This window comes from Cavia porcellus, unplaced genomic scaffold (genome assembly GCF_034190915.1).
Source record: "Cavia porcellus strain 051 isolate PalLab524CR breed Dunkin Hartley unplaced genomic scaffold, mCavPor4.1 scaffold_28, whole genome shotgun sequence".
NCBI lineage: Eukaryota > Metazoa > Chordata > Mammalia > Rodentia > Caviidae > Cavia > Cavia porcellus.
Genome location: NW_026947511.1, coordinates 47,264,696 through 47,386,171, shown reverse-complemented (window position 1 = coordinate 47,386,171; position 121,476 = coordinate 47,264,696). Strand labels below are relative to the sequence as shown.

At 49.9% G+C, this 121,476-nt stretch overlaps 6 protein-coding genes, 1 long non-coding RNA gene, 1 other non-coding gene and 1 pseudogene across 18 annotated transcripts; 6 read left to right on the top strand and 3 right to left on the bottom strand.

The window, feature by feature from the left end:
* Positions 1-6,808: 6,808 nt before the first annotated feature.
* On the top strand, positions 6,809-10,366 carry LOC100713118 (serine/arginine repetitive matrix protein 1-like; annotated as a pseudogene).
* A 41,811-nt stretch (positions 10,367-52,177) lies between these two features.
* LOC111757970 (transcription initiation factor TFIID subunit 4-like) lies at positions 52,178-54,330 on the top strand. Its single transcript, XM_063239296.1, has 3 exons — positions 52,178-52,252; positions 53,447-53,784; positions 53,915-54,330. The coding sequence occupies exons 1-3, from the start codon at positions 52,178-52,180 to the stop codon at positions 54,288-54,290; spliced, it is 789 nt and encodes a 262-aa protein (XP_063095366.1). The 3' UTR covers positions 54,291-54,330.
* A 1,182-nt stretch (positions 54,331-55,512) lies between these two features.
* Positions 55,513-81,950, bottom strand: Col11a2 (collagen type XI alpha 2 chain). Of its 3 annotated transcripts, none has more exons than XM_013156965.2 (67): positions 81,663-81,950; positions 79,168-79,317; positions 78,846-79,056; positions 78,253-78,415; positions 76,646-76,837; positions 75,794-75,871; positions 75,403-75,642; positions 75,111-75,173; positions 74,293-74,472; positions 72,029-72,088; positions 71,883-71,924; positions 71,623-71,685; positions 71,221-71,295; positions 70,645-70,731; positions 70,361-70,417; positions 70,138-70,191; positions 70,002-70,055; positions 69,856-69,909; positions 69,675-69,728; positions 69,434-69,487; positions 69,307-69,351; positions 69,125-69,178; positions 68,676-68,720; positions 68,474-68,527; positions 68,241-68,285; positions 68,067-68,120; positions 67,816-67,860; positions 67,549-67,602; positions 67,410-67,454; positions 67,202-67,255; positions 66,791-66,898; positions 66,191-66,244; positions 65,866-65,919; positions 65,730-65,774; positions 65,598-65,651; positions 65,434-65,478; positions 65,274-65,327; positions 65,120-65,173; positions 64,896-64,949; positions 64,416-64,523; positions 64,192-64,281; positions 63,954-64,007; positions 63,640-63,747; positions 63,415-63,522; positions 63,224-63,277; positions 63,010-63,063; positions 62,735-62,842; positions 62,481-62,534; positions 62,235-62,288; positions 62,070-62,123; positions 61,868-61,921; positions 61,470-61,577; positions 61,158-61,211; positions 60,952-61,005; positions 60,780-60,833; positions 60,167-60,220; positions 59,812-59,919; positions 59,667-59,720; positions 59,479-59,532; positions 59,035-59,142; positions 58,834-58,887; positions 58,553-58,588; positions 58,316-58,369; positions 57,958-58,225; positions 57,380-57,492; positions 56,918-57,124; positions 55,513-56,544 (listed from the first exon to the last, which is right to left on the bottom strand). In XM_013156965.2, the coding sequence occupies exons 1-67, from the start codon at positions 81,742-81,744 to the stop codon at positions 56,404-56,406; spliced, it is 5,451 nt and encodes a 1,816-aa protein (XP_013012419.2). In that variant the 5' UTR covers positions 81,745-81,950; the 3' UTR covers positions 55,513-56,403. The 3 variants fall into 3 exon arrangements, with proteins under 3 accessions (XP_013012419.2, XP_013012420.2, XP_003473978.2); XM_013156966.3 differs by lacking the exon at positions 81,663-81,950 and adding an exon at positions 79,426-80,050; XM_003473930.4 differs by lacking the exon at positions 75,403-75,642.
* A 1,020-nt stretch (positions 81,951-82,970) lies between these two features.
* On the bottom strand, positions 82,971-89,287 carry Rxrb (retinoid X receptor beta). 5 transcript variants are annotated; one of them, XM_005005447.3, is made up of 10 exons: positions 88,883-89,287; positions 87,941-88,185; positions 87,277-87,433; positions 86,771-86,950; positions 85,553-85,725; positions 85,063-85,192; positions 84,730-84,862; positions 84,523-84,626; positions 84,147-84,252; positions 82,971-84,059 (listed from the first exon to the last, which is right to left on the bottom strand). In XM_005005447.3, the coding sequence occupies exons 1-10, from the start codon at positions 89,112-89,114 to the stop codon at positions 83,912-83,914; spliced, it is 1,608 nt and encodes a 535-aa protein (XP_005005504.2). In that variant the 5' UTR covers positions 89,115-89,287; the 3' UTR covers positions 82,971-83,911. The 5 variants fall into 5 exon arrangements, with proteins under 5 accessions (XP_005005504.2, XP_003473977.2, XP_013012232.1 ...); XM_003473929.4 differs by having other exon boundaries at positions 84,523-84,614; XM_013156778.3 differs by lacking the exon at positions 88,883-89,287 and adding an exon at positions 88,528-88,778.
* Positions 89,288-89,440: 153 nt separating this feature from the next.
* On the top strand, positions 89,441-93,448 carry Slc39a7 (solute carrier family 39 member 7). The gene is made up of 8 exons (XM_003473928.5): positions 89,441-89,580; positions 89,866-90,280; positions 90,366-90,534; positions 90,752-90,805; positions 90,932-91,090; positions 91,363-91,503; positions 91,689-91,885; positions 92,620-93,448. The coding sequence occupies exons 2-8, from the start codon at positions 89,870-89,872 to the stop codon at positions 92,890-92,892; spliced, it is 1,404 nt and encodes a 467-aa protein (XP_003473976.1). The 5' UTR covers positions 89,441-89,580; positions 89,866-89,869; the 3' UTR covers positions 92,893-93,448.
* Positions 93,449-93,602: 154 nt separating this feature from the next.
* Hsd17b8 (hydroxysteroid 17-beta dehydrogenase 8) lies at positions 93,603-95,718 on the top strand. Of its 4 annotated transcripts, none has more exons than XM_063239068.1 (9): positions 93,603-93,725; positions 93,896-94,113; positions 94,209-94,325; positions 94,426-94,518; positions 94,618-94,703; positions 94,774-94,885; positions 95,083-95,125; positions 95,269-95,343; positions 95,526-95,718. In XM_063239068.1, exons 1-9 carry the CDS (start codon positions 93,680-93,682, stop codon positions 95,540-95,542), a joined length of 807 nt encoding a protein of 268 aa, XP_063095138.1. In that variant the 5' UTR covers positions 93,603-93,679; the 3' UTR covers positions 95,543-95,718. The 4 variants fall into 4 exon arrangements, with proteins under 4 accessions (XP_063095138.1, XP_063095139.1, XP_013012233.1 ...); XM_013156779.2 differs by having other exon boundaries at positions 93,604-93,725; positions 94,801-94,885; XM_063239069.1 differs by lacking the exon at positions 94,426-94,518.
* Positions 95,719-97,140: 1,422 nt separating this feature from the next.
* Positions 97,141-101,052, top strand: Ring1 (ring finger protein 1). Of its 2 annotated transcripts, XM_013156993.3 has the most exons (8): positions 97,141-97,289; positions 97,388-97,515; positions 98,241-98,401; positions 98,497-98,712; positions 99,386-99,775; positions 99,916-100,189; positions 100,454-100,551; positions 100,733-101,052. In XM_013156993.3, exons 2-8 carry the CDS (start codon positions 97,438-97,440, stop codon positions 100,941-100,943), a joined length of 1,428 nt encoding a protein of 475 aa, XP_013012447.1. In that variant the 5' UTR covers positions 97,141-97,289; positions 97,388-97,437; the 3' UTR covers positions 100,944-101,052. The 2 variants fall into 2 exon arrangements, with proteins under 2 accessions (XP_013012447.1, XP_003473975.1); XM_003473927.5 differs by having other exon boundaries at positions 97,145-97,289; positions 100,454-100,881.
* A 5,220-nt stretch (positions 101,053-106,272) lies between these two features.
* LOC134473728 (uncharacterized) lies at positions 106,273-114,679 on the bottom strand. The gene is made up of 2 exons (XR_010044146.1): positions 113,010-114,679; positions 106,273-107,293 (listed from the first exon to the last, which is right to left on the bottom strand). It is a non-coding gene; the product is annotated as an uncharacterized LOC134473728 (long non-coding RNA).
* Positions 108,773-108,891, top strand: LOC111757975 (5S ribosomal RNA). The gene has a single exon (XR_002792228.1). It is a non-coding gene; the product is annotated as a 5S ribosomal RNA (ribosomal RNA).
* Positions 114,680-121,476: the final 6,797 nt, after the last annotated feature.

The window sequence follows — 121,476 nt, the reverse complement described above, 5'->3', positions numbered from 1 at the left end:
AACAACATCAGAATACACATTCTTCTCAGCAGTACATGGATCATTCTCTAAAGTAGACCATATATTAGCTGACAGAACATATTTAAACAAATGCAAAAGAGTTGAAATCATCCCTTGCATGTTATCAGATCATAGCGCTCTGAAATTAGAAATTAATGATAAAAGATACTGCAAAAATCTCGCAAACACATGGAAACTGAATAACACACTCTTGAGTAATCAGTGGGTCACAGAAGAAATTAAAGAAGAAATTAAACAATACCTAAAAGAAAATGAAAATGCAGATATAACTTACCGGAATCTGTGGGATGCAATGAAAGCCGTCCTCAGAGGAAAATTTATTGCACTGAGTTCCCACATCCGGAAAACAGAACGAATACAAATAAATAACTTGATGCTACACCTCAAACAGCTATAATAAGAAGAGCAAGTCAAGCCCAAAGCCAAAAGAAGAGAGGAAATTATAAAAATCAAAGCAGAAATCAATGCAATAGAGACTAAGAAAACAATCCAAAGAATCAACGAATCAAAGAGTTGGTTCTTTGAAAGAATAAGCCCCTAGCCAACCTTATTTAAAAAGGGAACAAAAAGCTCAAATTCATGCAATAAGAAATGAAAAAGTTGAAATCACTACAGACCCAATAAAAATACAGAAGATCATCAACACCTATTTTGAAAACCTCTACTCTCAAAAGTTTGATAACACAGAAGAAATAGACAGATTCTTAGAAACATATGAAGTACTAAAGCTAGATCAGGAGGATGTAAAACTGTTGAATAACCCAATCTCTGTTAATGAAATTGAAAATGTAATTAAGTCCTTACCTACAAGGAAGAGCTCAGGCCCAGATGGATTCACTGCAAAATTCTACAAGAAATACAAAGAAGACCTAATGCTGACCTTTCGCAAACTCCTCAATGAAACTGAAAGGGAAGCAATCCTTCCTAAGTCATTCCTGGAAGCAAATATTACTCTAGTACCAAAACCTGAGAAAGACCCAACTAAAAAAGAGAACTATAGATCGATCTCCCTAATGAACACAGATGCAAAAATCCTCAATAAAATATTGGCAAATAGGATCCAGCAAATCATCAAGAAGATTATACACCATGACCAAGTGGGATTCATCCCAGGAATGCAAGGATGGTTCAACATATGCAAATCAATAAATGTAATCCACCATATCAATAAAGCCAAAAGTAAGAATCACATGATCATTTCTATAGATGCAGAAAAAGCCTTCGATAAGGTCCAACATTTATTCATGATAAGAACTTTACAGAAAATTGGAATAGATGGTCTTTACCTCAATATAATAAAGGCCATTTATGACAAACCAACAGCCAGCATCATACTAAATGGCTAAAAATTGAAAGCCTTTACTTTAAAATCGGGCACAAGACAAGGATGTCCTTTATCACCACTCCTATTTAATATAGTACTGGAAGTCCTAGGCAGAGCAATTAGGCAAGAGAGAGACATAAAAGGGGTAAAGATAGGAAAAAAAGAAGTTAAATTATCATTGTTTGCAGATGACATGATACTCTACATAGAAGACCCCCTAAACTCCATTGAAAGACTCTTAGATACAATAAATTAATTCAGTAATGTGGCTGGATACAAAATCAGTACTCAGAAATCAATAGCATTCCTATACACAAACAACAAAATCACAGAGAGGGAAATAAGAGAAACTGCACTCTTCACATTAGCAAGCAAAAAAATGAAATATTTAGGAATTACTCTTATGAAAGAAGTGAAAGACCTATACAGTGAAAATGATAATACACTGAAAAAAGAAATTGAAGATGATCTCAGAAAATGGAAAGATATCCCTTGCTCATGGATAGAAAGAACAAACATTGTGAAAATGGCCATTCTCCCAAAACTGTTATACAGATTCAATGCAATCCCAATAAAAATACCATCAACATACCTTATAGATCTAGAGAAATCACTCCTAAATTTCATCTGGAACCAGAAGAGACCTAGAATAGCAAAGGCAATTCTAAGCAGCAAAGACAAAGCAGGAGGCATCACAATCCCTGACTTGAAGTTATACTACAAAGCAACAGTAGTAAAATCAACATGGTATTGGAATCAAAATAGAGCCGAAGATCAATGGAATAGATTAGAAGATACAACCACAACTACAAACACACTCAACCACCTTATCTTTGATAAAGGAGCCAAGCAGGTTTACTGGAAGAACGACAGTCTCTTTAATAAATGGTGCCGGAAAAACTGGCTCTCCATTTGCCGAAAACTAAAGCTAGACCCATGTCTATCACCATGTACTAAATTAAAATCTAAATGGGTCAAAGATCTGAATATTAAAACAGAAACACTAAATCTATTGGAAGACAAATTGGGTAGAAACCTTAAAGACATAGGAGTAGGTAGAGAATTCATGAACAGGACTCAAACCGCACGGGAAATACTTCCCAGAATCAATAGCTGGGACCACTTCTTATTAAAAAGTTTCTGCATGTCAAAACAAATCTCCAGCATGGTAAAAAGAAAACCCACAAACTGGGAAAAGATTTTAGTGAACTCTCTCTCAGACAAGGGACTCTTGTCTAAAACATATAAAGAATTAAAAAAACTCAGACCCCCAAAATTCAAAGATCCAATCCAAAAATGGGCATCTGAGATGAATACGCAATTCTCAGATGAAGAAATGCAAATGGCAAATAAATACATGATAAAATGTTCATCATCATTAGTCATTAGAGAAATGCAAATTAAAACCACACTGAGATACCATCTCACTCCTGAAAGAATGGCCAGGATCAACAAAACCAACAACAACAAATGCTGGAGAGGCTGTGGGGAAAAAGGAACTCTCCTAAACTGTGGTTGGGAGTGTAGACTGGTGCAGCCTTTGTGGAGGTCCGTCTGGAGATTTCTCAAAAAGCTGGGATTGGAAGTCCCATTTATTCCAGCTATTCCACTTCTAGGCATATTCCCAGAAGAACTGAAAGCATCATACCACAGTGATATATGTGCACCTATGTTTATAGCAGCACAATTTGTAATCGCCAGATCTTGGAAAAAACCCAAGTGTCCATCAACTGAGGAATGGATAAAAAAGTTGTGGTATTTCCATACAATGGAGTATTATTCAGCTATAAAGAAGGATCACATTGAGATATTTATCAATAAATGGGCGCAGCTTGAGATCATACTCATAAGTGAAATAAATCAATCTCGCATGTGTGAATACCGAATAGTTTCCCTAATGTAAGTAATGATTCAAATATATAAAAATATATGGTAATCATGATTCCCCATTAGGTGGCCTTGAAGCCTTATAAAGTTTTCACTTATTAATTAGAAAGGCTTTATTCTAGGCTTCTTGATATGGAAATATTTGAAGCTATAGTATATGAAGTTTTATCCAAATATTTCTAGGAAAAAGACAGACACTATGGTAACTACTATTAAGTCGGGTTATTTGGTGGTGAAGCACTAGGTTGCTGAAACAGTCATGCTTTGACCTCTATTGTTATATTGTTATGTCCTGTTTTATATCAATCTCTCCCTTATTCTTTAAAAAAATTATTTAGTTATTTCTTATGTTTGTTTTAATTAAGGGGAAAAATTAAAAAAATTAGGATATATAATAGTAACTCTTTTTGATTTCCTATTAACTTGTTTTGAAGTCCTGTAATACTCCCACGATCTTGTTTTGACTGATTAGACTCTGTTCCATTCTGTATGATAGTATCAAATTTGAGGGTATAGGCAACTACTTTGAAGGCAATAAGGTTCACTAAGATGCCCATTCTGGTTTGACTATTGTCTCCTTTGGAAGTCCTCTAATGTTTACAATGCCTAAGTTTTATTGGTCTTGTCTCTACTGTTTTGTCCAACTTTATAATATTTAATGAGATAGACAATTCTTTTTAAGGAAACAAAAGACAATGTTGATTACCATTGTTGATAACCTTGTACTCTGTTCTACATCATGTGCTATGTCTATCCTTGGTTTTGACTGACAGCTTTGTTTTGCCATATTTGACCTTATTCTCTCCCCCCCAAAAAAGTAATAAGAACTAAGGAGTAATAAAATCCAAAATGTGTAAATTTTGTTGTAAAAAAGAGAGGGGAAAAAAAGAGCTCTAACGGATATAACAGCAAGTGTGTTTAGGGGTGTTAAATAGCTGACTATATTAATGTTTTTGGATCATTGAACACAGCCGTTTGCAGTCTCTCTGTTTGAATGTCCACTTTGTATTCTTTGATACTGTGATTTGAGCAACTATTTCCAAGATGATAATATGTAATCTATTAACAGGTGATTTCTTACTGTTATATTTTTTTTTTGTAGTTCTGTATTATGTGTACCCTTACACTGCTTTGTTTTGTTTTGTGTTTTTCTCTTTTTCCTCTTAAATAAAATTTAAAAAAAAAGACCTTAGACCTCCTGGCTACCCTTTGGTTGCCTCAAAAGGTCGCCATTATACATTATTTTGGGCACCAACAAGAAGACACCCAAATAGCTCACGAAGATGCCCTTGCTGTTAAGACAGTCAGAGAGATGGCACTAAAATCAGTGGGGCCTATAAAGCCCCTCCCAGCTCTCCTACCACCCATGCTACTCAAGTCATCCTATTCACATTCAGACTTAAGACAACCCAAGAACCTAGAAGCCTAACTTCCTCTAGAAATCTGCAGATTGTTGGGCCCACAGATCATCCAGGAGACCCATCAGGCCACTCACTTGGGGGAACCAAATTGGCCAAAGAGATCAGCCAAAAATGCCCACAGTGTCTTCAAGTGAACCCTAAGCTAGCCACCACTGATATTCAAAAGAAACAATAAAGACTTAGCCCTAAAGACTACTGAGAGATAGACTTTACTGAAATGGGTCCAGGAAAAGGAGGACATGAATATCTCTTAGTTCTTATAGACATATTCACAAGATGGATTGAAGGATTTGCCACTTGGACTGAATCAGCTCTCATAGTAGCCAAGAAACTCCCCCATGAGTTAGTGCCTCAATTTGGTTTGCCCATCTCCATGGAGTCCAACAATGGCCCAACTGTCACAGCGCAGATTACTCAAATTAAGCTGCAGCTTTAGAAATCATTTGGAAATTATATTGTGCTTACTGGCCTCGAAATTCAGGTGAAGTAGAGAAAATGAACAGGACCATAAAGGAAACTATTTCAAAACTGGCTCTTGAGACCAGTGAAAACTGGGTAAATCTCCTTCCTTTTGCCCTTCTTCATGCGCGATGTACCCCCTACCTCCAGGGCATTGCTCCTTTTGAGGCCATGTATGGCCAACCACCTCCTTTGTTTCCTCATGTCCAAGATGATGCTGTCACTAATGGGGAACTGTTAAGTCCTTATAGGTTGTCCAGCCCTTCTTGTTCTCGACCCACCCTTGTTCCTGGGCCACCAGACCATTTCTGAAAAACCAGATGGCCCTCTGGCAACTCAACCTGGGGATCAAATCTATATCAAAAGGAGACAGCCCACATCTCTAGGCACCACCTAGGAAGGACCCTATATCGTCACCTTGAGTGCTCCCAATGGCCATCAAGGTTACAGGAAAGAGCCATTGGATTCATCACCCCCACTTCAAGCCCACAATACCACAGATGCCAGCTAAGTGGACTATGTATAACTAACATTGAACCCAGATTATAAACACCTCAAACCTTGATTCTGGCTCTTCATGCTGGTGGGGGCAGGGACCTAAGTCCCTCGCTTTGGGAAACATTCAGGGCTCTGGACTTTGTATTCAGTCTGTAAATTTCCCCTTGAAGCACTAATTCAACTGTGTATGTACAAAATGTCTCCTACCCCCTCAACCAACATTTAGTCTCCCTGCCGGAAGCTTGGTTTGCCTATACAAATGACCTCACGCCTTGTGCTGTCTTGCTGTCTTCACTGGACCTCTCCCTGAACTCTGTATCTTAACTCATGTTCTTCCCCAAGTGTCCTGGTATTTGGGAGGAGGGAGGGGACATGTGGGGTTACCCAATCTCATAAGAAAAAAGAGGGCCCCATTTCTAATTCCTATTCTTTTAGGATTAGGAGTAGCCAGTTCCGCAGCAGTAGGAACCACAGCCCTCATAATGGGAGGCCAAAATTACCGGATACTAAGCAAATATGGATTGTGATCTAGCACACCTGAAAAAAATGTCCATCACCATCTCTAAACTCCTTGACTGAGGTGGTCCTTCAGAACCAGTGAGATCTAGACCTCCTACTCTTTAAAACAGTGGGGTCTATGCCTAGCCCTTGGTAAATCTTCTTTTTAAGAACAATCTTAATCAACTCAGAAAGCACCTAGCTGATAGAAAAAATGAGAGACACCATCACCAGAGTTGATATAAAAATTTGTTGTCCACCTCCCCACAGCTGACCACCTTACTGTCAGCTTTGGAAGGACCCCGGTTTTCCTCCTACTGGCCATTACTATTGGCCCCTGCATGATAAGCTGTTTAATACGTTATATCCAAAGCTGAGTCCAATCTATTAAAATTACTGATCATACGTTCCCAATACAAGGAACAGAAAAATGTAGATGACGAAGATGACTTTCAAAAGGATGAGCAGGAATCAAGGATTTGATTCACGCACTAAAACCAGTGGGGAATGTTGTGGCTTGGCATAACTGACGCCATCTTGAGCCCTGCATTTAACTAGTGCCCTGTATTCAGGAAAATGGAAAAATCATTCAGCGGGGGATAGGGAGCGATCTCTGAGTGAGGCAGCAAGATGGACGCAGGATTCTTCCACGGAACAAGTGCAGAACAGGATAATCCTGGTTCAGCAACAAGCAGAAGAAATTACAGAAGCAGCTGAAATTTGCAGAATGCCTAGAAAAAAAAGTGGACATGAGCAAAGCAAATTTAGAGGTTATAAAGCTTTGGATAACAAAATGAGTAACTGAAATCCTTGGATTTGAAGATGATGCTGTGATTGAGTTTATATTCAACCAGCTGGAAGTGAAGAATCCAGATTCCAAAATGAAGCAAATCAACATGACTGGGTTTTTGAATGGAAAAAATGCTAGAGAATTTATGAGAGAATTTTGGCCCCTGCTGTTAAGTGCACAAGAAAACATCCCTGGAATCCCTACTACATTCCTAGAACTAAAGAAAGAAGAAGTAAAACAAAGACAGATTGAACAAGAAAAATTGGCATCAATGAAAAAGCAAGATGAAGACAAAGATAAGAGGGATAAGGAAGAAAAAGAAAGCAGTAGAGAAAAAAGGGAGTGGTCTCAAAGCCCAAGAAGACGCAAATCCAGATCTCCTTCCCCTAGAAGACAGTCTTCCCCTGTCAGGAGAGAGAGATGCAGAGTCACTCTCGGTCTTGCAGTCACTCTAGGTCTCCCTGTCACAGAACCAAGAGCTGGAGTCCTATCCCTGCTTCAGAGAAGAAGGAAAAAAGACTCCAGAGCTCCCCGAACCTTTGGTGAAAGTAAAAGAACCTTCAGTACAGGAGGCCACATCTATTAATGATATCCTGAAAGTTCCCATGCCTGAACCCATGCCAGAACCTAAAGAACCTTCTCCGGAAAAGAATTCCAAAAAAGAAAAGGAGAAGACACGGCCAAGCTCACGGTCACGCTTCAAGTCAAGGTCAGGGACCCGCTCCCGCTCTCCTCATACTCCACCAAAATGGCGCCATAGGTCCAGATCAACTAGGCGCCATACATCATTCTCACCTAGAAGGCGGCCAAGCCCGCAAAGGCGGCCATCTCCTCGAACAAGAACTCCACCGCCAAAATCTCCTCATCCCCCAACACCCCAGCAGTCAACCCGCACAAGAAAAAGCCGTGTTTCTGTGTCTCCGGGGAGAACTCCAGGTAAAGTGACAAAACATAAAAGTACTGAGAAAAGAGAATCACCAGCACCAGCACCAAAGCCTGGAAAAGTAGAGTTATCTGAATCTGAAGATAAAGGTGGCACAATGGCGGCGGCCGAGTCTGTGCAGCAGACGCCAGTGCCGACGACAGAACCAGCAGCCTTCATCTGACTCTGGCTCCTCGTCTTCCTCTGAAGATGAACGACCCAACAATCCCGTGTGAAAAGTGGTGAGGTGGGCAGGCGGCGGAGACATTCCCTCCCGGAGTGCGTCTCCATCACACGAAAATGGCGGAAAGAGACGTCTCCTCGGGGTGGACGAAGGAGAACGCCCGCCACCCGCCAGAGGGCGCTGCTCTCCGCCAGCTCCTCCCCGCGGCGGCGCTCACCTTCCCGAGGATACTCGCCTCCCATACAGAGGAGGAGCTCTCCGTCGCCACCTCCAAAGACAAGGGCGTCACCATCCCCACCACCAAAGCGCCGGGTCTCCCCCTCGCCACCTCCCGAGCAAAGAAGCTCCCGGCCACCAAGAGACGCTCGCCTTCCCTCTCATCAAAGCATAGGAAAGGGTCTTCCCCAAGCCGTGCTCCAGGGAGACCCGCGCACCACAAGCGAACAAACGACGTCCTCCCTCCCGGCCTGGAGTTCCTCAGACCTCAAGGCCTCCGGCTGTTCGAAGAGCAACCTCGGCATCACCCCAAAGAAGGCAGTCCCCATCACCGCGTACCAGGCCTATGAGAAGAGTCTCCAGAACTCCAGAACTTAAGAAGACAAAAAAGGCAGCCTCACCAAGTCCACAGTCCGCGAGAAGGTTTCATCCTCTCGCTCCGTCTCTGGATCTCCTGAACCAGCTAAAAAGCCCCCAGCACCTCCATCCCCTGTCCAGTCTCAGTCGCCCTCTACAAACTGCTCACCAGCGGTACCAGTCAGAAAGGCTAAAAGCCCAGCACCAGCCAGGAATTCTGGTCAAGAAGGAGGTGGGAAGAAAAAGAAGGACAAGAAACACAAAAAGGATAAGAAACACAAAAACACAAGAAGGAAAAGGCTGTGGCTGCAGGCGCTGTGGCTCCCGTCGCCCCTGCAGCTGTTGCTGCCGCCACAACCACATCAGCGCAGGAAGAACCCGAGGCGGCTCCGGAGCCCAAGAAGGAGACTGAAAGTGAAGCCCAAGATAACCTGGACGACTTAGAGAAGCACCTCGGGGAAAGGCTCTGAGGTCCATGCGGAAGGCTCAGGTGTCCCCGCAGTCCTAGGTGCAAATGTTTGTTAGGATGTGAATTTTATTTGGTTTGTACTCAATTCAATTTCAGAATTGCTAAAATGTGTTTGAGCTTTAGACTATAACATTTGTTGTAATAATTGCTAGGTTGAAGTTGACCCTGTAAAAAAGGGGGGTATGGGTTTACGTTGCAAAGGTATCCACAGTGTGTTAGTGACATTCTTTCATTGACAGCTGACATAAATTCATTTAGAGTAAAATACTTTAAGCCAAAAAAATCTCTTTTTTAAAAAAAAAAGGAATTGAAGTACTGTTGGCTTTTTTATGGTTTCTTTAAATGCCTCTGGCTATTCGCAGGGGGCTTCCCCTGTTCTTTTTCCTGTTTTGTTTACTTTTTCTCATTTGAGTCTTCATACTCATTAAAGTTATGCTTCCAGCCTTGTATGGTTTGAAAGCTTCTCCAGAAATAAGACCACTGTTGAAGTACCACGAAAGTATAGGAGTATACTAGAATGCCACAATCTTTCCTGTTGCCTGTGGAGTCGCTACTGAAATGAATCAGGATTTGAGCTCTAGGTTGAGACAGAAAAATGAAAGCATGTTTTCCAGGACACTGGGTTCGTATGGATGTGGAACAAGTGGGCTGCGAACACTGGAATTTGATTCTGTTCTGTCCTGGGTTTCTTTTTCTTCTCCCTCCCTCTTCCTTCACCAGCTCCCTCTCTTCCCTGCTCTCCCCTGGCAGAGGCAGTCAGCTGGTCCCAGGGAGGATCGATCTTTCAGTTACATGAAATCTTTTTTTTTTTTTTGAAATGTCATGGCTACATTCATATTTTTGTCTTATTCTTCCAATTGGGATACATAATGTTCAGAGCTCTTGTATTTGGAAGCTGGAAGGGCCTGGACTTTGAAATAGTGTCTTGGTTTCACTTTTTTGTTGTTGTTGTTTATTTTGTTGTTTTGGTTGTTGTTGTTAAACTAAACCTATATGAAGCTTGTGGATTAAACAAAAAATTTCTAAATTAAAAAAAAAAGAAAATCACTCAGGGTACAAGTCCAATGAGAAAAGCAGAATGAGTTGTACCTACAGGAGAAAAATTAACCTGCTCAACAAAAGAAGCAGGATACAGGTGTCGACCGAAAATTAATCAAAGATTCAAGCTAACTTGTTTCCAATAGGATGTCTTGTGTGATACTCTCTTTTTAAAACTCTGTGACTTTCCAGCTCAGGGCCACTTGTTTGGACTCTGAACTGGGATGGGGGTCTGTATACAAGTGGTCCTGAGCTCAATTAATTAAATTCCAAATTTATCAATTTGACTGCTTGGATTCCTGTATTGTTGTTCATAAACCCACCTCATTGTTGTCTCTGCCTATCACAGGCCTCTTCCTCCTGCTAATATCAGGAACCCCATATTCCAGGGCCAGGCAAGAGGCACTGACAACAAAAAACACAGATGATTCTGGGCTTCCATTGGAATAAACCAGAAGTAGTGGGACCTGGGCTGAGTGGAATGGCTCCTCAGCTTACAGAAGTGTGTCCTGTGCAGCTTTTCTATGGTCATGTGGTCATGCTGTCCCAGTGGCCAAACTTCAGAAGGAAAGTGCAGACTTCGTGTGAAATCTATTGGCTTCTAACTGAAGCACTGATGTGGGCCTGCCGATGGAAACATGTCTGCAGGCTGGATTTGTCCTACAGAGCACAAGTTGTGGACTTTTTCTCTTGATGGTGGAGGAAGATTCACTATCTGACAGAGACACAGTCCCCAGTGTGGTTAGTAGGAAGTTCAGGTGTCAAAGAGGAAAAATGATGTGCTCAAGGATGCACTATGAGCCCCTGTCAAAGAGGCAAACCTGCCCTTTTCTCCCCAGACAGTCATGGTGCTTTTCTCCATTACCCAGGATGGAGATAAGCAGTGAAGAGCAGCCCTGGTGCCCAATAGCAGCTTTTAAATGGTGCTACAATGAAAATTGCAACCATTAATGAAGTCACTGTGGAGATGGATTCAGGTTGCGTAACAGACCAAAAGCAGGTAGTAGCAGGCCGAAGCTCATGGGAAGAAGCAAACTCTAAATCACAATGTGTCAGTGCACTCTCAGAAGACGCCTGTAGAAAGGCTGGGTGTATGCTTCAAATGGGACCCCCAATCCCAGATTTTTGAGGAATCTCCAGACTGACCTCCGCGGTGGTTGCACCATTCTACACTCCCACCAACAATGCAGGAGAGTTCCTTTTTTCCCCACAGCCTCTCCAGCATTTGTTGTTGATAGTTTTCTTGATCCTGGCCATTCTTTCAGGAGAGAAACGGAATCTCAGTGTTCTTTTAATTTGCATTTCTTTAATGACTAAAGATGATGAACATTTTTTCATGTATTTGCCATTTGTATATTGTCTTCTGAGAACTGTATATTCATCTCAGATGCCCATTTTTGGACTGGGTCCTTGAGTTTCAGGGATCTGGTTTTTTTTTAATTCTTTATGTGTTTTAGACAGAAGTCCTTTGTCTGAGGGACAGTTCACTAAGATCTTTTCCTAGTTGGTAGGTTTTCTTTTCACTATGCTGGAGATTTCTTTTGACCTGCAGAAACTTTTTAATAAGATGTGATTCCAGTTATTGATTCTGGGAAGTAGTTCCCGTGCAGTTTGATTTCTATTCGTGAATTCTCTACCTACCCCTATGTCTTCAAGATGTTTACCTACTTTGTCTTCCAAGAGATTTAGCGTTTCTTTTTTAATATTCAGATCTTTGATTGATTTAGATTTTAGTTTAGTAACCGGTTATAGGCATGGGTCTAGATTTAGTTTTCAGCATACGGAGATCCAGTTTTTCCAGCAGCATTTATTAAGGAGACTGTCATTTTTCCAGTGAATATGTTTGGTCCGTTTATCAAAGATAAGGTAGCTGAGTGGGTTGGTAGTTGTGGTTGTATCTTCTAGTCTATTCCATTGATCTTCAGCTCTGTTTTTAATCCAGTATCATGTTGATTTTATTACAGTGGCTTTACAGTATAATTTCAAGTCAGGGATTATGATGCCTCCTGCCTTGCCTTTGTTGCTTTGAACTGCCTTTGCTATTCTACGTCTCTTCTGGTTCAAGATGAATTTTAGGAATGATTTCTCTAGATCTATGAGGTATGTTGATGGTATTTTTATTGGGATTGCATTGAATCTGTATAGCAATTTTGGGAGAATGGCCATTTTCACAATATTTATTCTCCCTATCCATGAACAAAGGATGTCTTTCCATTTTCTGAGATTATCTTCGATGCCTTTTTTCAGGAAATTATAGTTTTCCCTGTATAGATGTTTTACTTCTTTCGTGAGATTAATTCCTAAGTATTTCATTTTTTTAGATGCTAGTGTGAAGGGTGTGGCTTCTCTTATTTCTCTCCGTAATTTTGTTGTTAGTGTACAGAAATGATGTTGACTTTTGAGCATTGATTTTGTATCCAGCTACACTGCTGAATTTATTTATTATATCTAGGAGTCTTTCAATGGAGTTTTGGAGATCTTCTATGTAGAGTATCGTGTCATCTACAAATAATGATAATTTAACGTCCTCTTTTCCTATCTTTACCCCTTTTATTTCTCTCTCTTGTCTAATTGCTCTGGCTGGTATTTCTAGTACTATATTGAATAGGATTGGTGACAAAGGACATCTTGTATTTTGCCTGATTTTAAGGTAAAGGCCTTCAGTTTTTTGCCATTTAATATGATGCTGGCTGTTGGTTTGTCATAGATGGCCTTAATCATATTGAGGTAAAGACCACCTACTCCAATTTTTGGTAAGGTTCTTATCATGAATGAGTGTTGGACCTTATCAAAATCTTTTTCTGCATCTATAGAAATGATCACCTGATTCTTACTTTTGGCTTTATAGATATGGTGGATTACATTTATTGACTTACACATATTGAGCTTCCCTGCATGCTTAGGATGAATCCCACCTAATTGTAGTGTATAATCTTCTTGATTATTGCTGGATCCTGTTTGCCAATATTTTATTGAGGATTTTTGCATCTGTGTTCATTAGGGAGATTGGTCTGTAGTTCTCTCTTTGTAGTTGGGTCTTTCTCAGGTTTTGGTACTAGAGTAATATTTGCTTCCAGGAATGACTTAGGAAGAATTGATTTCCTGTCTTGGGTTTTTTTGGGGTTTTTTGTTTGTTTGTTTGTTTGTTTGTTTGTTTGTTTTTTATTTTTTTCCGTACCAAGGATTGAACTCATGTTCACGTGCTTGCAGGGCAGGCCCTTACACCACTGAGGATTTCATTGACGAGTTTGAGGAGTGTCGCCATTAAGTCTTCATTGCAATTCTTGTAAAATTCCGCAGTGAATCTGACTGGGCCTGGGCTCTTCTTTGTAGGTAAGGACTTAACTACATTTTCAATTTCAGTGATAGAAATTGGGTTATTCAGTAGTTTGACATCTTCTTGACCCAGCTTTGTACTTCATATGTTTCTAGGAATCTGTCCATTTCTTCTGTGTTATCAAACCCATGAGATTAGAGGTTTTTGAAATAGGTATTGATGATCTTCTGTATTTCCACAGGGTCTGTAGTGATTTCACCTTTTGCATCCCTTATTGCATGAATTTGAGCTTTTTCTTTCCATTTTTTTAAGAAGATTGACTAGGGTTTATCTATTTTATTTATTCTTTCAAAGAACCAACTCTTTGATTCATTGATCCTTTGGATTGTTTTCTTAGTCTATTGCTTTTAATTCCTGCTCTGATTTTTATAATTTCGTCCCTTCTTTTGGCTTTGGATTTCTTGCTCTTCTTTTTCTAGATGTTTGAGGTGTAACATCAGGTTGTTTATTTGTATTCATTCTGTGTTCCTGATGTGGGAACTCAGTGCAATAAATTTTTCTCTGAGGACTGCTTTCATTGCATCCTACAGATTCCCGTAAGTTGTATTTGTATTTTCATTTGCTTGTAGGTATTGTTTAATTTCTTTAATTTCCCCTGAGACCCACTCATTTTTCAAGAGTGTATTATTCCATTTCCATGTGTTTGTGGGGGTTTTGTAGTTTGTTTTATCATTAATTTCTAGTTCATGGCACTATGATCTGATAACATGCATTGGATAATTTCAACTCTTTTGCATTTATTTAAATATGTTCTATGGGTTTGTGTGTGGGCTGTTTTAGAGAATGTCCCATGTACTGCTGAGAAGAATGTATACTCAGATATTGTTGGATGGAACACTCTGTATATGTCTATCAAGTCCATTTGTTCACAAGTGTGACTCAGTTATCTTATTTCTTTGCTGGTTTTCTGTCTGTTTGATCTGTGGCTTGGTGTCAATGGTGTGTTAAGGTCTACTGTTATAATTGTGCTATTGTTTTGGTTTTTTTTATTTTATTTAAGGGGAAAAAAACAAAAAATGGTACAAGTTATACAGAATTTCAATAAAAGTAAACAGTAGGAAATTACTAGGTAATACATTACATATTGTCATCTTAGGAATAATTGTTCAAATTACAAAATTGAAGCATATAAAGTGGACATTCAAACAGTGAGACTGCAAACAATTCTGTTCAATGATCCAACAAAAAATTCAGTAATATGGTTATCTATCTTATATGCTTAAATATGCGTGTAGTTATAGCCTTTAGAGCACTTCCTTTTCCTCTCTTTTTTACAATGACAATTACACATTTTGGGTGTTATTACTCCCACAGTTCTTATTACTCTTTTTTTTTTTGAAGAGAATAAAACCAAATGTGACGTAACAAAACACAGTCAAATCAAAAGGATGGACATAGTATATAATGTAAAAACAGAATACAAGGTGATCAACAATGGTTACCATAATTCCTCTTGCTATCTTAAAAAGAATTGCCTATATCATCAGTTATAATAAAATTGAAGAAAACAGTAAAGAACAAAACCAATAACACCAAAACATTGAAGACATTACAGGACTTGAAAAAAAAGATAATAGTCAAACCAGAATGGGCATCATAGTGAATCTTATTGTCTTCACAGTTGCTGCCTATACTCTCAAACATGGGACTATCAAGCAAAACAGAATAGAGTAATATCAGACAAAACAAGATGGGTGAGAGCAATACAAGGTTTCAAATCAAGTTAATAGGAAATCAAAGTGGGTTACTATAATATATCCTATTTTTATTTATTTTTCCCTTAACTAAAAAAGATAAAAATAAATAAATAATAAAAAAGGAGATTGAGATAAAAGAGGACAAAAGAACAAAATAACACAGGTCAGAACATAACCATTTAAGCAAAATAGCGTTTCACCACAAGATAATCCCGACATAAAACTAGTTATAATATTGTTTCTTTCCTTGAAATCTTTGAGTATAACTTCATATACTGTAGCATCAAACATATCAAGACAATGTAAAACCATTCAGGAGAATGACAGTAATACAGTGTATTTAGAACGAACTAACAGAAAATGAACAATGGTTTCTGTATTATCTCCTTGTCTATAAAAGTTTTTGTTTATATTATCACATATAATAAAATCAATAAGATATAACATGTTAAGACGGATGGAGACAGAAGAACAAAAGCTTGATGGGACTTCAAAACAAGATGATATTAAATCGGCACTAGCTATTCTTATGTCTTGTTTTCTCCAAAATTGCTGTTCATACCATCCAACTTTCTCTGCCTCATTTCTGTTGAGAGCTTTTTCTGTCATTAGTTGTCAGTTTGTCTTCTTCATTTCGCTTGCTACTCCATTCATTGTGGCCTCTCTGCCACTGTTTCTGGAATCTTGGTATTTTTCTGTTTTAGAATGGCCTGCAGTATTCTCTGTAGAATTGAATTGGTGGTTGCAAATTCCCCTAGTTCCTCTTTATCCTGGAAGCACATTGTTTCTCCATTAATTTCTAGGGACAGTTGTGCAGGATATATCAATCTTGGCTGGAGGTTATTGTCTTTCAAAGCTTGAATTATTTTGCACCATGCTCTTTGTAATTTGATGGTTTGTGCCAAGAAGTCTGATGTAATTCTGATGGGTGTTCCCTTGTAAGTGATCTGTTTCTTGTCTCTGACAGCTTTTAATATTCTGTTCTTATATTGGATTTCTGGAATTTTGATTATTATATGCCTGGGTGTAGTTCTGTTTGGGTTATAGGTGACTGGTGTCCTGTATGCCTCATAGATCTGAGTATCTTTACCTTTTCCCATATTAGGGAAGTTCTCCTTGATTATTTCTGTTGATAGTCTTTGCAGTTCATTTGTTTGTATCCCTGCTTCTTCCTTTACATTGTTAATTCTTAAGTTATAGATCCTTTTATCATCTTCTAGCCTTTGTATTGTTACTTCTTGTTTCCTTGTTATTTCTAAGAAGTTTTTCCTTTCATGCTCCCATATTACAAATCTGTCCTCCAGTTCAGATAATCTATCTTTAGTTTCTTTCAAGCTATTATGCTAGCTTTTCAATAGAGTTTTTAGTTTCCTGGTAATCTCTTTGAACCTTCTTCATGTATTCTACGTTTTCTCTATTTTCTCCATCAAACAATTCTCTCCTCTTTTTCTGTTCTTCCATTCCACCCTCTGTTTTTTCTGGGGAGCTGCTTAGCATTTCTTTAACTATTCTACTTATATCTTGCTTTACTTGGTTAAATATTTCATTTTTGAACTTGTCTGTGAGGTCCCGGAGATATCGCTTTATGTCTATTGGTACCATGCCTGATATTGCATGTATTCCATCCTCATTCTCCTTTGAATTTATCTTTCCTGTATCAGTGTTCTCAGGATTGGGGACTGAGGACCCTTTCTTGTTGCTCCCTCTTCCCATACTTTTTGTTTCTTCCATACAAGTGTATTTATGAGGCCCAGTTTATTTCTTTGTTGGTTACAGTTTGTTTGAATCTCACCAGCTAGGTGTTCCCGCCCATTGCCATATACTAGGGAGACACAGACCTGGGCAGCCTATGCTGGGCCTGCCCCTCCAGGTCAGTCAACCTGCTGAAGGCTTCACTGCATTAGGGTGCACTGCCAGGTGCAGGGATCTGGTTTGGGCTAGCCTACTGGGTCTTAGTCGCCGCATCACCCAGGTCAAGCACTCCCCACCAATCCCGCTTGAGAGGGGAATATGTGGCTGAAGTCACTACAGCATCCTGTTCTGGCTAGTCTTCCCATTCCCAGAATGTCCTCCTTTGGAGCCTCCTACTCTATGGAAGGGTCCTCATTCCTCTCACTCACCGCAGGTCGATGTAGGGCTCCCCACCAGCCCTGCTCTCATTTCCATTCACTGATTCCCTCTCTCAGAGCTTTCGCATCTCTATCCATGCTGTGCTGATTCAGATGCGTAGCGGTGGCAGGAAATTCAAGCTGCAGTTTCCAGAGGTGCAGGTTCCAGCTTCAGCACTGAGACTTTAGCTGTTCCAGTCGTAGCACTGGGATTGCATTTACAGTTCATTTCTCTCAGCTTGGTTCATTCCTGAGTTGGCAGGGTATATCTCCCCCCACTTAGGACCCCCACACAGCACCATTCCTAGAATCTAATCTGGCTATCTCAGAGAGCCTCTGTAGCTGCTGTTATTTATCCACCATGTTCTCCCAGATGTCCAGCATTTGTGCTATTATTAATTTTATTTTTCATTTCTATTAATACTTGCTCTGTATAACTGGGTGCTCTGGAATTTCGTGCATATATATTTAAGATTGTTGTCTCTTACTCTTGAAGTTTTCCCCTAACCAGTGTGTAATGTCCTTCTTTATCTCTTAGGATCATTTTTGGTTTGTAGTTCACATTATCTGTAAACAGAATAGCTACCCTCACTTTTTTTTTTGGTTCTTGTTGCATGTAGTATTGTTTTCCATCCTTTGACTTTGAGTCTATGAGTTTCCTTTTGGGTTGGATGCATTTCTTGTAGACAGCATATGGTTGGATGTTGTTTCTTGATCCATTGTGCCAGTCTGTTTCTTTTAGTTGGTGAATTGAGACCATTTATATTAATGGTTGTAACTGTTATATATTGGTTTATTGTTGACATGTTATCTTTTTGCTGTTGCATCTTTATCTTTCCATTCTGCTTAATTGTTTGCCTTGTTTAGTGGTTTTTTCCTATGGGTATCTAAACTGTCTTTCAGTATTCATTGCAGGGTTGGCTTGGTGATCATGAAGTGCTTCAGCTGTTCTTTGTCATGCAAGTATCTTATTTCTCCATCTGTTTTGAAGGACAGTTTTTCAGGATACATCAGTCTAGGTTGGAAATTGTTTTCCTTTGGGATTTGAAATACTTCACTCCATGCTCTTCTTGACTTCATTGTTTGTGTTGAGAAGTCTGCTGTGATTCTGATAGACTTTCCTTTAAAGGTGATCTGTCTTTTCTCTCTAACAGCCTTTAATATTCTATTTTTATGTTGGATTTCTGGGATTGTGATTATTATATGTCTGGGTGTAGTCTTGTTTTGGTTATGGCTATTTAGAGATCTATATGCTTCACTAATCCTAATGTCAGTTTCCATTCCATGTTTGAGAAATTTTCAGCTATTACTTCCATAAATAGTCTCTTAATATCATTTGTGTTGTCCCCTTCTTTTTCATGTATCCCTATCAATCTTATGTTGTTTTTCTTTGAGTCATCTAGCAGCTGTGAATTGTTATTTCCTGATTCCTTATTATTTTTAAGAGATCTTTCCTTTCCTGTTCACCAGTTACAATCTTGTCTTCAAGATCTGAAATTCTATCTTTACTTTTATTAAGGCAGTTTTGAAAATTTTCAATGAAATTTTTTATTTCCTGTATATTTCTTTGAATCTGATTTATGTGTTCTGTTTGTTTCTTATATTGTTCATCCAGGAACTCTATCTTTTTGTTTTGTTCCTCTGATTCTTTAACTATGTCTTCTTTAGATGTGTTCAGCATCTCTGTCATTACTTTTATCATTTTTTTCTTTTACCTAGAAGATTATTTCTCATTTGAATTCTTTTAAAGCTTCCTGGAGTTGTTTCTCTATTTCAGTTACTATTATTTCAGGTATTTCAGGCATATGGCATATATTTTCTTCTATGCACAGGGCTCCTAGGCTTTCTTGGGATGGGCTGGATGTTTGAGATTGCATTTTGGTCTTTCATTTTGTCATTTTCCTATATTTCTGTGTTTCAAGTGTTGTTCCAGAGCTTCCTCTAGGCATGTTGGAAATTATCTCCTATGTCCTAGGCTCCTGGGGCTCCTCTCATAGCATAGCTTCCTCCTTGGGCAGTAAGGCTCCTGGATTAAAAGGTTACCTGGTGCAGCTCAAGTAGTTCTAAAGCCTCCTCAAGCCACACAACTCCCCCTCCAGCAGCAAAGCTCCCCAGACTGAAAGAAGGCCACAAGGTGTGGTCCAGGCAGGCCTGAATCCTGCTAAGCCCAACCTAGTGTGGCCACAAGCCGAGAGGGTCCCCAACCACCTAGAGCAAGGATCTGAAACTCACCAGGAATCGGATGTTGTACAGGCATCCATCTCCCTGGGCTGAAAGAAGGTCACCCATGCAGGCGTCAAACCTCCTCCAAAGGGAAGCTCCCTCCTCCAGATGGCAGCAGTGACTCTCCGGCCAAGAGAAGGTCACCAGCAAAGCCTGAGCAGGCCCTACAGCCCAGCTCAGCTCCCTCCTCCAGTCAGCAGCAGCAGCGGCGGTGCTCTCCAGGCCAAGAGAAGCTATAGTTTATGTATTTCTCTACAAGGAGATACCACAATTTAGGATTTCTATTGATCAGCATTTTGGGGAGAGAGGACTCATATTTTAAGCATGTTGTCATGGTCATTTTGGCACTCCTATATGAAAGATAGATTCTGCTAATGGTATTGTCAAGCTTCAAATGAGTATAAACATTTCATGATCTTGGCTTGCATTTCAATCACTATTAAAAGGGTGGGTAGTTTTTCCTATGTTTGTCACTACATGGATTTCCTCCTCTTGAAATATTGGCTCATCTAGTATCTTCTATTGTTGATTGAGAGATTCCTTACATATTCATGATTCCCATCCTTTTCAATTTTTGTTTTTACAAATATCTTCTATCACTTGTGGTTCATTTTTTCTACTTTTAAGATTTTCATTTTTAAGTAGTCACATTTGTCATTTTAAAATTTTATTAGTGAAGCTTTACATGGTGGTGCATGCCTGTAATTCCAGCACTTGGGAGGCTGAATCAAGAGGATCACTGGGAGTTCAAGACTAGCCTGGGCTACACAGTGAGTTCAAGACCAGTCTGAACTGTATAGTGAAACCTGCCTCAAAAATGATCAAAAAAATTTTTTTTCTTAGCATATGCTATCATAGTTTTTGTGCCCTGATTATGAAATCCTTCCTCATCCAAAAGTCAAAAATATATTCCCTTATATTTCCTACTAAAAATATTCTTTAAAACTAAGTCCCGGGGCTGGAGATTTAGCTCAGCGGCATAAGCGCCTGCCTTGCAAGCAGGCAGTCGTGAGTTCAATCCCTGGTACCGATAAAAATGAAAAAGGAAAAAAAAAAAAAAACTAAGTCCCATGTAGGCCTGGATATTTTATGATGCATGCAATTCAGCTTTAAATTTTTTCAATTAATGATTCATTAGTCTAGTCTCTCTCATATATTGAAACTTTTTGTTTTTGCACAGATATCTGTCTGGAGTTTTTTCTCTTGGATTGTTCCCTTAATAAGTATGTAGAGATCTATGTCTCTTCGGATTAGTCTTGCCTTAAAATCCACTTGGCCGGAGAGTCACTGCTGCCATCTGGAGGAGGGAGCTTCCCTGTGGAGGAGGTTTGACGCCTGCATGGGTGACCTTCTTTCAGCCCAGGGAGATGGATGCCTGTACAACATCCGATTCCTGGTGAGTTTCAGATCCTTGCTCTGGGTGGTTGGGGACCCTCTCGGCTTGTGGCCACACTAGGTTGGGCTTAGCAGGATTCAGGCCTGCCTGGACCACACCTTGTGGCCTTCTTTCAGGGGTAGAAAAGCTACCCCTGCTTTTTTTTCTGGATTCTTTTCACATGGATTATTGTTTTCCATCATTTAATTTTCAGTCTATAAATTTCATCTTGAGTGATATGTTTCTTGTGTTCAGTATACTGTTGCGTCTCATTTCTTTATCCATTCTGCCGGTCTGTTTCTTTTGATTAGTGAATTGATACCATTTATATTGACAGTTATCAGTGATATACGACTCATACTTGTCATGTTCTCTTCCTGTTGTTGGTTCTTTTTCTTTTCCTTCTGTTCAATTGCTTGCTTGCCTGATGAGTTCATATTACTGGAATTTATGGATTTGTCATTTTTTTCCTAGAACATCCTTCAGAACTTTTTGGATTTCTGGTTTTATGATCATGTGTTTCTTCAGGCGTCCTTTATCATGGAAGTACCTTAATTCTCTATAAATTTTGAAAGATAATCCTGTGGAATTCATTCATCTGAGGTGGAGATTAATTTATTTTAGGACTTGAAATACAGTGCAACTCTTCTTGATTTAAGTGTTTGTGTTGAAATGTCTGCTCTGATTGTTGTGGGCTTTCTTTTATAGATGATTTAGTTCTTTTCTCTACCAGCTTTTAATGTTCTGCTCTTAATAGGTAGAAATCTTGAAGACATAGTGTAGGCAGAGAACTTCATAAACAAAACTCAGACTGCATGGGAAATACTTCAAAGAATCAACAACATCTCATCATAGTAAAAAGTTTTGTACATCAAAAGAAATCACTAATGAAGTGAAAAGAAACACTACAGAGTGGGAAAAAAACTTTAGCCAATTGTCTCTCAGATAAAGAGCTTCTATCTAGAACATATGAAGGATTGCAAAAAATAAGACCCTCTCAAATTGAAATACTTAGTCCAAAAATGGTTTCCCTAGAGATGAATACATACTTCTCGGATGAAGAAATAAAAATGGCAAATAAATATATGAAAAAATGTTCAACATCATTATTCATTCAAGAGATGTAAATTGAAATGACACTGAGATTCCATCTCACCCAAGAAAGAATGACTATTGTCTAGAAATGAGCCAATAATAAATGCTACAGGAGCTGTGGGAGAAAAGGAACACTTCACTATTTAGTGGCAGTGCAGACTAGTGCAACCACTATGGAAATCAGTGTGGAGATTCCTCAGAAAACTGGGATTAGAAGTCCCATTCAACTCAGCTATTTCTCTTCTGTGTATCTTCCCAGAATAATTAAAAAATATCATACCACAGTGATGTATGTGCACCTATGTTTATAGCTCACAATTTGTAAGAGCAAAATCTTGGAAACAACTCAAATGCTCATCAACCAAGGAATGGATTAAAAAAAGATATGCTGTTTTTATACAATGAAGTACTAAGTCATAATGAAAGACAAACTTGAGCCTTTTGTAGGTAAATGGATACAACTAGAGACCACACTCACAAGTAAAATAATCAGACTAATGTGTGAAAACATCATAATGTCTCCTTAAGAAATGAGAAGCTGAAAGAGTAAACCAGGTCTAAAATGTACAATACATACTGAGAGATGGGAAGAAATTGTTCAAAAAGAAAAAGGAACTGGGATAGGGGGAAGGGGAAAAGAAGGAAGGTAAAGGAAAAAATACAAGTTATTTATACTATTATTTTCTCTTAGTTCATTGAAAAGGAAGGTTTGTGCCCATAACTTGTACTCTAACTACATGAAAGATAACAATATTCAATATATTAACTATTGTTATCCTCTTATTGTTATAATATTTTGTTTTGCTTTTCCCTATAAAATAAAAAATGGGGAGGGTCTGGAGATAGTGGCTTGATAGGTAGCTGGGTAGAGAGCCTCTCTGAGAAAAACAACTCAGATCCTATAATTTAACACCAGATGAAAGGAGAGGGATTCTCATGACCAGGAAGAAACTGAGGAAAAAGAAAAAAAGAAAGGAAGGAAGGAAAATGTGGATGAAAGGCTGGGACCAGACACTCTCACTGGGGCCAGTCCCGCGCTGTGCTGGGTGTGCCTTGGAGTCAGACAATTCACAGTCTCGCTGAAGTCATGGCCACCGAACCTGGGATTTGATGAGTCTAGGGCCCTTGGCAGGAGGATGTGGTGCAACAGAGAGCAAAACCAACAGGGAAAGTTGCATTAATCTGTGGTAAGTGCGAGGAATTTGGTTCCATGGCTGGACAACATATTGGAGTTGGGCAACATATTGGAGTTGGGCAGGACAGGCCTGGACCCAGAACCGCAGTGCCATCAATCAGCCACCCCGGCCCAAAGAGGACTGGTGGGATCTGCTTGAGCTGGGTCATGCCCCTGGTCAGGACCAATAGCCAGGGACAAAACTGTCCCAAACCTGTGGTGTCTGCATGGCACAGACTAACGTGCTGAAAGCACTTGCCAGTTGACTGGCTCAGAGAAGAGGGGCTAGCCCGCATCGTCCCTGTGTGTACCTCAGATAACAGTAAACTGGAGAAGGCAGCAATCTCCCAGCCAGTACACTTCAGAAAAACCTTAGGCAATACAGAAAGGATCTGAGACTTCCACCGTACACCTGTCTGAAAGAAACCAGAAACATGACAAGAGAAAGAAATAAGAAAAAGCCTCCAGCTACTGACCCAGTGAAAATAAGTCCAGGTGAGGTAAATACAGAAGAGATTGAGGGCAGCAATCATGCAATATCAGCCACAGCATCAGCAGAAATAAAGAAATACATTTGTGACCTCATAGATAAACTTAAAACTCAAATTCTAACTCAAGAGAGGCAAGATATAAAAAGATTAATAAAATAAATGTTAGGCACCTCTCAAGAAGACACAGAAGGAAGACTGGAGGAACCCAGAAAAAGGAGAGAAACCTTTGATGAAGAATATAAACAAAACCTAGAATACACAAAACAGATCCAAAGAGATTACCAGGAAACTAAAAACTCCATTGAAAGCTGCCAAAATTCCTTGACAGAAACTAAAGTTAGACTTTCACAACTCGAAGATAGATTTGCAATGTGTGATTGTGAAAGAAAGATCTCTTAAAAATAACAAGGAACCAGGAAGTAACAATACAAAGGCTAGAAGATGACAAGAGGATCTATAATTTAAGAATAAAAAACGTGAGCAAAGAAGGAATAAACACAAATGAATTACAAAGGCTCTTCACAGAAATAATTAAGGAAAGCTTCCCAAGCATATGGAAAGGAAATGATATCCAGATAAACGAGGCATACAGAATTCCAGCCAGCTACATCCAAACATATAATAATCAAGATCCCAGAAATTCATCACAAGCACACAATATTAAAAGTGGTCAGAGAAAAGAAACAGATCACCTATAAAGGAAAACCTATCAAAATCACAACAGACTTCTCAACACAAACTATCAAATCAAGAAGAGCTTGGAGTGAAGTATTCCAAGCCCTGAAAGAAAATAACCTCCACCCCAGGTTGATATACCCTGAAAAACTGTCTCTCAAAATTAATGGAAAAACAAGATGTTTCTATGACAAAGAGGAACTGTGGGAATTCGTGACCACCAATCCAATCCTACAAAAAACACTGAAGGACATTCTAGAGAGGAAAAAAATACCAGGATTCCAGCAACAGTGGCAGAGAGACCTCAATGAATGGGGCAGACAGTGAAGGAGAAAAGTGTAGATGATCAACAGCAGAAAAATAGCGTAGCAGAGATGAGGTAGAGAAGGTTGGCTATAATCTCTAACATAGATGGCTTTGATACACTAACAAAAAGAAACACAGGCAGAGTAGATCAGGAGATAGGATCCATCCAGATGCTCTGAGTAGGAAATATATTCAACCTGAAAGAGGGTTAATAAACCAAAAGTCAAAGATGAAAAATGATGCTCTATGTGACAGAGAACCAGAGATAAATAGGGACAGCTCGTCCAGGAGCTGCAGATAGGTTGGAAAGTCATAACACTTTTGTGCAGTGGAGAACTACTCAGTTTTAAGGAAGGAAAACCTTGAGGCTTTAGTAGGTAAAGGAATAAAGCTCAAGATCAAGCTAGGGGTAAAAAAGTTCAGCACTAATTAGATAGATAGCAGGTTATGCCCTAATCTAAAAACTAAAGGAGTTAGTGGGACTCAAAATGTACAAAGTACCCAGAGAAAGGGAAATGGGAGGAATTGTCTAAAAAAAGAAGGCAGAAGACATTGTTAATAGTGTATCAGGATTTAAAAGCCACATTAGTCTGATTGCTCTGTTTGGTTTGATTTTATTCTGTTCTAGTCTGTCTGCTCATACTAGATTTGAGGGCACAGACAGCTCTCCCAAAAATAGCAGGATATACTATGGTAAGTATCCTTCATTTCCTAGTAACTTAAACTGAAGCACTGTATTATTTACATTGTCTTACTATGACTGATCTTATTTGAAGCTGGTTTGCTAGACCGCTGTTTTGTCTTGACTGATTTTATTTGAATTTAGTATGCTTGATAGTATCAAGTCTAAGAGTAAAGGCAACTACTCTGAAGATGACAAGGGGCAATAGGACACCCATTCTGGTTTGATTATTAACTGTTTTTGAAGTCCTACAATGTCTCCAATGTTGTGTTTTTATTAATATTCCTATGTAGTGCTATGTTCAATTTTATTATGCCTGATGATATAGACAATTCTATTGAAAATAACAAGAGACAGCATAGTGACTACTGTAAATCACATAATATTGTGGTTTTATATGTCTTTTTCATCTCATGTTTTTCTAGGAATTTGTTTTGTTGTCTTGTTTTGATCTGTTTTTCCCTATAATACATAAAGGATGCGTATACATGTAGAGATTCATGCATGGGTAGAATTTCTAAACAGTTTATGAGAATAGATTATATAATGCATGATGTAATGAACAGATACTCTGGAGAAGAAGAGACACTAAGATACCCAGTGCTAATTCTGTAACATTATGAAATAAAATCTAGCAATACTATTATTCTCTGTTCAGAGTGATATCAGTCTATTTTCTTTTGTTTAATTTCAACATATGTAAAGATGTGGACAGCTATTTCAAAGGGTACAAGACACACTATGGCAGCCATTGTTGACTCCCCTATTGTCTGATCTTGAAGACCTAGAATGCCTTCAGCATTCTGTTCTGATCAGTTTAGTACTATATTGTTCAGTATGGATTCACTGTGTGTGAAGATATGGACACCTATTTGGGAGAAAACAAGAGACAATATGATAGACAGTGAAGATCTCTGGTGGTCTTGCTTTGAAATCTGTATTTCTTAAATTGTTTTCTTATGATCTGTTTTGTTCTGTTTAATTTTACCCTCTTTAAAATAAAAAATTTAAATAAATAAGTAAATAGAATTTTCTTATACTGAATTTCTGAAATCTTGACTACTATATGCCTTGGTGTCATTTTTTCTGATCATGGCTAATTGAAGTTTATATGCCTCATTTATCTATATGTAAAATTCTTTTTCTTTTTTTTTTTTTTTTTTTTTTTTTTTTTTTTTTTTTTGTCTTTTTTGTTTTTATCGGTACCAGGGATTGAACTCACAACTGCCTGCTTACAAGGCAGATGCTTATGCCACTGAGCTAAATTCCCAACCCCTTAAAATTCTTTTTCCATGCTTGAGAATTTTTCTGCTACTACTACTGTGAACTGATTTTTTATGTCCTTTGTGCTATCTTCTAATTTTTTCATTGATTCTGATGAATCTGATGTTATTCTTCTTTGAGTCATCTAGCAGCTATTGCACTGATTTTTCTGGTCCCTTGCTGTTTTGAAGAAGTCTGTCATCTGATGATCACTAAACACAAACCTGTCTTCTAAATCTAATATTCTGCCCTCACACTGGTTGATTCTGCTACATATACTTTTAATGGAATTTTTAAACTCCTGGATATCTGTTTGAGTCTGTTTAATGAATTCTGTTTCATATGTTAGACATTCATGCTTTCAAACACTTTCCTAAGTTCCTCAATTTTGTATCTGTATCTACTTCAGATTCACTATGTTCTATATTCTGGTCATCACTTCTTTAATTATCTGTGAGATTATTTCTAATTTGATTTTTTTCTAGAGCCTCATTCATCTGATTTATTATTCTGCTGTTACCATTTCAGAAATTTCAGGTGGGTGGCTTCTGATTTCTTCCATCTCGATGCCCCCTGAATTTGCCTTAGGTGAGCTGTAGGCCTGGGATTGTATCTTGTTTCCGTATCTTTTCAGTTTCCATCTCTTTTATTTGTTTCCTATGTTGATGTTTGTAAACTGCCTATGGTAGATAGCTTTATTACTAATATCAAGACCTTGTCAGAGGAGGACTACTTTTCAAAGATGTGTTCTACCTGTACTGGCTTTTGACTTTTTAGTCTGTTCTAAGATCCCATATCTTCATTTTATTAAGGATGAGAATTTGTTACCTATTTGGTCTAGCACCCCACTCTTTCGTTACTGGACTGTGGTAGTGTTTGTGGCTAGACAATTTTGGTACCGGCATACAGTGAATAACAACTGATCACAAGAACTATTTCACCTAGGCTAAGGTAATTATTATAGTTTGTGTTCAGATGCCCCCTCAAGCTGATGACAGTTTAGAAAATGAAAAACTATGGTAACTGCTAATTTGCCACCTTTAACCATCAGTACAAGGTTTATACTTACATAACAAAATCTAAAACAAATCAGGAAATTGTGTACAGTAAATATTCCCTCAACAGAGCATTTTTACTCTCAGGAAGAACATTTAAAAGGGATGAAAAGAAAGAGAAATAAAAAAGAGCAAGAGACTAGAAGCAAGGCTGATGGGCAAAAGAAGATTACCCAATCTGTTGGCAACTGATAAAGAAGACAGAAAGGAAAGAAAGAAAGAAGAAAAAAAAATCAAGAGCTAAACAAGAAAATTAAAAACAACGCTCACATCCATGAAAAAAACAAAAATAAAGAATCAAGACAAAAGAAAAAACACAAAAACAAAGAGAAACAAAGAGATTTATTGTTAGGAGCTACTGAGCTATTGATCATTCACATGTGTGGAGCTCAAAGCACATGCTTCCAAACAGGAGCATCCCAACGGCATGGAGCACCTAAGAAACACCCTGTGGGCATGGGGTGCTGGAGTAAGCAGGTGTTCCAGCCCTGTTAACACAGGGTGTAAGAAGCGAGATAGTGAAGTAAAGGGACATGGCGTGATAGTGTATGAATAAATGCCTTGCAGTGGTTGAGCAGTCTTTCTCCCATCCAGAGGAAGCACTCCATATGACCCCAGCCTTCTGTTTCTATCTTTCTTTTCTGTTATGATTGATACATTGTGACAACTTGAGACATTTATAAGTTTAACTGAGAGACTTAGCAGGGAGCCAGGGTTCTTGCTTTGTAAATATCCTTGTCCTGGGCAAAGAAGGCAAGTAGATTCTGTGAGTGCTACCCCTGCCCTAAAGGGGGAAGTGGCCTGCATACAATATGAGGCAGGAGAAAAGGCTTCTTTTGCCCCTTTTATGCTGGATGTTGCGTGGAAGTGTTGCCCCTGTGCCCTGTCACCCTGCCTTGGAGCCATCTGATTATGGACTGAAACCTCCAAAAACTGTAAGCTAAAAAAAACTTTTTTTTCTTAATTTGGAGTGTCACGTATTTTGTCTCAGCAAGGAGAGAAAGTAACCAAGGCATTTTCTTTATGTTCTTCTTGTTCTTGCCCTCAGAAACTTAGAGATCTGTCATGAACTCCAACAATTTATCTGATTCTAAACCTGTTGTTATCTTCTAGGGTCTACAGTTTTGTGGTAGTGTCCAATTCAGGGTGTGTCTTTGCTGTCACTGCTAGATGAAGGAGGTAAACTGAACCCAGTTCTATGCTACATGATCCCAGCAAGCCTGCAGTCAGGTTAGGGTGAATTCCTAGATAATCCTAGATAATCTCAGAAAGCCCAACCTAGGAATAGAGTGGGGGACCAATTCTGGTGCTTTCAACTCCACTGAAGTTCAGGCTGATCCTGGCCTCCAACTCTGAGGTTGGAGGTCTGAGCTGTTCTGCCTACAGCAATCCAAGTGTCTCTTACCATTTTGACCTAGGCTCCCTGACTCTAGTTTTCTGCTATTACTTCTGTAAATAGACTTTTTATGTCACTTGTATTGACCCCTGCATTTTCAACTGACACTTATCAATCTTAAATTATTTTTCTTTGTATCACCTTGCAATCATTGAATTGCTATTTCCTGGTTCTTCGTTATTTTTAAGAGATCTTTCCTTTCATGATTGCTAGCTACAATCCTGTCTTCAAAGTCTGAAAGTTAATTTCTAATATCTTTCAAGTGGTTTTGCCATCTTCTGATGGAGTTTTTAATTTCCTGGATATCTCTTTGAATCTGTTTCATGCATTGTAATTCCTTGATATATTGTTCATGCAAGGTTTCCATAACTTTGCTGTGCTCCTCTTTTTTTAATCAATGTCTTCTTTAGATATGCTTAGCAATTCTTTCGTTTTTGTATGGTAAGATTTTGTGCTCCACCAGGATAAAGGAAACACAGGGACAAAACTGGGAAGTCTGAGTAAGTCAAAAAAGGTTTATGGAGGACAAGACTAGGAAATGAAAGGAAATTTGCATGTTTGCTGTTCTTAGTTTTTGGTCTTGTTGGATTTGTAGGCACAAAAGCTGTACTTTCCAACCCTCCTTATTACTTAAATCTAGCTAAAGAGGCTGCAACACTGACTGTCAGTCATCAGTCACTCTCTTCTAATGTGGGGCCAGTTATAATCAAAAACTGAAGTCTTTTGGAGATGGAGGCCCTGGAAATAGTGATCAATAGGTGATACCTTCAGAGAAACTCTGACAAGGAAAAAAGGCGACTATAAGAAAAGCACGGGAGTTGTGACTATCATGATGAAGTGGCTTGTGTCAGCTCTATCGAAAGATAAATAGAGTTGGGAGACTGTAAAAGAAGAGTTTTTATGCATCAGTGCCTGATGATAAGTATCACAAAGGTCTCTGCCAAGATCATAAGTTTATCCTGAATCAATCTGAGCTATGCTAACAGAACTGTAATGGAGAATCAAAATCTTGAGCTGTTCACAGGTAAAGACTAAGGTCATGGTGAGTGTGGATGTGCTGCTGGGGCACACCCTGCAAAGGGGTCAGAGGGCTCCACCTGAGAGTGTGCACCATGAAGGCAGTGGTGTGTTGTTGAGGAAACCAGGACCCAATAAAGCTGCCTTCCCCATGCAGGATGGTTAATACCAAACACTATAGGCCACCAAAAGATATAAAAAATTGTTAGCCTGCCCCACAGTCATTTTGGCAGCCCATAATACGCAATGAAAAACCCCAGAAGCTCATAGAGAATCACTGTGGGTTATAGAAGTAAATAAGGCAGTGTTCCAATCCATGGCATTGTGCCCAAAGCTGACCTCCTGATGAATCAGCTAATGTAGGTTATGGGATTTTATCACTTTGGCTTGAACTTTGCTGATGCTTTCTTTAGTATTTCCTTAGCTACTGAGTATCAAGACAAATTTGCATTCACATAGAATGGACAGCAACAGACCTTTCAAGTGCTCCCGCAGACTTACTTTCACAGCCCCACCATTTGTTACAGAGTGATGGCTTGGGACCTTGAATCTTATTATCCTATCCACCTGCTATGATAAAAATGTTTCATTATATTGTTAATACCACGCTAACCTCTGAGCATTTACAGAGTTAGAAAAACATCTGGAGGATAAACAAGGGCACTGAAAGGAGCAGAAATGGAACTCATTTCCCACAGAGTTCAGGAATCAAGCACTGTCATAATGCTTCTAGGAGCCTGGGTTGGGTAGGACATGTATGATGCCTGAAAATTTCATTCAAAAAATTATGTAGCAGCCTATGCCAATGGCTGTAAATTAAATACAAGTAGTCGTAGAACTTGTGGGATACTAGCACATTTTTATATCATACCCTGCTCAAGTTGCCTGATTTAAAAAAAAAACAGGAACCACTTGGGACTGGGTCAGAAGGGGCTCAAGAGGCTTTTAAATGTGATAAGATTCTTGTAGAATAGGATAAATAGCTGTGTACACCACACCTCAATGTCCATTTGTTCTAGAGCTTACCAGGAGCCATAACAGCTGCAGATGGGGGCTACGGAAGAAACAACCTGACCAGATCACTCCAATAGGATTCTGGTCCCAATCGTAGAAGGGTAAAAGACCTGTCTGTATGGAAGCAGCAATTGCTGGCCAGATACAAAGCTCTGCAACAGGTGAAATTGACTACTGGATCTGCTTCAGTAAGAGTAAAAAAAATAGCATATCCAAAAGAGGGCCTTTTGGCCAACCTCCTTTCTGGAGTGGCACACATCAGACTTGCAGAAGTGGAATGCATACTTGCAGCAGCATGGAGTGCTGTCCACTGGCCCTGTGACAAGTGCCATGCAGGCCATCCTGGAGTTGGTGTCCTTCTGAGCTCCTGAGCTACTTCCAGTATCTAAGCCAGATGAGGTGATAGAAAAGACACCACTCATTCCAGAAGATACGTGGCATGCCAAGGGCACAAAGCAGGAATGGATAGCACTGGTGACCCAGAGGAATACAGACACCATCTGAGTGAAGAGTGGGGAAGGAAGAAGCAGCCAACAGACTCATGAAGAGCAGTATGGATACTGCTGACTCACAGGTCAGAGGACATTCATTCCACCAACACTGGTGTGCAAAATAAGGACAATCAAGTGCAACAGTACTTCTGCCTGCCTTACAGTCCCATAGGTGCTGACTTAATTTTTTAAATAAAAGAATAGATAGTTAAAACAGCAGTTAAAATGTTTGGGTGAAGGCACCCCACATGGATGGAAAAAGCTCCAGAATCTGAAAGCTTATTGAGTGCCAGGGGTGGGTACCTCCCTATGCATAATAGACCAAGAAGTTCCCATGGCCCCACACTGTACAGACAATTGCCACTGCACCGTGCTGCACCCCAGAACTGGATGTAAATCCATGTTGCTCAAGACACAACACTCTCTGGTTGGCAGACACAGAAATCAAGCTGGGACTGAGCTGAAAGTGTCCTCCATTCTGGCAGGCATTTGTAATGTCAGAAAGTTCTACATAGGCTGTCTCTATTGCTTTTTTCTTATTGTTGAGACAAAATACATGGTGCCCAAAGCAAAACAAGGAAAGGTTTATTTCTTACAATTTTGGGGGTTTCAGTCCATGTTTAGTTGATTCCACAGCAGGATGGCATGGCAGGGCAGCTGTTCATGACCACCGCAACAACAAGAGCAAACAGAGCAAAAATAAGGAAAGACACACCTTCTTCCTGCCCTTATACTGTATGTCAGCTCTGCCCTAGGCAGGTGCAGCACTCGCATTGCCAATCCCAGGGCTAGACAACAAACAAATCACAAACACTAGATTTGGCCATGTCCATGATTGCATGAGGCTTGAGAGGGCTATCCAAACATAAACCATAACACAGGTGGACAAAGGAAACCTGTCACCACCTGTCTTGCTCGGCCATGAGCCTCCTGTGTTACACCAGGACGTGCTTACTGGTGCAGTAGTGGCATGACTGGCCTGGGTACAACCAATCACTTTCCAGCTGGACCTTAAACTCAATCCAAGGAAGTGGACCAACATGTGTTACCATAAACCAGGACAAAAACCTGTAGCTGGGAAATTCACAGGCTGTGGAGAGATGCTGCCCAAAGGAGTGATTGAACCTGAGATAAAGAAGGGACCCTGGGGAACAACAGTTCCCATGCTCCTGCAATGCCTGGCTAGAGTTTAGGGAGGAATCTGCTGATATCAGTCAGCAAAATCAAGAGCAATTTACTGTCAGAAACGTTTGCTTTGGCCAAATTATTTCCTCTCCCCTGATAAGATTGTATAAACTAGGTTAGCATGTGTCACTTATCCAGCTATCCCATTCCAGCCCTGTCCACTGACAGAAACTCCCACATGAAATGTCACAAAATGCTTTTCTTGTACATCTTTGTTCTCACATCCTTGAGTTACCAATAAATAATCATAGAGATCTCAGTCGGTTGCTGTTTCCCTGAGGCTCCCTTATGCCCAAGAAGCACCTCCTCTGAGTTCTCAGTGATTGAAGTACATCACATTTCCAAGTAATCTTCATCCTCTGCACAACCACAGGTGCACATTGTGACCCTACACCCCACAGCAGCAGGGAGCCACCGCTGCTGCTATGTTACATGGCTGTGATGTGCCAGTGACACTGCCATCGCCTAAACATCTGTGTCCAAGTCAGTAGATGATTGCTATGACCAGGGAACTCATCTTGCAGGAGACAGCAACCACAGCAACAGCCCATGACAAGTTGCCTGTGGAGACTATGACAAACCTCCCCTCACCAGTCCAGTGGAAATGGCCTGGTATATGCAGACATTGTCCCCCTAAATTGGAAGAGTTTTATAGGGGCCCTGAGAAACTGAGAAGGCACCACTGGTTCAAATGCGAGTCTCTCCAAAAGTACTGTGGCAACTCGGAGCACTATGGTTTAGGTAACTAGCTGTGCCCTTCAGACATCCGTATGGTGAAAGCTTAGTTCCCAGCCCACAGTGCAGCTGGGAGGTGGTGCGGCCTTTAAGAGATAAGGCCAACTAGGGTGTCTTTAGGTCACAGGGCAAATGCCCTGAAGGAAACAGTAGGACTTCAGATCCTGTGTCCCATTTGCTTCCTGGCACGTTGAGCAATTTGGCTCTATCGCACCCTACCACCAGGAGGCACTGCCGGGCACAGGCCTAGGAGCAACAGGGCCAAGGAAGTCCACGACTACAAAGAAACTCCAAAACAGCTTCTTTATAAGCTGATTATCTCAAGTATTTATGGTAGTAATGGAAACAAACACGGCCAGAAAAAACGCCTCACCAGCTATGGATTGGTATCCATTAATCCAATCGGTAGACATCTAAAACTGTCAAAAGGCGGGTCGCACAGCCACCATTTGCCCAATATATGTGAAAATTCCAGGCTTCCACAAAGAAAGCAATTCATCATAAGCCATACTGTTGGCGTAGACAGTTTAGACACACTGAGCCCTTTCCACCAGCTCTGAGGATGGTGAGAACCCTGTGAAATCCAAGTTTCCAGACACCACCCAGGGCCAACATCACAAGCTAGCTTTTTGAAGGACGGCCATCAGTCTATTATGTTAACACATTTCTGCCAGAAGCAAACCATCCATTTTGTGACAGCTTTCACAATAATATGAAAATCTATTTTTATCAATGAAAATATGTACGGAAACAGAAGACACTCTCAAATCCTGCTTTTCTGAAAACATCGGTTATGATGGAAGATGGCTAAAATCGTTAACTTTTTTATTCTGAAATTATTATCTCAAATGTTTTCTGAATCCCACTAGCATTTAGGCAGACCTCAAAAACACGATGTTACAATGAAAGAATGCAGATCGGAATGTTCTTTTATGTGAAATTTCTAATTGTTTGCTCTATGTCGTGAGAAATTACAAAAGCTTTCTCTCCTGTAACATTTCTCGTAAAGAATAAAGACATCACATCCTTCAGTGCCATGAATGAGAACAAGAAGCACCTGTACTTCATACATCCACTGTTGATCATCTTTGCATGAATTAAAAACTGGTGGTCAACTGACCTGGCCCGAGGGTCAATCCAGATCCGTGGGGCAGTTTCCTGGAAAAGGAATGGGGATTGACAGAGGCGGGGCAGGAGACAGAGAGACGGAGACAAGTCGAGGAAGTCTGATCAAGCCTCATTTATTGAGGAAGTGGTCGCAGCTTTTATAGGCAGGGGGCGGGCTGGTGGGACAGGAAGAGGCTACGGGGTGATCTCTGATGGGTCATCATAATGTCCGTGTATGTGACGTGAGTAGGGGAGGATTATGGTTAATGTAGGCGCATTATGTGTCCATATGAGGGAGAGGTGGGGAGACAGCAGCAGGGCAGTCGCGCCACTCCCTACATCTCCTCCCTTTCTATATTTTTTAATCAGGAGTATGGCAGGCCCTGTGAGGACAGCGCCTGTCTTAAGTCAAGGACCTCATTACATGGACCCAACCAGGCCTTACCCGTCATGGGCTTGCAGTTGGTCCTGTGCCTGTCTTAGGTGGCCGGTGGTGTGGCATGTATGTCCTAGTTGCCCGTCTCTGGCTGCCTGTCCATTGTCTCAAGGCGGTTAGGCCACATCATCATATGGGCCACTCGTGGGAATTCTTTCCCGGTAGGTTTGTTGATCTGCCATCTCCAGCTGGTGATAGTGTATCAGAATGGGCTTTGCCATAAACGCATCTATCCGCTTATTAATGAGCATCATAATCCTCTGAAAAATACAAGGACCCACAGAGAGGAGAAGCAACAAAGCATCTAGGGGCCCCAGGAGAGGCGCTAGGTAGAGGAAGAGCCCTCCCCAGAGCATGGAAAAGGGGTTAGAGGCCATTTGTTGTCTTCTCAATTTGAGCTGCTCTTCAATTTCTTGAAGTTTTCCACATATGATGCCGGATTGGTTAACATAGAAGCAGCACTTTTCCTGTAAGGCAAGACAAATTTCCCCCTGTTCTGCAGTTAGGAGGTCTAGCCCTCACCTGTTTTGGACAACCACCTCTGCCAATGAATCTAGTTGATCTTGGAGGGTCCGTATGGTGGCGGACAGGGCCTAGACATCTTCTGACAGCTGGTTGGAGATCTCAGTGTATTTATCTAGGACAACACCCAGTCCAGCTGCACTGGTGGACAGCGCCCCAGTGACACCCATTCCTACCAGAAGTGGAACAAGAGCCACTGCTCATTTTTGGCGGCCAGAGATGTAGGTAAACTCTGGTATGGGGGTACAGGCTCCTGTCCAGGAATTATATCAATATCAGGCAGAATGGCAGCTAGCATACATATTCCTGACCAGTTGGATGAGAGAAAAGGGTAAGCCATATTTGCTCCACATACAAACACTTGTCCTGGGGGAGGGTATAAAGGATCAGTGTGGTTGGTAATTTTAGAGCAGCCAGGGGATGTGAGGGGGCCCACATCAGTCATTTGCAAAAGAGCCCTGAATACATGGGACAGATAAATTGTCTATTACTATTGGTTGGACAGGAAATGGCTGGCCAGGCATACAGGTAGGGGGGTCTCCTAGGGAGATAGGTGTTGAATTGGAGGGGATAGCTGTTGGCATGGGGGTACCTAGTGCCATGCATAGCCAGCAGTCGTTTGCCAGGTTAGGGTTGGTGACATTAAGCGCCTTTTGAGTGACCAAAAGAATATCATAGATCTGTGGATCTAGGTCCACTCCCTGAGGTTTGGGAAGTGCCAGTGGGTAGTAATTGATCTTTGGGAATAAGCTAGTTATTATTTTTTGTAGTTGTTGATTGACAAACTCTTGTCTAATTTGATCTTTGTGGGCCGCCTCCATCAGATACATGTGGACGCTCCTGGGCTACCAGTGCAGCCTGCCTGTTGATATGGTGATGGGAAGACAGAGGAAGGCAGAGGGCCACTCTGGGTCAGGGTGGCTGTAAAATAGATCTGATTATCTGGTCCTACACATTCAGAAACTGTTGTATGGCAGGAGGAATGCATAGCCTCTTCATAGGAGGAGCAAGAGCAGTTTGGCCTGGCTTGTGGTCAATTGGCACTACCTGGGGCTTGTGATGACATTGCCAGAGCCCTTGGGAATACTGAGTGAGGGTTAGGTGGGCTAGCTTGATACCACAATCGACTGAGAGGGGGTCCTGCTGTTGTTTAGAGGGCAGTCCCGGACAAAGTGTCCCAATTGGTCGCATTTAAAGCATGTACCATTATTTTTTTGCACAAGAAAGACTTGTTTGACCGCAGCGGCCATAGCTAGACCTGGTGGTAGGTGGGGCCTATGTCGGTGCATAGGCATGTGTAGCCAGATAGATCGTCCTTCTTTTTTTGAGCTGAATTGTGGCTTGGCAAGCTGATGTCGCATTCTCATAGGCTAATTATTTAATTAGGGCCGCATTAGTTTCAACAGTGCCAAAAAGGCGCTCGGCCGCCTGTACAAGGCGGTCACAAAATCAGAGAATGGCTCTTCTGGCTTTTGTCTAATTTGGCTGAGGGAGGAGGTTACATCACCCACGGATGGAAGTTTTCTCCAAGCTCTGGTAGTGGCCGCATTAACTTGTGCGAAGATTCTGGGATCGTATCCCATTTGGGTCTCTTTGGTGTTAAAATCCCCAGTTCCCATTAACATGGGAAGGGTCCAGGAGTTTTGTCTAGTGGCATTATCTCCAGCAATATTTTCACATTGTTCCATAAATTCAGACTTCCAGAGTAAATAATTGCCCCCAGAGAGAGTAGCTTTGGCTAAATCCCTCCATTCATTTGGAATGATCCAACCTTGGGTCATAGAATCTAAAACAGCAAGAGTGAAAGCAGCTGTAGGGCCATATTGGGTGACTGCTGTCTTTAATTCTTTTAGGGCCGCCACTGTGAACAGCGTATGGGTCCTGATGACCTGTGGTGCTGACGACGCAGTGCCATCTTGTGGCTGTGCGGCGCCATCTTGGGGAGGTATGTTTGTTTCCGTCATCAGAAACGCCATTTTGGGGAGGGGTCCACCCTGATGTGGTGGAAGTGAGGCAAGCACCATTTTAGAAGCTGGCGCCATCTTAGGGGTGGCATCTAAATGGTTCATCTGTAAAGTTTGGAGTTACAGAATGAGTCTTTGTTTTTCTTGTTCTAATTGGACCTGTTGTTGTAAGTCATTAATCTCTGACTCTTAAGTCGAGAAGTGCAGTAGAGGGGCCGGACAATTTGGGTGTCTTATCGTAGCGAGAGGGTGATTTTATGGAAACAGGGGCTATGATGGGGTCTGAGTGATGTCGGCTAGCTTCTTCTGCTAATTGTTTTCAATCAACCTCTTGTAAAGGAACGAGGTTGGGATATAAAAAGTTGTGGTGGGCCTCAGGTGGTAGGGGCTCAGATGGCAGCAGGCCACCACCTTGGGGCTTTTTTAACATATCATTTTACTCATTGGAGGGGCAAGAAGGTTTAGATTCGTCTCCTGAAGGGAGCAATGTTGGCGAAGCGGAAGCGCGTAAGGCGGCTTCACCTTGGTGATTGTTTCATCAATTTGAGGTCTCGGCAGCGCTGTGTAAGGAGCTCTGAGATTAGGTTCCAGTAGGCAAAGGCCATAACTGGGACCTTTTCAGGCCCAAAGACCCAATAGCAATCCTTTAATGCATCTCCTACTCTTTCCCATCTTTTTGCATCAATAGAGCCCTCTAAAGGGAACCAAGGACAAACCTTATGAATAAATTGAAAGTACTGCAATAAATCTTTTTCTTTAGCCTTTGTCCCTCTTGTCTTTAAAGCTTTACTTAAACCTGACACAAAGCGTTTATGATCACTTAATGCCTGACCCATGCCAGAAAAAAAAGGAAAGGATCGCTGTCCACTTACCATGACTCGAGTGGCGTGGCAGGCTCCCACATAGCATTGGCCACAAAACTCTTAGTTCCCTGCTCACACGCACATCTCAGGATGGCTCCCCTGTTGAGCCCTTTGTGCCAGGAGCCCCACAACGGGCCCCACTTGACCCAGGCCATGGGTCAATCCGGATCCTTGGGCAGTTTCCTGGAGAAGGAACGGGGATTGACAGAGGCAGGGCAGGAGACAGAGAGATGGAGACAAGTCGAGGAAGTCCAATCAAGCCTCGTTTATTGAAGAAGTGGTCACAGCTTTTATAGGGCAGGGGACGGGCTGGTGGGACAGGAAGAGGCTATGGGGTGATATCTGATGGGTCATCATCACGTCCGTGTACGTGACATGAGTAGGAGAGGATTATGGTTAATATAGGTGCACTATGTGCCCATATGAGGGAGAGGCAGGGAGACAGCAGCGGGGCAGTCGCGTCGCTCCCTACAGTCAACTTAATGCCAGCTGAATTAAATCAGCATAGTGCTGAGTGTAGATGCCCCACCTGGGGAAAGTTGGCAGCATAAATAGAGATGTGGAGAAGAAGAGCAAGACATTGTGGATTCTCCTAAGTATTGCTATTGTGAGCCATTGGTTCTCCTAGAGGAGCTCATCATGACTAATTTCTCCAACATGAGTTTGGCCGTTGTCATCAGAGGAGCTCAAGACGTTATTGGTGAAAGTGGCTGTGGTTCACTTTGGGGAGCTCTGGTCTTTACTTTGAGGATCACTTCCTGGCTATGGAGGGGAAGACATGTGCCATTTAATCTCCAGGAGAAACTTGTCACACTGGCTTTCTGGCATGTACTCAACTGTTCTTGTCGGAAGAGCTCGGGACCTCCCTGTCTCTGAGGATCCTTGGTGCTTTTCAGGTCAGTGCTGGTCCTTATTTTGAGCATGACTTCTCAGCTCCAGTGTAGAACCCTCAACCTACTGGCACAGATCCTTCATCCCACTAGCATAGACTTTCTAGCTTCCACCACTGACCTTTGGGCCTTCCCAGTGTGGATCCGTAAAGCAGACTGGTGTGAGTCCTTCTTGTGGGCTCTAGACCTCCAGTTGGACTCATGGGAGGCATTGTCATGGGCTCTGGGTCTTCATTTGGACTTATGCAGGACATTGCTGTGGGATCCAGGCCCTTGGCTGAATATTTGGTGTCTTTAGTGTTGTGGACAGATTTCCTGCACTTTCTTGTGTTTAACTCTGGGTGACCATCATAAAGTAATATAAATTCTGTGTCCTGACTATAATTGTTCTCCTCACAACCCATGGCTACCACAATAGGAGAGGCAGCCTACTAGGCATGCAGAGAATCTCACATCCAAGGCATCTATGAATGAGCCTCCCATTGTCTGCACTTAGGGTTTGGGGAAGAAATAAGCAAACCATCAACAGAAGGCTGAGAAACCTGTGGTTATTATACTCAATGACTAAGTCAGCATTATCCTGAGTTGTGATTAAAAGCCACTTAGTTTAAAACCCATTTGGACCAGTGTCTGACTCCTGGAATCCTGTACACTGCACCTCTGCTTTATGAAAAGAACCAGGAGATTAATTTGGAGTTTGACAAGGAGGTCTCCCTTGATTTTTTTTGTTTGTTTTGTTTGTTTTGTTTTGTTTTGTTACCCAAGAATCCTTCCTAACATGGTGCAGTGGAAGTACAGGCCAACCTGTGAGTCAGCTTGAATTCTCACCAGGGAGCTACACTGCGAATCGTGTTCTCTCTAGGCTAGAGAATCGTCACACAGATGGAGCCCAGGTAAGATGATTTAGTACTTCTTTTCTCTCCTCTTATTGTACAACTCCAGGGAAATTAAATTGTGATTTGTTTTTAATTCTCATGAGAAATCTTTTAAAGCTGTTGAAGAAACATGCCCAATTATGCTTTGCACACTGATTTTAAAATGGTAAACTAGGGAATATTAACGAGGAGCGTATCTCCCCCTACTGGCCAACGGTGGGTGTGGCTAATCAAGAAATACAGTGGAATACCCCGGAAATTCGCAATTCGGTACCCAGGGCACCCGAAAATGGTTAAAAACAGTGAATTTCAGATATGGCCAGAAAAATGGGGATAAATGCTTATTTTATAGCATTTATTTTATAGTTTAAATCCTAAATATGGTATGTCCCCCTGCAGTTATGTAATTTAATAAAATACTGTAGATTGTAGAGTAATGATTTAATTTAAAGAAAATACTGTACAGTAGTTCAACCTTCTCCTGGAGTGTCTTAAACTTCTGGAGCTTAGGTTCATTGCCAGAAGCCTTAGAAGATGCAAAGTGTTTTGGCAGCGTCTTAGGGATTTTAGGGTTTTAAGAACAAAACTGAGAATACTCAAGGTAACTACGCACATGTAGCACCTGTTAGGATGCAGGTACACATACCTGAGAGGGGTTACAGAGCAGCAGCCAATCAGCAGCAAGGAAAACTGAACAAGGCTCCTAGATTGGCTGCATGCAAACCTCCCACCAAAAAAGCAATTGTTGAGAGTATTTGCGGTTTCCACGAAATTGGGGATTTCCACGAACAATTATTTGTTAGGTTGTAAGGAAAAATCCGTGAACCACTGAGGCCTCAAACTCTGAACTATGATTTCACGGGGACTGTATTGATAAGGGACTTGTCAACGCTTTGAAAACACTTAAGCATTCTTAATGGTAAGAATACATAAAAATATGTGGTAAACACGATTCCCCATTATATTGCTTTGAAGCCTTATAATGTTTTCATTCATTAATTGGAATGGTTTTATTCTGGATTGTTTGATTTTATTGTCTGTGATGGTATGAAGTTATTTTGAAGAAAACAAGACTATATAATAGCTAGTGCTAATTTAATATCATCTTGTTTTGAAGTCCCATGAAGCTTTTGTTCTCTGTCTCCATCAGTTTATCATGTTGTATCTTATTGGATGTTATTATATGTGATAGTGTAAACAAAATTTTGTATAGACAAGGAGATAATATAGAAACCATTGTTCATTTTCTGTTAGTTGGTTCTAAATACCCTGTAATACTTTCATTCTCTTGAATGATCTTACACTGTCATGTTGTGTTTGATGCTATAATATACGAACTTATACTCAAATATTTCAAGGAAAAAGACACTATGGTAACTACTGTTATGTCGGGTTATCTTGTGGTGAAACACTATGTTGCTTAAATTGTTCTGTTTTGACCTGTGTTATTATGTTGTTATGTCCTCTTTTATCTCAATCTCCTTCTTTCTTTTAATTTTTTTAATAAAAAAAAGAAAACACTTAAGCATTCTTTAAAAAGAGAGGGAGGGAGACAGGGAGAGACAGAGACAGAGACAGAAAACATGCAAATATGCCAAATACATTTTGGTAGTGCTGAGGTCTCTGCGATTTGCTTACACCTTTAATGGAAACTGAAATTATGTCAGTGTGATCTGTAGTCTAACCACTAAAGTAAAACTTTAGAGACTTGATTTTTTTATAAATGTCAACAGCAAAGGCCACAAAATTTCAATTAAACAGAAGGACCAAATTCAAGGTATCCATTTTTACAACACGTTGACCATAGTTAATAACAATGTATTATACACCAAAAATATTGCCCAAAGATCAGATTTCTCACCAAACAAATAATATGGAAGGTAATGAATACATTAGCTTTATTTACCTATCAATAATGTGTGCATAAATCAAAATATCATATCATATACCAGTACATATAGTTTGTCAATTTAAAAATAAATATAAAAAATTAAAAAGCATTAAATCAGTACATTTTCTGAGGAGATATATGAAAGAGTAGTCAATGCAAGACTTTTAAAATTTGGTATGAACATGCCAACAAAAGCCAAGGGCATACATCTCCTTGGTAGAGATCTTCTGCAGCATACACAAGGCCATGGGTTCAATCTCCACCGTGGCAAACAAAAGACCAAAGGACGCACACCAATACAGGTCCAATCGAAGCAGCTCTCAAGCCCTTCATGTGCTCCTGGCTACCACAGCAAGGGGCTGAAGGCTTTATTTAGTTCCTTCTTTTTTTTTTTTTCAGTGTCTTGCTTGTATTCCAGGCCGACCTGTGTATATTATTTGAATTTACTATTAAAATACTGAGAATTACAAAAGCTCTTATTTAAACTAACTTCGAGAATCCCACCCAAAACAAAATTGCAAATAGGAAACAATGCCAAGTCCCCAGGAGAGTACATAAAATGACAGTTATGGTAAAACAGTTGGAGGAATTTAAGATCATCTCTCCCACCCACAGAACAACTAATCCTAGCTAGTCAAGAAGAGGTGGATCTTGGTAGTTAGTGTGAATTACAATGTTAAGAAAAACTGTTGGCAGGGCATGGTGGCAAAGCTTGTAATCTCAGTACTCAGAGACGGAGGCAGGAGGATCACTGCCAGTTTGAGGCCAGCCTGGGCTACAAAGTGAGCTCAAGAGCATCCTAAACTACACAGTGAGACCCTGTCTTAAAGAAAAAAATGGTTAATTGTGAAGTTATAATTAGTAAATTCCATGGACTATTTTAGGGACATATATTTAACTTGCTTAATTATAAAAATAAATAAAGTGTGTGAGCACTGCACTGGAAACCATTTCCTCAGGAGAAAATCTTGCTAAATCAACCCTGGATTACTACAACCGCATTCTTCAGGCTGATCTGTTCAATTTCAATGACTTACATTTATCACAATTTGCCTTCATGTTACAACCTCAACAGTTCCCCTTCACTACAGAACTACAGGAAGTTCTCCCACACTGAGGTGTAATCCAGTATGGCAGAATTCAAACAGATGATTTCAACCCAAGTGAAGTTGTCCTTTACACTAATAATAAGTTAACCGTAGTGGCCACTACAAAAAACTGGGCCCACAAGGAACCCTTTCAGGAGTGGGGGCAAGGGTGAACCAGGAAGGAAGCTAAGCCCCCGCCAGTGAGACCGCCAGAGCTGGGCTGGGAGAGAAGAACAGGCCCCCCACCATGAGCAGCCCACCATGAGCTTTGACTTTTTACACCTAGAGCTGAGCAAGTATTTAAAGAACAATATGTAATGTAGTAACTATTGTAGGTTTCCTGCAGCCTTAGCACTGTTTCAATTCATTTTATTGTTCTGTTTTACTCCCTTTAAAAGTAAATTTTAAAAAAAAACCTTTTCAGAGTGATAGAAATGTCCTTTAGTTTGATTAGAGCGGCAGATACATGATGGATAGCTTGTCAAAACTCATGGCTATATAACTAAGAAGGATACACACATTTTACTACATATAAGTTACATGCAATCCTGTGTGTAAACCTGATTTTTGAACTTTTTTAGTGGGGAGAGGTACAGAGAATTGAATTCTTCAGGACCTTACACTTACCAGGCAGGTGCTTATGTCACTGAGCCATATCCCCAACCCTCAAACCTGATCTTTTAAAAAACAACTACACCCAAAAATTCTGTCTTCCCCTTGATTTTGTAAGTGGAAAGGAATGAACCATGAAATAGCAAACTTTCAGTATATTTTACCTGCTCGAGACCAGGGAACAGCTCTTTGCCCTTAAAACCCCCATCTGGGAAAACAAAAAACAGAAATTACTGGGCATGTTTGAATCCCACATCTGTATTAAACTTGGGTCTTGATCAAATCACTAAAAATGAATCCAAATTATTTGGGTTCTTAAATGTCCAATACCTCAGAGCTATGCTAATATAGCAATCGCTAGCTACATGTGGCTACTGAAATTAATTAAAATTAAAAATTAAGTTCTCTAGGGCATTCCAAGTGCTTAATCACTACATGTAGCTAATGGCCACTATATTGCATTGCACACATTTTAAGCTTTTGCATTATCATAGAAATCTCTACTTGATGTTAATGCCTCAGAAGTCAACCAGGTACAGTCCTGCACCACAGCACAATGAGGGTGCACTCAGAACTGTACAGTCAGTTGCTCCTGTGATGTAGACACCACGGAGTGCGCTTACACTGACTCCTACATCTATGGCATCACCAGGTCCCACTTAATGGGACCATCAATGTATATTCAGTGCTTTGTTGCAAGAAATATTATATATATACAGCACACGGGAGTTAGTGATTTCAGTATTGCATACAAACTACACAGCATGTGTCCTGAGAATCCAACTGAGGGACAGATCTAGAAATAAAAATCATCTGGAGATGATACATACTGTAACTGGCCTAGTGGTACCCTAACAAGGCCACTGGTCTTCTCAGACATCAGACACCTCAGGGGCAGGAAGATCAACAGAGGTAACCCATGGAGTCAGGGAGGAAAGGCTGCTATGGCATGGGCACGAGCTCTCGGTGTCTGTCATGGCTTCCAAATACTCCAACAGAAGTCTGGAGGGAGGTTCAACAGCAAGACAAAATAACAGTCTGTTTGGGGACTCCTGCTATAATGCTTCATCTAAGGTACAGGCCTTTAGGCCATTTCTAGTAGGTTAATTACATTTAACCTCCCCCATCAAAGCAAAAACTTTTAAAAAAATGATTTTTCAGCAGATTATGAGACTGCTTTATTAAGAGCCACTACAGAATCCCCCATTTCTGGATGTTCTCTGAAGAAATTGCTGAAACACAGTGCAACAGCAGCAGAAACACTAGATTTGGAGTCAATTTATTTATATCAGCATTATTTACATCAACAGGCACTAATCAGGACTATTCTCAGAATATCAGGCCCCAATGTCTGGTGGTCCAAGGCTTTTATATAATGCACAAGCAGGAGGTACAGAGGTGACAGAGAGCCCCCTGGCAGTTCTTCCCATTAGCTAGCAAGGTGAGATCATCAGTTAGGAGGGTAGACTAATGATCATCAGTTTGTGAAACTTAATACAACAGCACAGTCAGACACCCTGCATGTTTAGTTACGCTCTCATGGTTACAGGGGTTAAGAAAGTAATTACAGAGTCATGAAGCAGCTACAGAGCTAGGCAGTTTCCAAAGAAAAAAGTTTTAAAAGAACAATTTCATGGGGCTGGGGGTTTAGCTCAGTGGCAGAAGCGCCTGCCTTGCAAGTGTGCAGTCGTGAGTTCGATCCCTGGAACCAATAAAAAGGGAAAGACAAAAAAAAAAAAAAAAGAACAATTTCTCTTGTACAGTTTTCCCTTTCATTGGTGCTATGGTGTGAATGTGACCTCCCAATGTCCCTGGGGTAAAAGCCAACCCTCAATGCAACACATTTGAGAAATGGGACCTGTTACGAGATGATGAGCTCATAAGGCCTCCACCCTCTCGAATGGACTAATGCCATTATGACCCAGCAAGTTCCTGATACATGAACGAGTTCTCCTTCCTTCTCTCTTCATGGATACCTTCCACCAAAACCCTGGGACTATGGCTTGTGTCTAGATGTCTCCCCAAAGCACCATGCAGTCATGGGGGCAGGTTTCAGAGGTGGCTGAATTGAGAGTCCGTGATGCTGGGATTAAGGGTGTTAGTAAATCAGTCCCCTGGTTGGTTTGGCATAGTTCTGGCTAAGAGTAAGGGTGTGAGTGCTGCACCCACCCTAGGACAGACAGACTGCATCCAATACAAGGAACAAAAAGAGCCTGGCCTCCTTTCTTGCAGCTTTGTTACTTTCTGACCACCATAAACTAAATCCGCCTTGTTGCTCTTGCTGCCCTGTGGAAGTTCTCTGAAATGCCCCTCTTCCTTGTGCCATGTGCCTTTTGGCCAACAAATTACAAATTGAAACCTCTACAAACTGAGCTACCTGACCCTTTCTTCCTTCAACTTTGGGTAGTGGATATTTTGTCTCAGCAATGAGAAAAGTAACAAAGACCCCAGGCAAATCCTCAGCTTCTGCAGTTTAAAAGTGCTGTGGGTTGGGACGGCACAAAACTCTCACCAGATGTAGCCCCTCCACCTTGGACTTCCCAGCCTCCAGAAGCACAGACATAAATACCTGTTTGTTGTAAATTACCCAGTCTGTAGTATTATGATATAGCAACACAAAATACAGCAAGGCATCTGGTACAGAAGAAGACTAGCTGTTCCCAGACATCTGTAATCCCAAAATTCCTTAATACAACTTCCTGTTGTAACCCGGACATATACACATCCAAAATAAATACTAACCTCCCAATCTCTTTTCCAGCTACTTAAACAGAACTAATGTGTGCAACTTGTTGTACCACAGAATTGGTTCTATTTCCCCTCCCTCTCAGTGGCCTGGAACATAGACAAGAAAGCTGGAACTCAAGCAGTCAAACAGGACCTGAGAGCTTTGTTGACCCTGGCAGCACAATGTTGAAGGAGACTAGCAAGATACGGTAGTGCATGCCTGTAATCCCAACTACTGTACTCAGGAGGCCAAGGCAGGAGTATCATCAGTTTGAGGCCAGTCTGGGAAGTTTAGAGAAACCTAGTCTCAAAATAAATAATCGAAAGGTCTAAGGATATCTAGGGTGCAGCTCAATGGTAGGGCATCTGTCTAGCGTGCATGAGGCCCCATGTTCAATCCCCAGTACCACAAAAGTGCTAGCAATATAGCTGAGCAGTAAAGCATTCCTGGCTCTAATGCTCAGTACAGAAGAGAGACAGAGACAGAGCCAAAGACAGACAGAGAGCAATCTTGAGCCCAAGACACTTATATGCTAGACCAGCCCTGGTTTACACAGGGGAAAAAATAAACTTCTACTTCATTCAAACCTCTATTGTTTTAGGAGTTTTCTTTTTCTCTTTAGATTAGTTGAACCCAATGCCAGTCAAAACAGATCAGGAGAGGCTTCCGGGAGAACATGCGGACAGATAGCAGCAGCTACGGAGGCTCTCTGAAAGACTCGGCTCAGAATTCAGGAATGGTGCGGAGTAAGGAGTCATAAGCAGGTGGAGATATGCTCTGCTGACCCAGGAACAAACTGGGCTGAGAGAAACCAACTTGGAATGCAGTCCTGGTGCTAGAACAGGAACCGAGGGGCCTCAGGGTGGAGGCTGGAGCCTGCGCCATTGGAAGCCGCGATTTGGGTTTCCCGCCGCACGGCGGCTGCATCTACATCGGCTCGGCAGGGAGAGAGATGTGCAGAAGCTCTGCAGGATGGGCTGGGAGCCGTGCACTGACTTGTGGTGAGGTGAGTGAGACAAACTGACACTCTACCACAGTTTGACTCCAGCAGAGGACTTTCTGGGACTGGGCAGACTTGCAGGAGCGGGGCGCTGCAGCAACTTCAGCCACGTATCCCCCTCTCAAGCGGGATTGGTGAGAAGTGCCTAGCCTACATGACGCTGCTGGCGGAGACCCAGTAGGCTGGCACAACCCAGATCCCAGAGCCTGAGGGTGGCCTGGAGAGGCGGCCCCGAGTAGGCTGCCTGGTCTGGAATTTCCTGGTGTGCTGCGGTGGGCGGGAACACCAAGCCGGCGCAATTCGATCAGGCTGTGGCTGACAGGGAGGGAAGCTGGGCCTCCTATATACGCTTGCATACATAAGGAACAAAGAATATGGGAAGAGGCAGCAACAAGAAAGGCTCCTCGGCCCCCAATCCTGAGAAACAGGTAATAGCGGACACCGCACCAATAGACATAAAGCGCCATCTAGAGAGCCTCATAGATCAGTTCAGGAATGAAGTTATCAATGACCTGAAGCTAGAAGTAAGCAAAATAGTTAGAGAAATGCTAAGCACCACCCAAGAAAAAACAGATGGTGGAATGGAAGAACAGAAAAAAAGGGGAGAATTGTTTGATGGCGAAAACAAAGAAAGCATAGAATACGTGAAGCAGGTTCAAAGGGACTACCAATATACTAAGAAGTCTATAGAAGACTGGCATAACAGCTTGAAAGAAACTAAGGACAGACTATCTGAACTGGAGGGCAGACTTGTAATATGGGAGAATGAAATGAAAAACTTCTTAAAAATAACAAAGAAACAAACAGCAATAATTCAAAGACAAGAAGATGATAAGAGGATCCATAACTTAAGGATTAAGAACATAAAAGAAGAAGTAGGGACACAAACCAATGAACTACAAAAGCTACTCACAGAAATAATCCAGGATAATTTTCCTAATTTAGCAAAAGGTAAAGATACTCAGATGTATGAGGCATACAGGACCCCAGCCACCTACAATCCAAACAGAGCAACACCCAGGCATATAATAATAAAAATTCCAGAAATTCAATACAAGAACAGAATATTAAAAGCTGTCAGAGACAAGAAACAGACCACTTACAAGGGAACACCCATCAGAATTACAGCAGATTTCTTGGCACAAACCATCAAATCATGAAGAGCATGGGGGAAAATAATTCAAGCTTTGAAAGATAATAATCTCCAGCCAAGATTGAGATATCCTGCACAACTGTCCCTGGAAATTGATGGAAAAACAAGGTGCTTCCAGGATAAAGAGCAACTGGGGGAATTTGCAACCACCAATTCAACTCTACAGAGAGTATTGCAGGATATTCTAAAAAAAAGAAAAATACAAAGAATCCAGAAATAGTGGCGGGGAGGCCACAATGAATGGAACAGAGAACAAAATGAAGAAGACAAACTGACAACTAATGACAGAAAAAGAGCTCAACAGAAATGAGGCAGAGAAGATTGGACGATAGGAACAGCTATTTTGGAGAAAATGATGTCTTAATAGGTAATACTGATTTAGTATCATCTTGTTTTGAAGTCTTATCAAGCTTTTGTTCTTTTGTCTCCATTGGTCTAAACAGGTTGTATCTTACTGGATTTTATTATGTACGATAGTATAAGCAAAAACTTTTAAAGACAAGAAGATTATACAGAAACCATTGTTCATTTTCTGTTAGTTGATTCTAAATACCCTGTAATGCTGTCATTCTCTTAAATGGTTTTACATTGTTTTGATATATTTAATGCTACAATATACGAAGTTGTACTCAAGGATTTCAAGGAAAGAGACAATATGGTAACTACTTTTATGTCAGGATTATCTTGTGGTGAACACTATTCTGCTTAAATGGTTATGCTTTGATCTGCGCTGTTTTGCTGTTATGCCCTCTTTTATCTCAATCTCCACTCCATTATTTACTTTTTTATTTTTATCCTTTTAATTAAGGGAAAAATAAATAAAAATAGCAGGATATATTATAGTAACCCACTTTGACTTTCCATTATCTTGATTTAAAGCCCTGTATTACTCTCACCATCTTGTTTTTGACTGATGTCCCCCTATTCTGCTTTGGTTCATAGTACCAGGTTCGAAAGTTTAGGCAACAGCTGTGAAGATAGTGGGATTCATTATGACGCCCATTCTGATGACTTTTATCTACTTTTGAAGACCTACAATGTCTCCAATGTTTTGGTTTTGTCGGTTTTGTTCTTTACTGTTTTGTTCAATTTTATTATAACTGATGATATAAGCAATTCTATTAGAGATAGCGGGAGGCATTATGGTCACCATTATTGATCACCTTGTATTATGCTTTTACATTATCTATTATGTCCACCCTTTTGATTTGATTGACTCTGTTCTGTTATGTCACATTTGGTTCTACTCCCTTCCAAAAAAGTAATAAGAACTGTGGGAGTAACAAAACCCAAAATGTGTAATTGTCATTGTACAAAAGAGAGGAAAAGAAAGTGCTCTAAATGATATAACTGCATGTATGTTTAAGTGTATAAGATAGAAAATGATATCACTGAGTTTCATTGGATCATTGAACAGAACTGTTTGCAGTCTCACTGTTGGAATGTCCACTTTACAAGCTTTTATTTTGTGACTTGAACAATTATTTCTAAGATGACAATATGTAATCCATTAACTAGTGATTTCCTACTGTTCATTTTTTTCTGTAAATCTGTATAACTTGTACCCTTTCTCTGCTTTTTTTTCTCCTTAAATAAAATTTAAAAAAAAAACAGATCAGGAGCCAGGCATTGTAGTTCAGACCTGTTGTCTTAGTTATTTTTTACTGGTTGCTGAGACAAAATACCTGATGACCAAAGTTGGGAAAGGAGAGGTTTATTTCTTACAGTTTTTTGGAGGTTTCAGTCCACACTCAGTTGGCTCCAAGGCAGGGTGGCATGGCAGGGCAACAACCGCATGGCAGCTGCAAACAGCAAGATGGAAACCAGAAAGAGAGACACACCTTCTTCCTGCCATTACATCACATCCTGGCTCCACCCCTATGTGGCACTGACACTATCAATCCAATCATTAGACAATGAACCAATCACAAATGCACAATGCAAATGTATGAGGCCAGGGGCCACACATATAAACCATGACATCTGTGATGCCAACTCTTAGGAGGCTGAGGCAGAGGATCACTGTAAGTAGGATGCCACCCTGGGCTACACAGTGAGTTCAAGGCCAGCCTGAGCAAGGTAAGGCGATCTTGTCTCAAAAAAAAAAAGCAGCTCAAGGGAAAATTTAAAACATAAAAAGGAATTTAAAATGTGCATGTTGGCCAGGGAGATAGCTCAGCACACGGTGCCTGGAAAGCACAAGGTCCCTTGAATCCCAGTACCAAAAAAAAGAGAAAGAAATGCATGTGTCACCGCAGGCATCAGACACAGTGAAGTGATGGGGTGGCAGCCTGCAGCACCCTCACAAGCTGCTCTCTCCTCGGTAACCGTACCACCCGTGGCACCTTTCCCCATCACACACTGCCACCACCTGTTCATCACTGAGACGCCATCACGATTCTCCCTATCCACCCAATCATTGAGCCCTAGATCTAAGCCTAGCAGGACAGAGGAAGAAGACCAGCATCACTGCGTGTCCACGGGCACCGCTGCTCTCAGGACCACCATTAAAGATTTCAGAAATAGCCTCCGTGGGTTTATTTCCGTAATAAGTCAGTAGTTTCCTGCTGGGTGCAAGGCTCAGTCCCTTCAAAGCATCTGTGACTGCTACACAGCGGCCCTTTAAAGGCCCAGCACAGTGGTGGCAGGGAGCCTTTCTGCAGCTCAGTGGGGCTGGCACTGTTACCCTGGGCCCCAGCCATAGAAAACCAGCTCTAGGGAGGCCAGTGACCAAGGCGTCCAAGCAGACTGCACCCCAAGAGCCTGAAGCTCCGTGAAGCGGCAGACACGGCGAGTGAAAGGAACCCTGCAAAGCAGTGTTCACAGCCACACTCCAGGGATCAAATGGGCCAACCCCCGGGGTCCCCAGAACTGCTTTCCCTTTTCCCTCATGAGTCAGATCTTCCCTTGAGTTCTGAGAAACCACAGTATTTTCACAATAAACATTTGTGGAGCTTCGTTCTGAATCAGATTTTGCTATTTGTAAAGAAAAAACCAGCGCGTTGACGGCACTCAGATCAGAAGTGTAAAAGGGACCTCGGTGTGGCCCAGAAGCCAGCGTGACAGCAAAAACCACACGTGCATATCGAGGAGCCTTTCCACGGAGTTGGCAGGGAGCCCTGCAGCCCTCCTGCCCCGAGTTCTGGTGCACTGTGGGAAAGAAAGAGCGAGACACAAGAACTGCAAAGAAGCAGGACCTGGGACCAGCAGCGCTCCCTGGAGACAAAGACCCGGACTCTCCAGCTCCCACTATGTCATCAGCCAGGACAGTGGGAGGGGGCAGCGGCCTCCAGGACCGCTGCAGCAGCAATGGCTGAAGGGGAAAGTTTAGCAGCATGAAGGTTTCCAGCAGACCTCAGCCTGCTCTGCGACTGTGACAGCCTCACCAAGCGGCAGGATCTCAGCCGTGACCCAGAGGAAGCAGGATTTCCTAATTCCAAAACCAGCCCACAAGGCCGGGTAAGGAGGGGCTCGGGGAGACGCTAGGTCAGTTTGTAACTTGTGATTCCCAACACGTGAAGACAGAGCCACCGGAGCTGGCCGGTTTCCTTCCCTCCCTTCCCAGAGTAAACACTACAGCAAAGGGGGAACCATCGGTTCACAGAGCAGGTCTCCTCCGGCTTTGCAGAGGAGGAACCCGGGGCTATGTGCTACCCAGTTAGGAGAGAGATAGTCCTGGAGAACCACATGAAGAAAAAGCCCGTGACAGAACTACAGAAGGCGTGTGGGGCACACCTGCACACCCAACACTTGCGAGGCTGAGGTAAGGGGGATCACTGAGAGCTCAAGGTTAGCCTCGACTACACAGTGAGATTGTGTCTGAGAGAGAAAGAGAGACAGAGAGAGGAAGAGAGAAAGGAGGCAGAGAAAAAAGGAAAGAAGAGAGAGAAAGAGAAAAGAAAAAAAAGCAAAGCAGATGTCTTGCACTCTGGGTGAATGATTTGGGAGTGACCATTCACAATGTATGCCCCACTGTTGCCCAGTTGACATTTTTAACTTTTTAGTTTTTCTTCTTCCTCTTCTTCTTCTTTGTTTTTCTTTTTCTCCTTAAAACAAAATGGATTTGGGGAAAGAAAAGAGAACAGAGGGGCTCTTTGTCGGTACCACATTGGCACTGAGTCTGCCCCGGCCTCTGGGCCAGGGATGTAACTCAGCGGCATGAGCTCTTGCGTGGCAAGCTCCAGGGCCTGACTTTGCTTCTTGGTAGCAAATATAAAATAAAATAAAATAATGTCGGCTCAGCCCCACTCAGAGTTGTTTTGTTTTTCTTTTTGTTTTTTATCTAACTCCCTCTGTCCTCGGGGTTCCCCATCTCTGTAAGCCTTACATATCTAGAACGTGTTTGTTAGTTTGGGGTTTCATTTGCTTCTGTACATATGCAGTTCTGAAAAGTAAAGAAAACCTACAAGTATTAAAAAAAAAAAACAGCCACCACTGAAAACCTCTAGGACCGTCTCCTGCACAAGGACCAGCGGTAAACCCCATCTAGGGGAAGGCAGGCCCCCTGGCCCATCTTCCCAGAAGGAATCTGCACCACAATACTCCGGTTCGGCCTCAGTCTCCACGGAGTCAGAGCCCTTTACAGGCGCGAATCCTGGAACAGGAGCTTCCTGAGCACCAGGACTGCAGCCCGGGAGTCAAACGCTGCTAACAGGGAGAGGCCAGGTAAACAAAGCACAGGAAAGGGACAGGGTCCCACCCTCCCAGAGGCGGGCAGTGCCACCCCAGCTCTCACGGGGTGAGAGCTATGCCCATCCCATTGTCTGGCCGTCGGGGGTGGGGCTGAAGGATATGCCCCATAGATGTCCCCGACCACCATTCAGGGATGAGTGGGACAGGTCTCCTCATTAGATGAGAGGGCTGCTAGTGGCAGTTCCCAGGAAAGGACTGTAAAGACGACAGAGAAGGTAACAGAGCCGGGGTGACGTCTGCTCCTTCCAGCAGGCTCGGGACTCCGCAACGCCGGGCTGGCCAGGAAGAGGTCTGTGTGCGGTGCTGACGGTGCCGGCTCTGTGCTGTCTCCACCCCACCCCACCCGACCGCACCCCACCTGTTCAAAACTGCAAATCCCAGCGTGCAACGCGGCAGGGGGACAGGGAGCTCAGCTCTGCGCCCGCAGCCGCCGGGTGTGGAGCAATCCGAGGGCCAGGGACAGCGTCTGCAGCGAAGGGGTCCATACTGCACAGTATTTCTTCTTTACCGTACGTCAGGGGTGCCGAAAATAGCAAGCCCAAGCTCGGCAGCCGCTCAAGGTTCGGACGGGCCAGAGGACACCCCCCCTGTGAGGTCACTGTCCCCCCACCCTCTCTTGGGCGATGACCGCGTCCCGTCAGTCGCCTGCTCAGCCACCCTCAACCACTTTCTCTGACTTTCTGGATTCAGGTTTAACTCTTCTGAGCAGCAGCCGAGCCGCGGCAGAACCGAGCCCTCCACCTCCAGCAGGAGCTCCTGTGCTGTCCCAAACCCAAAGCAGCACCTCCGCGTCGCGGCCTCTCTTGCTCCCTTTTTTCCTTGCACCTCTGCCAAAGCCGCAGCCAGGGCGCACGCACCGCCCAGCCAGGGCCCCGGCCCCGCCTCAGCCGCGCCCCAGTCCAGCCCAGCCCCGCCCGGCCCCGGCCCCGGCCCCGCCTCCGGATGCGCCCTCTCAGCGCCCCCGGGGTGGCCGGAGAGAAGGGCGAGTGCGGTCCACAGTGAGGAGAGCCTGAGGCCTGGCACAGAACTGGACAGAAAACTGCTCAATGGGTCGCCTGCGCGCTAGCCCGACAGCCGAATATAAATGTTAGTTGAGTGACTATGGCTATGTGTCTGTGGAGTGAAGTTCTGAGCCCAGAGCAGCGCACTAAAAGTGACCTTTGTGCCCTGGGCTCAGAACTTCACTCTGGGGCGGACCTCTGTGGTTTGGCACCGAGGATAGGGACAGAAGATGGCGGAGAAGGACAGGAGAAGAGGGGAAGGGAAGAGACGGGGAAAGTGTCCGGAGAGGGCACCAGGAGACCCCAGCATCCTGCCCATCGCCGGCCCGACAGACGAAGAAAGGGTTCCTCCACTCCATCTCCTGGGTGGCGGGAGTGTGACTAAGGGTTCCAGGGGTGACGAAGCAGGGCGGAGGCCCGGGGGAGTCCGAGGGCCCTGGAGGTCCTGGCGCCGGCCGGCAGCAGGGGGCGGCAGAGGCGGGAAGATGCGCCGAGCCCAGGCCGCGAGCTCGCGAGCTGGGTCCCCACCTGCGCCCGGGTTTCTTGACGCAGACTGGTGCACGCCGGGCTTCTAGACGCCTTGGGGTGGCTTCCTGAGATCGAGGACGGACAGGCCTGAGCGCCCCAAGGCTCAGACCTGCGGGACAGCGATTTCGGCGGCGGCGCGGAGATCCGCAGGGGGCGCTCGGCTCTGTGCCCCGGGTCGCAGAGGGAAATGGACCCGCTCACAACCGGGGCACGCGGCCCCTCCGACCTCCGCACCCCTCCCCCCCACCGCAGTTGGGAGTTTTAGGGGCCACGTCTCGCCGTGGGACCCTGAGCCAGAGGGGCCCCCAGCCGCTGGTTGAGCCCGGATAGACAGCTTGGGAAGGGACGGGGGGGGGGGGGCTAAGAATGGGGCGCTTTTATCAAAGGACGTGGCCCTAGGATAGGGGTGCGGTGGCCGGAGGCGCGGTAGAGGTCATATTGGAGGGGGGCTTCGGTCTCCCCGTTGGAAAGTTAAGACGGGACCCCTAAGGCTCCTTCTGGCCCACAAGCCCCTAAAGATCTTGGGGGGTTGTATTTGATGTGCGCACTCCGCATTCTGCACTGGTGCGGGACCCTGGGCCCGAGACACGCAGCCCGTGTGACATCACGGAGCAGCTGGGCACCCGCGTGTGATTGGGGTCCACCCAGCCCGGTGCGCCCAGGGCTAGGATGAAGCCGTCCGTTTCTGGTAAGGGCTCAGCTGAGGGGGCTGGAGGGGTTTGGGAGACACTGAAATAACAACACAGGTACCAACGCTCACACGGGGGCAGACAATCACTTTGTTTAACCGTCAGTCAGGGACTCAAGGCGGTTCCGGAGTCCCGCCAGCCTCCAGCCACACATTAACCCTTTTAATTGCGGGATCAGGGAAGGGTCCAGAGCAGGTCTGGGGTGACCAGGACAACAGTGGGGTACTCCAGGAGCTGGGTCATGGCGATTTATCCGCCAGTGCGGACAGATCTCGGTATCATCTTCCCTGGGAGCATAACTGGGTCCTCCAGCAGCAGCCAGTTCCTGCCAGACCCAGCCCAGTGAGGGGACAGCAGCTGGCTGGGGCAGGGAGCCAACCCCTGGCAGGAAGAGAGGAGGGGGCCCCACCCTGGGGAGGGTCAGAGCCCTGAGGAGACCCTGTGTTCCAACTTTCACAGTGGGTGTACTGGGGGGTGTAGGATGTGGGGTTCACTGGGCCACCCCCACACAGTCACTGAGGAAGGCCCTCAGGCAAAGGTGGGGTGCAGCCCACCCTCGGAGAGCCTGTCTCCAACATCAGGGGACTTCTGTTGGCATTTCTCTCTTTATCCTTTTTGTTATAGTGCTTTCTGCTCTTTAAATAATTAATATAATTACTTTTAAATACAAAATACACAGTGTCCTTTCTCTTCCACTTGTTTGGGGTGGTTGGCAGGTGAGTTTTAAATAAGGGTCTCAGCTCTCCGATGACAGTCACAGGCTCTAGGTGGAAGGATGGGGAGCCACTAGTGCCACTCTCCCCTGCGGTGTCCCTGGCACTGGAATCGCACCCTCCCCCGACTGCCCCTGATGGGGTTCTCAGGGTCCTGGCCCATGGTCCTGGTGGGAGGAGATGCAGAGCCAATGCTGTGTGATCTCAGGTGGGCCCGGTGGCGTCAGACAAGTCACACGGAGAAGGTCCTAGCCCATGAAGCAGACTGGGCCCAGCAGCACCCCTCCCCGCCTCGGGGGGCTCCCCAAGTCAGAGAAGGAGGCATCCAGCACGGGCAGCTGCTCCAGCACCGGGGTGCGCACTTCCAGCACTGTCCGGCCGTGCTGCGTCTTGAAGAGGGGACAGGAGAGGCCAGGATGAGCCCCAGGGCACTCCCAAACCCACCATCAGGCTTGGCTCCTCTCAAAGCACCTCAACCCCGTGCAGTGACTCAGGATGTACAGACTGGGGGTGTCTGTGTGCCACTGCCCCCAGTTTTCAGTTGGGGACCCTCTGCCCTGATGGAGTCCACCCAGCTCAGCCTGCATGACAGCAGTGCCCCCCCCAGGCAGCCCCACCCAGGCAGCTCACAGGAGTCGGGCTCCTGTCTCCCTACCCCCACTAGCTCCTCCTGCTATCGATGGTACCCTGCCCCAAAGGCCCCCACCTCCTCCCTGCAGCCTGCACTGGGGTCCCCCTCCCGCCCAGCCTTCCTGGCCCCACCTGACAGCCATCTCGGAATTCCTTGACGTAGGGGCTGGTATCAGGGCTCAGCTCATCCTCATTGGCTCCCCGAAGTCTCAGGGGACTGTCGGGGGACACTTTGGAGCAGGGGTAGGAGACATCCTGGTGGGCAGAGACACTGAGCAGACGCAGGAAGGTGAGCTGGACCACACCAACAGGGGCGCCCTCTGCATCCACGTAAGAGAACTGCAAAGAGATGCGGGCAGGGTCACCGCGGGCCTGGGGAGCAGCTGCAGAGGAGCCGCCGAGTCGGGCTTCAGCACAGTGCGGTGTGAGCCAGAAGCAATGTCTGTCATAGTGTTCAAGGGCAGGGAACGGCACATCCCCGGGCGGCACATCCGAGGGGAGGACAGTAGAGCACTGGCCAAGGACTCTAGACACCACCAGGCCCTGAGGGGACCGTGCCAGGAATAGGGCAGTGCAGTCTGGGTCGAGGCTTACCTGGGTAACGTCATCCCTGGGGGTCACGCACGTCTCGCCTCCTGCTGTGAAGTTGCAGAAAACCCGGAAGGCGTCCCGGGCGCAGCCCTGGTTGGGGTCCACCCAGTACTCTCCTTTGACGAAGGGACAGGAGGTCAGGGTCTGTGTTCTGAGATGGCCTTTGCTCTCTCCACCTACCTTGAACCCCCAACCCTCCCCTCAGCATTCTTGGTACTCTGCCTCAGTTTCCCTCATCGCCTGCTGCAGGGCCCTCACGGCTGACTCCTGCCCCCAACAGTAACGCCAGGCGTCTGAGTGGAGGCGCGTGACACTCTCACACTGGGTCACCTATGAGGCTGAGTATGAACACAAGTGCTCATGCATGCGTCTCTGTCCACTCCAGGTGCCCAGCTGTCCACTCCAGGGCCTGCAAGCACTGGCAGGACCCTGTGGGCTGACCATGGGCTGAGTCCTCCTGAGCGGGAGGATCAGGAGCCCCTGCTCCGAGCCCCTCGGCCTCTGCCCCAGCCTGGCACCGTCCCCAAGGCCCTGGCGCCCATTCCGCTCGCCCAGCGCCCCAGCCCTGAGCTGGCCCTCACCATCGGGCAGCTCCGGGTGGCAGAGCTTCAGGTCCTGGCAGGTGCGAGCGGGGCTGTCCTGGGTCCCTGTCGGCCGCCTCATCTGCTCAATCTCCTCCCTCAGGGAGTCCAGGGAGCCGAAGATCTCCTCCAGCCCCGCAGGACTGCCGGGGGCACCCCCAGTAGGCACGGCCTCATCTTCCTGCATCAGGCGGCTTCCGTCCACCGAGCGGCGAGTCTTCTTGGGCATCTGGATGGGCAGAGGCTGGATCACCTCGCCTGGAGGCCCCTGGGGGGAGGGACAGAAAGGGTGAGATGAGGTGGCCGTGAAAGTGACGGACAGGGAAGCCAGAGGAGCAGGCTCAGCCTCAGAACTCACCGGGTGTCCTGGGGGGCCCTGGACGCCCTTCTCTCCCTTAGGTCCAGCCGGGCCCTGACAAAGGATTAATGAGGTCAGGGTGAGGTCAAGAGGTCAAGCATGAGGTCAAGGTCACGGAGGGGTCACATGAGTCTCCTGGCTGGGAATGAGGAGCTGGGGGCAGGGGTTGCGTTGCCCTGAGAGATGGGGTGAAGCCAGCTGGGGGAGCAGAGGTCTGAGGTGACAGGGGTCACTCACTGTGGCTCCTTTGGCTCCTTTGGGGCCAGCAGGTCCCTGTAAAATGAGGAACAAAATAACGGTCACAGGAAAGGCCAAGATAGAGGACAGGAGAGCAGGGTCACATGTCCACAGGACCCTGGATCATGTGGGGGCGCTGAGGACTACGGGGGCATCCCAGAGACACTGGGACACAGGGACAGAAGTGCTGGAGGGCCGTGAGGGCTGCAGCTGGACGAAGTCCCATGAGGTTACAGACAGTGGGGCTGGAGGACCTAGAAGAGGACCAGCGGGATACTCACGGGGAGGCCGGGAGGCCCTCCAGGACCGATGGGGCCAGATGCTCCTGGGATGCCCTGAGGTGGGGAGAGGCCTGGGTCAGGTAGGTCCCCCTCGCCGCCTCCAGAGCACCCACTCCCACCCCACAGCTGCGTCCCGAATCCCACCCCACCGAGATTCCCGTCCTTATCCCCTGGACTTCCAGGCCTACACCCTCCACCCACCGTCTCGCCCTTCTGTCCAGCGGCGCCCTGAGGGCCAGGAAGTCCCCGGTCACCCTTCTCTCCTTGCTCTCCAGGGGGGCCGATCAGTCCAATGAGACCTGGGTGACCCTGGAGGAGGGGACAGTGGTCACCAGGATGCAGGGAGAGTCACGTGATGGGGAAGATGGTCAAGGGGCTGGGGGTCCACCTCGGTGATACAGCGCATGCTCAATTTGTGTGATGCCACAAATCTAACCCCCAAAACACACACAAAAATGGTCAAGAAGACAAGAGGGGCAGGGTACGGAGTTTGGGGAGAGAGCAGCCCTGTGAGTGTCCCCAAGAGCAAGGGCCACCAGGGACTGGGTGCTGGGAGCTGAGGCAGAGTGGTGGACACTCACTGGCCCCACAGGTCTCAGGGGGTGAGGGTGGTGGGAGACCCCCAGCTGCATGTCTGTCACTCACCTTCTCCCCCTTGGCACCTGCATCGCCCCGGAGACCAGGAAGCCCTGGGGGTCCCTGTGGGGAGACCGGAAGTCACTCTCTCCAGAGAAAGGTGGGACCAAGTTCTCCCCAGGCCCCCCACTCCCTCCACAGCTTCAGCTTGACGCCCACTGCCCCAGGGCACTGACCCAGCCCCGTCCATCACTTACCAGAGGGCCAGGGGGCCCCGCCAGGCCTGTGGCTCCAGGACGGCCTTGCTGACCCTACAGATTGGGGAGACCTGGGTCAGGAGGGGCATCCCCACACTGTACCCCTCCCACGGGCCTTCACCCTGTGCTGCATCCCACGACTCACCACTGAGCCTGGGAGCCCCCGCAGCCCATCAGGGCCAGGTTTTCCTGCTGGGCCAGCAGGACCCACAGGGCCTGTCTTCCCTGGGGCACCCACGGCACCAGGATCTCCCTGAAACACAGAAAATGTGTCCAAAAGAGACGAGCAGGGGGGACAGGGGGCTCAAGATGGAAAGGGGGAGAGAGAGAAGAGGGGTCACACCTCCAGAAACCCTGGAGCAGCGGCAAATACAGAGCCCCTGTCCCCACAAGGGCTCGAAGGAGCGGGGTGGCCATGGGACAGGCATCTGGGGAGAGAGGGAGCCCAGGGAGGAAACTGAGGGAATCTCTAGCCCCATACGGGGTGGCCGCACCCTCACCTTGGCTCCCTTCTCTCCCTGGCGCCCCTCGGGGCCAGGTGTGCCAGCAGGACCCTGTGGGAAGGCAGGAAGGAAATGAGGCCGTGGGCAGCCAGGCTGAACTCCTGCTGCTCCTGTCCTCTTGCACACACACTGGTGCACACATGCGTGTACACACACTCACACACATTACAGACACGGGCCCAAACACAGAGGGCCAATTCGCAGGCGGTAAGATCAGGCATCACTGCACCAGGTGCTAGAATACTGAGCGGTTCTGGGCCTCTGGTGGAGAGGGTCACACCACAGACCACCTCCTGGCCACTTTTGGTCCCAGCATCTAGGAGCCTAACCCCTGGCCCAGCAAGGACCTCTAGAAAATGCCAGCCCCCCAGAGCTCATCCTGATTGGTCAGTACGTGCTGCTACCCCTGGCAAGAATAGGAGACCAGACCCCAGGAGCTAAGCTACACGAGGTGCACACAGCAGGACTGAAGGTCCACTCCTGCAAGTGTGTACCCACCAGGCACAATCAGACACCAGGCCCTCCCTGCCCACCACCTGCCACTGTCCCTGCCTCCACCCACCGCACACCAGGGCTGCCACGCAAGGTCCCAGGCGTCCAGCCCACTCACCCGCTTCCCAAGTGGTCCAGGTGGCCCATTCTCCCCAGTGGGACCAGGGGATCCCTAGGGAGGGAGGAAGTAGGGTGAATGTGTGGCTCCCAGACTGGGAGCCCCTTCTGCAGAGCACAGAAGAGGGGTGTAAAGCCTCAAGTTGAGGCGGGGGAGGTCTCTGGTCACTTACAGGCTGCCCTGGTTCGCCATCCTCTCCTCGGTCTCCCTTAGCACCATCCTGGCCCTGCAGAGAGGAGACAAGGTCAAAGGCAGCTCCCAACCCAGATGGCATCACCCCCAAACTGCCACCCTCCTGCCCCGATGTTTCCCAGCTGCCTAGCACCCAGGTCCCTCGGCTGCACCCATCCCTCTGCAGATGCTCTGGACAGGACTCACCCTAGGGCCGACTTCTCCTGGAGGGCCAGGGTCACCCGGGAAACCGACAGGACCCTAAGCCAGAGCGAAAACCAGGGTCACAATCACAGCAGACCAAGCCACCAGAGCCAGCACAGACGCCTGGGTCTGTTCCTCGCCACAGGCAGCGTCCAGGGACCCCAGGCTCAGGAGCAGCCCCTTCTGTCACCCACACACCCCTGTGCCTCCTCCGCCATCTGGGTGCTGACTGCAGGGCATTTCTCACTCCCTCTGCACCAGACCCTGTGTTCCTCCTAGGAGGCACCATTCCCTCCCAGAACTTCCCAAACTCACAGGGTTGCCTTTGGGGCCATCGTCGCCTGTGGGGCCTTTAGGTCCGGGCGGCCCGGCCTCTCCCGCCTGCCCCGACTCTCCTTTCTCCCCACGCTCCCCACGTGGACCCTGGAGGACAAGGAGGGTACAGGTGGTCTTGAGGGGGGCTCCAAGTTCAGGGATGCAGCCCTGATTCCAGCCTCTTTGTCCCCTCGGTGACACCATGACACCCTCCTAAAGTCAGAGGGAGCAGCAGGGCAGCTAGAGGGACAGGAGATGGGGACCTCTGCCCCCAGGGACAGGATGGCACGGGCTCACTCGGGCCCAGAGACCAGGCAGAGAGGCCTGGGCTGGGAATGGACAGAGCCGGCTCACAGGGGGACACAAGGTTGGGGTCCAGGCCTCAGAGCTTCACTTACCTTGACACCTGGCTCGCCCTGGACCCCTGGAGACCCTGGTTCTCCTGGTTCCCCCTAAAAAGAAAAAAAAGCATTGATGGGGTGAAAGCCTCCTTCCTTTCCCAGTCCCTGTGCTCCCCACCTCTTTCTCTTCTGTACCCACAAATAAAACGGGCAGAAATCCAACCTCTACCCCCAGATCCCAGGGACTGATCCAAGTTACCTTCTCTCCAGGGGGACCGAGGTTCCCAACACCTCCTGGGGGACCTTGCGGGCCCTGAACACAGGAAGGAGAGAAGAGTCATTGCCTGGCACAGGCAGAGGCCTGAGCAAAGCCTAAGGTCAAGGGCAAAGCAGGGGCCCCCGGCAGGAGACCAAGGGGACTCACGTCAGCACCGTTGGGTCCAGCTGGGCCGCGAGGTCCTGGGGGGCCGGGAGGTCCCTGGGAGGGAGCAGATGTATCAGAGAAGAGAATGGGGAAGGGGAGACCTCCACGATGGAGCAGGATGGTGGGGCTGGGCATGGATGGGGGGGCAGGCCAGGGCCCAGTGTGCATGGTGAGGTCTTAGCGGAGTGCTGGGCTGGGGCTGGTGGCTGGTGCGATGGGGGAGGGTGGGGGAGGGGTCACACTCACCATGGGACCCACATCTCCTGTTTCTCCCTTCTCCCCAGAGGGGCCTGGCAAGCCCTGTACGGAATTCAAAGCACAGACCCAGGTGACCAACCCGCCCGAAGTGTGGCCATAGGCAGACCGGTCCCCATGGTCCCTCCCTCAGGCCCACCTGCCTTCCCGGCCAGCTGTCCCCACCCAGTTCGCATGGGCAGGCTGCAGGTAGGCGTCTGGGGCCAACATCAGCCCCTCAGCCCCTGCCCCAGCCCCCAACTCACCTGCAGACCAATGGGTCCCGGCGGCCCATTGAAGCCTCTTGTTCCTTCGTCACCTTTGGCTCCAAAGTGTCCCTGGGGCCCCCGAGCTCCAGGCTCCCCATCAGCTCCCTGGACAGGGACAGGGACACAGATAGTCAGATGTTCTCTATCCACAAACCCCACATGGAGTGGGCACCAGGCCCAGAGCCCCACTCCCAGGCCCATCCCAAGGGCGGAAGGGAACCACAGCAGATCAGAGACCCCTGGGGACTCAAGTGGGGCAGAGGGACACTCACTGCTGCTCCAGGCTGCCCCACAGGACCAATGGGTCCGGGAGGTCCAGGAGGGCCCTGGGGGAGAAAGAAGAGTCAGGGACTCCAGAAGGCAGGAGGTCAAAGGCCAGTGTCATGGGCTGGGGAGATGGCTCAGCGGCAGAGCCCTGAATGGCTCTGGGTTAGATTTCCAAAGCGGGCCTGTGCCCGCACACACAGGCCAAGTCACGGCACTTACATGTTCGCCTTTGTTTCCTTTGGTGCCCTTCTGTCCAGGGTCCCCCACCTCACCCTGCGTGGAGAAGGCAGACGAGACGTCAGGGAAAGGAGATGGTGGAGGAGGGAGAGACAACACGGGGCTAAGGAAGCCATGCCCACAGCCGCAGTTTCACTGGGACAGGTGACCCGCCAGGCCACGGGCTCCCTCACCTTGTCACCATCCTCTCCTGCCACACCAGGGGGTCCAGCAGGCCCAGGAAGTCCCACAGGACCCTGCACCCCATCGCGGCCGGTGGGACCCATAGGACCCTTCTCACCCTGAGGGAAATAAAGAAGGAGTCACAGCCTGGAGGTGACCCTCACCCTCACACACCCTGCCGGAGACCCCACAGCCTTCACCTCAGCACACAGCCAGCCCAGGCCCCCCGCACTCACCGGGACGCCTTTCTCGCCAGCTGCTCCTGGGGGACCCTGTGGGCCTGGGCGCCCTGGGGGGCCAATGGGTCCCCCTGATCCTGCTGCACCTCGCTCTCCAGGGGAGCCCTACATGAGGAAGCTGAGTCAGGCCCCCAGGAAAGAGACTCCAGCCCACCAAAACCGAAGGACCCTGACCAGGAGGAACACTGAAAGTCGGGGGCATTCTGGATGACCCAAGATTTCCCCTGCCCAGTCCCCTGGTCCTGTCAGACGCTGGTCCTCACCCTGCCTCCCCCACCCCTTTCCACCCACCCCCAGGACCCCAGACTCACTGCAGGGCCAGGAGGGCCAGCTGGACCTTCGTTCCCCTTCAAACCGGGGCCACCCTATGAAGCGCAGATTCGGGACAACAGGTGAGGCCAGAAGGGAGCCAGGAGGGAACAAACAGGTTGCTAAGACGCATGGCAGCAAGGATAAGGGTCGTGGAGGACTCGGGGCTCACAGGGGTGGAGCAGGGAGTGGTGCAGCAGGGTGATTCGTGACAGGCAGGTGGCTGGGGGCCCCACTCACAGGAGTGCCAGGGAGGCCTCTCTCCCCTGGGAAGCCCCTCAGACCAGCTGGGCCATCTTTCCCGGGAGCCCCAGGGGTGCCAGGGTCACCCTAAAAGGAAAAGAGAGGTGTGAGCCACAGCCATGCTCCTGAATTGGGCAAAGAAATCTCTGTAAAGCCCATCACCATCCCTTTCAGCACGCAGGCCCAGCCCCCAAGTTCCCCTCTGCTGGTCCCTCACTGACCTTGGTCCCTTCTTTTCCAGCTGTGCCAGGCAGTCCCTGCTCTCCAGGAGGTCCTGGGGGGCCTGGGTGACCTCTCTCCCCCATGGGACCACTTTCTCCTGCTGCTCCCTGGAAAAGGGGTAGAGTTCCCAGGATCAGCCCTTCACCCCACTGTCTACCCAGAGTCCACCCTTGCCGCCTTAAAATACCCCTCTAAGGCCCTTTACTGCTTCCCAGGAGCGAGCAGGATCCTCCTGGGGTTCCCTGGGCCGCGCTCGCCTTGCCTTCCGGTGTGGAGTAACAGCGCCACCTGGTGTCCCTGATGGGAACTGCCTCCTCCCCAAGCACAAGGAAACCGGCCCAGGGCTGGCAACCAAAGGTTCAGGACCCGGCCCCACACCCCACCCTCCAGGGCCGGGGCATGCAAACTAGGGCCAGGGATGTGCGACTAGGAGGCTGACCCCGGATCTGGGGTCCACTCTCCCTTGCAGGCAGACCTACCTGGGGTCCCACCACTCCAGGGGGGCCAGGTGGGCCCGTCTTCCCTTGGAAGCCCTGGGAGAGGAGAGGAGATCAGAGCAGGTACGGAGAGAGCAGGGCAGAGCCAGGGCTCCCCGGAGGGAGGTCACACAGCACGGGGTGGCACCAGCAGCATGGGTGCCTGCTCACTCTGCTGGCAGCCCCATGGTCCTCTCAATGGTTCTGGGCATGAGGGTGTCACTTACCACTTCTCCTCTCTGGCCTGGATGTCCAGGCAGCCCGTCCTTCCCAGGAGGTCCCTGGAAGGGGTTCAGAGGTCAGGTGAACCCTGGGCTGGGCAGGGGCATAGGAAAGCAGGACTTGAGGACCAAGGTAGGTCGGCGTCAGCGGTCAGCTTACCGGGGGGCCTTTGGGGCCAGGGAATCCATTGGGGCCCTGAGGTCCAGGGAGGCCCTGGAGACAGAGATACGCAGAGTCAGGAAGGACGGACAACATCAGGCAGGGGACACAGCTCCTGCCTGCAGAGCAGTGGGCAACAAGACCCTCCAGCCACACTCACCCTCTCTCCAGCAGGCCCATGGGGGCCGTCACCACCTGATGTTCCCTGCGGGGGGAAACAGAGGCAAGCACTGAAAGGAGCTGCTTCCTGCCATGGGGGGGGGGGGGTGAGAAGGAGCTGCCACCCATGAGCAGAGGCAGCAGAGCCCTGCAGAGGCCACCAACCTTAGCTCCAGACTTGCCAGTGGCTCCTCGGGGTCCCCGCTGGCCCCGCGGGCCCTGGGTGAGCAAAAGACATGGTCAGAAATACCCACATACACTGCTCAGAACCCCAGAGCCCGTGTCCCCCACACTCACCGTGGGACCTCGCTCCCCCCTAGGTCCTGCTTTCCCCAACAGGCCCTGGTGAGAACGGAGCAGAGGATGTCATGGGGTGTGACCCCTCCAACACCCACCAGCCCTTCCCGCCACCTCTGCGCCTTTTCCAGCTTACACGGGCTCCTTTCTCTCCACTGGCTCCAGGGAAACCAGGAAATCCCAGGGACCCCTGTGGGGGTGGAGAAGCAGGATGAGAAGTCAGGAAAGGAGAGGGGGTGCGGGACCAGGAGAAGCTGTGCCAACCACAGCCAGGGTCCCTGGACCTTGCCAAGGATCAGGTGGCCTCGGGCAAACCATGCTACCCCCCAGCCTCTGTTTTTACATCTGTAGAATGGCAGCCCCCCCCCCCCCAGTTATCCAGGACTCTGCCACTCTGTGCTTCCCAGGACCAGGGACAGGGAAGGGAAAGGAAGAGGGGCCCAAACAGGGCATCACGTTACCTTGGGACCCTGGCGTCCAGGGTAGCCAGGCAGGCCAGGAACCCCCAGCTTGCCCTGTAGGAGGGCAAGAGGAGTCATAAACACCACTTTCCCTGGAAACCATCAGCTCCCAACAGCAACGCTTCCCACCAAACCCATCCCCTCCCCACTACAAGGGCCTGAAGCATTCGAGCTTTTCTCTCAAGAGCGGATTCCCCCGTCCAGTGTCTCCCTGATGTCAGACCAGTCTGCTAAAGGCGGGATCACTGTGCACTAGCAACTGCCCACCTGTCGCCCTCAGCTCCGTCTTCTCCAGCGCCCCCAAGGCCGGGCTCTCACAGGCCCCCATTCTGCTTAGGCTGCACACCACCCACTCCACCCCCCACAAAGCCCCTCCACCTTGGTGCTCCCGGCCAGCAGCGCACCATGAGAAGGACTTTCCTTGACTTCTGCTGCACCCCCAACCCCTTGGCAACCAGGTGAGACCGCACACAGGGCCACACAGTACATGGCCGAACCCTTGCTACGTCCCATCTCCTTCCCACCCCTCTCAGTGCCCAGGCCCCGCCTTCCACATCCCAGAGACCCTGGGCCCAGATCCCCCGTCCCCATTCCCATCACCTTCTCGCCCATGAGCCCAGGAGGCCCAGGGTCCCCAGTGGGTCCAGTGCGTCCCTTTGGGCCCTCAGGGCCATCTTCTCCCCGGGAGCCAGGGACTCCAACCTCGCCCTGGGAAAATTGGGGAGGTGAGTGTCAGGGCTGGGGGATCCGGACAGAGGACAGGCAGAGGCAGAGATCTCTCCTCTAGCGGGGTTGGGGAAGCCCCAAAAGCTACCACGGTCCAGGGAGACCCCGGGTAGGAGGAGTGGACTGGAGGCCAGGAAGGCAGAGAACATGGCACAGAGGCCCCACTGGGATCGGGCTGTGATGGGCCACAGCACTGGAGCTGGGAGTCAGGGTCTCACAGAAAAGGCTGGGGATCAGAGAGCCAAAGTGGAGGAGCAGAGGGACCAGCGTGGGGTGTCTACTCACCCTGTCGCCTTTCACGCCTATGTCACCTTTGAACCCAGGAAAGCCATCCTCACCCTGAGAGAGACAGATGTGAGAGCACAGCCAGATGGGGGAGTTAAAGTGGGGGTTTTCAGGGAACACAGGTGACAGGGTGGATTTCAGGGCACCCTGAAAGAGGGAGGAGGTGGGCAGGACAGGGGTGTCAGGAAGCTGGGGGCACAGTGCTCACCTTTTCACCTTTGTGACCCTTCAGACCCTGAATTCCATCCACGCCCTGGAGGAAGACAGAGAACGGAGATGAGGATCAGGCTGGAGACTCGAGGGACCCAGCCCCTGATACCCCAGCTCGCTCCACCAGGGTCAGGTACCTTGACACCTCGAGGTCCCGGGTATCCTAAAGGACCCTGAGGTCCAGACGGACCCTGCAAGAAGAAAGAGAGGCACTTATAAAGGGTCCTTGGGGTGTCACTGTTGGGTCAGCAGGTGGCAAGAGAAATCGGAATGGAAGGACAGGGCGGGAAATTGAGGATAATGTCAGGGTCACACACGGGAAGAGAAAAGGAGACCCCAAGGGCAGGGGGCCCAGGCAGGCACAGGCCCCTCCAGGAGGTAAAAGGGGGCACGGAAGAGCTCACCTGGTTTCCCTTGGTTCCGGGAGGACCTTCCTTCCCGGGGTGACCCTAAGGGGCAGGAGATGCACCACATGACCGCCAGTGTCATCACTTCCCCGCTCCTCTCCCTACACTGCGTCCAACCCAGACTCCCCGACCGCACAAAGCCAGCTGACCTTGGGCACCCCCAGTGCCTTCCAGCACAGGGACCATCAGGAGGAGCTCGAAGGCAAAGGGCTGTGTGAGATCTGGGTTTAAAAGTGGGCCCCACTCACCGGGAGTCCGTCTGAGCCAGGCATGCCAGGGAGCCCTGGTTTCCCTTGAGGGCCCTGCAGGAAGATGAGCAGACTGGGAGCTGCTACTGGGGTCACTGCTAAGACCCCAGGAGATATTCCAAGCCCCCCACATACCCCCAGAACCCCCTGCCCTCTGCACCCTTAGTCACTCACCTTCTCGCCATGAGGGCCAATGGCACCCTGAGGCCCAGGGAGACCCTACACAAGGGGAGAGAAGTCACGGGGGCCACAGAGGTGGGCCATTCCCCCAGCCACCCTCAACATTCCCATGTAGGACATGAGCAAGAGGCCTGGGGACCCTGGATTTCTCGTCCCCACTTGGAACCTAACCCACCACAGAGCCCACGGAGTCACCATGGCTGGAGAGGGTGCCAAGGACCACTCACCTGGGTCCCAGGGGTGCCCTGCTGTCCAGGAGGTCCCGGCTCTCCCTGGGGTCCCTAGAAACAGGCAGCCAGGTGGGAGTCAGAAGAGAGGGGACAGAGCCAGAAGGGCAGGGAGCAGAGGCAGCCAAGACAACAGGAGCGGGAAGCAGACGGGGTCAGGCACCTGGGGTGAAGGGGCTGGGCCTCCACACCCGCTACTCACCAAGCTCCCTTTGGGACCCTGGGGTCCATCCATGCCTCTGACTCCCTGAAACACGAGAAGGGCGTGAGCGGCTGGAAGCCTGAGCTCCAGCTGGGCCTCCAGGGACCTGTGGTTTTAGAGAGGCCCAGCGGGTGGACGGGTGGACGGGTGGACAGGGCAGGCGGGGCAGGCACTCCTCAGTCAGGCCACAGATTCTCCCAAACCTAAGCACAGCACAGCCGGCCCAGACCTGCGGGCGTGGGCCATGGAGCTGTGGGTTTGAGGCTTTCTGTTTTGCTCTTGCTGAGGGTTTCTGTTTTGCTTTGGCTGTGCTCAGAGCCCTGGTGTCCTGAGCCACATGGCCCTCCAAGTGCCCCTGGGGGTGACAGCCGGAGCGGGGACAGGTGGGACCACAGGAGCCACAGGTTGGGGGGGGGAGGCAGAGTGGGAGAAGTCAGGGAGTCACTCACCGGGGGCCCAGGGATACCAGGGGGGCCTTTGGGACCAAGGAGTCCTCGAGGTCCCTGCATTCCAGGTTGGGAGAGGAGACAGTGTAAATGAGACAGAAACAACATGTCCCTTTTGCAGATGAGTCCCTTCCCTGGTTTCCCGAGAGTCCCCACCCTGCCCAGCCCAAACCCCAGATGCTCACCGACTCTCCGGGCAGCCCCCGAGGCCCGATCTCCCCATCATCTCCCTGGAAGAGAAGGACAGAATACAGAGGCCTGGCCTCCTAGATGTCTCTGGTCCCCAGCCCCTGCCCTCACCGTGGCACTTACCCGCTCTCCGTCCTCACCAGGGGGCCCAGGAAGGCCCTGGGCACCAGTGTCACCCTGAAAAATAGGGGAAGCGTTAAGAGGGGTCTCAGAGTCCCCTTCACTTGCAGACACTGAACACCCTATAATCAACTGGTTACCTTCAAGGCTCCTGCTAGGCCCGAGCCTCCTTACATAGAGGTCCCCACCTGCCCTCCACAGATCTACCCCACCCCAGGAGCCAGCTGCCCCCCCGTACACTTACCCTATGTCCCTTCTCCCCAGGTAGCCCTGGGAGGCCATCAAAACCTCGATCACCCTAGGAGGAAGAGGGACAGCTGGAGTGAAAGTTCTTCCCAGCCACCCCTCCCAGGCCGAACCCTGGGGACACAAGGAGAACTGTCCAGTCCTGAAGTAGAGTGGCAGAGAGGTCCCACGCCTGTTACCTTTACTCCGGGCTCCCCAGGCATCCCTCGGGCTCCATCAGCGCCCGCTCGGCCCTGGGGGTAAGGGGAGGTGTGAGAGCCAGAAGAGACTCAGTCCTCCGCCTCCCAGCCCCGTCCCCCACCTGCACCCAGCGCTGCATACTCACCCTCCGTCCAGCCTTGCCAGGAGGGCCTGCGAGACCCTGAGGCCCTCTGGGGCCCTGATGAGGACAGAGACGGAAAAGGGTTAATGGACACAGATAGGCAAGCCACTGGGCTGGGCACCAGGAGAGGAGCCCTCACCTGAGGTCCTAGGTCTCCTGATTCTCCTTTCAAGCCAGGGCTCCCAGGCTGCCCCTGTGAAAGCAAAGAGAAGGTGACCAAGCTGAAGGACATTCCCAATAGTGACTCTAAAGCCCTTCCCCAAAGAAGCAAAACAACTTCCAACATGGCTGCTTTCCAGAATTATCCATACCCCAACACACAAAGGGCCCCGTGGTGGCAGCTATCACCCCCGCTCACTTACCAAGGGTCCAGGACGGCCTGTGTATCCCATCGGACCCGGGGGCCCACGAAGCGCCAGCTACAGGAGTGAGGAAACGTCAGGGCTGAGGAGGGGCAGCTGGGGAAGCTCAGGAGGGCCCCAAACTCACCCTCCCACCCCTACCCTCCTGCTCAGGCCCAAACCACTCAGCCTTCCCTGGTCTCCTTGGCTGCTGCAGCCCACCCTTCTGGCCCCTTCCCAGCATCCATCCATCCCCCACTCAACCCCACCCCCGCACTGCTGGGATCCCCTCCGGTGCTCCTCACCCGTGCCTGCTGCAAAATCGCCTGGGCCTGAGCCTCCTGTGCTGCCACCACGGGGCCCTTGTCACCTGCACTGCTGCCAAACCGGAACTGAGGGCCAAGAAGAAAAGGTCCAAGTTCACACCCAGGAAATCCACGGAACCTCCGCAGTCAGATGCTTCCTCCCTGTGGGCATTTCTGCCCCATACCCCAAGTCCTAAAACAGTCCACCCCCCTCCTCTGGCATCTACTGTGAGCTCCAGATAAGGACCCAGGAGTTTGCAGAATCTCAGCGCCTGTCCTCCTCCCCATTTTCCAGCCTCTTTCTCCCAAAAGGCGCCTTCGGTTCTAGACCCTCCTTGAAACTCAGGACTTTCTGCCTGGTTCTAAGACGATGCAACCTGGGTTCTAGTTTGGTTCTAGATCATCTAATGAATTCGAATCCTCCCACCCCAAAGATCATTCTAAAAAAATAAATAACCAAAGATCAGTCCGGGCGGCTCATCTTTGGAAATCCCCCACAGCTTTGCTGCCTTTCTGGTTCTTTCTGCAGCCCTGCTTTCCCCACCAGCCCACTCCAAAGCTCAGAGGACAACTCACCGGGAGCATGAGGGAGGTGCCGGGAGGGCCGGGGGCCCCATCTGATCCAGGGAGCCCTGCTCGGCCAGGGGGGCCCTGGAATGCAAAAGGATGAGAACACATGGGCACTTTGACCTCAGTAAGAGGGTGCTGGGGTCTTGGCATCATTTAGAATCATTTCTCAGCAGAGTAAATGAAGATGCCCCAGATCATCCCTGAGCCCCCACCCCATGGAGAAAAGGTGGGTGAGACAGCAGGGCACTCCTCTTCTGCCCAGAGTATGCCCTCCTTTCTGGGTATCTGGGGAGTCTGCCACCATTCAATCAGTTGGCTGATAAGGAGTTACCACGGTAACCCGCTGGGTACAATGGCTCCTCCACAGCTGCCCTCCCTCCATCCCCTACCCATAGAACGCTCCCTTACCCGCTCGCCGGGGTCTCCGACAGGGCCTGGGTTCCCCTGGATTCCAGGGGGACCAGCCAATCCCTGAGAAACAAAAGAACAGGGAGTTAGGTGTGGGCATCAGGGACACTGTCTACAGAAGAGCCCTGGGACCACGAGAGCTCTGGTCAGAACTCCTCTCTGGAGTTCCGAGGAGGAGGAGGCACATTCAGGCAAAGTGCTGCCGAGCCTGCAGGAGGTTCCGAGCAAAGAACAGAGGCTGAGGTCACAGCTACACTCACCGCGGGGCCCTCTGGGCCGGGGGGCCCCTCCACGAGCATACCCTGTGGAATTAGAGGGCAACGTCAGGGGCTGAGGGACAAGTACCCCATGCCCGCTTTCTCCTCTTCTTTCCACCTCCCTCGGCTCAGTGACAGATGTAACTCACGGGTTCCAGCACTGCGGGTTCTCCCTTCTCTCCCTTCAGCCCCCGGGGTCCACGGGCAACCTGAGGGAAACACACATGTAACCCCCAGCGGGGCCCATGAGCAGCCGGAACACCAGGACTGCCCCATCCCGGTTCAGGTCTTCATGCCTGGGCCTTCAGAAACCAACCGGCCCTGCTTAAAAGATTCCCCAGCTCTTCTAGAAAACTCCTGCTCACAGACTTCCTGTGCCTGCCATAAGGACCTCAGGGCTCCCCTCAACACTGCCGGTCCCCAGCCACGCCTCAGCGATACAACTCGGTCTCTGCCGTGGCTTCTTTCTCTTTCTGAAACCAAAGCCCTGACCTTCGCAAATTCCCTTCTGGAGGACCTCACACTGTTCCCCATGCTCCCTGTCACCTCAGGAACCCTGAGAACTCTAAGAAACCACCCATCCCCTCACCCGTACTCCAGCCCATCAAGTAACAATCTCTCGGGGACAATGGAAAGACTTTTATTTGAGGGCAGGCAAAGGTAAGGCCTGGACCTGTATAAGGATGTGATGACAGCTATGTGTCTTTTCTCTCTTTAGAAAACAAAATGCACATCCCCTTGCACCAGGGGTACAGCTCAGTGGCACAGCACCGACCTGGCCAGTGAGAGACCCTGAGTTCTAGTCCCAGAATCAAAAAAAAAAAAAAAAAGTATATCCTCTTACATGTAGACTTTCACGTAGAAATTCAAAGAGTTCACAGGTTTAAACACCGCCCCCCACCACAAGACTTAGCACCCAAACCTTAAGTAGCTCTGCGGAGCGAGTCCACTAGGGTTCTAAACTCAGGCCTGTAACTGGCTTTTGGAAAATACAACCCTTGAGGTCATTTTCCAAGGCTCAGAGCCATCTCATCCTGTTCCCAATAAGGCTCTATCTGCTTCCTCTGAATCTCATTTGTACCCCAAGCAAGCCCCCTCTCCCTCCCACACTCCCCCTTGCATGCCTACCCCAAACCTGGGCCTAGACCCGAGCTGAGGACAGGGAGAGTGGAAGACATTAACCCCGCCTCTGACTGTTCAGCAAAGATCTTGGAACAACCCCCTGCAGCTCCACTTGACCCAACAGCAAGGGTCGGTTCCCAACTCGCCCACCCCCATGGACTCTAAGCCCCCCGAGGGCAGCACACAGGAAAGGCAGCGGAGGGTTAAGGCTGGCAATGTTAGAGAGGGGAGGTGTGGCGGGTGAGGCGGCAGGGGGGAAGAGGCAGCCATACGGGCAAGGCTGGCAGAAGATGAAGTGGAGCAGACAGGAAATACTCCACTGACAGGCAGTGCTGAAGATGCAAGCAACTACCAAGGGAGACAAAACAAGGGACACATGCTTGGAAGCCAGAACGATGCCAGCGCCAAGAAAAATTAAACACAGCCAAGATGGCTAGAAAACAACTCCGACAAACAGGAAGTGGCTAGACGGACAGGAAACAGCCCAGAGAAGAGGATCCAGGAAGTGGACTTCCAGCAACAAGATGGCTGCCATGACCAAGAGGGAAGAAAGAGTCTCAGAACAGATTAAAAAGGACTCCCACAAATGGAATTATGACAGTGAAAAGCAGTTCTCTGAGGAAAAAACACAAACATCAAGGCAAGAACAGACAGGAAATAGCCATGATAAATATCTAGGTCCAAAATGGAAACTTTATGATCTGGATCATCTGAGACACAGAAAATGTCTTATTGTCAAAGAAACTGTCACGAGACAGTGTGAGAAATAAGAGTCGGCACACAAATCATAAATCTCTTTCAGTCCAACCACAGGCTGTCACCAAGATGGATGCCATGGCTAGAGAGGCAGCGAGAGACAGACAAGAATCGGCCCACAGGATAGAAAACGTGACGCAGCAGGTCACATCACTAGGCAGCGACACGGACACAAGTTCTTTTGATCAAGAAGAACAATGGAAACAGACTGAACACAGACACAAGGCAGATCCTATTGACAGAATCTTCATGAAATCCCACACAACTTGGACAGGAGGTGGCCAGGAAAGACAGGACGCGGCATGGCATTACAACAAAATCTCCAGGGCCACGGGCAAAAGGACCCACAGGGAGACACAGGGAGAGACGCAGGGCCAGGGAAGGCAGCGCGGAACCTTTTCAAGCAACACAGACGTCTTTCACCCACAGACAAGGGCAAACCGCTGCCACAGGGAAGTCGCTCCCAGCCAACAATGAGGAGAAGCAGCAGGAAGCAGCTCCGGCTGATGCCAGGAAGAAGGCTCCCTCCACTTACGGCTCCCGGGCGGGCTGTCTCCGCAGAGAGCGCAGGGCCAAGCTCCGTCTCCTCGCGATAATCATCCCCATAGCCATAGGTGTAATCGTAGAGCCCCGCCGGGGCGCCTGTGCCCCCCTCCCCATAGTGCTCTGCCAGGAACCCGTCGGCTGTGGGGGGCACCTGGAGTTCTGCCTCCTCCTTCCCGGGGTGGGGAGGCAGAAGGGGTGGACAGGTGTTAGGAGTTTAATCCTGGAACCCCCACCTTCAACACCTGCTAGCCCGAAGGATCCCCGAGGGTAACTGGGACTGGAACTTTCCTCCCCAAGACAATCAGAGGGAGTGGTTACATAGAATGAGGGTGACCATCAAAGGCCAAGAAAATGTCCAGACAATGGACCCGGTGGGAAAAAAATGGTGACTAACAAAGAGGGTGGCTGGAGGGCTGGATGCAAAGTGGACAGTCCATGGACATAACAGAGACAAGGAATCCAGGAGTGTAAGAGAGACGGAGATGCAGAGAGACAGGTGCGGAGACCAGGAGGAGCAACAGGTGACGCCACTAGCAGGAAACAGACTCAGAAGGGAAACCTGGACGGAAACAAGCCTGTTGGACAGCAACACCAAGAAGCAGCTACTCTAGAACCGAAGCACCACAAAGGTGGCGTGGACAGCAAAGGAAACAGCTGTGCTTAGAGAGACGAGCAGACCCACAGGGACAAAGGGCCCAGAAGACAGAAGGCTGCACAAGGATGGGACAAGGAGCCCTCCAGCCAGAGATGGGACCGGCTCATCAAGACGCCCACAGCCCCTGCTGGGATGAGGGTGGGTGGAGTTACCTCCTCGGGGAGTGGCAGGGGGCTTGACTCCAGGACTCCTTCCTCTTCACCAGGGGTGGGGTACTAACCCCCAGGAGTGGGAGAAAGGAGGAGCGATGGAGAAGAAGGCCGGAGGTTAGCAGGAAGGGAGGCAAAGCAGCCCCTGATCCGCCCCCACCCCAGGTCGCTGTCTGTCTACGCTGGGGGTTGGGGGAAATCTCAGATCTTGCAGCCCCTTTGAGGGGGACAGTCAGAGGAGAATGAATCTCCGAAATCTCGTTTGGGGGCAGAGATCTGGATGCCCCAGTTCTACCTGCCGGTAACCGCTGCCTCTGGTCCTGGTGGGGGCCCGGGCAGTTGGGGGAGCAGCCTGCCGAGCTGGTCGGAAAGGGGCAGGCTGGCTGCTTGCCGAGCCAGCGCCTCCCGCTTGAGAGGGCTTCCGGCCTGGAGAGGGGGGCGCCTGCCGGGCCGCTGACCTCTTGGCAGGTGGGCTAGACTTTCGGGGAAGCCCCTTAGGGAGAGGGGGAGCCCTGTGGTTGGGGCTCTGAGGTCGCTGCAGCAGAGAGACAGGGGAGGGGCAGTAAGTAAACCTCCAAAATCTAAATATAAGATGTCTCTCCCCAGAAACCGGGGCGGGAAGGAAGATGGCCCGGGAGATGGGATTGGTGGGAGGCAGGGGGAGGTTAGGGAGTCCCTGAGTTTACCTGATAGTCAGGGGTTGTCCCTGTGGTCATCTCATCGTAATAGGGAGGCTCGTAGTCGTAGTAGAGAGACTCAGAGGGCTGGGGTTGGGGGGCCAGGCAGGAAGAGGGTAGGGGATGGGAGAGGGAGAGATGGGGGAAGGGAGACAGCCAGACAGGGACGGTGCGGGAGTTGGGAAACGGGGAGGGTATGAAGCCAGAAGCAGAGAATCGAGGTCAAACGGAGAAGTTGAGGTAAGGAGGGGGCAGGGAGGGGCGGGAAGGAGAGAGCAGGCCCCACGCGTGGGACAGAAGCAGACATGATTAAGAGATTGACCCTTCTGACTCCAGACCACAACCCCGGCTCAATCCCTCACCCTACCCACCCAGACCCCCAACCCCACCTCCCCTCCCACCTCCACGGAGAAGGGGCCCCACACTTCACAGACGGGGCCTCCCTGCCCCTGCCCCCTCTCTCCTCCTGGCTCTTCTGGCTTCTTCCTGTGTCTCCCCTATGCTGCTCCCCACCCCTCCCCAAGGCTCAACCCTGCCCACTGTCACCCAATCTCTTAATTCAAGAAAGGGATGGGACACAGTTCTAGAAAAACGGGAAAGGATGAGACAGGAGCAGGGAACGCAGTTCCCAGCCACAAGGTCCTCATCACAACTTTTTATTTTGACAGGAAAATAAAAACGTTGCTGAGTGAGGTGGGAGGGGAGGCAGCGGGGAAGGAGGTAGTCCCGGGGAAAGGAGCTAAGGAGAGGCCGGGAGCCCGCAGAGGGACAGGGGCCCTGGACACTGGGGCGGCCGGGGAGAGGCCCGGGTGTCTTCCCTCCCTGCAGGGCACCGAGTGCGGGTTTGCCCCGCGCCCTCACCTGTCGCTGGGGCTCCTGGTTCTGTGGCCTGTGAAGTCCCGACGGTGGCTGCTGCGGAGACCTCTGGGCTCTGTGAGACGGTTTGCCCTGAGGTCTCTCGCTCTGACTCTCCTTGCATTCCAGGTCCTTCTGTTCACAGGATTCATAGGCTGCCTGGACTCCAGGAACAACCAGGAGCTCCTGTACATCACCCTGCCAAGACGTGAGGGAGGAACGTGGATGGAGGCAGGGCAGAGACAGCCAGAGGGAAACTCAGACAAGGGCAGGAGGCTGATACCATGGAGAGCTATGTCATGGGGAAGGGCACTGCCGGCCCCCCTGTGCCCAGCACTCTGAAGGATCAGAGGACCTCAAGGGATCTTCATGACCATGGGAAAGTCAGTAGAACAAGGGTCTTTCTGCCCATCTTTAGACTCATTCCATTCTGCAATGGATTACTGGGCCAGGGTCACGCAGAGTGGCAGAGGGAGGGCTCAAACTCAGGCCTTCGGATTTCCAGTGCGACACTGCCTGCTCCCTGACCCCGCGGTGATGCCCCAGCCTTTTCACAATGGCTTCCAAAGACAGAGGCCCAGCTTTCGCTGCTCTGGCCTCACACTGGCAGTGATGACGGGAATTCTCAGGACCTCTGGAAGTGGAGGAGGAGAACCTTTTTCTGACTTCCAGTGCCCTTCACCTGTCCCATGCTTGATGCTTAGACACCCGGCCTTACACTTTACTGGGGGGAGATGTCTCATCTCCAAGGCCAAGCTGGGAATTCCTTGGGGTAATAGGACCTCATACTATTCCCCTGGTCATCAGGTATGTAGCAAAAGTTGACCGGCTGAGTAGAAGCACAGAGAGATGAAAGGCTAATGGAGAGGAGAAGGCTGGGGGTGGGTAAGTGTATGGCTGAGTGGGAATGCTGAGTGGTGAATGGATGCATGTAATGGTCGGTTGTGGGTCAATGAATGGAAGGCACAGAGTAGACAGGTCAGGTGGATGGAGTTTAACACGTGTGCAAACCAAGGGCCGTGCGGGGAGCCAGTGGCTGAGGAGATGGGGGGCTGAGTGCACTGAACGAAGGAGGTGGGTGTGGTAGGAGCCCAGTGGCTGGGTGGACAAATGGACACATGCACTTGTGGATGGAGAGGACAGGCCCACAGCTGAGTGGACAGATGGGCTGTCAAGGGTGGACAGACTGATGGGTACACGGGTTGTCTGAAGGAGGAACTGGCTGAGCAGGGGAAGGGTGTCCGAGCGGGCAGATACAAGCCAAACTGCAGGAGCAGGTGAGTAACCGCGCAATGGACGGTGCAGACAGTGGGTGGCAGACGCACGCCTGTGTACACAGAAGGACTGGGGGTGCCTGGTGAGTGAGCTGGTGGGTGACTGGGCTGGTTGAAGAGACAGGTGGGTAGATGAAATGACAGAGATGTGGCGGTGGACAACCTATCTATACAGGTACACGTCTAGCTCTCTTACAGAAAGAAAAAATTACCCCTAAAAATGGAAACTAGAAATAAAGATCCATGAGAGGAAAACCATGCCAAGGGAACAGGAAGATGGAGTGAAGCCAGAGGGTGACTGGGCACAAGAAATCTCTCCTTTTCAAGGGCTCTGCTCACCTCAAAGACTTCCTCATCCAGGATTCGGGCGCCAAAGATCACCACTCCACGGGTGTCCAACACGGGGCGGGCACTGCGGGGCAGGGGCCGGGTGACGCGCTTCTTGCAGTCCACAATGAGGGTGACCGACTGACCCTTCACAGCCACGGCCACACGGTGCCACCTGGTCATGGGCAGGGAGAGGTCCAGGTGAGTGACCAGAAGGGGGGGGTCAGAAGCAGTGGACATAGCTGGCGAGAGCTAAGTCAGCAACACAGAGGGGACCACGGCAGCTACTGGGTACTGCACACTTACAGTGCCCCGCACCACACATCTGATTGTCATGATTCTACCGCATTACACCTACTTTACAAACCCAGCAAATAAAGCTCAAAAAGGTAAAGGAATCTGTCCATGAACAGGCTATGCAATATACAGAATGAGGATACGAACTCCAAAGCCCAAACCCCGGCCTGGCATGACTGGCACCTGGCCAGAGCACGTGTGCTATATGGTTAGAAGGCCCACAGGGTTTCCCAGTAGAGGGCCGGGGATCTTGGGGCCCTCTCCCTGAAAGGGTGGGCCAGGCAGGCCAGAGAGGCCAACGGACTCACTTGCCATCCGTGAGGCTGAGGCCTCGGAAAACAGGCTGAGCCGGGGGCTGAGGCCGGCCGGTCTGATCCTCATACAGGAAGCGGACAGGTCGGCCAAGCTCCAGGCCCAGCTGCTGGATGCCCTGTGCACTGTAGAGAGTCAGGAGGGACACCTGGAGGCCAGGGCGGGTCCTGACGACAGTCAGCAGAGAGAAATCTTGGGGAAAGCCTCCTGGTACCCGAGAGAGACACAGCAGACAGTGAGAGGTAAAGAAAGACTCAACCTCCCCCTCCCGCTGTGATCCTGGGCGGCCCCATGGGTTCCCCATGTTCACATGCATACCTGGGAAGAGCTGGCGGGTAGGCGCACTGAGCTGGGCAGGCCGGGATACTCGGTAGGCCATATCCTCTGGACAGATGCCTCTGGCCCTCCGGACACCATCAGGGAGGGAGGGGAACCTCAGGGCCCGGAGCACGTCCACGGGGGGTGCACCTAAGAGAGTCCAGGGGGGTAAGGGCCAGGAAGGTGTCACCTAGAACTTAGCTGCCTAGGCTCATATTCCCTGGGAGCTGACAGTCACAGCCGCCACCACACACATACCTGGAGGGGAAGGGCTGCACTGGCCAACCTGGACGCCACGTCCACTCTTGCCCCCTGCCTCTGGCTCCCCGCCTGGCAATCTCTATGAACTTAACACCTCTTCCCTCCATCTGTATCTCATCTCCCTGGCTCTGGGTCTCTAGCTCTTTGTGTCTCTCCACCTGTCGGTCTCCATCTCCCCCACACTCAGCCCATCCTCTTCTCTCCCCGCTGCTTTCCCTCTGCCTTATTCCCTCGCCGTATCTCCTGTCTCTGCTTCTGGCACCTGTCCCACCTCAGCACAAACAACATCTGGGCGATCGATCATCTTGGGCACAGGAGGAGCAGGGAAGCCGCCAGGGAGAGAGCTCAGAGCCGGCTCTGTGGGAGGGGGCTTCGAGTTGCTACCATCCTGATCAGGGACATGGGGACAGCATGGCCCATGTTGAGGGTGACACAGGGAACGCTGTCACAGGAGCCTGTGCCCCTGGCTTGGGAGATGGGCTAGGGACAGGGGTGGGGGCTGACGCTGCCACGCAGAACAGGAGCAGGTCCAGGGCCCAGAGCCACACAGCTGTGGATCCCATCAGAGTCCTTGCCCAAAACCCGGGCAAGCTCCCCACACCTGCAATCTCAGCCCTCGCTGCCACCCCCACCACCTGAGATCCAGAGGTCCAAGACCCAGGTCACCAGCCTGCTCTGCCCAGACCTTGCTGCCTTGGCCCAGACTCCCTGGAAGTTGACAGGTCACCTCTCCCTGGCTTGTTCCCCAAGTCACACACGTCTCACATCATTGGCCCCAAATTGGAAAAATCCCAAAACGAGTTCCAGCAAAACGTCCAGAAAAGTGTAGGGCAGGCCAGAGGCCACAGCCATCAGGAGAGCGCAGCGGGGCGGGGTGGGCAAGGTGGGGCGAGGAGCAGAGAAAAGGCCCTTTGAGTCCAGCAGCCGGGAAACCGCGGCCACCCCCGCCCCCGCCCGAGCCTGGCCCCTGCGTGTGGCAGCTCCACAAACACCAACACACAAGGGCCGCTTTGAGAGACCCAGGTGAGCGAGACAGAGACTCACAGAGACCCCAGGCCAAGGAGACCTCGGGGGCCCCCACCTTCCTGGGAAGCCCAGGAGAGGACAGTCGGTGCCTGCACCCATAGGTCCGCCCACCCCTTTCCTGCTGTGAGCCACCAACTCTCCCATCTCAGGCCTCTCCTGCCCTGCAGTGGCCGGCGCTGCTGGACCTCAAATTCCGCATCCCTAATCTCGGAATTCCAGGGTAACCCCATCTTCCTGGAGTCCCCCCTCCGCTGGCTCAGCCCCAAAATAAGGACAGTCATCTTCCCCTCCTAGATCTGTAATAACCTACACTTCACTTTCCTGTGCCGGAGCTCCGCTCCTCGAGCTCTGAAGTTCTTTCTGTAATCTAAGTCCTTTACGCTGCCATTGTGTCTTCTCTCCAGAACACAGAAGGCTGAACAGCCAAATTCATACAGAACAGCCCCCGTATTCCCAGGAGATGGGGGCTTATTCTGTCCAGCCCGGCTGAGACCAAGAGCTCCCTCAGCCTCCTGCTCTGATACCACACCCCCTTTCTTGGGAACCAGGACTTCTGGGTGCTGTGAGAGAAGAGAGGGAGGGAAAGATGGGGGCTGTGGACACCGGGGTCCCAGGGGAGCCCGCTGGCCAGTGGGGGAGGGGCGGGGCAGGAATGCGGAGAGCTGGCTGCAGCCTCAGACACCTGATCCCGGCCTGTCCAGCGGCCGTCCTGTTGGCAGCTGGCCCCGATGCTCCCCAGAGCCAGCCGCGTGGCAGCATTGAGGGCACAGGGAGGGGGTGGAGGACCCTGGCCTCCCGGACACTGGACAGACAGTCGAGGCATCCTTCCTCCCCCGCTCCTCAGACTCCGCTCCTCAGGCTCTGCTCCATCCCAGGGATGTCCACCCCTCCTTCCTCACCGGCAACCCTGATTCCTGCCACCCCAGCAGGAGCCGGACCTGGACCACACTGGCCCTGGCCCTCTTCAGGTCTCTCGGAGGACCCCGCGGAGGCCTCTGTGGCGGTCCCTGTCCTTTCCGGAAGGCTTACCTGCCTTCTCCTCTCTCCTATCCCGGCTCCCAGGGGCTGAGGGCCTTGCCTCCATTCTGGACCCTGACGCCGTCCCCTACAGAGAAACTCCTGCCCCCGGCGTCAGCGGTCCCCTCCCAGACGCTCAGAGCTGCAGTTGCCCCCGACAATCGACAACCCGGCGTCCGGGCTCCTCTTACCTGCCCAGCCCCGGGCAGCACTCAGCCCCAGCACCAGAGGTAGGAGCAGGAGCAGGCGATGGCAGCGGTTGCCCCGCTCCATGACTGGGCGACCAGGACACCAGGCCCCAGGGACCCGGGGTCCCCGTAGGCTGACAAGAGACAGCAAGCAGGCTCGGCACCCGCGATCTGGGAGGTGTCGGCCGCTGTCCCGTGCCCGCTGCCCTCAGCGACCCAGTTCCACGCAGCGAGATGGGTGCCGTCGGGGCTCTGCGCTGCGCGCTGCTCCGCGGCCGTGGCTCCTGTGCGTCCCCGGCCACCCTAGCGGCCCAGAGCCCCCAGCCGCCCCCGCCCCCAGGCCAGCCTCCGCCCCCAGCCGCCGCCCACTGCCGCCAGGGAAACCCCACCCTCGGTCTCCACCTGGAGGGGGACCCCTCCTCCCTCCCGCTGATCCCCCGACTGCGCACCCGGCCCCTGGCTGGGACTCAGTAGCCCGAACCCCACGATCTATGTCATCACTGGCCCCTTCCTATTTTAGCACCCAAATGTCTAGTCACCCCCAAGTTCCTCCCTCCTTGGGGGCCCAAAGCCCCCTTTCCGCAGAATCTCGGGCGGGACTTAGGGGTCAGAGGGCGGGGAGAGGTGGTGTTGGGGGTCCCCACCCCACGCCCACTTGCGATCAGGTCTCCGTAATTACCTCGGCGGCGCGCCCTGTAATTACAGGCCCAATGGTGGGGTATTTATAGCTGAGGTTAAAGATAGCGTCCAATGGCAGGGACTGGGGGGACACAGGGGGCAGAGCGGGGTGCAGGGACGAAGGGGGCGGGAAAACGGAGGGCGGCGGGCGCCCAGTGTGGGCAGGCTGACAGGATCCCAGAGCCCAGGTGAGCGGACCCAGCAGTGTGGCGAGGAGCCCTAGATGCGGTGGGAAGGGGCCAGAGTCAGGGGTTACCCAGGGACGTGGGCCGCGCCTCAGAAGCCACCACACCCAGTGCGCCCCCTTGGACGGGCACGGCGCCGGGTCCGCCCAGAGCCCACGGCGCAGCCCAGAGGCGGCCGGAGCGAGCGAGGCGCCGCCGCCCGCTGGCGCTGGCAGGGCACGGGAACAAGGCGCCTTTGAGCAGCGCCGGCCCCGCCCCACCTGGCACACCCGCTCCCCCTCCCCGACAAAGCGCGCCTTGTGTCCCCCACCCTGCAGCCGCCTCCTGGCCCCCAAGGAACCTCAGCGGCAGCACCCAAGGAGTCCGCGGAGTGCAAGGCTGGATCCCACCCCCCCAGCTGGTGCCATCCCGCCCACCCCGCAGGTCACCAGAGTCCAGAAAAGCGCCATTTTAATTTGAAAGCGATTTTATGTGTGAGGGAGGAGAAAGGACCCCAAGAGACGCAGGGCAGAACTCATGCAGCCCCAGGCCCTGCAGACCAGGTCCTCTGCAGCTGTGAGACTGGGCTGGCGCAAAGCTAAGGGGCAGGACCCTGCCGCCCCCGCCCAACTGCCTGGCCAACCCTGCCCTGTGGCTGGATCTTCCCAGCCTGGACAGGAGCTCAAGGGAAGCCAGTGCCAGGCGAGCCCCAGGGACGCACCTTGGCCCACCCTTCCCAAATACCCAGGCCACCACGGGAGTCTCTCAGCCACCCCGGGAAGTACAGTACTTCTTTGAGTCTGACTGCAAGTCTATCCTCAATTAAAAATAGACGGGTTCCTGCAGCAGCACCAGCGCGCACCACCAGCACCCCCTTTTCAGTGGGCCTGCAGGTGAGGTGTAAAACCTGAGCCCAGACAGGACAGGGTGACAGGGCCCTGCCCTCCTCCAGTGACCCCCACCTGCCCAGGCTAGGAGGAAGGTGGCCTCTCCTCTGGGGCCCTGCTTCCACTTCCATCAGTTTGGAGGGCCTGCCCCCCAACACCCATCTCTGGGAGAATCCCCCACCTCCACTTGAGTGGGAGTGAGGCCGAGTGAAAAGGGAGCGGGGTCCTCGGACCAGGGCCGGTGCTATGCTGGAGGCATGATGGGTGAGAAATCACCCCAAACCTCGGGAGACCCCAGCAACTCAGAAACCAAGGCCACCAAAGGGAGCCGTCCGGGCCTCACAGGGATCTGCAGTCCCAACTCGGGGACACCAAGCAGTGCTCTGCAGGGCTGAGGCTCACCCTAGGGGTCCCTGTCTGTGCCGTGCTCCTTGCCTGAGGTCTGGGCTGCAAACACAGCCCCCCACCCTGCCCCAGGCTTTGAGTCCTCCTGGAGGGCGCCCCTCGGTCCTGAGGTGTGGACTCAGGCCAGCTGGTGGGGAGCCTCGAGCATCTCCATGAGGAAGGTGTCAATGGGGGTGTCACCAATGAGCTTGAAGAAAAACAGATGCTCTAGACATTTAAGGCCGATAGACCGGAGGGCCGGAAGACGCAGCAGCAGCTTGGCAAACCTGAGGTGGAGGGAGAAAGCGAGTGAAGACGGGACATACGCCCGGACCATGTCCCCCACACTCCCCAGGCCCTCAGAGCCTGCTCACCGCCCCTGCTGCTCAGGGTACTTCTGCTTGCAGTAGGTCTCCAGGGACGCGTACACTTTCTCCCGCAGGACCTCCACCTCGCTGGGGTTGGACAGGCCCTTGGCATCTGGCACGGCAGGGAAGGCGGGACAGACACAGATGTGACTCACAGGATGCCCCTGCAGGACTCTCTGCCCAATGCCTGATGCCCGGCAAAGGAAGCGGGGGCCAGGGATTTGTGGGATGGGGTCTGAAAAGGGATGGATCAAGTGGAAGCAGCTTTCTCTTCAGTCAGCTGGCAGACTCTGGGCCGAGGGTCTTAGGGGAACAGCCAGGTAACTCGGGAGCCTGCAGAGCAAAGGAGGCCCCGGGGTTGCCTTGGTCTTCGTCCTCTTACCTGGGTTAAACAGAATGATTGCCCGCAGGCAGCCAAGCTCTGTCTTGTCCATCCTCATGTCACGCATTTTAGACACTAGCTCTGTCAGCACCCTGGAGAGGGACCTGCAGGTCACTCAAAGGTCACAGCTCAGCCAGCCTTGGACTTGGACCAGCCTATAGCCCCATCCCCTTGAGTGAGAGGCCAGGCCCAGCTAGGGCCACTGACCGATCAAAGATGGCGCCCACGCCTGCAGAATGGGCTGAATTTCGGTGCACATGGAGACCCGTGGCAAGGAGGATGCCATCCCGGACATCGATGGACCGGTGAGAAAAGGAGGCGATAAGGAGCTCATTCCAGCCTAGATAGGACAGCAAGGATCAGGAGCCAGACATCGGGTGGTAGGGGGTCAAGGCATGGCAGGGGAAGAGAAGAAAAGAGGAGGCTAGGTCAGCAAGCTTGGCTCCCTGGATATCTAAGGTAAAGCCACTGGGGTTACCAGAGACCAAAAGACCAGAGGGGTCAAATGTCAAGAGGTCAAAGGGTTTCAAAGTCACTGACCTGCCCGAAGCAATATGACCTGGTCATCCAGAGGCAAAGAAGAAAAGTGGGGGATCCTCTTTGCCCACTCAACAAGGGTGAACAGCTGTTTGTCAGCTGCCTGACAGATGTTAGTCACAGGGTCATTTGGCTGCAGGGGAAAGTGGGGTGAGGTTTACGGAACGTCGCAGTGCACCAGGAGCGCTCCCTGTAAGATCTGATGCCCCACCTTAGATGCAGTCTACCCGTCAGCGCATCTAAAGCAACCCCTGTAAACCAGGCCTCTCTTGGCAGCCACATGAACAATTATTACATTGGGTTGTGCCCGGGGTTCTGCCAGCAGGAATGTGGATGCAGGGCGCAGCCACAACCACCTCAGGAGTCTGAGAGGCCTTACTGGCAGCACTTCTGTCTGGCAGTGAAGCAAAGGCCAGTAAGGAGACAGCACAGACCTCCACTCCCTCCCCGCAACCCCGGTCACCAAGGAGAAGAGGTTAAGCCCATCACTCACGCTGGTGCCGCTACCCCCGGTTCCCCCAGGACCCTCAACGCCCTGGTCACTCTTCTGCTCCACAGCAAGCTCTGCCTCCAGGATCCTGTCCACGGGCATCTCCTCGGGGGCTCCCCCAGCCCCCTCCCCATCCCCGTCCTTGTCCTTCCCCCGCTGCCGCTCCTCCTGCACCGCTGCGGGGGTGGGGGTGGGGGAGAAGACAAAACAGAAAGTCAGCGTCCAGCCCCAGGGGATTGGGACAGATGCTTGGGTCCTATCAGGGTCTGATGTCTCCTGGGAGATATAGCAACTAGGGGCTCACAATAAAGGTAGACCAGGGCAGTCAGCAAGCAGAGGTTATTGTAAATGGGCAGATATGTCAGGAAGGGAGAGGGCTGGGCTGAGGGAGGAAGCCAGGGTACAAGATGTGCCAGGCATGCGCCAGGCATGCTCAGACATTCGCTGAAACCAGGAGCAGCCTGGGAGCCCTTGTTCCCACCTTTAACGATGAAGATCTCAGGGCTCACAGATCTCGAAGAGGTTAAACAGCTTTGCCTAAATTCACACAGCACCCCACAGGGCACACATTTGAACCCAGGCCTCCATGACAGCAACTCCTGCGCTCTCCTGACTCGCTAAGTGTCACGGTAGGGAAACAAGCACTGGTCTGGAACTACGACACTGGCTCTGAACCTGACCTGGCTGCTCTTTCAGTGTGGGAGCTCTGGAAAGTCAGGCTTCAGGCTCCTCCCTTCACAGGAGGGATTAATAGACTCTCTAAACTGCTGCTCTCAAAACTCTAGGACAGACTGAAGAGGAAAGGCAGCCCGAGGTTTTCAGTGAGGTCTGCAGCTCAAGAATGCAGAGCCCAGGGGTCAGAGGAAAGACCACAGAGAACCAGAAGACAGAGGCCAGAGAAGAGCGTGGGAGGGGAGAAGCAGCCTGCTCAGCCTGGAGGAGACACAGGCCATCCTTGCTGAGAGGGGGTCCTACCCAGGCCTAGACTGGGCTGGGAGGGGCCTCGGGTCGAGGCCCCGGGAAAACCACTAGGACAGACACTCGAGGGAAGAACCAGAGCAGGGTGCCAAGGGGAAGCACAAATGTCGCCCCCTGAAGGACAGCGCCAAGAGTCCTGCATCCCCGCCAGGTACAGGAGCCTACTATGTAGCTCAGTCCTGCCCAGCAGGTGAGGAGGGGCTCGCTGGCCTGGGAAGCCTGGTGTGGCAGGCAGGTCCTTACCCTCCCGCTTCATGCCAGTGGCCAGGCACTTCTGATAGCGGCAGTACTGACAGCGGTTACGCTGGCGCTTGTCCACCGTACAGTCTTTGTTGTCCCGGCAGGAGTAGGTCAAATCCTTGCGAATGGTGCGCTTGAAAAAACCCTTGCAGCCCTCGCAGCTGTAGACCCCGTAGTGTTTGCCTGCAAGCACACGGGACAGCAGTAAGAAGGCTGCATGGAGACCTCCTCACCATAAGGCTCTTCCCAATGTCCCCCAGCCAGACTTAGTCCAAGTCCTCCCTGTGTTTGCCAAATTCAGAGAGGAGGAAGCAGGGGAGGGATGACCACCCCACTCTGCGAATCAGAAGCATCACAGTAGCCCCTGTCTCTCTGACCACTCCTCCTCCATCCCACACTGCGCCTCAGGCTCCTTAGCTTCCCCAGCCTCCCAACCCCAGGAGCCCAACCTCGCAGGAGACAACTGGTCCAGATTTCCTTCCTCTGTGCCCACGCTCCGTGCCCCATACCTGAGCTTCGGTCCCCGCAGATTGCACATAGCCGTTTGCCAGCTCCAGGGCCACCTGGAGGGGGTGGACAGTGCAGGCCCCGGACCCCTAAGACTGGCGGCTTCACATCTTCAGGGGTGCCAGCCCCAGCCCCAGGAAGTGACACCGTGGAGTTAATCTGGGATGAGGGAAATAGGGAAGTCACAGGGAGACACACTGGGAAGGAGGATCTCAGAGGTCGTGGGAATCATTTCCTACCACTAGGCGGGGCCCTGCACTGCACATTCCGGAGGGCGCCAGTTACACTTCAGTCTCTACATGAAGGGCCATGGGGACAGAGCACAACCGCAAAGCAAATAGACATAAAGGGTTCTCCTCTGAAATTGGACAATACGGTAGCCCTGAAGGGCATGAGTCTGGGAGGGCAGATGGGATCAAACGGGCAAAAAAATCACTGATAGCTGAAAGTGGTATCAAAAACATAAAGGGGCGCTAAATAGTTAAAGAGGGTTAAGGAGGAAGCATGCACTGAAACATCAGCCTCCTCTGGAAGGGTAAGGGGTCTCGAAGGTCCACACCTCTACTAGGACAGGAAGATCTGTGGGCTATGAGGAAGTTCACAAAAGCATCTGGGATTACAAGGAAGTGAAAGTGGGGAGGCAGTTAGTGGGTCATGACCTCTCACCTGGGGGCTGCTGACAGGCCCGGAGAATCCTGGGGGAGCTGGAGGGGGCAGACCAGGGGACCCCATGGAAGAACTAATGACTGGGAAGGGGGAGCCCAGCGGAGGGGGTGGCATTGGGGGTGGGGGTGGGGCCCCAGAGCCTCCCAGCGAAGAGGCTGAATGGGGTAGGGGCGGTCCTGGAGGAGAAGGGGGAGGAACCCCCTGGGGAAGGGAATTTGGAGAGGAGCTGTCCGGGCTTCGGGAATCTTCGGGAGGGGTATACACAGGCACAGAGAGACACACAAGGACAGGAGAGAGAAAAAAGACAATATGAGTCTCCAATCGTCCATCTGGAGACTTTAATTCTCCAACCCCCCACCCACCCACCTTGCCCCATTCCACCCCAAGCCAACAATGCCCAAATCCAGAAACATTCCCAGTGGTCGACTAGTTTAACTCCTGCGGTGAGAAAAGGGGTTGACTAAAGAAGTCAGTTCTGTACGCAAACATTCCGAGCGACGCATCTGAATGAATACCAGGTCACTTCGCTCCGACCTTTCTCGTGGGTGGGGCAGCACGTGGAGTTCTCCAACCAACCCCTCCATTACCAGTGTGGAGCCCGGGCGCCAGAGCATGCAGGAGAGCGAGGCGGAAGAGACCCTCAGAGGCAGCAGGAGCTGCCTTCCAAAGTGCAGAGTCCTCAAGCTCAAGGAGAATCGTGTCCTTCCCACGCCCGGGACTTAGGGCGCGGGGCCTCCAGTGGCTCCGGCCAGCGGGGAAGGCGGAAGCTCCCCCTGCCCGCCCCGCCCTGGGGGGGGGGGAAGCGCTGAGGCCCTCGGGAGGGAACGACGCGTGTTTACAAACAAGGGGGCGGGAGCGCCGGGGGCAGCGCCGGGCAGGGTGGGGGGAGGGGTGCAGACAGCGAGGTCAACAGCTCGCCTGCTCGTCTGCTAGGACACTCACCCCGCCCGCTGTCGCCCATCCCGTCCCGTCCAGCCTCCCCCGGCTCCGGCTCCGGGGTTTGTTGTTCTCCGGCTCCCGCCGCCGCCGCTGCCGCCGCGGGATCCAGCCAGAGCCGTCGCCGCCGCCACCGGGACGCGACCCCACAATGCATTTCTTTTCGCACCCCCACCGGCCCACACTGCCCTGCGGCATGCCGCTGGGGAAGGAAAGGCGGGCGGGCGGCCCAAGACATGATTCTTGGCTGAGTGGAGGGACACCGCAGAGGTGCCAGGGATTCGCAGGGACTGGCCAGGGAACTAGCAGAGCACGAGGAAGGCCTAGAGGAAAAGACTCTGGCCTGGGTCAGGTCGAATTAAGCGCTTCGCTGAGCTCGGTACCAAAATGACAGCGCCACTGTGGCGGCCATCTTTGTACAGACGGGAAGTCTCGTCGCTAGTTCCCGCCCCCTCGCCCAGTTGGAAACCCAGCAGACGGTCTCCTACGGCATGTTAGCAGGCCTCGCCCACCCTCCCCTCAAATAACCTCACGCTCGCGCACGCGCACTGCTACTGTGTGGCTTCACCGCTACAAGGTGGCCGCCATATTGGTAAAGGTACAGTATTGGGGCGGAGGTAGATCGGAACTTCCTGTTCTCGCGCGAACTAGAGGCGTGCCTGCCACGTCCGTGCAAACCGGGAAAGGAGAGGACCCCGGAGCCGGTGAGAATTCCCTGGTTTTCTTACTGTCTTTTCCAAGCCTTTTCCCCACCTAATAGGTCATAGAGACGAGGGCCCAGAGAGTCCATAAAGTGGGCGATTAAAGGCTAGAGCGGTTTGTGGGGGCTGCATCCGGGAAGGAATTCGAGATAAAACAGGTCTTGGAAACAATGTGGGTGGGGATGGAATGGAATAGGGGAGCAGCCCATAGATATGGACGGAGGGCACAAGTGGATTAAAGCGGAATTGAAAGTCAAATGGAATCATTGTCTCTGTCCCTCTGGTCAGCGTGATGGCCAGCGGCCTGCGGGCCCCACACTGGGTGGCAGTGGGACTGCTGACCTGGGAAGCCTTGGTGCTGCTGGTGGCCGGACACGGGGCTCATGATGACTCGCATAAGGACGTGCAAGAGGATTTCCATGGCCATGAACACAGCCACAGGCACTCACATGAGGATTTCCACCATGGACACAGCCATGCCCATGGCCATGGCCACACTCATGAGAGCATCTGGCACGGGCACACCCACGGCCACGACCATGGACATTCACATGAGGGCCTGCACCATGGTCACGGCCATGGCCACTCCCACGAGAGCCACAGCGAACATGGACCTGACCACAAACATAGCCATGGAGGATTTGGGGAGCCTGAGTCCCCAGGCATCAAGCATGACCTGGACACTGTCACTCTCTGGGCCTATGTGAGTCCCCAGGGGATGGGAAGAGGGGCTAGTTCTGTGTTCTTGAGAAACTCCACAGCAGTGACCTCTTACTTTCCTTCACCAGGCACTGGGGGCCACAGTACTGATCTCTGCGGCTCCGTTTTTTGTCCTCTTCCTCATCCCAGTAGAGTCCAACTCACCCCGACATCGCTCTCTGCTCCAGATCTTGCTCAGTTTTGCTTCTGGGGGGCTCCTGGGAGATGCTTTCCTGCACCTTATTCCTCATGCCCTAGGTAAGTAACCTCTGGACTGTGCTTCAAAGTTGTGATTGTTTTATTCTTTCTCCTCCGAGACCCCCACATCTCTGGGGTAAGATACTCTACACTGTGTGATTTCACAGCGATTGGGCTACTGTCGTATTGATAAAGATGTTGAAGTAGTAGAAAAATGGAACTTCTGTTCTCTCAGTAGTCACTTGTCCTCATCGGGCTTTTTCCCTCCTTCCTGCAGAACCTCATTCTCATCACACTCTGGAGCAGCCTGGACATGGACACTCGCACAGTGGTGAGAAAGAAACAGCTTCCAGAGTCAGGGTGCTGGGGAACGTCTTTCCCTACGCTTCACCTTCTGCACTTGAGGAGGAGTCTGGGGTTTCCATGTCCCGTAATGTCTCAATGCCTCTGTTCCCAGGCCAGGGCCCCATTTTGTTTGTGGGGCTGTGGGTTCTCAGTGGAATTGTTGCCTTCCTGGTGGTGGAGAAATTTGTGAGACATGTGAAAGGAGGACATGGACACAGTCATGGACGGGGACATGGTCATACTCATGGAAGTCATGGACATGAAAAGCAGGGTGAGCCCAGGAGCAGGTGTACTGACAGCCACCTTGCCCCATTTTGAGTCCCCTCATGTTGTGCCTGTCAAGTAGAGCTGCCCACTCTTTTTTTTTTTTTTTTTTGTCTTTTTCCTTTTTATCGGTACCGGGGATCGAACTCACGACTGCCTGCTTGCAAGGCAGGTGCTTATGCCACTGAGCTGAATCCCCAGCCCCTGAGCTGCCCACTCTTTGAGGATATGTTGGAACATTTTTGTTCTCTGTTTTGACCAATTCCTTTCTTCTTTTAGAGCAACCTTCAAAGGAGAAGCCCAGCTCTGAGGAAGAAGAAAAGGAAGCAGGAGGGTTGAGGAAGAGGAGAGGAGGGAGCACCAGACCCAAAGATGGTCCAGTGAAGCCTCAGAACCCCGAAGGAGAAAAAACAGGTTCAGGTACAAACCAGATAAGGTTAGGCTGGGGCGGTCATGACAAATCAGGTGCTCAGAACATGTGCTGTGGTGGCAGCTGTCAGGGAAACCCAAAGGACTGTATGAGGGGAAATGTGACAGTGGCTGACCAGGACTGGGACTGGTAGTGACCAAGCCTCTAGTCATTTTCTCTTCTTCTCCTGTATAAGACCTGCGTGTGTCTGGGTACCTGAACCTGGCTGCTGACTTCGCACACAACTTCACCGACGGTCTGGCCATTGGTGCATCTTTCCGTGGTGGCCGAGGGCTAGGCATCCTGACTACCATGACTGTCCTTCTACATGAAGTGCCCCATGAGGTCGGGGACTTTGCCATCTTGGTCCAGTCTGGCTGCAGCAAAAAGCAGGTTAGTGAGACGTTCATCAAACAGTTGCCTTAAATACATGTTGCTGCTTACTCACCCAAGCCCAAGACTGCCTGTCCTAAGTTGCAAACAAATTATGCTGTTACTGACAACAAATGTAGAAGTGAGAGGGAAGACATTTCTATGTCCTATAGCTCAGTTTTTTGTTTGTTTTTTGCAGTATTGGGGATTAAACCCAGGGCCTTTGCACTCAGCTACATTCGCAGCCCTTTTTGCTTTTTAACTTAAGACAGGATTGTGCTGAATTGCCCATATTGGCCTTGAACTTGAGAGCCTCCTGGTTCAGCTTCTCAGAGTGTTGGAATTCCAAGCCACCATGCCCAGCCTAGCTCATTTTTTTCTTCAAGTGTGGTCTGTAAACCATTTGAATGGTTTATGAGTAAAATCTTTTATTTTGTTTGTTTTTGTTTTGGGTACTGGGGATCGAACTCATGACTTTGCGCTTGCCAGGCAGGCCATTACACCACTGAGCTAAATCCCCGGCCTGTGACTAAAGTCTTACACACAAACATATACATCCTGCTCAATCAGAAGATTCTGTGGAACCTTTTGATTTCTTAAGGTTTTTCAGGAAATGCATGTTGTAGAAACCCCCTCCCATTTTTATCTAGCTTTTTAGTTTGCAGACCCATGTACTCCATACCTGTGCAGCCACATCCAAACCTCTGCTCATCCTCAGCTGTTACTAAGTGCCTCTCTCTGTTTCCTGCCATCAGGCGATGCGTCTACAGCTACTGACTGCAGTAGGGGCGCTGGCGGGCACAGCTTGTGCCCTTCTCACCGAAGGAGGCACAGTGGGCAGCACAGTTGCAGGTGGTGCTGGTCCCGGCTGGGTTCTGCCATTCACTGCTGGTGGTTTTATCTACGTGGCAACGGTATCCGTGTTGCCTGAGCTGTTGAGGGAAGCGTCACCTTTACAGTCACTTCTGGAGGTGCTGGGGCTGCTGGGGGGAGTTGTCATGATGGTGCTGATTGCCCACCTGGAGTGAGTAGTGGGAGAGAGGGTCCCCACCCCTGCTCCAGACTGCTTACTCTAACTCCAGGGCAGGGGCCTGGGGGGCGCCAGAGGCCTTGGGCAGGAACATCCACCTAAGTAAGGAATTGAAACCTAGGAGAGAGGCTACTTGGGCGTTAGAGGCACTGCAGAGGGGAGAAGGAGAGGCAGGAGGGACCAGCGTTGGGCACTGCCTGACCATAATGTTAAGTTGGGGGGATAAAGGAGGGCATAAAGCAGCCTGAAAGGGACAGAGGTGATGACAGCATGGTGGCCCCAGCCCCACTTGCTTTCAGAGGACCAAGCTTCCACACAGGTCCACTTCCCTCTCCACTGCCCGGTCTTCAGGGAAGATCAGAGCACTGGACAGAGGGGCTAACAATGTGGAGTACACATCAATCGTGCGTCCTGATTTGGGGGTGATTTGGTGTGGGGGGGGGCAGGAGAGGGTTAGTTGGCCTGATTTGTTTCTATTTGTTGTTTTACATCATTGTTTAAATTGAGGGGGAGGGGTGGTGACCGGAAATAAAGTTCTTGGCTCTTCCGCCCCATATGTAGTCTTTGTCTATTTGCGGGGGGCAAAGGGGCCCTTCTCCCCCACTGCCTGAGTCCCCAATCACTGGCGTCTGGCCACTCCTCCACGGTGGGAGGTCAGCCAGCGCTGGTGGCCACAGATGGCCCAGGGTTGGTGGTTTCCATTGGCCGCGGCTCTGCCCTCGCCACGCCCTCCGAGCGCTCGGATTGGCGTGGAGCGAGAAGTGCCCGCCCACCCGCAGCCAGCCATGGCGACTCAGCTCCGGCTCCGCTCCGCGCTGGCCCTGGTCACAGGTTGTGGGGTCGTCTCCCAGGGTGGGTTGGGTGCCAGAGTGAGGTCAGAGGACACGCCCCCAGACCCTGCGGATCCCATGGCCTCTGACCCCCTTGTCCGAATCTTACTAATCTCGCACCCCATGACCTCTGACCCAGACCCCTCCACCCTGCGCATCTTTCCCACCCAGGTGCGGGCAGTGGCATCGGCCGTGCGGTCTGTGCGCGCCTGGCCGGGGAGGGGGCCACTGTGGCCGCCTGTGACCTGGACGAGGCGGCGGCACGCAAGACGGTGCAGCTGCTGGGCGGGCCGGGAAGCGAGGAGGGGGTGCTCCGCAGGAACCACGCCGCCTTCCAGGTCGATGTGTCTGAGGCCAGGGCTGCCAGGAGCCTGTTGCAGCAAGTGCAGGTGAACGCTGGCCACTGCGCCCCATAAAGCTCTGAAGCTGCCCTCCTGCCCTGGCTCTTTGTGGTGTTTTCGTGGGTAACCTCCCCCTCCCGCAGGCCTGCTTCTCTCGCCCGCCATCTGTCGTCGTGTCCTGTGCGGGCATCACCCAGGATGAGTTCTTGCTCCAAATGTCCGAGGATGACTGGGACAGAGTCATAGCTGTCAACCTTAAGGTGGTGACCTCTGAGCCTGTAACTTCTGCCCCGCCCGTAGCCCGAGGTGGGAGTTGCAGGAGTTACCTGGGCTGATCCTTCTGTCACCCTTTCCGGCCAGGGTATCTTCCTAGTCATGCAGGCTGCAGTCCAGGCCCTGGTGTCCAGTGGCAGCCATGGCTCCATCATCAATATCAGTAGCATCGTTGGGAAGGTCCGGTCAAGTAGGGGCAAGGTCGGCCAGCCCAGTGGGCACAGACATCGGGGCCCCTGCCGGAGGCTTGACTCATCCTAGTCTCCTGCACACCTGCAGGTGGGGAACGTGGGGCAGACAAACTATGCAGCATCCAAAGCTGGAGTGATCGGGCTAACCCAGACTGCAGCCCGGGAGCTTGGACGGTGGGTCAGACTCATGGGGACTCTGCAGAGGCACATAGGGGACTGCCAAAGAGGTCGGTGTCCTCCCCAGGATCAGCAGCCACTCTCCCTTCCACAGACATGGGATCCGCTGTAACTCTGTCCTCCCAGGGTTCATTGTAACACCCATGACTCAGAAAATGCCACAGAAAGTAAAAGACAAGGTAGGAGGCTGTGGGTGGAGGCAGAATGGGTTAGAGTCCCAACCTCTGTGGGCTGGAGAGAGAGTGCTGGGCAGAGTGCCTGATAAATTGTAAGCACTTGATAAATGTCTGAGTGATAGACAAAAGGGGAAACGAAGTCTTCAAAGAAACTGGATTTAAAAGAAAAAACTTTTACCCACATGAGTGTTTCCTTACAGGTGACCGGAATGATCCCGATGGGACACATGGGGACCCCAGAGGGTGAGCACCCAGTGGGCTGGCAGTCCCCAGAGAGGAGATGCCAAGTGTTGTGGTATCTCTGAGGGTTGCACAAAGCCTGGGGACTGAAGGGAGGCTGCTCAGGAACCCAGGAATGAGTGGGACTCTGCCCCTCATTTCTGTAGATGTGGCAGAGGTGGTTGCATTCTTAGCATCCGAAGACAGCGGATACATCACAGGGGCCTCAGTGGAAGTCACCGGTATGAGGACCTTGAGGGGAGGCAGAAGGTGGGGAAGTGATACCCAGACCAGATGGGAAGGCGACAGGAGCTTGAGCTCCTGGGAAGGGCAGAGGGTCCCAAGGCCAGGGACAGAAGTGGGCACCCCAGGCCTGTTTCTCTCCCCACCCATGCATCTGTCCCAATGTTTCTGCCCCTCCCAGGAGGTCTTTTCATGTAATAGCCTCAAGGACCCTGGACTCTGCTCACTCCCCCAACACTCGCCTGGCCTCCTGCTGATGAGGACTCTAAGTTCCCAGGCTACAAAAGGGGTGGCAGTGTATGGCTCAGGAATGCTGAATATGGGAAGCAGGGGTGCTTGTGACCCTAATAAATTCCAAATCCTCTTCCCTGCCACCTCCGGTTCTTCTTGTGTCCAAACCCTCAGACCCTTCCCCACCTCCCCCTCTTTCCCTTTCCCTAAGGATTGTTCCTTTTCACTGCCTGGTCTCCCAGGGCAACCCCCGCCGCCGGGTGTGAGAGGAAAGAGTCTATGTCACTGTGTATGCGTGACACTCTGGGTCTTTTTGCAGGGAGGGGTTGCTGCCCCACCCCCTTTCCCTGGTTCTGAGGGCCAGTCCCATTCCCCCAACTGCCTGGGTCCTTATGGTCCCCAAGGGTGATTTTTCTTGGCTCCATCCTGGTGTCCAGTCTGGCCTTGGAAGGGGGTCTTGGAACAGGTGGCCCTCCCCCACCGCTCTCCGTTCTCTCCATCCCCCCTCCCATCTCTCTCCACCTTACAATAGCTGCAGCCGGCCTGGGGTCGATGGGGGGGATTAGGGGAGGGGGCCAGGATTAGGGGAATGGGCCAGCCGATGAAAGGGGCTGGAGGAGAGCAGAAGGGAGGGGGCTGGGAGGAGGAGGAGGAAGGGGAGGGGGTCCGCGCTAATCGACTCTGGCGCCCACATAAGGACTGGCCACGGACAGAAGGAGAGGACAGGGAAGTAGGGGGGAACTGGGGTGGGGGTCGAGGGGATCCGCTGCTGCCTTTTCCTAGAGACAGGCCACCCTCTGGCATCCTCAGCCCACGTCCTAGAGCCCCATCTCAGACCGGCGGGGCACGGTGGCTTTGGCTCTCCCCCGGTGTCCCTCTCATCCCCTGCCCTCAGCGGGGACGGCTCTGCTCCTTCCTCCTCTCCCCTCCGGGCCTCCTTCCTCTCCTCGGGTCCTGAGGAGGCCTCTGCCCACTCGCACTGCACAGCTCGCCCCCGTGCCCCGTCGCGCGTGTGTCCCGCTTCCGCGTGGCCCCCTCCCCGCCCGGGCCGCGGCTCCTGATTGTCCAAACGCAATTCTCGAGTCTCTGGCTCCGGCCGAGAGTTGAGTCTGGACGTCCCGAGCCGCAGCCCCCAGACCTCGAGGGGAGAGCGGGTCGGAGGGTGCAGAGGGGCAGCGCGAGGCCCGGGGACGAAGGGGACCCGGGCCTCGGGACAGGGCAGCCTCCGCAGGGCTGCAGGGCCGGGCGCCCCGGGATCCCACGCGGGGCTGCGGAGCTGCGGGCGGAGGGGGGTGGGGGCCCTCTCCCGGGACGCGGTCCCCTCGCGGGTCCGGACGACCAGGCCCCGCCCTCCGCAGCGAGGCCGGGGGAGGGGGCGCTGGGCGCGCGACGCTGCGGGGCGGGGCGCGGTCCCCACGTGGCGGGGCTCCGGGGCGGCAGCGGGCGTCCCCCTAGGCGAGGAAACCCCGCGTCCACGCCGCGTCCCACCCGCGCCCGCCGCGAGTGGCGGTGACGTCCGGGCCGCGGGGGAGGAGAGCAGCCGGGCGGAAGTGACGTAGGCCCGAGCGCCCGGGCCATGGCGGCGGCGGCGGCGGCGGCGACGGCGCGAGCTGCTATCTGAGCGGCGGCGGCGGCGGCGGCGGGGCGCGCGGACTCGGCCCGGGCCCGGCCTGAGCGGAGCGCGGCGGCGGCGGAACGCGGACGCCGGAGCGGGGTGAGGGGCGGCGGGGAGCGGAGGGGCGGTGGGCGGGCGGGGACTGCGCGAGGGGCGGCCCCCCTAACACCGCCTCCCGCGCCCCTTCCCCCTCCCAGCCTCTCTGCGCCTCACCCGAGCCCCGGTGGGGGGTCTGCGCCCGGTCACCATGACGACGCCGGCGAATGCCCAAAATGCCAGCAAAACGTGGGAACTCAGTCTGTATGAGCTGCACCGGACCCCGCAGGTGACGAGGAGCCTCCAGCCCCGGCTTCCTCCATGCCCCCGACGCCAGCCCGCAGACCCCATCGGAGGGCTTCTTGTCCGTTCTTTGCCTGCTCCGCCAACCCTGCCCAACTCCGTGGACTCCCGGGCCCTGCTTTGGAGTCACTTTAATTTTTTTTTGAAGCACTTTTATGTGTATCTTATCTGATCTTCAAAACAGCCCTGCCACAGAGGCATTCAATATGTTGCTATGTTTCTTTGAAAACTAGTAAGCAGGTGCCCAGATCACCTTCTCAGCCTCTCAGTTGAGTGCATACAAGACGGCGTGGAACTTCGTAACATCCCAATCCTATACATGCAAACGCGCGTGTGCACTGTTGAGTCAGTAGTGCGTGGGGCCTCAGAATCTGCCTTTGCAATAGTGCAATAGTGCATTCGGATCTACTTATTAAAGAATTCCATCTTCTCCAAACCACATGTGTGTGCCCCACACCTCACCCTAAGCCTCTCATCAAACCTCAGCTCCTGTTTCAAAGCTCCTTTTAGCGGCACCAACTTTTTGTGCACATCCACTCCAAGTCAGTGGCCCCTCAAACTCAACAGTCCCTTCTTCCTCAAGTGGCCAGTGTGGGTACCCAGATTCTGCCATTTCACTGCTCTATTTCTCAGAACTCCTCCCCAGTGAGTCAGTTTTTAAGACCTCTTTACCCCAACCCTCCACCACCTCTCTCCTCCCTGATGCTCCAGGAAGCCATCATGGATGGTACAGAGATCGCAGTTTCCCCTCGATCGCTGCATTCGGAGCTCATGTGCCCCATCTGCCTGGACATGCTGAAGAACACGATGACTACCAAGGAGTGCCTCCACCGCTTCTGCTCTGACTGCATCGTCACAGCCCTGCGGAGCGGGTAATGGAAGGGGCACATCTAAGATGGGGAGAAGGGGTGCGGGGCTGGGGTCCTCTCATGGGTCCAGTCTGGACTATAGCCATCTCCTGTCCTAGGAACAAGGAATGCCCTACCTGCCGGAAAAAACTGGTGTCTAAGCGGTCCCTCCGGCCAGACCCCAATTTTGATGCGCTGATCTCTAAAATCTATCCCAGCCGGGAGGAATACGAGGCTCACCAAGACCGGGTGCTCATTCGCCTCAGCCGTCTGCACAACCAGCAGGCACTGAGCTCCAGCATCGAGGAGGGGCTGCGGATGCAGGCCATGCACAGGTGCAGGGGTCAGGAGAGGGGCTGCAGCTGGCCTGGCAGGGTGGGGTGGGCAGGACGGGGCCGCACTGGGCCCCTGGGTCAGACTCCTGAAACTGTCTCTGCTGCCTACCTCCTCCAAGCCTCAGCATCCTGAGAGCTGACCACAGCCTGATGGTTAAACGGCCTGGGAATCATGGCTGCAATTGTAGCTTCTTAGGTGAACAGCCAACATTGTTTTCCTTAAGAAAATAGCTTGCCCTCTTAGCTCTGTGCAGGTTAGAACAGCAGAGTGATTTCCAGCATAACTTTCAGTTACACTAGGGATGCAGTCACCATCTGAGCCAGTACCTCTGTCACGTGTGTCCTGGTGACCTGTGGTTCTTGTTAAAAATGCAGATTTGATCCAGGAGGCCTAGGTTGGGCCTGAGAGTATGCATTCTGTGAGCTTTCAGGTGATGCCCCTTCAGCTGGCTCTTGGCCCACATTTTGGAGGGGAGAACCATGATCTCAAACGAGTTTCTCAGCTTCTCTAAGCCTGTTTGCTTAGCCGTAAAAGAAGCGTTAAACATTAGGTGCTGGGCACATCCTTAGGTGTTGTCATTCAGACTTACCCAGTTTCTTTCCTGTCTGATGCTCCAAGTCTCAGTTCTTCTTGTCCTGGGTGCTTTCTAACCTGAGCCCCTTGCTTCTACAGGGCCCAGCGCGTGAGGCGGCCGATGCCCGGGTCAGATCAGACCACGACACTGAGTGGGGGAGAAGGAGAGGCCGGGGAGGGAGAGGGGGATGGAGAGGATGTCAGCTCCGACTCTGCTCCTGACTCGGCCCCTGGCCCTGCTCCTAAGCGGCCCCGAGGAGGGGGCGCAGGGGGCAGCAGTGTAGGGACGGGGGGAGGTGGTACTGGTGGGGGAGGTGGGGGCGCCGGTTCTGAAGACTCTGGTGACCGGGGAGGCACTGTGGGAGGGGGAACCCTGGGCCCCCCGAGTCCCCCTGGCGCCCCCAGCCCCCCGGAGCCAGGTGGAGAAATCGAGCTAGTGTTCCGGCCTCATCCCCTGCTCGTGGAGAAAGGAGAATACTGCCAGACTAGGTGAGAGCCTGCCTTTCCCCAAACTTGTGAAAAAGCAAAGACTCAAAGATAGGCTTCTCCAAACCCCAGAAGTCTGTCTAGGAAGTCCCTCCCCTGTCCCTTCCCAGAGTGAGGCCACCTGTTTCCTGCCCTGCCCCCAGGTATGTGAAGACCACTGGAAACGCCACTGTGGACCACCTCTCCAAGTACTTGGCCCTGCGCATTGCCCTTGAGCGGAGGCAACAGCAAGAGGCTGGCGAGCCAGGAGGGCCTGGCGGGGGTGCCTCTGACACTGGGGGACCTGATGGGGGCGGTGGGGAGGGCGGGGGTGCTGGAGGAGGTGAAGGCCCAGAAGAGCCTGCTTTGCCCAGCCTGGAGGGCGTCAGCGAAAAGCAGTACACCATCTACATCGCGCCCGGAGGTGGAGCGTTCACGGTGAGCCTGGGAAGGGGCTGGGATACAGGGCTCAGGAGGCCACAGTGGCCTGGGCCACACCAACATGAACCTGTCCCCAGCTCCATAACCCTGCCCTCCCTCTTCTCGTCCATCTCCTGTGTCCTCTGCCATCACTGTGTGGGCTCCTGCCTTGCTCATCCCTTTGATTCTTAGCTTTCTGACCCCCTTGGTCACCTTTTTTCTCTCACTCACTTCTTTTTCTATCTTCTGCAACTTTGTCTTGTCTCTCCCACCCCACCCCAGACGCTGAATGGCTCACTGACCCTGGAGCTGGTGAATGAGAAGTTCTGGAAGGTGTCCCGGCCGCTCGAGCTCTGCTATGCCCCCACTAAGGATCCAAAGTAACCCCACAGGGGACAGCCAGACAATGGGGACCCTGGGGTGTCCCTCCTATGTCCTGGCCCACCACCTAGCTCCTTCATCTCCCAGTGCCCCCAGCCCCACCAGCCAGCAAGAGGACTCAGTTGATGACAAGTGGCTTTTATACAAAGTATCTATATCAGATTCTTCTATATTGTACAGAGCAGGGCACGCGCCCCCGCCTGCCTGCCTGCCGCCTTTTCTATCGCCTCCCAACCACCCATCCAGCCCAGGTGACCAGGAAGGTGAAGAACCCTCCCCTCAGGCCTTCCTACCAACAACAAATTCGCTTTTATTTTCCCTCTTTGAAACCTGCAGTTCTGTGTGTGTTTTTCAGGGGTGTACAAGAAAAAAGACCTGGGAGGGAGGCTGATAAATCAGTAGACACAGCCTTGGAAATTGGGAGGAAATGGCCAAGGCCATTCATGAAACGGAAGTCCCATTTTTGTGACTGTTCAAAATAGAGGATATGTACAAAAATAGGGATGGCTTATCTGTGAAGCTGGAGTAGAGGATGAAGAGTGGAGAGATGCAAAATCAGGTCCTCAACTTGTCCCCTAAAAGCCAAGCTACCAGGGCTGAAACCCAGCTCCTGATGCCAAACAGCCAGAAGATGGGCCCAGAGGGTGGTGTTTGCAAGGAGCTGACAGCCATGCCACCACCAGAAGCTGGTTGGGAGTGAGGAGAGAGGGAGGCAAGTGGGAGGGGCCTGGCCGCCCCGCCCCAACTCGGAATCCTGGAGAAAAGAGTGGAACGGGACCGTGGATCCCAGGAGCGCGTGGCTGGGCCCTGGGGTGGGCCCGCGGCGTGAGGGGTCACTGTTCTGGCAGCACGGGAAGCCAGTGACCCAGAGTGGGGGCCAAAAGGGGAGCCATTGGCCACCTGGGCTTCAAATTCCGTCAACTGGGGCGGGAGGTGGCGGGGGTCGGACAGCCCCAGAAGGCGCAGCCGCACTTTCCACCCACCCACCGCCTCTGCCCCCACTTCCTGTTTCCGCTGCCTTGGTGCCCCAAATCTGCCCCCTCGCTCAGCCTTGGGCATGCCGTGCAGGTCGTAACTGCAAACACCGCTGCCCTGCGCCTCCCTGGGCTGCGCCCCTAGGGTCTTGTCTCCAGTGCCCCCGCAGGCAGGCGTCCTTCCAGCCCAGTGAGCCCCACAGTCCGGGAGCCTGGCGCTGCAGCAATAGATGACAGCTACCCCCAAGCGTGGTCCCTCCACCTCCGTTTTGGCATCCCCAGTGTCCAGGGCCGCAGTGCCCAGAATGCTGGGGTGCAGGCTGGTGAACCTCGTTCCTGAGCTCAGGCAGAGGTTCGAGGGGAGCAGCTTGGCAAGAACATACCGAGGTGAACCAGAGAGCCCAATATGAGGTCGGCGGCGTTTCTGGCTCCTGGCTGCTGGACTGGCGCACCCCGCCTGGCAGCCCCCAGCCCAGTCCGGCCTCGGCTCCGCCCCTTTCGCCTGCGACTCTGTGACTCTGTCCACGTGACAGCTTCGCAGTCGGGCTGTTAGGTGACAGTTAGGACAGGGCTGTGTTTAGGTGACCTCAGGGAGCACCTCCCTGGATCAGTTCCCCTACACCCCAAAAATTAACTACCCCTGCCTGACGCCCTCCTGCCAGTGCTGGGAGAAGGAGCAATGGGGTCTGCACGCCCGCAGGGGTCCAATTCTGTTCCGTCTTGGCCCATTGGACGTGTGTTGCCTGGCCCCTGGGTCTCTCCCTGTCAAGCCTGCATTCGGGCCAGGCAACGGACACGAGGCACAGAAGGGGAGAATGGGACGTTGCCAGGAAAAGGCCAGCTCACCCTGCCGCGAGTCCAAGGACCTGGATTCAGGTCTTCACCCAGCCCTGCACGGCTGGGTTTGGTCTCGGCGTCCTCAGCCGTGAAATGGGAAAATAAGGGGTTGACGTGGGGATCTAATACAAGCACAGTAACAGGCCTGACCTTCCTGCACCCTGCGTGGGTGCGGGACCACGAGCCGGGGACTTGGAAACGCAGCTTCTAAGCTGGGATGCTGGCGCAGGCCTGCCACCCTGACACCCTGGGCAGCCAAGGAAAGACAATTACAAGTTGGAGCCAACCCTGGGCAACTCAGTGACACTGTCGAAATTTAGAACGAGGGGGATGGATGAAGTTTAGTCGAAAGGCCCAGTGCTGGGGTGGGTCATCCCAGGACCATCGGCTGCCTGAGACAGGCTGAGAGGTCTTCACGTGGTCTGATTTTTGACGTGCCCTGAGGACCACGGCGGCCCTCCGCGCTGTGTGAGGCTGGCTGGCTGTTTTTCACGGTGCTGGGGCCAGGACCCAGGACCTCGCACTGTGCCCCAGCCACGCGGTCAGTGTGCGGAGGCCGGTGCATAGTGGAGGCGGCTGAGGCCGTGGGTGCCCGGAGGGGCGAGGGGGAGGCTGTTGGAGGGGCTGCTGGAGGGGCGGGAGGCTTTTTGCCCCCTGGGAGGGAGATGTGGGAAACCTCTTTTCCTCTTTCCCTTCCCTGGCACCCCTGGGTTTCACCTCTCTCAGGCTTCTCAGTCTCCAAACCACAGCAGAGCCTGTGTGAGAAAGGAAGGCGGATGTGAAGTCCAGGGGTTCCCGACCCGGAGGAAAGCGCCCTCCAGGAGCCCCGGCCCAGGGGAGGCCCGAGTCTGAGCCCTGGCCTGGCCTGGCCTGGCCGCCCTTGTTCCCTAGGACCCTGCCCTGCCTCTGCGCTCCCGCCTCGGTGTCTTCTGCTTCCAGCTCTCCCCCAGGAGGCTCTCATCTTGGTCCAGCCCCCCACCCCACTCCCAGCTCCTCAGCCGCTGTGGCACAGAGGAAGGCAGGGAGGGGAGAAGGCGATGGAGACCTAGGAAGAGTGAAGAAAGGAGAACGAGGCTTTGCGAGACAAACCCTAGAAAAACTTAAGAACCCTCCCTAGAGGGCCTCGCGTTTCCTCTACCATTTGCATCTTTTCTTCTCCCACACCCCCAAGGTACCGAGCTGCTCCCCAAGCACTACACTTCGTGTGCCCTCTACAGGCTGGGACACTGGCTTTAAACTCAGCCAGCTGTCCCTTCCTCCGTCCCCACAGCGCAGCTGGCACTGTACCTCCAGGTTCCTGCAGGGAGTGACTGGCTTGGGCCACGCATGCAGCAAGTGCCGCGCTGCTGTGAATGGCTCCGATCAGGGAGCCCTTGGTTCCTGTACTGACTGGGACACACCGGGGAGCTGGGCAACGTTTCTGCTGTGAGGTATCAGGCTGAGGACTGACAGAGGCGAGAAGGACCACTTACCCTGGGGGAAGGATCTTACCCCGCTGGCCATTCAAGCATCTAGTCCTGTCCGCTTATCTTCAGTAATCCCCTCAAATCTGTCCGATCGGTCCCTGCACCTCCTCGGCTCAAGCCACCCCGGGACCGCTCGGCTGTCTTCCAGGTGGCAATAGCTGAAGAGGCGGGAACAGCCTCCTCTCACACATGCTGCCCAGGGAAGACAGGGTTTGTTGTGTTTTCAGTACTGGGATTGAATCCAGGGGCTTTGCGCTGAGCCACAACTCCAGTCCTTCTTAATTCAGTTTGAGACAGGGCCTCACTAAATTGCTAAATTGCCCAATTTGCAATCCCCCTGCCTCAGCCTCCCACAGTGCTGCGATTACAGGCGTGTGCCACCACACTGTTTAAAATGGATCTTTTTAAAATGCAAATGTTATGCTTTCAATGACCGAGTTTAAACCCATTCAAAGGTTTGCGGCTGATCTTAGGTTACAGCCTCCAGCCCTTCCCTGGCCTCTCAGGACCCGTGAAGCATGGCCCCACCCCTCCAGCCTCGGGGCCTCACCCCTCTTTCTGTGTGCTGCAGGTCCTGTCTGTATGGAATTTTCTCCTGCAGGGACCCAAAAGCCTCCCACTCTATTCCTCCCTTGACTTCTCAGTTCTTAACATTTCCCTGGGGAGGTCCCTGCCCCTCTTTCAGGGTTGGATTCCCACCTCGGAGCACTCTCCCCGGGGTGCAGGCAGCACGCTGGCAGTTGTGAATTTGCAGGTGACTGACTGAGGTCAGCTTCTTCCTATTGATCAGAGGCTCTCTGGAGGCTGGGAACACAACTGCAGAAGCGCCCTCTCTCCTGGCCCCTGGACTCAGCCCTGGACACCCACAGATCCAGGCTGAAGAAATGCTTCGGTATCTGGCTGCAGGGAGAGGGGCAGGGCTGCAGACTTCAGGATTATAGAGGGGGCGGGTGGAGGTCGCCCTTCTGGCTCTGGGGCCCACTGCTGCTCCCTTGACACCATTACTCCCTGTATTCCCAGCATCCCAGGCCATGGCACCCTTCGCCAGCCTGTGAGACGCCCCCTCTCCGGTCTCCTCTAACGACTCAGCATGCTTGTCTGGCTCCATTTTGTCTCTTTCAAAAACCAGTGTGGAATAAAGAAGCAAGAACATGCAGACCAGAAACTTAGGACTCCATAACTAAATTAGGCTGGGCATAATGGTGCACTTGGGAGGCTGAGGCAGGAGGATCATTGTGACTTTGAGGCCAATCTAGGCTACAAAGTGAGTTTAAGGCCAGCCTGAACTGCATAGTGAGACCCTGGCTCAAAAAGACAGGCTGAGGATTTAGCTCAGCGGCGTATGCACCCGCCTTGCAAGTGTGTGGTTGTGAGTTTGACCCCTGGTACCGATAAAAAAGAAAAAGACAAAAAAAAAAGACACACACACACACACACTAAAAGTTCTGTTGCCCTCATCAACTAAGAATATTTGAGAAAATATGAAAATTTAAATATGTGTTTGCATCTCAAAAGGGAAGTAAAACCCAGGTTCTAGAAAAAGAAGAAACTGAGAACTAGCGGATGAGCCGACTGTGAACAGGTCTCTGTAAGCTGGTTGCTAACGGCTTGGGGTTACGACCCTAGATAGGTCAGGACCCTAGATAGAAAATGAAGCCTTGGCCTAATAAGGTGGGGGAAATGGATGACAGACAGCTAAGGATGATTTTTTTAAAAACCAGAGAGCCCGGGGTTTAGCTCAGTGGTGTAAGCACCTGCCTGGTAAGCGTGAGGTCGTGAGTTCAATTCCAGGTACCGAAAAAGAGAAAAATAAGAAAGAAGCAGAAAAACAAGCCAGGAGTGGTGGAGCACAGGTGTAATGTCAGCATCTGAGGACATGAGGATTGCTGAGTTTGAGGCCAGACTGGGGTACATGGCGAGACCTTGTCTCAAAAAAGAACAAGAAAGAAATAAAGAAAAGAGGGAAGGAAGGAGAAAAACTGAATAGACATGAATTCTAAAGACCTGAATGACAAGTTGGAAATGTGCAAACAGACAGCACCCAGATGGCTCGTCACAGTCTTCTGGCCACGGTTACAGGGGCTGTTTACTCACATAAACCCTCCACGCATCAGGAAAAAGGGGCCAGTCAGCCTTCTAAGGCTGCAAGTCCTAAATAAAATAATTAGTAAACTGAGTCCAGCAGTGTATGTGTGTACATACACACATGTGTGTTAGGGAATGATGGTGCAGGGTTCATTCTAGGAATGCAGAGACAGTCTGCTTTAAAAAGTGAATGAGGCCAGGCACAGAGGCACATACCTATAATTCCAGCACTAGGGAGGCTGAGGCAGAGGATTGCTGGGTGTTCATGGCCAGTCTGAGTTATATAATGAGTTCAAGGCCGGTCTAAACTACTGTCTTAGTTCCTTTCCCTTGTTGCTGAGGCAAAATACCCAACACGTTAAAAAGGAAAAGTTTATTTTAGTTCACAGTTTGTAGAGGTTTCAGTCCATACGCAGTTGGCTCCAAGGCAGGGTGGGATGGCAGAGAGGCGTTGCAAAAGAGAAACAGATCATGGCAGGCAAAAGACAGCAAGCAACAAACTACAAGTATCCAGCAACAAGCCTCTTTCGGTCCCTGCTATTGTACCCCTGATCCCCTCCTTAGAGCAGCTAGCACTCACACCTTAATCCTAGCATTACACTACAAATGTCATAGACTCCAGATCCTCTGGAAAAGCCCCGCCTGTGACCACATGAGGGTTTTGGGGGGACATCTAGAAACAAACCATAATGTTATATCCCCAGCCCCTCAAAGATTCAAGTACTCCGTTTGTGCAAAAGGCATTCAGTCCGTGTTGAAGAGCTGGCAAAGTCAGCCTTGCTGAAAAGTCCAAGTCCCAATCTCTTCTGAAATTTAAGGCAAACTCTTAGCTGCAAGGCCCCATACAATGAAAGATAGATTCCGACATTCAATGGCACAGGATAAACACTCCCATTCCAAAAGTGCAAACGGGGATACAAAGAGGATACAAAGGAATGGGATCAAAACAAGTCCAAAATCCAGCAGGGCAAACATTAAAACCTGTGCGGTATCTGAGGCAATCTGTGGCAAGATGTGAACTCCAAAGAGCTTGGGCAGCTCCACCCCTACCGCTCTGCAGGTGGTTGTAGCTCTCATGGCCTCTCTCTTGAGCCGGCTTGCATTTTTACACAGAGGACCCACGCTCCTGCCTTCTCCAGACTTCTGGGATCTCCACTGCACCTCTGGCTTCACACTCACAGCTTCACACACTGTCTTCTCAGAAGCTCATTGCCAAACCTCCCAGGCTTCTTCTAAAATTTGGGTGGAAGTTTCCCAATCCCAGAACTCTTGCATTCTGCATGCACCTAAAACTAGCGCCACATGGATGATGCCAAGATCTGCTGCCAGTTGGAGCAGCAGGCAGGCTGTCCTCTGTCTTGGCCATAGAGGTTGAGTGCCTGCGAACCAAATGCAGAGAAATAACTTCCCTAAGCTGGTGCTATTCTGGAACGTGATGCTCTGAGGCTCTATTAACAAGGTAATTTGAGACTACAAAGAGTGGAGTCCTGCTGCTTCTTGTGATGCCCTCAGGCCTTGTGTTCTATTCTCCTGTTCCTTCTCAGCAAGTAAGATCTCCTCTGCTCTATCTTTCCAGTCCATAGCTTTACTGGAGTTTCTTTTTTTTTTTTTTTTTTTTTTTTTTTTTTTTTGAGACAGGGTCTCACTATGTAGTTCAGCCTGGCCTTGAACTCACTTTGTAGCCCAGGCTAGCCTCAAACTCACAGTGATCTTCCTGCCTCAGCCTCCCGAGTTCTGGGATTACAGATGTGCACCATCACACCTGGCCTCTGGAGTTTCCTTTCTGGCCAACCTACCCACATTTTAAGTCATTTCCCTGGACTCTTTGTTCTTGATTTTGAACATAGAACTGGCTAAAAGCCTCTAACAGCAGCCATGCCATGATCTCAATGTTAGACTGCCTTGACATTTCTTCTGCTACATTAATTAATCCATCACCCTTAATCTCAGTCTCAGGCAAAAACTCTGGACATGAGAAAAATGCAGACAAACTTTCTGCCAAGGCATAACACACATCATCTGGAGTTCAACAGCCAGTGAAGGCTTTCTTCCTAGCACAAACCTCCTGAGTCTGGTCTTGACCGGTACCATTTCTATCAGCCTTCTGGTCTTCTGAGCATGACCAGAATCTCCCATCAAGTACACTTTAAGGAGTTCCAGGGCTACTTTTCCAAAAAGCATCTCCAAACTTTTCCAAACTCTTCCCACAACTCTTTCCTAAAGGCTCCTAAACCACCAGGTAACATCACAGCAAGGACCCCACTTCTCTGGTTTCAAATTCTGTTGTAGATACTTTTCTTGTTGCTGAGACAAAATACTCAAAGTTAAAGAAGAAAACGTTTATTTGGCTCACAGTTCATAGAGACTCCTGCCGCAAGACAGGTGGCATGGCAGAGGGGCATCACAGAAGGAAGACAGTTCACATCAGAAAGACACAGCAACAGCGAGCAGTCAGCAATGGCAGCTTCTTTCTGATCCTTTTATATTTCACATGGGAGCCAAACCAATCAACAGCCTGAGCTAATGATCACACAGTCTCAGTCTCAGCACCACACAGTCTAGATCCAGGCACCCTCTGAAAAGCATCCCCATGACTGCATGAGGCTTCAGGGGGACAAATGATAACAACTACACAGCAAGACCCTGTCTCAAAAAATATTATCAGTGAGATATACAGAACTGACACATTAGAAGGTAAACATATATGATTAGTTCAACAAGTAAGGAGAACTCAGTGGATAAAGCTTAACACTAATTCACAATTTTAAAAAAGTTTCTAAGGTTGGAAATGCAGCTCTGGTAGAAAACTTGCCTGGAATGTGCAAAGGTGTGGGTTTAAGCAAAAAGAAAAAACATCTGTCTATGGCCATACCACCCTGAACGTGCCCAATCTCGTCTGATCTTGGAAGCTAAGCAGGGTCGGGCCTGGTTAGTACTTGGATGGGAGACCACCTGGAACTACCGGGTGCTGTAGGCTTAAAAAAAAAAAAAAAAAAAGAAAGAAAGAAAAAACATCTAATTGGCTAGCAATGAGAGACTTTTCCAAACCGAGATGAAGACAGCAGATTTCCCTGTTTCTGTTCAACTTCATGCTGGGACTGGGTGGGATGAGCTGATACACTGAGAAAAAGAAATATGGCTAGGCATGGAGACCCATGCCTGTAATAGCAGCACTTAGGAAGCCACAGCAGGACACTCACCACAAGTTTGAAGCTAGCCTGGGCTCCATAGTGAGATCTTGTCTCAAAAATACAAAAAAGAAAAAAGAAAGAATGAAAAGAGAGAGAGAAAGAAAGCCATCACTATAAATGGTGATTGCTAACCGCAGACTGATCACTGTATCTCAGGATATACAATTTATAAGGAATCTACAAGTTACTAGAACACACACTTTTCTCAGAACCAGATGAACACCTGAAACACCAATGTGCTATCCTACAGCGACGAACACATAGAATATTTCATTTTGAGAAATGCCATTTGTAAAAGCAACAAAAACCACAGGATACTTAGGAATAAATATAAGAGAATATGTTGATGGGAGAATTACACAACTTCCTTGGAGAACATAAAGAAATGGAGAGACATATCATGCCTATGAAGAGGAAAACTCAACACCCCTTTCCCCTAAAGAACATATCTGCAAATAAATTTCAGATAGCTTATGGATGTGAAAATAAAACTTACAATTGTTCAAAGAAAATATAAGGCGATATCAGAGTACGGGAAAATTTTAGACAAGTTACAGAAAGCACAAACAATTCATATTGTAAAGATCATATCAACAGATGCAGAAACAAAAAATATCCAAATAGAAGAGGAAGGAGCTGAATTGTCAGTGTTTACAGAGGACATGGTCATACGTATAAACTCTAGACTCATCTGCTGATTGACAACCACCACAATCCTGTCTTCCAGACCTGATATTCTGTCTCCACACTGGTTGACTGCTGGGTATACTTTCAGAGGCATATTTAATTTCCTGGATTTCTATTTGAGTCTGATTTATGAAATACAGTTCTTTTCTATGTTGGACATTTGTGGTCTCCATGTCTTTCCTTGGGCCCTCTATTTTTTTTTTTTTCTGAATCTACTCTAGACCTACTAATCATTTCCTTCTTTGTGACTATCATCTCTTTATCTCTGTTCTGTTTTTGTCAAGAGACTTATTGATCTGCTTTGTTACTCCCACTGCTACCGTTTCATAAAATTCAGATGAGTAGCTTTTGACTTCCCCAACCTCAACGCCCCCTTGATTTTCCTCGGGTGAAATGGGGATTATGAGTTACATCTTGCTTCCATGTTTTCTCACTTGCTATTTTGTTTTGTTTGTTTTCTGCATTAAGGCTTGTAAATTGCTTACAGTAGGTAGCTTTATTACTACTTTTAAAACTTCTTTAGGAAATGATTACTTTTGGGCTGGAGATTTAGCTCAGCGGTATAAGCGCCTGCCTTGCAAGCAGACAGTTGTGATTTCGATCCCTGGTACCCATAAAAATGAAAAAGACAAAAAAAAAATGAAACGATTACTTTTCAGAGGTGTCTTCTAGGCAGAGCTGGCTTTAGGCTTTTGAGTATGTCCCAGGATCCTGCCTCTGCAATTTATCAGGGATGAAAGACTGCTGCCTGCGTGGCTGGCACCCAGTGCTTTGGAACTGGACTACACTATTAGGTTCCCCAGACAAACTGGGCATGAGCATACAAGGAAGAGCAGTTGAGCACAACTATGTCATCTTGGCTAATGTAGTGTAATCAATAATAATAATACCATCAAGGGCTGGGGATGCAGCTTGGCAGCAGAGCACCTGCCTGGCAAGCGCAAGGTCCTGAGTTCAATTCCCAATACCAGGGGCAAAAAATACCGTCAAGCACAGGCTTGAAAATGGCAAACTATGATCACTTAATTTGTCAACTGTAACCATAGTTATATAACAAAAATCTAAAATATCACACAATCATATATAGTGAACATCCACTCAGTAGAGTGATTTTACCTTAATGAGCGAAAATTTTAAAGTGGTAAGAAAATAAAATAGAGAAATAAAAGAAGAGAAAGCGATTAGAAGCAAGGGTGAAAGACTATTATTCCCAAGTAAAACAACAAAAGCAATGATTAAGGCATAATTGATATCTAACCCTGAGAGGACTATCATGTACACCCCAAACCGAAGACAATCTATAAAATGTCTAGTCAGTATTCCACAATATTTTGAAAAATTCGGAGAAATGTCAACCTGTAAAGAATCCCAAGGATATTTGTTTGTTTATTTGTTTGTTGAGGTAGGGTCTCATTACGTAGTTCAGACTGGCCTTGAGCTCACGATATAACTCAGGCTGGCCTTGAACTGGCAGCAATCATTCTAACTCAGCCTCCTGAGTTCTGGGATTACTGGCATGAGCCACCATGCCTGGCCAAGGATATATGTCAAATAAATGTAATGAAACATCCTAGATGGGACCCCAAAACACAAGAGCAATGGTAAATAAAAACTATGCACATGCAAACAGTTCATTTGAACTGTTACTTGGTGCTCTGATTATTCATGGGGAATTGATTACAGAATCCCCTTGAATATCAGAATCAGTGGGTACTCAAGTGCCTTATGTAAAATGTTGTCTATTTATCACCTACATACATCCTCCTGGGCACTTTACCGTCTCCAGATTATTTATAAAACGTTATATTATGTAGTTATTATTGTATGTATATTATTAGTAAATAATGAAAGATTCTGTGTGTTTCACACAGTACCTCTTTTTTTCCAAATAGTTTCCAACAGCAATTGGTTGAACCTATATTTCAAAACATATGGACACAGGAAGTGACTGTGTATACCTATTACTGCTAACAAACATTGTATCACAATGTATGATTTGAATACTGGGGAGCCCGAGGTGGGACATACAACAGATTTCTATATTCCAGCTTTTCTTTACATCTAAAACTGTTCTAACATAATAGGCTTATATTTTAAAACTCAAAAGTAATATTTAGGATATCTAAACATGATATTATAATGTTAATGCAGATAAATATATTTTATTAAAATGTATACACAGATGATTTTTAAAAGAAAAAGCAGGCACTGAGCACACTGGGAAGAGGTGCTTCACCATGCGATATGAGAGGCACCATCTGACAGCTAATTAGAGCTGTACTTTACCTCTCACCTCAGCGCTCCCACTGCTAAAATCCTCCCACACCCTGAGCTAACAAGAGCTTCAGGATCCAGCACAGGCACAACCTCCAGCTCCTATCATTTTTCTGCTCCCAGGATCAGCACGAGCAATGGCAGCCGCATGTCCCCGGGGCCTGGGCTGTGCTGATGACCGGTTTCAGGTCGTGCGGTGCCAGCACTGTGGGCAGATCCCTGGTGAGAGCCACCCCAGTGTCACCTGATAATGTGGCAGGCTGTTTGTGACAGAGGAAGCCCCCTAAAAGATGAGGCCAGGGCAGGATTCCATGCTGACAGTGCCATACAAGGAGTGTACAGGAGTGAATCCCCTCTGCAAACACCAGTGCCAGCAGAGACAGCAGAACGGGCCCATGGGGAACGGAAGAGCAACCCAGGGGGGAAGGCAGAGGGTGCCAGGTGCTCAGGTCCAAGAAAGATGGTGCTGTAGAAAAGAGTCGATCAATAACCCTGGGTACTAGCAGAAGTTCCAGTGAGAGGAAACTAAAACATAACACGAAAATCATTGCAAGAACACCGGAGTGACACGGCGAAGGGTGATTCCAGCCTGAAAAGGGATGAGCAGCAAGTGGAAGCAGAGGAAAAGAGAAAGAGTTGTGAAAATTTTCAAGCATATAGCCGGGTGTGGTGCTGAATGACGTAACCCCAGCACGTGGGAGGCTGAGGCAGGAGGATCGCTGAGACCAAGGGAGATCCTGTCTTAAACAAAGCAAACCAAAACAAAACAAAAGCATAATAGAAAACTTAAAGGTCCAAAGGTGTAGCTCAGTGGTAGAGCTCTTGCCTAGGTTCCATCCCTAGCACTGAAAATAAGCAAACAAAAAACCTAGCAAATTGAAAGTGTAATACAATTCTCATTTGTATATCTATCACATAACTACTTAACCTGGACTTAACATACATGGAAATGGTTATAGGAGCAGGATGGCCACAGGCGTGGAGGAGTGCAGGGCAGCAGGTGACCTGGGACTCCCCTCTGATGGCTTCGGTTGTGATGGAAGAATGAAATCTCCCGCTGAGAGCGGAGCACAGTGCCTCGCAGATGCCGAGGTCAGGGCCCCGTCAGCGATGCCGGTGTCTGCTTAGCACTGAGGGCCCCCAGTGAACAGGGGCGGCCGCCTCCTGGTTGTGAGATCCCCCAACACTCCCAGCTGCCAGAGTGAAGTCCTGGAGAAACTGATCGTGGGACCTCCTTCCTGGGCTGAGATCAGGGATGTGGTTCGGCTGGAGTGGAGCAGGTCCTTGGGGACAAAGCCGCCACATGGTGAGAGGCCAGGGAGACAAACTGCCCTCTGCGCAGACCGTGAGGCTGCCCAGCTGAGAGACTCAATGGGAAGATACAGGCAGCCGAGCTAGCGTCCCCGGCGCTGGGAAGAGAGGGCTGGCAGGTGGCAGGTGACAGCAACCAGCAGGGACAAGTCCAGTATAACATAAACTGCTGTTGCAGGCACACACCTGTCATCCCAGCAGAAGGCAGCAGGGGAGGCTGAGGCAGGAGGATTGCGGGTTCAACATCAGCTTGGACTACCTAGAGCGATCTGTGTTTCAAAAACAAAAGGCTAGCCTGGGACAGAAGGCTGTTTTAAGCAGAAATTGGGGGTGGCAGGGGGAGGAGGTGTCTGGAGGCGGCAAACAGGAGCCGAGTGCTGCGGGCCCTCACCTAGAAGAAAATAAACAGCTCTCCTTTCAGAAGCTCGCGGAGCGGGCGGGGCCCTCCAGGGAGGGTTAAATTTCAGCGGAAGCAGACCGGCGAGGGAAAGCGTCCGAGAAGTCCAGGGAATCAGGGGCGGGCTGGAGAGGGGCCGGCGGCCGCGGGTCGGCAGTGGTGCTGTTAAATGAAGGGGACAGTGCCCTGGCTCTCCCCCGCTGTTTCCCCTAAGGATGTGGCTGGAACCGCGGCTCTGCCCACACCCAAATCCCAGCCTGCCGGGCACTGGCTGCCTGCACTCCCCTGAGGTCTCAGGGCTCCATTTCCTCTCCCGTAAATGGGGGTGACAATAGTCCCTGCTTCGCGAGGTTGCTCTGACACTTCCGAAGCTGAGTGCTGCTGTTGTTTTGGTGACCCCCCCCCCCCGCAGTTCCGCGATTGAAACCAGGATCTTTACACTGAGCTGCATTCCCAGTGCTCACCTTCCTCCCTTTTCTTTTTCATTGCCCAGGCCAGGCTCCAGCTTGCAGTCCTCCTGCCTCGGCTTCCAGAAGTGCTGGGGCACTGCCTGACACTCGCAGCCCAGGCCAGCAGCCCCTGCTCACCCCAACTCTGGCTCCCCTCTGTAGGAAACGCGAGCAGCAGCAACATGGACAGGAACACGAGTTTGATCAGCAGTTGCTGGGGCCGTGAGAATTACACTCAGGCCCCACGGGATGACATTTCAGTGCGCCGCGGGCCACAGGACAGTGGCGGTTCCTAAGACTGCAAAGGAGCTGAAAACTTCCCACCGCCTGGGGGCGCTCTGCACCTGCCGCCCTGCGGTGGTCCCGGAATGCAGCCCAGGGCTGGGGATACAGCTCGGTGGCAGAGCACTGTCCTAGCGTGCATGAGGCCCTGGGGTTTGACACACAGCACTGCAAACTCAAAACAAAGAAACAGCCAGGGGGGTTGAGCGAGGGGGGCTAGGGCGTGGCCAAAACTGGCCCGGAAGTAGGCGTGACCTGTTAATTACAAGATCCCAGACCAGGGGCAGAACAGTCCCCCAAGTGGACTTCGGAGAACTGGGACAGGTTTCTAGCAGGATGCTAGACCTGACTTCAGCAGTGGGATCCCAGCACCGGGTCTCAGAGCTCGTATTAGGAGAGAGCGTAAGAGGACACACTGACGCCATGAAGGTTTCGCTACCCTAACTTGCCAAATCGCTCAGTGCTTGTGTCTTTGCTCTCGTCCTCTTTTTGTCTTGGCCCAACCCCGGTCTGCAGAGCCAAGTTCTCCCCGCCACATATCATTCTTCCCTTTAACTGTGCCCAGTAAACTTTGCCACTGCTTTTTACTTGCTTTGTACACTTCTTTGTTCAAGGAGAAAGAATCTGGAATCTAGGCCAGGACAGGCAAGCAACCTGAACCTCGTACCATCTCTCTGATGAGCCACTTTTAGAAGCAGGCTTCTGGTAACAGGGGGACGCATACCTTTTATCCAAGCATTCTGGGAGGCTGAGGCAGGAGGGTCACAATTTCAAGCCCCACCTGGGTGACTTGGTAAGTGCTGGTCTCAAGATAAAAAATTTTAAAAAGCTGGGGACATAACAGCATAAGGGCCCGGGTTCCATCCCCAGCGCCCATAAAAGCACAGTGCTACCTTGGTTCATGAACATTTTGTTTGTAAACAATTTTGTTGGCAAACAGAAGCATTTGACAAAATTTTGTTTTTGTCTGCAGACTGCGTCGGGTGATGAACACGACCGTGGGCACCTTTCCCACTCGAACAGGAACAAAGTAAGCTTAGGAACGGAGGTTCCGCTGTAGACAGCGGAGAATCCAGTGCACATCACACGCAATTACGTACAGTACGTAATACTCGACAATGCTTCTGTCAGCCCACTCGGGGGGCCCAGGGGAGATTTTCCAGGGTGAGGTCCTCAGGTTGAAGAATGCTTGTGTGCAAGACATCAGCAACCACAGCAGGCAGCGTGGAGCAGGGCAGAGCCAGAGCAGCCTGCGTCTTTATTGTAAAACTCTCACACAGGTGGTCACCTCATGTTTACATTGTTACACAGCGCTGTACCCAGCGCATGCGTGTTCACCTGTGCTGTCACGGTTATGTAACTGTATCCCACTGTGCACCTGCGCACCACAAGCAGGGTCACATGCTCAGGCATCGTTAGACGCCCCTGAACCTTGAAGCAGTCCACGTGGTTCCCCACGCGGACTTACCTATTTAGGATCCTATACTTTTGACTTCTTTTTCAGTACTGGAGATTGAGCCCAGACCTTATACAAGTTAGGCAAATGGTCTATGGCTGAGCTATACCCCAGCCCTTATTATTATTATTACTACTATTATTATTATTATTTTAGAGTATGCTCCTTCTACTTCTAAAAGAAGTTAATGAAAAGCGCCATTTTACACTGGCAGCACCCCGTACATCCCGTGTTCACTTGATCTCTTCATTGTATCATAGCAAACACATATTTAAAGTCTACAGATACCGTGGAACCACATATATACCACTGTGTGCAGTTGTGTGATAGACCATAGCATCCAGGTTCATGCAAGTGTGCCCCACGATGTGTGCACAATGTCGCCTAACAATTCATAGCCTGAAGTTACACATGATGCACATAGAGACACCAAAGTGTGACACCTGTGATCTCTGGAAAAATAAGTTTTTGGGCAACAAATAGCTGATGTCCCCACAAGTGGGATCCAGACAAGATACCATAAAGTAAGTGGGGCATGGTGGTGCACTCCTGTAATCCCAGTGTTTGGGAGGCTGAGGCAGGAGGATCGTTGCATGTTTGAGATCAGCCTGGGTTACAAAGTAAGTGAGTTCAAGGCCAACCTGAACTTCATAGCAACATCCTGTTTCTTTTTTTTTTTTTTTGTCTTTTTCCTGGTACCGGGGATCAAACTCACGACTGCCTGCTTGCAAGGCAGGCACTTATGCCACTGAGCTAAATCCCTAGCCCCACAACATCCTGTCTCAAAACAAAAAAAGAAAGGAAAAAGATCCCATAAGGTTTTCCAAGGCTACTGAAGATTTTGCTGCTGCCTATCAGGCCACTTAAGACTTTTCTAATGAGGCACCCAGTTCTCCTGCAAATGTACAAGAAATCAATGCCAAAAATGTGGAGGAATTTGGACAAAGAAAATCTTTGGCCAGTCATGGTGTGCACACTTGTAATCCCAGCACTCTTGGAGGCTGAAGTAGGATTGCAAATCCAAGCCCTGCCTGGGCAATTTAGTAATCCAACGAGACAGTATATCAAGATAAAGCCAAAATTTTTTTTTGTCTTTTTCGTTTTTATCGGTACCAGGGATCGAACTCACGACTGCCTGCTTGCAAGGCAGGTGTTTATGCTGCTGAGCAAATCCCCAGCCCCCAAAATAAAGCAAAATTGAAAGGGGCTGAAGATAATGTCCAGTGCAATGGTTAGGTGGGTATGGGGAAAATAGAAATCAAATGGAATCAAATCTGGACTTGGTGGGAGGATTACTGCCAGTTTGAGGGCAGCCTGGGCTACACAGTGAGTTCAAGGCCAGCCTGAACTGCATAGTGACACCCTGTCCCACCAAAACAAAAACAAAAACAAAAAAGTAATCAAAATGATTTCATGTTGAAGAACAGAGAAATACCAATGGATGTACGTCTGCTTTACCTGCTAACAATACAATGCATAAATTTGTACTGTTTATGTCCAAATTGGAAATTATTATGAAAAATCCTTAGAAGAATTTAAGATTAAACCATGCAAAGATAAAAGAAAAAAATCTTACTGAGATGGGCTTTTTTTTTTTTTTTTTTTTTTTTGGTCTTTTTGACACAGGGTCTCTCTATGCAGTTCAGTCTGGCCTTGAGCTCACTCTGTAGCCCAGGCTGGTCTGGAACTTGCAACAATCCTCCTGCCTCAGCCTTCCGAGTGCTGGGATTACAGGCATGAGCCACCACGCCTGGGTGATGGGCTTTGTTTTTATGGGAAAAAGGAATTAAAGTTTCTGGATAGAGATGAAATTAGGGACTACAAATTATAAGTCAAGATGGCGAAATTTCAACCAAAGGGGTAATATGCTGCCTAAAAACAGAAGTGCTGGGATGAAGTAGCTGTGTCAGCAATAAACACAGTGGGGGCTACAGCCCTGAGAGGAGCCGGGGGGCCATCTGGACAGCGCCATCAGAGTTGCTATCAACAAAAATATGCTTTGCTCAGGATGAGCCATGGGTGGTTTGTGAGATCAGTGGGGACCTTGGATTACAGTGTCAGAGTGGGGACACGTAGGAGGCTCCTTCACAGTGACAGACATGTAGAGGGTGAGGACTTTGTGGCCCTGAGGAATTCGGAGCCTTGCATTTGAATCCTCCATGGAAAGTGGTTTGGCAGCCCAGGTCCTGAATGAGATCCTGCAGAGAACTTCAGACAGCTCAAGCATAAACATAGAAACACAAAAATGACACTTTGGGCTGGGGATTTAGCTCAGTGGCATAAGCGTCTGCCTGGTAAGCATGAGGTCATGAGTTCAATCCCTGGTACCAAAATAATAATAATAATAATAATAATTTAATTAAATTAAAAATGGTGGTCTGGTCCAGCATGGTGGCATGTATCTATAGTTCTAACACTTGAGAGGATGAGGGTAGAAGATAAATGGGTGCTTGAGGGCAGCCAGGGCTACATAGTGGTTCAAAGCCAACCTGGATTATAGAGTGAGATCCTGTTGCAAAAAAAAAATAAAAATAAAAAGAATACACACACACACACACACACACACACACACACACACACACATTCCTAAGTAAAATTTATAGAAATCCTCAGAAAGGAGGAGAAGGAAAATCAGAGATCAGGGATGACCTTAGGACAGTTAACCAAGCCTAAGAATGACCATGAAGTCTAGAAGGTTTTTCTTATTTTTTGCTTGGTTGTTTTTTCCGGGGGAACTGGGAATTAAACCCAGGGCTGTCACCCTGGGTTACATCCTTAGCTCTTTCTTATTTTTTATTTTGAGGCAAGGCTTCTCTAAGTCACTAAGTTGCTCAGACTGGGCTGGAACTTGAGATCCCCCTGCCTCAGTTTCACGCAGTGCTGGGGTTAAGAATGTGCACCATCACCGGCTGGCAGTTTTCTGCGGAATGGAAAACATGGAGAGGAAGAACTGGAATCGCCTGTGGGCACCAGCACAGGGCCATAAAAAGAGCTGAGATGCTGCCTTCCAGTGCTCAGTTTGCAGGACTCACACTGGACTGCTAGTGAGGCCAACCAAAGGCTGAGGACCCCAGAGGCCAAAGCCCCGGACACTGGGAGCCAGCACACCCTGCCCTGAGGAAAGAGAGGCCAGCAGCAGGCTGGGCATTCAGAGGGAAGGGGAGCCCGCCAGGCTGCTTCTGCGTGTGCGGTTAAACTCCGGTATGTGTGGAACAGGGTGGGTGGGCAGGGCCTGCACCACGGGGAGACGCATTTGGCCACCAACATTGTTTTACACCTGCTGATGTGCAGTAACAATAAAAGGCTGGTTTGGGAATTGTTTTTATTTTTGCTGCAGACAGCACACCTGCTTACTGCCTGCACCCAGCCAGCTGCCCTCTGATACAGGAGGAGACTTACAACTTCCAACCCAGCAGATGTCAGGTGTGCCCAGCTCATGTGCCTTGAAATCAGAGAATGAATACAGGCCGAAGGAGGTGAGGAGGAGGACAGGTTTAGTGGGGAACAGGAATAGCTCTTGAGACACTGGAGAGGTCCCCAGGGAGTTGCTCCCTGAAGTCATTTCTCTGAGAAAATTCCAAGGTGGGCACAGCGTAGGTCAAACTATAATTGACCAGTGCGATTACAAATATAGCCCCTCAACTAATATTGATTCAGGGAAGCCGGGCACATAGCAAGGGCATATGAATGACATCATTAACTCTAGCCAACCAGCTATAGTCTTCACCTTATTTGTTTGTCTGCTTTGTTTTGTTTTTTGAGGCAAGGTCTTGTTATCTTGCTATGTAGTTCAGGCTGGCCTTGAACTCACTATGTAGCCTAAGCTGGCATCAAACTTCTGCCTCAGCCTCCTGAGTGCTGGAATCACAGGCATCTACCACCATGCCCAGCCCTCTTTTTTTTTTCCCCCCTTTAAAAGTCATTTTAAGAAACCTAATACAGCTAAGTTTGGTGGTGGTGGGGGGTATTTTTCTTTCTTTCTTTTTTTTTTTTTTTTGGATTGAACTCCCAACCTTGCACTTGCCAGGCAAGTGCTTGTGCCCCTCAGCTAAACCCTCGGCCTAAGTTTGGTTTTTTGAGTCAGTGTCTCCCTATGTGTAGTTTTATCTGGTCACAAACTCACAGAGACTTCCGACTCAGCCTCCCCAGTGCTGGGATTACAGGTGTGCAGTACCATGCCTGGATAATACAGATAAATTCTAAGTCAGCCTGAACTGAAGAGTGATACCTTGTCTCAAAAAAAAAAAAAAAAAAACTGGAAAAAGAAAAACAAAACATTTCATTCAAAGGAAATGGAGAGAAAATATGCGCTATATGAGATCAGGGACTTAATTGAATCAGCCTCAGCTGAGCCAAAGGACATCAGTAAATATGTTGGCTCAATGAGCACTGCGCTTGAAAACACCCTGCTCAGCCTGGTATGTAATGTTAGTAGCTATTTCCATTGTGCCCAAGATGAAAAGATATAATTATTCTATTTTCCTTCTCAATTTTTTTTTCCCCAGTACCAGAGCTCAAACTCACAACCTAGTGCTTGCCGGGCAGGTGCTTATGCCACTGAGCTAAATCTCCAGCCCCTCCTTCTCAAATTTTTGTCCTGATCATACTTTCTCTTTCTTTCCTGATTACAGTGCATCTTTGACCTACGAACTCAATTTGTTCATCAGGGCTGGTTGTAATTAAAATTGGCTGCAACTTATTAGGAGAAATAATGGACATACCTATACTGCATTCTGAATTTCCCAAAGCACCCCTTGACTAATGTTTTCACAATAAAAAAGGGTTATAAAATGTGCACAATAAACACCAATAATTCTCCTAGTGTAGTCATCAAAAAGTTATACAATGTGCCTAATTTATCAGAAGCAGTAATTTCGTCTTCTGCTCACCATTTGAATTGACCTCTGGCTTGCAGGAGGGAGGGTGAAATGGACAGTGGGTACTGTTTAGAAGGAGAGTGCCCGCCCATGAGAACATCAGGACCCTGGCTCCTGGTGTCCTTCCGCTCCCTCGAGAGTCTGTAGCCCACTAGGACCTGCTCCTGGATCACTGGGTCTCAAACCTTTTAGAACTGAAAACTGGTCTAAGGTTGTCTACTTCTGTAATTTCTTTAACACTGTTCTGTCGAATGACATGACATTGTTGCTAAGCAAGTGAATGTAACAGTTGGCTTTTTCTCTGTCTGGGTGGGCTCCGTCCATTTTTCCAGGATTTCCTTTATTTCAGAAGCACTTTGCTGCAGACTGTTGATTCTCCCCCTCCTCTTCAGAAAGCTCCTCATCTGCCTTTCTCTGTTGCTTAGCCGGAAGTTGCTGAAGCTCCTCTGTAGACAGTTCCTCGGGGTGTCCCTCCACCAGTTCCTCAACGTCACCGTCTACCTGCAAGCCTACGGGGCTCTGCTATAGTGACAGTGTCATCAACCACAGAGTCAATCAAAGGCTCAGGTTCCTCAACATAGCCTTCAAAGTCTCTCTCCTGGATAATTTTAGAACACACATTCTTTTAGGCAGCTCTC

What these genes read in the sequence shown, in the direction of transcription:
- Ring1 (XM_013156993.3), top strand. Translation starts at nt 97,438, where the DNA reads ATGACGACGCCGGCGAATGCCCAAAATGCCAGCAAAACGTGGGAACTC. An exon ending in CGGATGCAGGCCATGCACAG is followed by an intron (nt 98,713 to 99,385) that starts GTGCAGGGGTCA and finishes TTGCTTCTACAG; the next exon opens with GGCCCAGCGCGTGAGGCGGC. An exon ending in GGAGAATACTGCCAGACTAG is followed by an intron (nt 99,776 to 99,915) that starts GTGAGAGCCTGC and finishes CCCTGCCCCCAG; the next exon opens with GTATGTGAAGACCACTGGAA.
- LOC111757970 (XM_063239296.1), top strand. Translation starts at nt 52,178, where the DNA reads ATGTGCTACCCAGTTAGGAGAGAGATAGTCCTGGAGAACCACATGAAG. An exon ending in CCGTGACAGAACTACAGAAG is followed by an intron (nt 52,253 to 53,446) that starts GCGTGTGGGGCA and finishes AGAAGGTAACAG; the next exon opens with AGCCGGGGTGACGTCTGCTC. An exon ending in AAGCTCGGCAGCCGCTCAAG is followed by an intron (nt 53,785 to 53,914) that starts GTTCGGACGGGC and finishes TTCTGGATTCAG; the next exon opens with GTTTAACTCTTCTGAGCAGC.
- Col11a2 (XM_013156965.2), bottom strand. Translation starts at nt 81,744, where the DNA reads ATGGAGCGGGGCAACCGCTGCCATCGCCTGCTCCTGCTCCTACCTCTG. An exon ending in CTGGGGAGCCCGGAGTAAAG is followed by an intron (nt 69,729 to 69,855) that starts GTAACAGGCGTG and finishes TCTTCCTCCTAG; the next exon opens with GGTGATCGAGGTTTTGATGG. An exon ending in ATGGGCCTGCTGGAGAGAGG is followed by an intron (nt 65,328 to 65,433) that starts GTGAGTGTGGCT and finishes CTCTGTCTCCAG; the next exon opens with GGCCTCCCTGGACCTCAGGG.
- Hsd17b8 (XM_063239068.1), top strand. Translation starts at nt 93,680, where the DNA reads ATGGCGACTCAGCTCCGGCTCCGCTCCGCGCTGGCCCTGGTCACAG. An exon ending in TCATAGCTGTCAACCTTAAG is followed by an intron (nt 94,326 to 94,425) that starts GTGGTGACCTCT and finishes CTTTCCGGCCAG; the next exon opens with GGTATCTTCCTAGTCATGCA. An exon ending in ACACATGGGGACCCCAGAGG is followed by an intron (nt 95,126 to 95,268) that starts GTGAGCACCCAG and finishes TCATTTCTGTAG; the next exon opens with ATGTGGCAGAGGTGGTTGCA.
- Rxrb (XM_005005447.3), bottom strand. Translation starts at nt 89,114, where the DNA reads ATGTCTTGGGCCGCCCGCCCGCCTTTCCTTCCCCAGCGGCATGCCGCA. An exon ending in CCGGGGGTAGCGGCACCAGC is followed by an intron (nt 85,193 to 85,552) that starts GTGAGTGATGGG and finishes TTTCCCCTGCAG; the next exon opens with CCAAATGACCCTGTGACTAA. An exon ending in AATCATTCTGTTTAACCCAG is followed by an intron (nt 84,253 to 84,522) that starts GTAAGAGGACGA and finishes CTGCCGTGCCAG; the next exon opens with ATGCCAAGGGCCTGTCCAAC.
- Slc39a7 (XM_003473928.5), top strand. Translation starts at nt 89,870, where the DNA reads ATGGCCAGCGGCCTGCGGGCCCCACACTGGGTGGCAGTGGGACTGCTG. An exon ending in CCTTATTCCTCATGCCCTAG is followed by an intron (nt 90,535 to 90,751) that starts GTAAGTAACCTC and finishes TCCTTCCTGCAG; the next exon opens with AACCTCATTCTCATCACACT. An exon ending in CTGGCTGCAGCAAAAAGCAG is followed by an intron (nt 91,886 to 92,619) that starts GTTAGTGAGACG and finishes TCCTGCCATCAG; the next exon opens with GCGATGCGTCTACAGCTACT.